We start from the raw sequence: 144,179 nt of genomic DNA, 5'->3' as shown, positions 1-144,179 counted from the left end.
TTATGTCAAGTGTAACTGCTACAAACGTAATGTTACATAATTAAATGTGGGTTAAAAACATGTGGCTGGGTACAACGTTAATAATGACTTTGTTGGATATCACCATGCTGTCCATGGTCCTAATGTAAGTTTAGAATAGTTATGGTGGTCAGAGTTCATATAAACATGATATGATGATTAAATCAAAAGGTGCCAAATAAGGCAGAATTTGAACTTCTGTCTCTCAAACTCTGTTTTTCTTCATAACACATTTTCTCATATTTGCACAACTGAATGCAACAGAAGTAAAAGTGAAAACATGGTGCAGCAGTTTGTCCATCTATTATGTACATGTGCACATCTGTCTTGTTCTCTTGAACGGATATATTATTAACAAAGGCACTTGAAGAACTTTCTTCATATTTGGTACAAACATTATTTTGGACTCAAGGACGGACTAATTACCTGTAAGTTTTAGTGGTCAAAGGTCACAGTGATCTCACATATCACAGTCTGGCCATAAGCCACTAATTTCTTTTTTTTGTCAGTAATGACAAAATTTAAATATTTAAATAAATTAAAAAAAAGTTAAATGAACTGATAAAGTCCAAATATTCAAAGTTCAGCTTCACTGATGCCAAAGTGACTCTATTATACTCGATCAGCTTGTGCTGCTGGAAACGAAAACTAGCTTAGCCGCATTTTCATGGCTTAGCCTGCTGGCTTTGCTTGACTGCTGCCTGCACCACCGCACCTGCACCTGCACCTCCTCTGGATGGATGTTTCAAATGTGGCTTCATTTGCACAACACACTACATGAATAAATATAAACGAGGGATGCAAGTTGTGTATGTCAGGCAGGCGCTCTAGTACGTTAACAGAACAGCACTCTAAGAACGTAGCAGACATGGTGTTAATTGACAGCATTAGCATTGAGAGTCTTTTTTCTATCGAAGTAAAATTGATACTGTTACTAAAGTATTTAATTTGGGATTGAACTTGAATTGATTTGGGAACTTGAGAGTCAGGAAATCGTCCAGCCAGAGTAATGTTTGGTAAAAACACTGACCATGTTTCCCGTATCTTAGCTTGTCGTTGGAGGGACATGACTGAAAGACATTCATTCTAGTTTATTTAATGTCAGAAATGTCACTACTACTAAATGAAGCATTGTGGTGCTACAGAGACTGTGGTCTGTAAATTATTATTCTCAGGCAACATACTTGTTTGGTACAAGACTAAACAAAAATCACTTTGTTGTAGTTTTGTATTTTCAGTGAAAGTGAAATGCAAAACTGACCAACTGAAATTGTTACTCATAACACTACCACAGTATCTGCATGGCTTTCTTTGTGTGTTGTTCGGCTCCAGTTCCTTCCTTATTTCCCTGGTAAGAAGTTCTGCACCTTATGTAAAGTGTTTTGTCCCTCTTAGTTTAACAAAATGTTTTCCTCTTTTTCCCAGTGTCCTTCTCTTCCCTGTCCTATATCTTTTTCTCTCTCCTCTCCCGTCTTGCTGAGGCCTTATCAGTGCTCCAGGGACTAACTGACATTCACACAGACGCTAATGACACCACAGGATTCGAGGCGCTTCACTCTCCGCTCTCCGCTCTCCCCTCTCGCCTCTCTCTCCCTATCTGTTCCTCCCTTTCTCATTCTGGCTACTTTTTCTCTTGTTCTCTCTTCCTGGGCAATTAGACAGAGGGAGAAGTCCCAGTTGGCTCGCGGTGGTAATCAAACATCTTTTTCTTGTCCATTTAACACTGGGATTAATTTCCTACAAGGTTAATTAAAGAGGCCCATCAGACAGAACTGATTGTTGCAAAGGTTACTGTAGCACTGCTGCTCACTGTTTCCCTGCCTGTGTCTGTACACACACAGGCACACGTGCGCACACATACTTATGCACTTAAATGTAATGATCCTCTCGTACGAACACATGTGCCCACAAGGCCAACGCACAACCTGGACCATATTGTTAACATGAGGAACCTTTCGTTCGTAAATGATGTGTGTTTATTCTAACAATAAGCAAAACTCACATTTTGGTATACATACCGTATTCATTTATAAACATTCAAATTCATTGTAGCCTACTTCTGAACTTATAACCACAAAAACATACCTTCTTCATCAGGGTCTTGCTCAAATCTACTAACGAAGGTCAATTAATTAAGGTTCATTCAAGTGCAGCATGTTGAAAATTATTGATAAATTCACTTATACTCTTGTTTGTTTTTAAGGAAGATTAATGTATCCACATTGTCTGCAGAGAGGACAGATCTACTGGCACACACTCATTCACCACAGAGCTAGCGAGCACAGCAACTCTTTAGCTCTTTGCCAGTATGAGCATATGTGTGCTCATTGTAGCTGTGACATGTTGTAGACTCACTGACCATCAGAACACAAAACATTACACGTGTAACGTGCAGTTAAGTCTGGATGGTTTTCATTTGATCAACTGAACTGAACATCCTGTAGTGGACAAATCTGGTGACAAGCCTGCGTGAACTAATCTAATCTTTCTTCTGGCTGTATTTATTTTGAGCTGATATGCGGTTGATACATTTTACATTTTGGATACAGGACGTTGATATTATGGTTTACATTTCATCATAGCCATTACCCTACATTCCTGAATCCTGCAGTTAACTAACTTAACTCAACTACTTTTTTTTTTTTTTTTTACTTTTTAAAAAGAGAGAGGGACATACTGTAATAAGCCTGTGAATATTCTCATTTGTCCAGGTCATAAGGAAATTTAAATTGATTTCAATTTCCTTGAGATAGAGGGACATAATGTTACAAGTGCGCGCATCATTTTTTAACTTTTCCATATTTCATTTATTCATGTTCAGTTACTCATTTACAGAAATCTCAGTAATGCAGTAAAATGCACCTCAGATGTATCAATGTTGAAACCTTAAACCTCAGTGACTGTGGGTCAGTCCCCACAAGCTCACTCCTACCACACATGTAAACATTTTCAGTATTTAGCAAAATCGTTTTGTGTGTGTGTGTGTGTGTGTGTGTATTGTGCATTTACAGCCTCCGAATATTTGCATGTGCCTTCTGTTTCATGGCGGAGCTGTAAATCATGTTAGCCGTGGAGAACGAGCAGCGACTGCTCATGTCCACCTCTCAGCAATCACTGAGAACAAAGGTCACCATGACAGGTATAACTAGACAGAGAAAACATTCCTATTCAACCGGTTACCATAACAGCAGAGAGCAAGACCAGGGTCACAGTCCGTAACACACACACACGAACACACACACACACACACGCGCGCACACACACACACACACACACACACACACACACACACACACACACACACACTCTCAGTCAATTAGCAGAGCGGCAGCCAGTCCCCTGAATGCCAGCCTATTTGTGTTTATGCTGCACAGTGAGAAAGAGCCCTCAGGTGACACACACACACACACTCATATACACGCTCAGACACACACACACACACACACGCACGCATACAGTCACACATGTGCAGGTTCATTAGCATGCTAATTGGAGGTGAGGACAGTGTGGTGTGGAGGTGGTATAGAGCAGCCTCAGTGTATTAATCACAGGCTCAGGGAGAGCAGCTGACTCCCCAACCTGTCCCTCCAGCCCCCTCACCCAGCTCCCCTCCTCCTCCCTCCTCCCTCACCCCTGCTCCTCCTTCCACCCCGTCTGCCCACCTCCTACTCTCCCACTGAAGCCGGCCTCTATGAGTCCCTGCCCAGCTGTTAAAGGCAGCTCTGGTGCACAAGGAACGCTGTGTTCACACAAGTTCATTGAGACTAAACACAGGAGTTTTCTTTTTCAGAGTCGATGCTGTGGGTCCAAAAAACTAAAACATGTATGTCAATTTCACAACATTTTTAGGTTGCTTTTTTGTTTTATGGCTTATCTAATGCCATATATTTAAATTAATCTTAACATTTACATTACAATTGTTGTTTATTCTTTTCATACTTTAATTTATTCTATGTCTGCGTTTTACTTATCAGATCATCTCTGTTTAAGGAGATTTGAATCTCAGTAAGACCCATTTAAATTAAGTCACATTATTATCACATTATCCCACATAAATGGTAACAAAAATACAATGATCAACACCTACAACATTAATGTTAATAATGGAGAAGATAAACGTTTAAAAATAAAATTCATTTTTCACTACATTAGTTGTATTTTTGGCCACTTGGAGTGTGCAATAAACAATCATGGAGCACTTTATCAGGAACACCCTTTTCTCTCAAAATGGCCTCAGTTCTTTATGGACTGGATTTCACACTATGTTGGAAACTTTCCTTGGAGACTCTGCTCCATGTTGACACGGTGGCATCACATCATTTCTGCACCGTCAGCTGCACATTTGTGCTGCCAGTCTCCTGTTCTGCCACATCCCAAAGGTGCCGTGTTGGACACAGATGAAGGGATTGAAGTTCACTTAACTCGCTGTTGTGTTCATGAAACTAGTTTGAGACATTTTTTGCTTTGTGCCACGGTCCATTATCGTGCCACAATACGGTAACGTGTGCCTATAAAGGGATGCCCATGGCTGCCAGCAATACTCAGACAGGCTGTGGCACTCAGACCAGGATTGATTGGTGTTAACTGTGCCAAGAAAACATTCCCCTTCATCATTACACCACAGGCCTGGACTGTTGACACGAGACAGGTCGGGTCCATGGATTCATGCTGCTGACGCAAAATTCTGACCCAACCATCTGTGTGTCTCAGCAGAAATGCAGACCCATCAGAGCAGGCTTCATTTTCCCGCCTTTAACTGTCTGCTGTTGGTTTTTCTGCTCTCCATAGTTGTAAACAGGTGTTGTGTGAGATACTGCAGCCTTGCTCCAACTATTTCCTGATACATAAAACCTGTATTTTATGTATAGCACTGCCACACCATTGGCTGATTGGATAAGTGCAAAAATAAGCATGTGAACAGGTGTCTCTGATAATTAGCCCATTCAGTCTTATTTAAGCAGGGAAATGCTCCACTATGTTCACCAGGTTGTTGTGTACTTTGTGTGTTACATAGTATTTATTTATTTGTTTATTTAACAGGGACAGTGCACAGCTTTCAGCCATACTAGAGTTAGCTTCTAGCTAATTTTCACCTGTAGTCCCTGAGCAGGAACAGAGAACATGAAGTGTTAAGACAGAAATCTAACACTATAGTACAAAACAAATAAGCACATACAAATACAAAAAAATATAATAACATCGTCACAAAAACAGCCTTTTCAGATGACAACAATGACCTTTTACACTCTTAAATCACAAGAGCCACAATACAATGCTATATAATAGGTAGATAATAGTAAAAGGAATAGGTAGGTAGTACAGAATGAGTATGAGCATTTGACCTTACCACTACTTTTTGTAAACAACCATGAAAATGAACCTAAATAGTAAAGTTGTGGCTCCTAGAAAACAAAACAATGAGCTGAAAGACACTAAAACGCTCTGAAATCTGAACAAAACTGCAGAGTCAATAATAAACCTCTGTGGGTTCAACAAACAACACACTCCTCTCATATTACATGTAGTGTTAATGTTAATCAACACAATGTTAATTGGTGTTAAAAAAAAAAAGAGTTGTGCAGCTTTAAGGACCCTGTAATGTACCAGAGTTAATAAACCAAATTTTACCACAGGTGGAGATTTAACAGGTATGACATGCAGTATATCTTTGATTGCGATGCTCTGTATCTGCTCCAGGTATTTAACAGATAAGGGGGCTGTTATATGCTGCGGTGACATGCAGTGTTATGAGAGAGACGGGGGAGAGAGAGAGAGAAAGAGCCAATGAAGCAGCCAAAAGTAACCTGCTGTTACTGTAACAAGGGACCCTGATAACACAGTAATAACAGGCTAATCGTATTTGGGTTCAGAAACCACAACATGCTAATTCAATTAGCTTAATAAGCCCCTGTAGATAAAGGGCTTGTTTCGGCTGTCGTGATTGGCTCGAGGTCCCAAGGAGGTGGTCCTCTGGGGCAGGACGTCTCAGCATCCGCCGCCACCAGTAGAGGGGGAACTTCCTGTGTGTCCGTGTACAGGCCACTGTGCGTGTGTGCGTGCGTACGTGTGTGTGTGCCTCCTGTAGAGTGAGAGCAGGGACATCTTTCAGCTGTTAGACGAGCTGTACAAGTTCTTCTTCTGTCTTGAAGAAGGCTGCACAGGCCTCGTTATCAATAGATCAGACCGTGTGATATGAGAAACTGAGAAACAACTTTGTCTTCAAGTGTGACTCCGAGTAGAGTGATACTTGAAAGAAGACCGATACACACAAGTGAAACACACAGATTCTCCAAAGGAGCAAATCCCCGGCTGCCGCCTGTGTAAACTGTGCATCCTCTTAAAGTTTCAACAATGACGAAGAAGTCGTTCGTCCCTTGGAACTTTCTTTATTGTTTGTCTCCGCAAACACACGACACAATGCCAAACAAAAACCATTCTCAGCCTATTGTCCTGGTGCTGTGTCTCAGTTCACTCTGAGCGTCTGTCTCAGCGCTGGGCTCTTTGTGTGGAGATGCACAGAAAGGCATGGCCGCATTGTTTCACCGGCTGAGGAGGAGAATGGAACTGTTACAGTGGAGAGAATTGGCAGCTGAGCCCAGCGAGGAGATTCTCCACACAGTATTAGAGAGAGGGATCACGACGCTCCACCGCCGCGCATGGCCCCCGCTCGCCCCTCACACACATACAACGATGCGCACGCCCCAGAACTCGCCGCGCAGCCCGGCTCCCTCCCCTTCCCTGTGAAATCTGCATTCTCTCTTAACCCTTTGTTTTTCAGCAGACGAGCTAATCTGTTTACGGGTGTTTGTGAGGGTGCCTTTGTTTGCACCGTGCACATATGTGTGTGCACATATACACATTAATCTGCAGGCCACGAGCCAGCTGACACCAGCAGAATATAACACCGAACCCAACAGACTCTTCTTTCTTTCTTTCTTTCTTTCTTTCTTTCTTTCTTTCTTTCTTTCTTTCTTTCTTTCTTTCTTTCTTTCTTTCCTTCCTTCCTTTTTTCCTTCTCCCATGTTCGTCTGTGCATGCGTACGTGTCTGTGCATGCAACATGCATATTCTTCCATAGGGAAAGCGGGGGGATGGTGCATCTGATCAGTACGTGGAGCAGATAAGAGAGGAGGCAGTGTCAAATGAACGGAGGCTGTGTAGGCAGAGAGAGGATGGTGTCTGGAGGCAGAGAACCGCTGTAAACAACACATCTTGTATTTAAAGAAGGATTTGTTCAGAAGCAGAGGGCACAGCTGGATCGTCACTGTACACATCAGCAAAACAGCAAAAAAAAACAAAACACAACAAAAAAACACACACACTCACACTCCATCTCTGACTGGGCCCGTTTCTCTCCTCACACCAGCTCGATCCCCTTCATCAAACGTCACAGCAATTTGAGAGATTAGACAGCTCGGATTAGACACCACAAGGCTGCCTCTTTTTGAAGTGTTGGATGCTTTTGTGCTCCTTTCTTTCATTTCATAAGACGATATTATATCAAGTGGTGGTAAGACTCTCACATTCACAATAACAGCACCTCAGTTGATTCACTGACTATAGGATGAGGGAGTAATTATGTAAGAAGTAAACACTTCTCGCTGGCTGCTTATTCCACCTTGCTCTTGCCTGTTGGTTTATTGGTTGGCCTTACTAGATTTCTCTGCCTCTTTTTCTGCTCTGATTAATGAGATACACAAACACAAACTCATTCACACGTGCGCACACATACACAAAGGCACGTGCTCTCACCAGCTCCCCTCTCACCAACTTAGCGCTGCTATTAGTAATGATTGAACCCTATCCAGTGGATGTAATATATTAGCAGGGAGATTATTCTGACGTTAAAACATGTTCCCTGTGCTGACAGCATCATCAATCACCCTCACACTGCCTGTGGAAGACTCACACACTGGACATAATTGCTTCAGCATGGGGCTGGGGAGAGGGAGGGGACGGAGGGAGGGCCAAGGAGGAAGGCGAGTGTGTGAGATTCAGCGTGGATGTTTGTGTTTGTGTGTTAGACATGCAGGCACGGAGAGGAGAGGAGGCTGCGCCGCCTCAACTGGCAATTGATGATCCAGATTAGTCCAAAACGCTCTAATCGGAGTCACTGCTCATGAAACTTGATCTCGGCTATTATTTCTGATAACTTCAGTTAGTGAGACTCAGTCTCTCTAACACCGACGTCCTCTAGAGGTTGAGTCTCACACAGGTGAACAGAGTTTCTCTGCTTTTTCGTCTCTGTTTCTGACACTGTTTACTCAGCAACAAGATTCAAGATAACCATTTTTTGGCATTTCTCAATGTATCTGCATACTCAGAAAGAAACAAAAGACTGTTTCTCATAAGTGCAGTGTATTAAAATAAAGGTAGAAAAATACAATATGTTAGGATTTAAAATACAAAAAGTTAAAATCTAAACTAAACTGAAACAATAATAATAACAATAATTTAAAAAACTACACTGATCTAATGTAAGGACAAGTCCTGAATTCAAAGTGTGACTTTGGTAAAAGTATGTACTGTAATCAGCCATATGTATTTAAAGAAGTCAGTATATGACGGGCCTTTTTACCAACAGTCTGAGCAGCGAGCTGCTGTGCGATGTGGTGGCGGTGGAGCTGCAGCTTCTCACAGCTCACTGTGACTGCTCCTTCTTGTTGCATTATTCCCTGCGGTTCAAAAAATTATATTGTATATGCATTTATGATGAACAACGGACAGCGGCACTAAACCCACTGACAAACCCATTTATTTCCCATGACCAACTGTCAGATTGTGTTTTGCTACATAAAGATTTCTAATATGAAGGTTTGGATTATCAGCAACTCAGTTGTTGCCATAGACGCCCAGTTAGTAATATATGAATATTGCAATACTTTTATTAATGACCCATTTTCTCAATCACTGCATTGGCTCATTCGATGATAGACATACAGTACGTCAACAAAACTCTGATATTAATCTGATTAAGACAATACTCTGATTAAGAATCTACAATGTAAACAGTGATTTCTGATGATCTTAATCCGGTTAAGGTCTTAGTCAAAGTAAACACTAATCGAAAAAAACCCATGGAGTATTCTGCTTTTAGTCGCATTATCAGACACATTTGCAAAACTTTATCGCATTATTAACGTTATGTGGGAGTTCTGCTGCATTTTGTGACAGGACCGGTCCACACACGGCAGGGGTCAACCGCTTTACGGCAAACAAGAGATCTCGCATGATCAGAGAAGGTTTCTTGGCATGGCTTCAAACAAAAGAGCTCTTTTCTGGTCCCAGCGGGAACAAGGAGTGCTGGAGGTAGTGCAACAGTGAATAACAAAGTGAAAAAAGAGAACAAACAATGCAAAAATCATAAATAAATAAAGACAAATATAAAAGGATAAAGGAAATTTAAAATAAATCACAAATCAAATTCATTACATGAAGCTCTTAATTTTCAAAGCTTTAGAGTTTGTGCAACATTTTTCGTGTGTCCAGATATGATGTAGGCCTGCTTCTCTGTAACATGTAAAACGGGAACATGAGAGGAATATTCAAAAGCAACTCATAGTTAATCAGAATATTGTTTTATCCAGAATAAGGTCAATAGTCTGATTACTAGGCTGTCCATGTAAACGTAGTCGCTGACTTATTCAGGCATTACTCATTTATTCTGACTGCTGTTGTTGTGGTTATTGTTTCTGTAATGGCTACATTGTGTGGGTGACTTTCATACAGAACTTCTTTTCCTTTCTCTGCTCATCCCTGTTTCCAGTCCTGCTGTTAAGCTTCGCTCTCACCTGCCCATGACATTACTTTTTCATCACTAACCCACTGTATTTGCATGCTGCTCACAGGAAGGTGTACGTGTCTTTAAAAAAAACAACATTAAGGCCTGTGAAGCCCGCCTTTATATTTCTGTTATCTGATATAATCCATGCTATTCCATGCCCCTCTCTCTCTCTCTCTCTCTCTCTCTCTCTCTCTCTGTAATGTGATCCAGTGATTAGTATTCTGCTCAGGCGTTAGGATGGAAAGCAGAGTGGCTGCCGAGAGGTGTCCTGAATCACATCACTCATATTCCCCTACGTGTGTGTGTGTGTGTGTGTGGGTGTTTCAAAGAGTCAGAGAGGGGAGAGAGTGTGTGTGTGAGTGAACCAAATCAATCTTATATCACCAACCGGCCACTAAGTGCTGCGTGTGTAAGCGTCACTCTGCATTGTTTAAACACACATTTACCATCTAACTGAGCTGCGGCGCTGCCATTTGTCAGTTTCCCCCTACATGGTGTGTGTGCATGTGTTCGCACACACGCCAAGGTCAACTGCACCTCATCGTTCCTGGCTGGTGAATGCAGACAGTCTTTACATGTAGCAGTGTTATTCCACAGATTATATCCATCCTTTGTCACTTGTTTAAGATCAGAGAATACGGAGTTGTATTAATGTGATGGATGGAGTTTTTCCTGATACGCCCGCGTGTACTAATTGTTCATCTGGACAGGCTGGGTTTACTGTAGCTTTTCATAAATAATCCGGTGTGGTATTTAAGGTTACGGCCTAATGGCGTTGTTTTACAACAAGTGTTAATAACCTCTAAACTATAAAATACAGGAATTAAAAGTGAAATGTTTTATGGCATGTAAACAACAGTGTGAAATACAAGTGGGTTGGAGTTGGCAAAGCTCCTGACAGGCCAACAGGGGCATAAATTCAACTCCCAGTCCATCTTCTCTGCCTGTGTACGCTGCTATTTTTTCAAGGAAAACACAGCAGGGTTGAGAACACACTCTCCAGAACCACACCATACAACCCTGTCCAAGGCCACACCCAGTATGTAATGGATTCATTTCGTGGCTACACTGAGCACTGCTGGGAAAACTTACACATTTGTAAAAAAAAAAAAAAAAAAAAAAGAAAGAGAAAAAAAAGAGAGAGAACTAAGACCACAGGCTAACTGTTTGGTATCTGCGTGTAACTGTGTAACTGTACATCTTGTGCCACAGAAATGTATAACTTCCATAAAAACCATGTCCAACACAGACCTGAGCTGTGAAACCAAACCAAACTGTTTGTGATCTGTGGACGACAGAAGCTGCTGCCACACAAATGTCACAGTAACACACTAAAGCAAAGGAGCTTTGCTAAGCTAGCTGTGGCTATCTTACTACCTAGCTTTAACAGCAGCTACATCTACATTTACCTTTTTCCCCCCTATACAGTACCCGCAGACAAAAAATGTCCATTGTGATCAAGCTGAATCTTTTTATCTCACATGAGCTAATTAGTTTAGAGGAGCATAACCTGTAAATAACATGTTTAAATTGTAAATCAACTCGTTATGTTGTTGTCATCTTAGATATTAGCCAAATAGTGCAGACAGGTGTGGATTAATAGAGTAAAGCTTCATTTCTTAAACAAACACGAACACATATTTTCTGTTGGACATATTTTCCTCTCTCTTTATGTTAATATTCTCCACAGGCCATGTGCAGTGTCTGCATTTTTACGGTCTCATAATGACTTTTCTGTGTCAAATAAACAAACTAAATTCGCACAGTTAAGCGTCTGGAAACCCCTCAGTCTGTTGTGCAGTTTGCTGGCCCACTTAAACTTTCAACTTTAAAGCCCTTATTCTCGAAACGCCCGCCTCTGTTCTATAGTCTCTGCCTTTGTTCGTCATATTATAATCAAGCACTAAACTCATTAGCCAGAAGAAAGAAATGTCAGTTCATTTTTTATTGGATTATTTTGCTTCCAAAAATTCATTCCACAGTTACAAAATGTACTCCAACTCTCAGACTTTGCAATATGAATGAACCATCATCTCCAACCATTATGACCCTGTGGATGAAAAAAAAAAGAAAAAAGGTCGGCATTAGCGATTCTTTGTTTTTTGTAACACAACATGTCTTTCCCTCTTTTTTGAGGATCACAAATGTCTCTTATCTGATTATGTTTCCTTACAGTAAATGGACTGTAACAGATTTCAGTTAACATTTCCTGACAGCCTCCAGCGTAATGACTCTGTGCTGCCAAACTCTGCCTTGTGTGAACAAAAGGAGAAATTTCATTACAGTATAAATTTCAAAAAAAAAAAAAAAAGCCACCACACTGTGAAGATATTACCATAACAAATACTGCAAATGGCAACCGGCGCACAAGGCATGCCTTACGAAAAGGTAAAGAGACTAGAGAGATGCTGTGCACAGGTACACGAGGGATAAAAAAAAAAAAAAGTATGTGTGTGTGTGAAAGTGTATGTGTGTGTGTAAATGTTGGGGTGGGGTGGCTGGGGGGCGAGAGAGAGAGGAAGGCGGAGTGTGTGTGCATGCATTAAAATAGGGGATTTTCTTGTCAGAGTAGCAGGGTTGGGGATTAGTTTAGGATCTGACTGAGACAGAGGAGAGGAGAAGCTGATGACTTTAGCCACATAAAGAAATGACTGGGCAAATATGGGCACATACATCAATATCAGCGCCGAGCACATTATAGCGACGCCCAGCAGGGCGAAACACATACAGCAGACAGCCGTGGAGATTTTCTTTGTTTATGCATGACTGGAGAGAAGGAAATTAATATCAGTGAATTGAATCCGCTGGAAGATCGTTATGCTTCCCCAAACCTCAGACTCACGCGTCAAAGATAGATGCAACACATACACACAAATGCGCACACACACACACACACACACCCTGCTGAAAGACAGGCACTAAAATAACCTCTGTTCCAGCTGGTGGACTGCTGAGGCTCCTGCTGGGCTGTTTTAATGGGGAAAATTAGCCAAGCAGAAAGGTGGATCCTGTTTGTTATGCTCCACTGTCCCCCTTCCACACAGTCGGCCAAGGAGGCATCCTCTCTTGTCCTCTCTCTCTGTCTCTCTGAGCTTTCTTGACACTGTGTATCTCCAACAGCTGCTGCTGCCTCCATGCATCCCTCTCTTCCTGCCTCCATACTCTGCCAGGCACAGATACACAGAGGACGTATATCACACACATGCACACACACACTCGCACCAGCAGCAGCAGCAGCAGCAGCGGCAGCAGCATCCGCTCCAAGTCCAAATCAAGAAACCTGCAGATTGATTAATTTCTTTAATATTCCACCAGTGTTTTAAGATCCTTTCATCTGATCTCATTTACTTCAACCTGCTCCCTGCAGTCGTGCTCGCCAGCGAACTATACATATCCCACCCACATGAGAATGTTAAAGCAAGAATGAGATGGAGGAAAAAGGAAAGGGGAATAAAAGGCGCAAACAAATGAGAGGTTTGCATGATACGGGAATCAGGATGAACAGAGTGAGACTGAGGGAAACAAGAGTGAGAGGTGAGAGAGTGAGGGATGAGAAGAGGATATGCAGAGGGGTGAAAAGCTTCTTTGTTCTGCATGCCCTTGAGACAGCTGACATCGCCACAATAAGACCTTCTTTCAGAGGGAAGGAGAGGGAGTCCGAGCAAGAGAGAAGGAGAGAAAGAGAGTGGGATTCAGTACTTTTGGCACACGGGGCTGTTAGTAGTAGAGATAGTAGTAGTAGAGGTTTTTGTGTATGCATGGATTTCTGGTTTCATTTCATTAGTTTCATTAAAGAAAAAGCTTCTCAGTTGTAACAGAATCATAAGAGGAAGAGCAGCAAAGCCTGTGTAGTGCATCAGTGTACAGTACAGACATAAATGAGTACAAGAAACACCACCAGTGGTGGCTGCGGTACAGGACAGTTTTATGTGATAGGGGAGGCCGGTGCTCACTATAGGGTGGCACAGAAATTAAAATCTTGCTTGTTTTTAAATCCAAACTTGATCCAGGGCTGTGAAAAATGTTACACATGGATTCCCCACTTTAGAAGTGAAGAAATGGGGCCAGGAACACACCAACACTTAACTTCCTTTATGAGAAATCAAGATGAGGCTTTGTGCCCCGCCCACCACCACCACTGCTAGTGACTGGTTGACAGGTGAAAGAGCAGACAGTAACAAAGTGGTCAGAGGAAACATCGGAGAGACTCTGCTTCATGTCTGATCCTCTGTCGGACCATGAGGAAGAGTGTGTTGTCCACCAGAACAGGCAACTAGCAGACGCTATAAACATCCTTGATGTCAATAGCATAGAGGACTTACTATTAATTTCAGGAATCTTTAAGAAAACTAAAATACCTTACCGTTGTCTACCTCTGGCTGTTGTTAAATATCAATCATTTGAGTGAACTTTGCCTGTATTTTCTGTGGTCACTGTGACCTTGACCTTTAGATACAGTTTTATCAATTTGTGTCTAAATGGACATTTGTGGAAAACTGGTGTTAAGATATCACACTAAAGGGCCAAAATATTGTTTCGTGTGGTCGCATACCCTTGACCTTTGACCCCCAAATCTATCTATCTATCTATCTATCTATCTATCTATCTATCTATCTATCTATCTATCTATCTATCTATCTATCTATCTGTCTATCTATCTGTCTATCTGTCTATCTATCTATCTATCTATCTATCTATCTATCTATCTATCTATCTATCTATCTATCTATCTATCTATCTATCTATCTATCTATCTATCTATCTATCTTAAACAACAGTTAAAGTGAGTCACATAGAGACGAGCTGCACCTTCCAACACAAACACGTCTAAGTTTGGAGTATTTTCTCTGCACTTAACCCCACTTGCAGAAACACAAAGGAAGGTTGGATGTATCCAATTGATATTTTCTTTCCTTTCTTTTGTCTGTGAGAAGAAGCACCATCATAACTGAGATGCTTCTAGTTTTTTTTCACTACAGCTCCTTCCTTGCTGCTGAGCTTTTGTCACATCCTGTATCGCACACACACACACACACACACACACACACACACACAAAGGCTCGCACACAAACACACTTTAGAAATCCGAGAGTGTGTTAGACCTCTCTTCCTCCTCACCCAGAGTTCCTGGCCCCAGGGGGTGGAGGGTCTCTTCACCCGTCTCACACGTCCAACCCAAACACACAGCAACCCACACACACACACGCACACAGACACACACACACTGGCAGCAGACCACAACAGAGGGGGTCCATTCCTCCTCAAGTCCACAGGTCTCTGGATAAACATATTATTCTGTATTAAATGTTTCCCATATTTGTTATTCTTCCCTTCGAGACTCCAGGTGGAATTGGTATGAAACCAAAAATCATATGTGCATTCCTTTGAATGAAAGAGAGGGCTGAAGGGAACGCTCCGAAATGGGAACAAGAATTCCCTTTCGGAGCGAGAACTTGTAACAACATTTGTGCGGATTCTTCGATCGGCCCAGATTCCTCGTTACACATCTAACAAAGGCTGCGCTGTGTTGTCGAGAAGTGGTCTATTCCCCGTGCAAACGGTGCCACACAGCTAACCCAGCGCTCTCTTCAAAACCAGGAAGTGTGTGTGTGCCGCATGATGGAGGTCCACCGCTGGCTCTGAATCAGATCCAATTGGTTCAAGAGGCACTGATCCTTGCAGGGATGCTACGCTTTGTGTGTGTGTGTGTGTGTGTGTGTGTGTGTGTGTGTTTTAGTCTCATGCAGGTTGAATAGAGATAGAAGATGACAGCTGAGCAGCAGCTTCAGCCACTGTGAGGCCTAAATTGAAGACTTCAGAGGCAGAGGGTGATGATGGTGGAGTCCTGCTCAATTATGCAATTATGTCCTAATTACTGCCAGAGCTTCTTGCCCTATCACAGCCCAGGTTATAGCCCTGAGCGAGCCAATCGCCGAGGTGATGATGTGTGCCGAGAGATCACACACTGCCCACCTAGAGCCCCAGTGGCCATGGTAATACAATCTGAGCCATAATGGTTGACGGACGGACGGATGGAAGGATGTATGTGATGGAGCCACATGTGGCAGGAGAACGCTTCTTTGAACCATCGTTTTTTTGCAAAATGAACAACTTCCTCCGTTTCCTTTTAAACATGTTCCTCTCCACGTTCAGATATCTGTCACAAAATCACGCACGATCCGGTGCTGGCGAATGATCTCTGCATTAAAACGTTATAGCTCCCTGCATACTAATGCAACGGTGAGCAACGGCAGAGGAACACAACAATAGACGGAAAATACGCATGCAACACGTTCATTTCTTCCTGTCGTGTTTATTTTTGTAAACGGCGCAGCCCCAACTTTGCGCAGCGGTGGGACGTGTGTTGTGGACAGAGTGTTCTCTCTGCAGCATGTTTGATGTCTCTCTCTCTCTCTCTCTCTCTCTCCCTCTCTCTTTGGACCCTGGAGACATTCCTCATGCATAATCTCTGTCTTTTTGATCTGCCTCTATCTACTGCTGTTGGAGGTTAATGCACAGACAGAGCTGCATGCACACACACACATAAATTAGAGGCAGGCAAAACACAACTTATTTCCCCCACAAATAGCAAAGAATAAAGCAGCGAAAAAGCAGAGAGCAGTTTTGTAATGTTTATTGATGTGATATAAGAACCAGTAGAGCTCTCCAGGCTCCTCTCATCTACTCACATATGTCATTTAGCACTCTGCTGTGCTAAACAACTCAATCGAATATGGTATTTTAAACACAGTTACATTGCGCTGGGCTTAATAAAACCATCTACTCCTGTAATTCATCATCCTTTAACACACATTAAGCCGGGAAATCAGGGGAAGTGCTGTGATTGGAGGGAGGGAAGCCTCTGTACAGCTCAGTATTCTGGTGAGGAGTCTCTAACTGTAGAGCAGAGGGGGCAAAGGGGTCACGAGGTGTGTGTGCGTGCCTGTTATGCGTGTGCATGTATGTGTGTGTGTGTGTGTGTGTGTGTGTGTGTGATGGCAGCATCACCAGTCCTCCAGGGCTCAGCAGGCTAATTAATAATGAATCCCAGAGAGTCTGTGTTTGAAATGCAGATATGCGACTGCCGGCTCCGCCTGCTCCTTCAGAGGGACCTGTGTATGTGTGTGTGTGTGTGTGTGTGTGTGTGTGTGTGTATATGAGTGTGTATGTGTGTGTTGGGGGGTTGTGGGCCACAGGGGGAAAGTATGCTGGTTAGCTGTTTAGCTGTGGCAGAGAAACTTGCTGGTTTTTCTCTGTGAAATTTTCACCCAGTCGTGTCGAGTCGACGACGTGCGTCTGAGTTTTGAGCCGGAGCTGAAGAAGACGGAGAGAAAGCGTTAGAGAGTTATTCAGCAGATGTTTTTTTTTTAGCAACAAATAGCCTGTCCTCTTTTCTGAGTCCTTTCTCCTCTTCGTTGGTGCCAGGAAAGGCCTCAACCCCTGAGCTCTCCTCTGCTCTCAGCACAGAGCAGGAGGAGAAGAAGTAGGATGTGGAAAGGGACCTGGAGAGGGGCTGAAGAGCATACATTACATTTCTATAGACTCTCTCTTCTCCACTGGCTCTCTCTCTGTTTAGGATACTCTGTGTGTGTGTGTGTGTGTGTGTGTGTGTGTGTGTGTGTGTGTGTGTGTGTGTGTGTGTGTGTGTGTGTGTGTGTGTGTGTGTGTGTGTGTGTGTGTGTGTGTGTGTGTGTGTGTGTGTGTGTGTGTGTGTGTGTGTGTGTGTGTGTGTGTGTGTGTGTGCGTGCGTGCGTGTGTGTGTGGTGACGGTGTGCAAGTGTGTTGTGATTGAGCAGTTTGAAGTGTAACAGATGCTAATGTTATGTAGATTTTTACCAACAGGAGCTCCTTCACTGACCCAGGGACAATATACTAGCCTCTTCCACAAACAGCACCTGTAACACACACACACACACACACACACGCACACAGTGAGTAATCTCTCTGACAAACATTACCTTTGTTTAAAGGAAGGCAACAGGGACAAACAGCTTCAATTTTGTTGAGGTGTTTCAAATCCTGACAGATAATAAAAAACTGTATTGCAACAATTGCATTTGGAGAGTGTTTGTTCTGCAGGTGTAAAGGGGGGGGGGGGGTGTATAGACTCTCTGACCTCAGGCCTGTGTGTTGTTTTGACTGAGTTCATTTTCTAATTAAGTAAAAAACCAAAAATAATTTAACGCTGAAACTTTGCAGTTAGAATACTAATATCCAGACCTCTTTCTGTCCTTTCAGGAAATTAAATTAGTTTAATTTTGAAGGAACTGCGGAAATGTAGTTGAGCAGATAAAGAGAAATCCAGTGTGTTTATTATACGGTCAGAATATTGTCATATCAGTCAATTAAATGCCAATACATTCCATTAATTCATCGATACATCATATTTATATTTATCACTCCCTCTGTGATATCTATCTACTTTTCGAACACCACGTTTTATCATTTTATTCACTTACTTTTTTCCTCCTTTTTTTTTTTACTACAGTAAAATGATCGTTTCAAGAGCACCGCCGGTGTCGTGACGTGTAACATCACATGATCCTTTACGCGCTGGGTTCACAATTCAAATTTTAATCTCCACCACGTTTTAAAGTTTTGTCATCCACTTTTAGAGCTGAAATAAAAACATCACACCTGTCAGATCGTCACAACCAGGAGAAGCTTCCTTATAATCTAGTTTTGCATATATAGGCCTGCTACCAATATTTTCTCTGGCGCGCTGCAGGAAGCGGAGAAACACTCTGCACCTAATGAAACTTAAGATGATATTAAAAAGCAGCGTTACAAGCAGCGTTACAATACACACATGCGGTTTGAACAGGCCGGAAGTCTGCAGGGTGGATCTTACAAACTCTTTTCAATTTATTGAAGGTAAAGCTCCATGTCATAAATGTCACGAATGAAGTTTTTTCCCTCTCTCTCTTTATGTTAAACTGAAGCGGACACTTTGAGGGGAAAAACACTCAGCTGATCATTCTCTCCCTAAATCTGAGGAGCTCACCCCCAACTTGTTGAAAAGTAAAAACTATTCGCTTATGACGCGCAGATGTGCATGAAATCACTTTCACATTATACAAAGCCACACAAACGCAGACACACATAATAATAACCCCTTGAACCAGGGTGTGTGCAGTGCACTGCAGACCAAACACACGCACCGGGCCTCATGCATTATGAATGTACATTTACACTCGTCTGCTCTCATGGGATGAGCTTTAACTCCATATACATTCACTCATTGGTGTGTCCGATGGGTTTCCTCCTCCTAACCCCTGCCGGACACACACACACACACACACACACACACACACACACACACACACACGCACATACACACAGGCAGGGGTTTACATGGCTGACAAGAGGACGTCCTGCGCTTCTATCACAACACCGAGGTTTTTGTTTCAAGCTGCTCATGAAAACAAGCGGCTCGTCACTGACACGATGTGAGATTGGATGATGAGGTTTGTTTTTGAAGGGCCATCTCCTTTAAATACGGTGTCATCGTCCTTTATTAACGACGTCACGGGTTAATGGGAATATCGATTGTACTGTCTGGGAGCCTGTGAAGTGTGTGTCGCGGGTGTCAGTGATAAGAGGACAACTAAGTTTAAACCAGGAGGTGACATGAAGGCTTTGGACTTCTTTAATAATAACAACCCCCATCGTATTTGCGTTGATTTATTTTCTTACTAAGAGAGTAAAAATGGGCCTGAAATAAACACATTTAACACATAAATAATCGAATAACTAGACAGATTAAATTTAACTAATGTATTTCATTTGTTTAAAAAAAAAAAAAAAAGATCTTTAACTTGAGGCCATATCTGGCGCAGAGCAGCAGAAATTTGGGGCGTCTTGGGGGAAAGTTTCCAAAGGTCATGACACCAAGTGACAGGTCCCGCCCCGAGGCCCCAGGGCTGTCTGAGCAGCCTGATTTATCTGCAGGCTGCAGACTCACACACTAGACCGCTGGATTGAGCATTTAAGATCAGGAAACACAGTCTAATGTAAAAAACAAAACACAAACATTTACTTTGAGCTGCACATTTAGACTCTCCCACTAAAACCAACTGCGATGACATTTTCATCAATTTCTAAAAAAACAACAGTCACCTCTCCCTGAATTATTATAGTGCTAGATAAAATACTTGACCATATCTAAAAAACAAAACAAAGCTGAGAAACACTGGTAAAGACAAATAAATAAAACCTTCATTGAAAAATTATCTATTTTTTGTTTAAGAAATAGAAACGTGTTACAGCTCATCTAAATTCAATACTAAATGTGCACCATTATTTCTGTTTTGCAAAGAAGACAGAAAAAAAATCAACTGGGAATATTTAAAAAAAAAAAAAAAAATCAGAATAACAATGACTCTTGAACCTAGCACCGTGTTTGATCCTTATGAAGTAAACAGGCGTTAAGTGACAGGCCTGTAACAGACAGCTAAAAGACATAAATAAACAGGCAGAAAATATAAGCGAGGATCACCTGAGTGAGGTCATAGTTTGCCCATATTTTTATTTACTCCTCTGTCTACAGCAAATAGTCAGTAAGCAGAATAATCAGCACAAGATTCACTCAGAGCCGCTGAATCAACACAAACAAGCCGCCGAACAAACACCGATAAACAAGCGTAAAGTAGCATTTCATACAGACGAGATTGGAGAAATTGTGAGTCATTAGCCGTTGTTATTTAGCAGTAATGTGCACCTTGGTGTGGTGGAGAGAGAGCCTGCAGTGCTGCATGGTGTAAGTGTAGCAGGGCTGGCTCGGGTTATCTGTGAATGGGCTCTTTATTGGAGGCGCGGAGCGGGGATTTGCCTTTTATTCGCCTCGCTATGGAAACGCGCTCGACGGCAGAAAAATGTTGATGTGAATAAAAGGAATCAGCACAAGGAGCGTTTCTAGAGAAGCATCTGTTACACTTAGAAACTTAGACTATCGAGAGCAATACAACCCCCTCTCCAAGTCGCTCTCCTGTCTGCTGCAGGCTGCGCTGAAATGCAACACTATTTTTTAAAATCGCAAAACAAAACAAAAAATATTCCGCTTGTATTTTTTTTTTTTTATAATTCGTTGATTTTTTGTTAGCGACTCTGAGTGTGTGCACATTTTAAAACCTCATTTTTTAAGTCTACAAGATCTCGTCCAACTCCTTTTAGTTTGTAGGCTACATTTTTTTTTCCTTTAAATTCATTGGCGTGTCATTTAATGTGACACGTCTGAAAATGCAGGGATTGTACTGTGCTACAAACCCTTTTTTTTCTCTTTTTTTTGCATGTGATTCTGTATCATTTCATCCCCAGAACGACTCGAAACGAAGCAACCCAGTTCAGCAAACTGGGGCAGTAGAATTCACATCAAATATTCAGCACCTTTCACTGAAGTTTCCAAGAGTAAACTAGCCTCCATGCAGAATGAATACCCCGTGCAGCCCCACCACGCTGGAGTCACACACTTAGAGTCACAACAAAAACAACTAACACAGAAAATGTGGTGAAATCTTTCAGGCCACCGTGGTACAGGCTAAACCGGGGCTTCACAGCACACACCGTCCTGTCATCACCTTCCCCTCACTCCGTCATTCCTCCGGTTCCCCGGCCCCCCCATCCCACCCCACCCCTGTCCTTGTCCCTGTCCCTGTCCACCCTCCAGCGGCCCTGTCCGCACATCCAGCCCCGCGGTCAGCTCACCTGCTCCGGCCTCGTCTCTGTCTGAGTCCCCGCAGCCAGCTCCTCGGCTCACCGCTCTTTAATGACTTTCTGGTGGCTGCAGCCTTCTTTTATTTCTCCTAAATGTATGAAAATGTATGCAAATTTAAATCAAGCTTAACCTGGGAGCTCGAGCAATATGTTTAATGGAATTTCAAACCAATAAGGAGACTGGGACGCAGTCGTCTAATGGCAAATATAATTACGCAGCTAAGTTTGCTCTCAGATATGCAGATAGATCTTTTTCAGCTCTGAGAGGACCTGACAAGATTCTTAAAGACTGTGGCTTGTGAGGATACATCGACTTCTTTGGGAATATGTAGAAACGGTGAGGTTTTGGGTAGTAAACGTGTCCAGTGAGTATTCTTGTCTCCATGTGGCAGCAAAAAAGTGTCAGTTTGGCCTAAATCTTATTTTTAAAGGAATAACCATGGATCCTGGGCCCATTGCACGTCCTGGTCTTATCTGACCAGAGTGGATTTGGATAATGTCCCGTGCGTAAAACACCTGAGCGTAAACACTATCTGGGGACGTGCTATTCTGTGAACACCTGAGGAAGTATTCTCTAAAAGTTAATCATTAGCAGTGAGAACTGCTCTTGGTTTAATTGTATCCCTCTAAATTAAGTGCTGGCACGTCTAACAAATGCCATTGCGCTTTAATCTCCTCCTTCGCAAGCGCTCAAGGGTGACAGGAGCAGCAATAAACTCGTGCGTAAATCAGTTGGAAACTTTAATTAATAAACAGGAACTGCGCTCCACGCGCACATCGTTCCACAGCCAGACCCACTGGACCAGCTCTGCGACTCACTTCCGGTTCGACCGCCTGTAACCCTTTCCTACCCGCGGCTCAGCTTCCAGAGGCGGCGGTTCGGGGGATCTGCGCCGCCATTGGTGGAGACGCGTCGTCACCGCGCCTCGGTCGGTCTGTGAGTGGCGGTGGGGGCTGTCAGTCAGCGTTAGGGCTGCTGCCGACACTCCAGAGAGAGAGAGATGTCAGAGGCTGAGCTGCTCCCTCCCTTCAGTAGCACTAGTGGGGTTCAGCAGCCAGCATGGCCACAGCTGCCTCCAGCCCCTACACTCTGCTCAGCTCCAGCCCCATGATCCACCCGGACAGCCAGGCCATGCAGCCTGCTAGCCCCTACAGAGGACACCAGAAGCTCCTCCAGAGTGACTACCTGCAGAGCGTCCAGAGCAACGGACACCCCCTCGGGCACCAGTGGGCGAGCAGCCTGTCGGAGGGCAGCCCCTGGTCGGCCTCCATGGAGCAGCAGGACGTCAAACCGGGCCGAGAGGACCTGCAGCTCGGCATCATCCATCACCGCTCCTCGCACGTAGCGCATCACTCCCCTCATCACAACAACCATGGCAACCACCCGGGAGCCTGGGGAACTCCGGTGTCCCACAACTCCTCCATCACCAGCGGGCAGCAGATCAACATCTACTCCCAGACGGGCTTCACTGTCAACGGCATGCTGGACCACGGTGGCGGGCTCACACCTCCACCCAACCCGCAGGGCCAAGGCATGCACCCGGGCCTCAGGGACACACTCAGCCCCGAGCACAGCGACCTCGGCGGGCACCACTGCCACGACCACTCCGACGAGGAGACGCCGACTTCGGACGAGCTGGAGCACTTTGCCAAGCAGTTCAAACAGCGGAGGATCAAGTTGGGCTTTACGCAGGCGGACGTGGGTTTGGCTCTGGGCACGCTGTACGGTAACGTCTTTTCCCAAACCACCATCTGCAGGTTCGAGGCTCTGCAGCTGAGCTTTAAAAACATGTGCAAACTAAAGCCGCTGCTGAACAAGTGGCTGGAGGAGGCAGACTCGTCCACAGGCAGCTCTAGCTCTATAGACAAGATAGCAGCTCAGGGGAGGAAGAGGAAGAAGAGGACGTCCATCGAGGTCAGCGTGAAGGGGGTTCTGGAGACGCACTTTCTCAAGTGTCCCAAACCCTCCGCGCCGGAGATCACCTCGCTGGCGGACTCGCTGCAGCTGGAGAAGGAGGTGGTGCGCGTGTGGTTCTGCAACCGGAGGCAGAAGGAGAAGCGCATGACGCCGCCGGGGGAGCCGCCGCCGCACGAGGGACCCTATTCTCACAGCGGGAGCGCGGGAGACGCCTCCTCGTGTCATGATCTCTGACCGAAGCACCGGGAGGAATCCCCCCCCCCCCCCACAACACACACACACCTCCCCTCCCCCCCCCCCCCCGGCACTGACTCCTAGAGCGCACGGGAGGAGCGCGCGGTGTGTGCACCTTCCAGCCGCCGCGCGCTGTCCCGGTCCAGACTCCTCCAGATGCCTCCAGCACTGAAAGACGACAATAACAATAACAGAGATACCCGTTCAGCCTTCGTCATTTTTTCTAACTGTCATGAGGGCATTATTCTATAGCGGCATATCAAACGTCACATTTCAGATCACTTTTGGAGCCCGACAAATTATTTTCTACATCACACGGATATAAATACAAAAATGTGCCTAATAACCTGCCAGCGCCTTTGGTTTGTGTCACCATTTCTCATCAGCACGATAATAATGATAGGGTGGGACTGATGATGTTTTTGTTTTGATTTGTGTTGGCTATTTTTTTTTTCTTCCTCTCCACACACTTTGCCTCAAGTGAAGTGAAATCTCACTTTTCTTCTTAATTGATTGGTTGCAGCACCAGAGGCCATTTTACAGTCCACCTCCCGCTTCCCTCGGACTGATTATACGACGCTTTAGTTCTCGACATATTTACATTCATTATTTTGTAACATACTCGTAGCAGATCTGTAATTATTTTTGCATATGCAAATATAGGCCCTCATTCCAGTTGTAGAGGTATTGCTACCGACGTAATAGCACTTGGAGGATTCTTTTTTATTCGGTTCCTCCCCCATGGCCTGTAGCTCGTGAAGCCACACACAGTTGGAGCTATTTATAAATCCATTTATTTGATTTCAATCATCTTCGACCATATAAACTGTGTGGACTCTGAACCAGAGCCGAGAATAGAAAGAGGGGTTGACTGACGCTATACACCTGCCTATAATTTTATTGTACGTTCACTATCAAAAATTTTATAATCTTAAATACTCCTGTTATTTGGTTTATTTCTTAAGTATTTTTTCGAATATTGTACAGTTTTATATATTACCCTTTTGAAGTCATTAATTTAAACAAATGCTCTTAGTTATTCATGCACTTAATTAGCAATGTAAAAAAAACAAACAAAAAATATTTTCAGTAAGATTGAACTGTTTCGACGGTTTTATTCCAAATTTCGATGACAGCTCAAGTGATTATTTATTTTCAGTATAAAGCTTGTATTATGTTTTGAAATAAACTATGTATGTTGTAATAAACAATTTCTTGCTACAACTGTTTACTGTCCAAAGCAGAATTCAACTTCTGATTAATAAATATTGGAAGATTTGGAATTTGGAAATAGACTACTAAATTATTATTATTTTTATTATTATTATTATGACAGCAATAATTAAAATGTATTTCTTAATTCAATAGTGCATTTAGATTTTTGCGTAAGTTTTTGTTTTGAGTAATGGTTCAATCCAAATTAATGGCTATGGCTAGTAACAATTATAGAAATGTGAAATGTGTTCATTTACATATCTGTACACACATCTATAACTATGCCCCAGCAGCATAACCTTCAGTTTCAATGTCATGTCAGAAGACAACATTCCCTGTTTTGTTTAGTTTTTTTCCGTGCCACTAGCAGCCTCTAAAATCCCCGGTGCTTCAGCAGGACCTTGGCTTGTGGTCTGCAGGCTCCACAGATCACAGCAAACTGAGACACTTTCTCCAGCAGTTCCACTGAAATGTTATTGTCCGGGCCCTCTGCCCTCCTCAATCAGACATGCGTGATTTATCGCCCGGGCTGCTGGGCCTGACACAAACACAATGACAAGCACACACACTCAAACACACATACACACACAATCAGAAGCAGATGAATCTCATTTCAAAGACTACAGCTGCGTATAATTGGCCATGCAAGGGCAAAATAGAGTTATAGTTCTAAAAAAAAAAAAAAAAAAAAGTATAATAAATAAAAAAATAAACCAAAATGCCTAAAAAATAATTTAGAGACGGTTTTGGAAATAAGTAGGCCTATAGATGCAGCACTGCTTAAATGATTCAAAAATAGAGCTGGAGAGGGAGAGTGAAGGAGGGAGAGGAGAAGAGGAGAGGCGGAAGGGTGCTATAGGCCTTGCCTTGAAATGGAGAGCCTGACTGGAATACTAATGCGTTTGAATTTATGCATCTCCTCAGTCTGCAGCCCTGAGAGGGGGGTGGGGGAGACGGAGAGAGAGAGAGAGAGAGAGAGAGAGAGGAGGCAGAAAAGGGTGTGAGGGTGGAGGTGAAAGGGGGTGGTTATGTAGAAGAAGAGAAAAGTAAAACCATGGCTGATTGATTCCATCCATCTATTTTAGTTTGAAATAATCCCTGATTTCTGGGGGTGGGGAGGGGATGACCCTGGATGGTGGATGTAGCAGCAGCAGCAGCCAGAAGCCGAGCAAACAAGCAGAGCAAGCCAAGCACTGCAGTATCCTCCACCTCGCACCGCTCCAGTGTCCAGCTCCAGCACACAGAGGCCCGTGGTATAGCACCATCCACACACATGTCTTTAAACAGTAACTGATGCCTCCACATCCAACTCACAGCTGAAGAAATGATTGACTCGGGAACATGTGAGGAAATCATAACAGGTGCAAGATGAAAGAATATTTCAGAGGTATTAAATGATGAACTCCAGGTAATTATTTTCCAAAAACGCTTGAGGTTGGATGACTCGACTTTGCACTCAAGCAGATAATTGAGCCTCTGTATCAGATGTGGAGAAAGTGAGGAGTGATCATCAGACAGGACAGGACAGCGGCAGCAGAGGAGTAGAAGTATAGGTACTGGTGTAGAAGCAGTGTGGAGGCTGAGCAGGAGTTGTTTACTGGCAGGGGATAATGGGACCAGCTGACTCACACCTTTTTTTTTTCTTCATAACTGCATCTCATCTCAAACCTTCTGTTCTCCTTTTATCTCGTCTGTATCCTGTTTCAAAGACTTTGGTTGAAAGTTAAGAAGTCAGAAGTGTAAAAAACATGGTTAGAGTTCTTCTAAATAAATTGTTTTCCAAAAGCTTTTATTAATAGTGTTATTTTTCCCCAAGCTTTTTTCCAAAAAAAAAAAAATTATTTGAAAGTGAATAAAACACATTAGGATTAAAGAGTGGTAACTTTCAAGCAGGGTTGCAAAAAAAATTTTTTCTGGGAAAGCGGATAAAAAGTTTATGAGGCGCTGATGTAGTGTTTGCAGTAAAACTGGCGTTGTAGGAGGTCAAAAAGAGGACATTGAACATCACATTTTCTCTTTAATTAGATATGGGGAAAGCGCAGGGCTGCAGTCTAGTTGCTGCACGGAGAACACAGACAGGAACACAACAGCAGCCCACATCAGACCGTTCATACACTGGAGTAATGAATATAGGCTGCTAGTCGGCCACATGGTCGTATTACTTCACTGTCTCCTCTTTCTTGTTAAGTACAGACAGTGACCCTCTCTCTATATGATCCTTTATCTGCAGCTAGTCTTACTTTCATCAAAAGATCACTGTAAGGTCATATGTATTCTCATACCTCTCCTGTCAGGCCACTTGTCTTAAAGTAGTGGTTCCCCTTACACAATTACAACAGCCACTCAGGACAAGTTCAGAGAAGGAGTTTTTTCCTTGTTTTGTGTATTATTTCAAAAAGTGCAGCCCAACCAAACACAAAAATATCCTGAAATGCAACAGAAATAAAACAACTGAACAAAATCCCCAAATAATCTCCTCACTGTTTTTGTGGCCAATTATGGGGTCCCAACCCTTTGGTTGGTAACCACTGACAGCTTGTTGTTACACTTGTTGTAATTGAGCTTTTAAATAAGTAAACAATGGGAAAGGCATTTATGTAATAATTAGTAAATAAATAAGTAAAAAAAACCCTCAAAAATAAGAGCGGACTTGTAACTTATGTGAACAAATGAGAATGAGGAACATATTTTCTTTCAAAATTAAATTATTATGGGGCCGTGTTTAGCTCAGTTGGTAGAGCACCTGCCCCATGTTGCTATAGTCCTCACTGCAGGCGGCCCCGGTTCGAATCTCGCGTCGAGTGGTCCTATCCTGCGTGTCATTCCCCCTCTCTGCCTCCCATTTCCTGTCTCTCTGAACTATCCTGTCATTAAAGGCAAAAAAGCCCCCAAAAATATATTAACATTTTTTTTTAATTAATATGAACTTTGAAAACAGCTCTTAATGCTAATGAAAGGTAATCCAATCGGTTTTGATGTGTGACATATTTTTAAAGGAGTACTTCAATGTGTGTAGTACATTTGTCCAATTATAATTCTATTATTGAAAAGAAGATATTCTATGAGATTCCCTTCAATGTTGAAATATTTTCTTGTCACAGCCAAACCTTATCAAAAGCTTATTCTTAGACAGCATTACTACTGTACTTGAGGAAAGTCAAAGTGCTAGAGTAGCACAGTGAGCAGATAAAAAAATAATTACACCACAGACGTGGATCAGGCACACCAGGCCTCTTCTGCAGCCAATGCAACGGGGCAAGCTGTGGCTTCTCAAAATGTCCCAAAACCAGTGCGCTGCCAGACTTTTAAAAAAGCCTAACCAACCTTCCTATTGACTTGCAGTGGTTAAGACACTGTTTTTTCCCTGGACACCCTGTCAGCCTCAAAGAATGAGTGAGGATTTAATTTGCTGTGCAATGACAGATTTTTGTTTTTTTCACACCGCAAATTGCATGTTTTGAATTGCATAAACACCATTTTTGGCAGCGCTTTTCACACTTGTTGCAGCAGGATTTACACACTGATTCATCACATTGTCCATGTGTTTGTGCTTGTGCTGTAAGTTGCACTCTAAAAAACAAAAACAAAACACACACACACACACACATGCAGGCCAACTCATTTCTTACTTCTGCAGGGCGCTGACATGACTTCAAAGTGAAGGTGACCAAGCCTGATAAGTGATCACTGGAGGGTACAGGGACCACTGTTGGTAATGATAGTGTACTGCAGAGCAGCTGTAACTGAGAGCAGAGGAGAGAGGCACGCAGAGGGGATGAGGAATGGGAGGGATTGCTGAAAAAGAGGGAAGACGGAAGAATCTGCAATACGATTAACTGCGTAACCTAAAATCAATTTCACATCCTCAGTTCTGGCATCCCCTGACAGGGCTGGCCAGCTTCGGTGCAGTTTGGAGGGTGGGGGGTTGGGTTGATGTGAGGCATACATCCAAGCATGAGTATATAAGAATAATCAAGAATAAAGAAATAGAGTGCAGTTCCTTGTTGCCACTGGTGAAATTAAATTTTGTTTTATAATTCAGATTTTTTTTTTTTTAATTCTTATTCTTACACCTCCTCAGATGAGTGCAGCAGCCTCTCAGAAACCTGCTATCTCCACTTTTATACATTCAGCCTCTGACAAAGAATGAAGTGAAAATGGTGTCAGTAGAACAGCTGCCTCTGAGATCTTATTGTTCCTCGCTGCCGAGGCTGTGCCATTCATGTCCTTGCAATTACTTTGACAATTAAAACCATATTAAGGTTGTGCAGTGTGATAGCTCCATTAAGGAGCACGCGGGCACCGGGTGACACGCGCAGTTTGTCATTTTTGAGGCGGCAAACTTTAGATGTGATGTTAGGAGGTCATATTTACATACATACATGGCTGCACAGGTGCAGTTTAAAAGGTCTCATCTCCAAAACCACAGGGCCAAGTAGCATGCTCTGTTTTTAAAGAGAAGCTTTTGTCTTCTGTCCCTGCCAGCAATGTCTGCTACACACACACACACACACACACACACACACACACACACACACAGGAATTAGTGGTATATGTTAGAGGAGAGAGGCCTGTTTATGGCACTGAGAGAGTAAATCACTGTGTCTGATATCTTCATTTGAGACAGAGGGCTGATCACTGCTTGTCCTGCTTGTTCCACATTAACTCATTATCACACACGCTCACTCCATTAATTCTCTTGCTTTTATTAGCAGCAAGAGTGGATACACACACACGCACGCACGCACGCGCACGCACACACACACACACTCTCACGCAGTGGGCCGATGACAAGCCCTGTCTCTACCTCATCTGACAGCTAATGGCTTCATTAGGAGCACCGTGTTAATTGGCTGACTTTGGGGAGAGGCTTGTTAATGAGGATAAATAGATTCACACCTGAGCGGGGCGCTACCCAGCCACAGCAGCACCACGGGAACTCTGCATGACGAGCAAACGTGCACCGCAAATATGACTGCAACACTTTCTTTTTTTGGAGTGCGAGTCGACGTGACAGAACCCTATCCCGTTCCACTTCCTCCCAGCCCAAACACAGTTGTGTTTTCCTTGCCAGGCAGACTTATTAGCCGAGTGGTTGATTAGCACCAGGAGGCCAAAACAAAGAGCAGTATGTCAAAGCAATTAGCCCCAGTGTTTACCTCTCGGCTCCCAGGCTGACTGCAAAATGCATCTAATCCAGGAGAGAGAGAGAGAGGATGAGGATGAGGAGGACGAGGAGGCAGCTCAGACAGTTACAGAAAAAAAGGACAACAGCTGGTCCATAGGCCACAGAGTGTGTGTGTTGTGTTTCTGTGTGTGTGTGTGTGTGTGTTGATGGGAGCAGTCCTCGTGCCTCAATCCATCTGCTTTTCCTTGCCTAGATCTCCATCCTCTGCTGTCTGGTCATGACAGCTCTGACACACACACACACACACACACACTCACACTCCTCTTTACACACCACTGGTTAGAGCAGCTCATATTCTCAGGGGAGTGGGGGGTTGGACAGACAAAATGGAAGCAGGCGAGACTGATCATTTACATAAGGGCAGGACACAGACCCACAGAGGGACGCTGTGTGTTCACCCACCATGGAACTTCTTGAGCAATGGCAGTGTTACCACCTAGTGGTTGCTGTCGGGCCCTGCATGTCCTCTGGCTTTGTAAGGGGAGGAAACAAAGGGAGGCAGAATCACTTTGGATGTGGCTGCAATAAGAGTCGTTTCATCTTCTTAACTCTAACAGCTGTGACCACTCAACTGTAAAAACTCTTATCTAACTTGTGCCACTGATACGCTGTCAGTTTTCCCTTTCAGAAAGTAAAATAAAGATACTCCACCCCATCATCCTACACCCTGCAGCATGGGGTTATGATGATGTTACATAATTCATCTTTAGGATCAGGTGCTCAGATTGTAATTATTCTCTTAAATTTCCTTTTTTAATTGATTGTGAAATGTGAATCATGACATTGGTAGAACAAACCAGCTTAGATGACCATCAGCGCATGTCAATAATGATCTTTAATGTCAATATATACAGAACTTGAAAGAAAAATAGAATCTTAAAAATCAAATGAAATAAATACAATATCATACAATTTCCACAATGTCTTTTTGAAGAGATATCCATGGAAATCTTTTTAATATATATATATATTCAGCCTCTCTGGTTTGACAGGGTACGTCCCGTCCCCCCCAGAGAAATCCCCACAGCTCCCCCACATGCTCTTCATCTTCATAATCTTCATTATATATATATATATTATATATATATATATTTTATATATTTTTTGCAAACTAGAATTTCTGTTATCGTTACCACATTGTTTCACCTTCGAACTCTAGACATCTTCTGTCCAGCTGCAGCTTATTTTACCTCTTTTTGATACACTGTTAGCATCACAAAGTAACATGAGTCAGACGGTGAATTTTGAGGGAAAAGAAATACAGGTTGTGTCCACACATGCATTTATGTTACTAAAAGTGCTGGCAGATGATATGGAGCCGGAGGGACATTTTAATTGGCCACAACCAAGAGTCATGTGTATTTTCAAGAGAGCAAACAGTCTTAACGTGTCCCTCCGTCAAAATATCATCGTGCCGACACTCTCACACATAAACTGAAACTTCACTTTGAAGAGAAGAAATTAAGAGCAAAAGCAAACGAGGGAAGGAGAGAACTGAGGAAGAGGAGGAGGATGGCAGAGCGCAGATGAAGAGCAGTGGGGGGGGGCACAGTTTACCGAAGCAGCTTTGAATCAGCCAATCACAGTGAAGGAGAACATCAGCTGGTGCGGTTTCTTCCCCACACGAGGAAGAAAGAATGAAAGGCGAGGAGGGCAAGTGCATAATGAAAGCTGTGGAAATAAATACAAGTCTGTCTCCCCAGCAGTAACAGATATGTGATTTTCCCCTCTTCCTCTTCAGCTGACTTCTTTACAATGCAACCTCGTCCAGTGTGTGAGTGCATATGTCGGTTGTGTCAAATAAATAGGTTAAAAAGGGAGACAGTAGGTCTGACTGGCCAGGACTTCGGTCTGTGTATGTGTGTGTGTGTATCTGCGTTTGCGTATGAGAGTCCGACAGAGTGAGGTCCAAACTGGAGGGTGTGTGTCTGTGTGTGTGTCTACATGTCTGTTGATGTGAGTTTCTTCATGCTGCGTCTCTGTGCTAGACTGGACGCTGCCACGGGCTCCAACACCGGCTGACTTGTCTTCTGGCTCAGCGCTGAATAGGTGGCCGCCATGGCACCCTGAGAAACAAAGACAAGATGGATACTTGGATTTAACTTTTCATCATATTACCAATAACAAAACACTTAGGTCCCCTATTCCAGGGTTATGTTGTGTATCTCTGTCCCTTTTTAATCCTACGACTTAATATAGGAACTACCGACAAGTTCTTGCAGGTTAACAGATGGAAGATCTTCAGAAATATTCAAGACAACTTGTTGACATGACTAGTTAGTGGGAAACGGATCTACTCATTCTATTGAGCAAATATGTGGTGCAACTGACAATTAATTTCATTGTCAAACTATTTTATGATTATTTGCTCATTTAAATAGAAGAAAGAAATGAAACTGTCAATCAGGTTTTTCCAGAGCCCCAGGTGACATATTCAAATCTCTATGTTTATAAAAAACCTAAATATATGAACAAAAACAAAAAGCAGTACAGTCATCTTTAATCCATATCTGAGAGGCTGTGAACAGAGGATATTCAGCACTGACTTGAAAATGACTCAACAATTTATCTACAGCAGAAATTCTGTTGATTGACCATTTAATTAACTCATTATTCCAGTTCGACTTGATGGGTTAAACAGATTCTGGGTGGGTAACTTCAAAGTCCAGCTCATTCAACACTGTTTTATATTTCATTTGTTTATGCGAGAACCACCCACTTATGTAGAGATGAATGTGAAACACGTCATGCTTTATTTCTTTTAAAAATTGTAGAGTGGGAGCAGCGTTAGGACTCATCATGGTGAAGGGCTTTGAACGAGCACGGATCCAACTTAAAAAGTAGAAACATTTCTTACATAATTTAACTTTCAAGCGATGACTGGAAGCAATAGTGCAGGCCGTCGACTTAAAAGAGGTTCAGTTACAATTAATTTGATACAAGCTTTAGAGGCAGCTCGATGGTGTGGGGCTTTAGAGACTGGTCGTGTAATCACAGCATCTCTCTCCCCTCGCTTCCTTCCTCCGTCATCTCTTCCCTGTCTTACAAAAAAGACACTAATGTCCAAAATACAGGCTTGACATTTAGCAGAAGTCTTGGCACAAAAGGCGTCGTATTGATGAGAGTTCCAGGAAGAGACTCACAACGACGCCACATGTGAACAAATAACACCTCACAACAACAGCAGAGGTGTCCGGAGGGGGCACTTCAATATAAACCATTTGTCAGGCCTTGACTCACATGTGGGAGAAGAGCAGGAATAGACTGCTGACAGCAGAGGGTTCATGACTAAGAGTGAGTCGACACTCATCAACACTAAAATTGGGACTGAGGAGTGGAAAAATAATCTAGTTAATGTCGTGCTGATGGAAAAGTAAAGTTTATTGTAACAATCCGAGTCGACTGAACCATCCATCTTAGTCGATGCTGAAAATGTTTTAATAAACCCGCAGTCATCAATAGAGCTTCTCTTAGGTGTCAGAACTGAGCTGACTGTTCCTGACCATGGGCCATCCTATCCTTCAGTGACGTGCGATGTCACAACACAGGCATTAAAATTGTTACATAGCCTTGACAGTGATCTACCTTTTGCTGCCAGACCTCAGAAATATCAGAGGGGAGTGTGGGTGAGGTGGAACAGGTTATTCACTGCAGGGAAAACCTTTGAGGAAAACATGATGCGGGCCAAGATATTTTCTAATCTCTTGCTGAATCTTTTCCTTGAACAATCAAGCTTCTTCTCGCTTTGTAGCGAGCCCAGTGCAACTGATAAAACGCTGTTTCTATCGCTGGCGTCTGCCCCATCTGTTACAGTGCATGAATTAACATCTCTGCGTGTACAGGGAAAGATCTATACAATGGCACAGAGGCAGAAGACTCTCTGGTTTTTAAGGTGGTGAAGAGGTAAATGATCCATGTACCAACTACCAAACCTCTCAATTTACTATTGATCTCTGTCCCAACCTTCACCTATGATCACAGGCTTTGGGTTGTGTCTGAAAGAACAGGATTAAAGATAGAAGCGGTTTCCTGTGTGGGGTGGCTGACCTCTCTCTGTATGACTCACGAGGGGTTCAGCCCTTTGAGAGTGCCTCTGTATACAGCTGCTCCTCCCACAGATAAAGAGAGGTCAGCTTTGGTGGTACGAGCGGCCCGCTAACGATGCTGCCCACAGAACCCCTCTCTCTTGAGGGGGGCTGAAAATAGCTGACTGCGATACAACTCTTGGACGTGATGTGGCTGAACTAGTCAGGTGCGACTGCTTTGGTGTCATGCAGCAGGAGCTGAGGACAACCAGACTGCAGTTTCCAGTTCATTTGTGATGTATACTGATGTTTTTATATCGGCATCATTTAAAGTTTGTTCATTTACGATGTCAAGTTTTGTTCATAACTCCTTTCTTTGCATGTTGGAATATAACACAAATAAAAACAACACGCACACAAACAAAGATGATTCACCTTTCTAAAAAAGAACAGTTCAGCATCCCTTTTGTTGTTGGTTGCTTAGTAACAGTGTTCTCATTACTTTAACTACTTGAACTGGGAGGGTACTAGGTACTCATCTTTCTATGGTGAAATGAATAACTTCATGAGTTTGATCTGAAGGAAGCGTCTGAACAGGTCAAGGAGGATAAGAGAGAAGAAAAGGGCTCATCTTCTGTGTTGGATCTAGTCTTGGTAATAGCTGACAATTCAAGTGGGTGAGTCACTGCAGACACTGCAGGGCTATGACATCAGGTAAAAGCCTTTTGACCCTCTTCTGGTGTTAAGGGATTGTGTTCCTCTGTGCTTAGAGACGCTGCGTAAGTGTCATTGCGCTCGAGGCCAGCACGTGCATCAAGGTGCCACTAACCTTCCCTCACACGGTAACAAAGGGGTTCTGCTCGTCTCTTGTCTGTCTTGTCAACAGGATGTACACTCACCTTGACGAGGTGCGGTGCATCATGACGTGTGAGCTGAAAGTGTGGGAGCGAGTCTCTGCAGGTGATCCAGGAATGCTTTAGGACCTGCTCCGCCGTGTATCGCTGGTGAGGGTCCACGTGGAGCATATGGGACAGCAGGTCCTGGATCATACAAGACACATCCACTCATCGTCAGTCACAATCAGACATGATCCCCTACAGTCAACTAATATGCTATACAAGGGTCATTTAAAGGGATAGTTCAACATTTTGGCAAATTGGCCCATTGCCATAATCCCTATAGTTTTAGGAGTAGGTTTGTTACCTTTATTTGTCAGTTCAAGCTATTTTTAGAACGGCAGAGCAGAGTGGCGAGCTGCTCAGAGCTACGGAGGCTCATGGGATTTCTTGGTTTCCCTCATCAAACTCATCAAATACACAATTCAACAACTTTCTTGTGGACAAGTTGTGACCTGCACATTCACCACGCTATGAGATAATAACGGAACGTTACGAGGTGAATGTGCAGGTCACAACTTGTCCACAAGAGCGTTTTGGAGTTGTTGGATTGTGTATTTGATGAGTTTGATGAGGAAAATAGTGAAAATATACGCACATCCCTTGCTTGGGGTGCTGGGCCAAATGGACAGTAGAAAATAGAAAAAATAGCCCGCACGGGCTGAGAGCCCGAAACGTTGTGTCAGTAAAATATTCTGGAGCAAAAACGAGGTTGTGCGGGCTATTTTTTCTATTTTCATGAGTTTGATGAGGGAAAGAAATCCCATGAGCCTCTGTAGAGTAGGTCTGAGCAGCTCGCGGCTCTGCTCCGCTGCTCTAAAAATAGCTCACACCGACAATTAAAGGTAATGAACCTACTGCTATGGCTATAGGGATTATGGCAACGGGCTAATTTGCCAAAATGTTGAACTATCCCTTTAATGTGGCACCTTACACAGGGCTGGCTAACCTTTCATTAAAAGACAAACTCGTGACATGTTATCACAAATACAGGTAAAGAAAAATAGTGACTTCAGTCATCTGTTCTCCATCCAAAATTAAGTTTACATGGTGTTTTACGGACATATAAACAGGAAAAATAATCAGTTTCAGTATTAGACTTCCAAAACTTGCTTCAAGCACACACAACCAGCGAGGCCACATCATCATTGTGTGTACCTTTGAGGTGTCTGATACAGTATCCCAGTTGCCACCCGTCAGAGAGAACTTTCCAGAACCTATTCGGAGCAGGATCTCCTCCGGTGTGTCGTTTGGCCCATTAGCAAACGGTGTGTACCTGACAGGGAGGAAGGAAGAAGGAGAGGTTAGAGAAACACATAGTCACATCACATCAATCATATTCATGAACACATCCATTAGAGATTGTGGTGGGAGAAGGAGGGTGAAAAAAAAACAAAAAAACTCACTGCTTTATATTTACTCTGTGCACGTATAAAAACACTTGGAACACAGTAATCCATAATAACACTAACACCGTAAGAGAAGGAAGCAACAAGAACACTAATATACAATGCCGATTTTCAACTCCATCTTTACAACGCATCAGACTGAGAGGTCTGGGCACTTCGTGATTAATATTTTCCGCCCACATTTAAGCTGAAGTATTGCTCCTGAGTGCAATCTTACCCTGCCAGCATTGTATACAGTAGAACTCCAAGACTCCATATATCACAGGCGGCATCATAACCTTGACGCATTAGTACCTGGACACACACAAAGAGAGAAAGAAGCAGCATTAGGGACTCATCCTTTCTCCTGCTACATATCTTTACGTTCCCTCTTCCTTTTGTTTCTATCTCTCTATCCTTTCCTCTCTCACCTCTGGTGCCACAAAATTGGCCGTGTAACAGGGGGTGAGGAGGAGGCCATTGCCTCCCCGAAGCTGCTTGGCGAATCCAAAGTCACAGATCCTGATAGAGTCAGGATTCCCCGAGTCATCCATATACAGGATGTTACTGGGCTTCAGGTCTCGGTGTACCACCTGTGGAGAAGGAGAAGAAAATATTAAGCAAAGGCTTCTTTGAATTTCACTCATACTTGTACATGTGCAGAAGTGCATCCTCACCCCTTGGCAGTGGAGGTAGTCAACAGTCTTGGTGATGGTGTAGAGCACAGCACTGGCCTCTCTCTCTGAGAAAAACTTCTGCCTGAGGATCTTATCCAGCAGCTCTCCTCCCTTCATCAGCTCGGTTACCACGTAAACGTACCTGCCCTCATCATAAACCTGACACACACACACAACCTGTCAGCATGTTGACAAACTCCTTAAAAACCTTACTGATTTGAAAAGGTCTCATAAATCTTACTGACGTCTTTCAGAGTGATGATGTTGGGATGCTGTCCGTATCGCATCAGGATTTCGATCTCTTCAGAGGGGTCCCTCTTACTTTTGTCGATAATCTGTTGCATAATGTGGAGACACAGATTAAAATAGGTAATGTTAAAGGAAACAAGACAATCTGTAATTAAAAATACAGACTATGTCAGCTACATTAAAAAAAAATCACTGAAGCAACAAAGTTTTGAGAAGAATTTGAAGAATCTGGGTTCTGACGCTGAACTTGTGCTGCCCTCTCCTGGTGCGCTTGTATCACTAATCCTGTACAACAGAAGCACTTATTTTAGCAGCTCCAACACAGAACCTGCTACTGTATATATGTGCCCACATTCAGCCGACAGCAGTGTGTGAAAATAACACATTCTCCATACAATCATCAAATTTAATACAATTAGTTATTCAGTTTCCCAAAAATATGAAATTCATTGGTGCTTATAAAGCATTTTACAGCTCAACTTTCACGGCAAATGTTTCATTTGAATAAAAGAAAGGGTGTAATCCACACACAATGGTCTGAATGCAAAGATTTGACACAACATTTCCAATATACATAATATGTATAATGGTTAGAGAGATATGTTTGCCCATTCCTTATCTCCTGTGTTTTTGAGCAAGGCACATATGCCGTCATCATCTCATAGTGTTCTGTCTAATTACCAGTTTCCAACTTATAAACAGGTTACATCAACATTGAAGTCTACGATTGGGATTCTCAAAATCAGGCTCAGATTAAATTTACTTGGTGCTTCGGACCCTAAACAAGGACGCTGACCATTTCAGTCAACATCTGACACTGAGGGTAATCAAAACTGAAGATTGAGTTTTCAGTTATCAAAGCACAGTTTTTTTTTAACCATAAGAAAAACACTGCAATCACACATCATACATTTACAGGGTCTTTAAAAGAGGACTGCATGGTGGTGCAGGTGCTAACTGTATGTGTGAAGCAGGTTGTTGCGTTAACTGAGTTGTGGTATCAGATTAAAAAACAAACTGCTGGCTTAACATTGTTGTTGATGCGCTGACACTGGATACTAAGGGGGTTTTAATTTAGAGTTATAATCAATTAAACCAGTAATTACAGTCTAGTTACCTTCACAGCATAGTCCATGGCAGAGACTCTGTGTACACAGCGTTTACAAATGGAGTAAGAGCCAACTCCTATGTCCTCCTGCAGCTCGTACAGATCAGAGAACTTGGCTGAGCCCCCGTGCATCTGCAAACAACGAGACTGTTACTTTTACATTCACAAAATAAATGACAATGTTTTCCACTGAAGCCACAGGCCTCTGTCCTCCTCCCACCATCTCTCAGTATTATTTCCATGTGACGTCACGTTTCTGACCACACGCACCACAGCAATCCTGGTCGGCCGAGTGTGTTGTACGTCAGCTTGTACACAAATATACCATAGAGGCATTTCAGCAATAATGTTAATAGATATTCAGCTATTTATCTGTCATAACAAATCTGGCTTACTATTTACTCACTGCAACACAACAAAAAAGCTAGTTGTAACGCAAGTGTACATCTGTATTAAGGGTTTGTAGAGGACAGAGTGTGTGGTGTCCGGTTATTTTGGCCCAAACCTTTAGTCTGTATAAAAGCTACACTTTTAAGTTTGTGGTGAATCTGTGAATATCAAGTTGGAAAGAAATCTACTGATTCTTCTTTGTGATGTATCGACTCAGAGGGGAAGTGTTTCAATCAACACCGCTAGAAAAGCGCTAAATGGATTATTACAATTACAATATTGTGATCCTTCTTCAGTCGCATTTACAAATGTGCCGACTACAATGTTAACTCACTTTAAATGATGAGTAAAACTCTACAATTGTAATCAGTATCATCTAAATAACAAAAGTATTTCAACAATTAGAGAAAAAATTCAATGATTATTTACATTATGTCTAATGACTAAGGTTGATACGAAAGATATAGAGAAAAATATGGGTTATCCTCACCTACGCTAACGTGGTAATAACTACTGTATTAACCTGTTTTAATTGTGAGAGAGGGCACATACAAAGTATAGATAATGTGAGCTCACCTGAACTATAGGGAGTATGCTAAGCAGTGGGGAGCTCTTGTTCTCATCCATAGGGGTTGGAGCAACAAAACTGAAACCTTTGAAGAGCTGGTGGGCGTTAGCGCTGGGTGGGATACCTGGGGAGTCTAAATATACAAAGATAATTCATAATATAGACAGATGAACAAACAAACACCCACAAAATTTTGGAATTGTAGTCAGGGCTCAGTTGCAGTTTCCATGGCTGCAGGAGCGCCTGTTGCTTTCAAGCTGAAAAGCATGTGAACAGAACATGTGTGTGTTTGTGTAGGTGTCGATTTACCTTTAGGTGTTTTAGCGGTGAACTCTGGGTCGAAGCAGAACGTGTCATCTGGTTTTCCTGCCGCAGGCTTGAATGGGGGCTGGAGCTCTCTCCTGAACAGTTTCTGAAGTAAATCAAGGTACACGTATTAGCGAGCAAACCCCACCAAAGGCTGTTTAAAGTGTGTGAACTTATGTGTAAGAGAAGCCAAGACCCCTCCTAGATTAACCCCCTCCAATCTCTCTACAGCTCGGTCCAGCCAATAGCATCCTGCTGGTTCCTAAACACTCACACAGGGCTATTAGTGCACACACAGTGAGAACTGGCCCTCTGCCCAGGCGCACACACACACACACACACACACACACACACACATAACACACACAAGCACATACACACTCGCACCAGCACACACATAGCTGGCGTGGCCAAGACTGATGGCCAGTGGTCACCAAGCCAACCGTTTGCAAGGTGTGAATCCTCGACAGAAGCTGGGAGAGTTACATTTATGTGTATGTGTGAATCTGTGAGAAATGAGAGGGAGGTGTGTGCGTGTGTGTATATGTGTGTGTGTCCTCACATTCCAGTCGATGGTGGAAAAGAAAGCGTGGCGTTTGATCTCCTCCACTCCATCGGGCCCGGCCCCTATAGACACAGACCACTCTGGTTCAGTTAACCTGGCACGCTCGTCTTCATTGTTTTCAGAGGATCAACACATTCACACATTCTCCTCTCGCTGGTGTTCAGCGTGTGATTTAAGTGGATGCCAACATGTTAACAAGCTCAAGCTTAGCGAGTAGTACGATGTGAGGATCGGCGCACCTCATTTTCTTTCATTGCAACAGGTCTACACACTCAGACACACACGCGGCTGTGATGCACCTCACCTAGTCTGTTAGCAGGGTTGCGTTTAAACAGCATTCGCAGCAAACTCTGGGCTTCCAAACTGAGGAACTGGGGCATTCCCAACTTAGCTCTGCAGGGAGAAAAGACACAAAGGTCAATATGGATGACAGCAATCACCACTTAATGTACATATTAAGACTTCTGTCATGCTCCAAGTGCCTTAATCATGCAGTACATAATGACTCACTTGAGAATCATGTTCATGGTCTCATTACGGTCCTTCCCTTGGAATGGTAATGTCCCCGTTAGCATCTCAAACTGTTAATGTGCAGCGGAAGAAAAGGACCATAATCAACACGGCTGTTTTCTAATTACTTTGTATTAATGTTGAGGCAGTAGTGATAAAGCAGTGTGTGTTTATATTTGTTTGAACTCCTGTACCATAAGTACTCCCAGAGACCACCAGTCTGCACTCTGTGTGTGTCCTCTCCTGTTGACCACCTCAGGGGCCATATACTCCACCGTACCACAGAAGGAATATGCCTTCTTATCAGCATCTACTGACTCTTTGCTCAAGCCAAAATCTTGACAACAGCAATGCAAAGCAAAGTGGTGAGATACAGTAATAGTAATCCAGTAATTGCTATCCAGAAGAATTATTCTTTTAAAGAAACCTAAAAATAGCTACTGAGGAAAGTCAGGCCTAGGACAAAAAAAAGCGGTCATGAATCTATTATCTAAAGTCAAGAATACACATTTAATATAAGGCAGTTAATTACAGGTTATGAACTACATTAACCTCTTCTGTTATGCTTAAGAAAGAGCTGTGCTTAAAAAATGTCAGACAGTTCATGTGTGAATCGGCATGAATTAATTAAAAACCTACCTGTTAACTTTATGTGTCCAGCTTCATCAAGTAAGATGCTGAAAGACACAAAGAGGTTGTTCCACAGAGGTGAGCAGCAATGTTATAGAGGCAGTATGTCAAATCATCTCATGCCTTCGTTTCCCAATTGAATAAATGCTCAGATTTGATTTTGTGTAAACGCTATGCTGCAGTTGTGGAGGTTTGACAGATGAGAGCACTTGATTCAAAGCCACACTGGGCCACTTAGTTTGGTCAAAGACTCATTTAGGTGGACGAATGTGAACAATGAGATACGGTAGCTGATACGACTGTGTGTGTAAATGCATAGTGAGGTTATCAGCCCATGTGGCTTGGCAGGCACAGGTAGGATAAGGTGTAAGCGGTGGCGTTTACTTCCTGTTATAAGAACAGTGAAAGGCTAAAACAACACTAAAACAAACCACTTGAGCTTTGACTCCAACACTGGAGAAAGAAACAATAATTTATGGAAATTGGTTTGGAACATCCTGTCAGTTTCCATTTGTTGAAAAACGATTCAATTTCTCTTGATATCTTCTTTATATCTATGTCTTAACCATACAGTATATACAGTAAGTAACATGTGAATTATCTTAGACCAGAATCCATATAAAAAGTATGAGAATTTAACTTGTATGTCTTAAAAAAACTGCACAAATACAGTTCACATTCATTTCAATAAGCCACTACGTGGTAAAATAGGCCACTGTATATATGTCTTAAAAAATGTTTTCAAAATCAAAAAAGTCACAAATAGAAACATTTTCAATTTTAAATGCTGATTATTATTAGTGAATAATGCCTCTCTACCAGCTTTTCTACTGTTCTTATCAGTAAATCAGAGGACACTGGCGTTTCGATGATGGCTGTGGCCATCAAGTCAAACATCACCAGTGGTTTTGTACTTGAGGGCACACATGCTTGTAATGAACCAAAAGCAAACTACAGCTCAGCTGCACTGGTATTTTCTGTGTTGGTGGGGTTGATGTGGGTGTGGTGCTGGCTTAGAGTGTGAAAGGTCAAAAGGTGGAGGTGAGGTCTAGGGTTCATACTTCTCTGGCTTGAGATCTCTGTAAACTATGCCCAGGTTGTGCAGGTGGTCGAGGGCCAGGGCCAGCTCTGCAAGGTAGAATTTCACATCTTCCTCTGTAAACATAACCTGATAAGAACTGGACAAATTTACTCTCTGAACTCAGAAGAGGAGAGAAATTCAGCAGCAAAGGAAAAAAACACAACTTCAGTATTAGGCTTCAGTTACCACAAACAGAGAAAACAGAGTAATGTTATTGTCACAATATCAGCATTTCAAATAGGTTACAAGATTCAGCAAGCTGTTGATTTGACATTGCCAGCAGCTATCGCTTTGGTTCTGAGACAAGCTTTCAACACAAGGTTTGTCTGGAGAACAATCACACATTGTCTGAGTTCCCTGAAAGCATTTGAAAAGAGCTGATCTGAGCCTCTAACTGACAAGCCACTGATGATCCAAAAGCGAATAAGGATTCCAAGAGAAGCACTCTTGTTTCCATGAGGAATTTAAGTCACATTTTGAATAAAAAGCAAACACAGAAAAGGAGAGACAAATTACTTGGCTGTACTTATGCACTTATAAAATAAATAAAATATTCTTGCATGCAAAATTTGCACCTGTTCCATTTGTAGCTGTCATCTGAACTATTCCTGAGGGTTTATAAACAAGCTTTGATGCATATGTTAGTTTTGATTTTCACAAATATGCTTTAAAACACTTGAGGTAAAAAAATAAAAAAAATAAAATCATTAAATTCTTTGAAGAAAACATGCAGTACTTTTCTTTTCAGAAAATAAAACAAACAAAGTACTAGAAAAAGGTGCAAATAAATTTAAAGTATAACAAGATGTCAGCTTACCTCTTTGGATAAGCGAGTGAATACATCCCCTCCCCTGAGAAAGTCCAGTATTAAATACAGTTTCCCTTCTGTCTGAAAGGCTGGCAAGACAAGGAAGCAAATTATTTAACCACAAGCTAAAACCTTTAACATGTTTGGCCTACAAGGTGGTACATGTAAAGACTGGGGCTAAACCCTGTTCAATAACTATGTAATAACATATACACAATTACATTTGTGTGATTGGAACATGACCATATGCATGAAGATCAAATCTTGAACTGAACCTCAAGTGGGATTCATTCTGCATGACTGAATATAGTCATCTGCATACAACTTCAAATACTAGTGTTTCTCTTACCGTAGTGCAATTTCACTATGAAGGGATGATTTACTTCCACTAAAATGTCTCTTTCCATTTTAGTGCGAACTCTGTCCCTGACTGGAGAGACAAAACAGCAAAAGGACAGTGTAAGAGACAACTTTCAGGCCAGGGATAGAACATAGTGACGCTGTGGTCGTGTCAATTAAAAAAAACAAAGTTGCATCACCTTTCAAAGATGCCTTTTTTAGAACTTTCATTGCATATAACTGACCAGCATCTGGACCCACAATCTTCCTGACAAGAAATACCTGAGAGAGCGAGAGAAATTTTAGAAAGATACAAACGCCTACAAGCGCACTGATGGAAACACTAGGTTGGTGTTTGCTGTGTTTTCCTCACCTTGCCAAAAGAGCCCTGGCCGAGGACTTTGAGCAGTTCAAACTGAGAAGGATCCGCTTTTTCACAGCCCTCTTTCACATGGTGGGTGATAGGAATCTCCTTATATGTCCCGTCATCCTACACAAACGGTATCAGTATGAGACAGCCACACAGTACAGCACGTGTGTCATCCTAAATGAACACATACACACACGCCAAGCACTCAAGCCAATCATTACTACTTACACAGTGCGAGTAAGATTCTCCCTCCTCCATGGGCTCGTCCATGATCTGATGTCCATTGACCTGCAGATCAGAACCAGAAATTTCATCAGAGAAGTCAGCAACAGTTAAGACTTCAACAAAGCTTGTTCATCCTTGTTTTCAGCTGAGCAGGACCATGACTGCAGCTGCTGCACGCCCACATGTATGATGGAAGATTCAACAGATGAAATTGATGAGTCACATGCAATAACAGCGAGTTTTCACTTCTCCAACTGAAGCTCTGTTTGTTGTCAAACAGTATGGAGTCCATACTTCAAACCCGTCCAGCTGTCGAGCTCTCATCCTGTCCCTATAAAGCCCCTCATTATTAGCATTCTAGCTTAATCCCCAGCCATGGCAAAAACAACATGTCTGACCGGCTCTGGGAGGCTGATGTTTGCTAGGGCTGCAGTCAGCATTCAGCCTCTTGAGAACTAACCAGGGTCTGGCTGTTTTGAGGATTGAGGCTAATAGAGATGGCCAGAGGTTTTCTTTAAATGTTAACAGAGGCTCTTTTTTTTCCTTTAAAAAAAAAAAAATCTAATCACAGTTATATTCAAGACAATGTCTTACAGCTCTCTTCTGTTTATTTAAATAGCCAAACACTGTAATCACATTCTCAGCTGAGGGATATCAGATATCTCAAATAAATCAGACAATAAACTGACCACTAACATTATCCAGGTCTGCATATTTCACTTCTGTGCTGAAGCTCAGCCTGCATGATGTATTCAGTCCAGTGTGTTTGTGTGCGTTGAATTCCATCAAGCCTCTGAAGAGGGGGGATGAGTCATAGCGCTACGCAAGCCCACTCAGTGGGTGGAGCCACCAACATACACTCATGCACATCCACGGAACAGAGGCCAAGAAACCGCTTTCCATTATCTTAGAGCAATACAATAACAACATTAACGACATAAACATTCAAATCAGTCAAGATCTACACTTCAAGGCGAGGCATAACACAGAAAAATGTCAAAATCTTAGCCTTGGTGCGTCTGTGAGGCATTGACATCCAGGCAAGCCAAAGCCAGGCCACTGCTTGTGTCATAATTCACACATATATTTTCACTCCCACCTTTACTGTGGCTCATCACAGCTTGTAACAGAGAACAGCCTACACTTGCTGCACAACCAGGCGAGCCTTTTACAGCCTTTTGAAATGATGTCTGACAGCCATACACAACATCCTCTCACAAGTTACTGATACTGGCATAAAAGTCTTTGATTAAACATCATCTTCAAAGTCAAAAACTTAAACACAGTAGATTAAGCAGCCAGCACCACCACAAGCCCAGTTTAAGTGGTTAAGCTTGATGTTAACTTCTTTGCTTCTGTTATCTTGACGGCTTTCAAACATGTAGCATTCAGCGGGCAGTAGATTAAAGTGCTTTTTGTAACAAGAGATTAAAAAACACATTAAAAAAGAGCAACATTAAGAGTAATATTAGATTTAGTATTACCATGCCGCTCACACAACCTGAGGTCCTCAAACAGAAAGGCAAAAATATTAATAATTCTCCAAACTATAACAGGAGAAGAGTTCAGCTCGACGGGTCAGAAGTGTATGTTGCAACAGCTCTCTGCTGGCTTTAAAACAGTCACGGCAGTCAGACACACAGTTTGAACTGTAGGTGTGAAAGACTGCAAAGAATCTCAGAGATGGAGAGGTTTAGGATGGCAGATTGGTTTAGCCACAGACATTTAAAAAAAACAAAACAACAACAAGAAACACCTCGCCATGGGGTCCAATGCAAAGACAGCAAACTGAGCCCTTCCACAGTTGTCACAAGACAACATTTTGAGAAGTATTAGAAAGGTATCGCTGCATGTCTGAAGGTGCTCAAATATCCTTTGGTTAATACATTAGTCTACATTACAGTAAGAGCTCCATGTTGTTGTATCTGAGCCTGTGTGAAGTGGTCAAGTAACCATTTCTCCACTTTGCTAATTGAAATCTTTGCTACCGGCTGTGTAGATGAACTGTTTTATCAAGTCAGAAGTTACTACGTAGTTTATAAACAGAAGTTATTGCTAATAACTGCATCACTAAGTCACTTGTGCTGTGACAAGCCAGCCCTCAGGACTGTGGACGTCTGGACGTAACCCGGCTAGAGTTAAACTTTGAACAAATTCAACGTTAGCGAAACGATATATTGCCTTATCGTGGACATTTCAGAGTAATTTGCTAATAGACACGTTTCAACTCGTCATTAGCTTGACGGTTTAGGCTTGAACAATAAAGAAACTTGTCTCTAACTTTCAAGCCTGCAAGCTGTCAGCTAGCAGGCTAACTACGTGCTAATGCTACACACGCTAAGCTAGCTATGAAGCAAACTCCTCTTGAGAAGTGTAAATACCAACAAAAGCCAAAAGGAGGTCATTTGGCATCGAATAGAGCCCGTCCTCTTTGCTGAACATTGACCACTGGGGGGGAAAACATCGCACGGGCAGTTTTCAAACTAACAAGAGCCGGACAGTGCAACAAAAATAAACACCTAACCAGCTGTTAGCATTAGCTAGCGTGTTAGCATGCATCACGGTGCGCTGCAGGTCGTGACGCGAGTTTAAGCTCGACCCTGGAGCAGGCTAACTCAACGAGACAGCACACACCAAAACATCGATAAGCGAAATTAATAAGCAAAACACGCGTTTGTCTACTCACCTCACTACTAACGCTGTTTACCTCCATCTTGTGCCAAGATTCCTCTCAAAGTCTAAGGCATCATAGTCCACCTAGACCCCCACTCCACGTTGCATGGCTTCCCCTCTGTGGAAGTCCGGCTGTTGTGCTTTGATGATCAGACGCAAGCTGTGCGGCTGCGGGGATGGGATCAGGATGGGGGGTCGGTGCGGGGAACAGTTGATGCTGATGACTGGACCATACGCTCGCCGCCGAAAAGCACCGCTACCCTGCCATAGATGCGAATATGGCGGCTACCGTGGTACCTGATCGTCAGTGAATGAGAGTTTATTGACGTATTTATGACGCAATTCAGTTAAGGATTTCCCCCGTCCAAACCAAAGCAGCGGATCTCGAGATTGAGAGAGGAGGGGGGGAGAGAGAGAGCAGGACGCGGTGGCGGTTGGGTGGGTCGGGGGGGGTGGGAGGGTCTAGATGTGATATGACATACATGCACCCGGGTGATGGCACATTTGCCTGCGGCTTAAATAGTCACCACCATTGTGACAGACAAGGAGTGAGATTCATGGTTGAGGCAGGTAAAAAAAAAAAAATGGAAAAGGGAAAAAGGGGGAAAACACTCTCCTCTCGTGGCAAGGCACAATTCTAAGCCTCTGATCTTGCGGGTGTAAGTTGAATGTTTTAAAGCCAGTTTCATAAGCCTGTCCATCCCTAGTCGAAGTGGAAATAAGAGGCTTAGAGCTCATCCACTTTCTCTGCAGCTCTGTCTATCTCCCACCCACAAGCACAAAGTCTTTGTTTGGTGAGGTAATGCATCCACTACATGCCTACATTTCATTCTGCTTGCCACTGGTCACTTTTCAACCTCCAAACTAAAAACACACTTAGCCATATTGGCAGTTAGTATTGATTTACCAGACTGTGGACAGTCTCCTATCAAATAAGACACCATACATAGTAATGGACATGATCTTGATGATCGTATAGTTTGAGCAGAATGATGGCAGAATTACATGAAATGTAAATATAATTTTAAAAAAGTCAATATTTGTGACAGAATAAAGTTATACCTGCTGATGAAATTCCCTGTTTTATTCTGTCAGTGATGAATTAGAAAACACGCACATAAATAAGTTAGAGGTTTTTATTGTTCTCTCTGGACTGGTCCAGAGCAAGGCGAATGATATGCAGTAAAAAAGGCATTTGTCAGCCCAACAGTCATAGTGAAGCATCAATCCACAGGCACTAGGCGTGGAGCATGAGTTTACTGAAGTGTTTGTGTAAGACCACAGAGTCCACCTTGTGTGAAACCAGCTTCTTTGTGGAGTGTGGAAACATCTGTATATGTGTGTGTGTTTGTGGGAGAGCTGAAGTACATGAGATAGTCACTTTTGTTCTATCACTGTTTCTTCCTCTAGCTCCTCTGATGCAGAGGGCTCTATAACTTCAGTTGTCGAACCATCTTCGTTAATGGTGACCAGCGGGACTTCTTCTTTTGGCAGGGCTGGCGGAGGCTCGACGCTGCTCGCACTAGCCGGCGGGGAGTCATCATGGTCAGAGGATGTGTCTGCTGACTCAGCAGCAGCTTGAGATCCTCTTTCCACGTTTGCATCCCAGTCCTGGTCTGAAGGCTGAGGTAGACTGGCCATGAGTTCCTGAGCACATACACACAGTTATGAGTTTCACTTGAATATGATATTCCTATAACAATTACTGCTGCATTAACATGTGTTTGAACGTACCTGCTGTCTCTTCAGGTCATTGTTCCTCACAGCACTGAGCAGGCTCTTTGTAAAGGATGCAAGCTCAAGGTATTTTTGTTTTTGGTTCTCTAGCTCGTGCTCTAAGAACTGCACTTCCTCATGCTAAAACAGAAGTAATCAAAGAAGCAAGAAGTTAATTCGGAGCTTGAGAACATGGCATATTGCAACGTTTTCTGTGCAACAATTAGTTTTGTCCTCACCTTGAATTCCAACAGGTTCTGCATTTGCTCTAGGTCCGAAGCTATTAATTCACCATCATCATCATCCTCTTCTTCATCCTCACCAATTAGTTCGACCTTCTGTTATAAACACAAAGACAACATGACATTAACCTCATATTTAAAAGATGAGTTTTGATACAATGAATATGCTGTAAAGATTATGCTAAATTTTCTCATGGTGATAATAATAACAATAACAATAGTGCCTGATGACAATTTAAAAAAAAAATCTAGTTTGAAGATTTCCCACAACTTCAGAGCAGTTTTTGGGAAAAAGTTAACAAAATGCCGTTCTTTGAAGAGGATGCACTACAGCTGCTGTGTGAAATCTATGTGACTGAAATCAGCAGCCTGCAACATGCTTGAAACAGACGGCTGTGACATTTCATTTGGTGCACCACAGCAGAAATCCTAAACAGTGATATAGTACAACCCCTAAAACTATAAAAACTATGAGTTCCAAAACAGTAATTATTATGACATTACTAATTATATGATCCAAGATCATTAGAATGTATAAATATTTAACATCCATTAATTAAACACTGCATTACAAATTAAGCACAGTCACGTTGGAAAGACACCCAGACTGACCGGGCTTAATGTAAACTTAACGCTCTGAATGAGCTCTGATATGTATTATTACATTAGAGTATGGACACTGTTCCAAACAGCATCCATTCTTAAGTGGCTAAATTTAATTAGGTTCTATTGTAATGTTAGAGAAATAATGAAGTACCACATCATTGGCCATTGGAACAGAAATGGACACATCTGTTCCATCATCTCCGTCTCTGTGATGCGAGTCGATGGTGCCATCTAGGAGCAAGAACACAGCATTAACACTGAAATACACACTTTTTTTTGTACACATGTGTTTGTGTTTGTGTGTGTGACATATTTCGTCTCACCTTCAGACAGGCAGACAGATCCCTCATCATTCAAGTCATCTCCGAGTTCGGGTGTTCTGAGGCGTTCGTCGTCCGGGCTGAGGGCCACTGGAGATTCGTTACCTGGGGATGAGGTTGTAAATACAGCAGGTCCACCTTTTGGTGGTGGGATTTCAATACCCATCAGACGGTACTTCCTCCGTCTGTTACTGATCCATGTCTGCAAATTGGAAAGCACAAAAAGGACAACATGGGTAAGCGTAAAGACACAGACAGAAGCATTTCAGATATCAAATTCAAATTTTCAAAGTATCCAATGTGATGGATAGTGAAGTAACTAGAGAAAAAAAAGATGCTTGAGTTTCTGGTGATATAATGATGTAATCTAGGAGTATAGCGAGTATATAGCGCTAATCTATATGCTCTAGTTGTGTAAGTAACGGTTAATTACAGAATTTTCTAATAACTTGTAGATGATCTTCACAGACACAGATTTTTATTCATTGCTTTTCTTCATTCTACTAAATCCGAGTAAGGGAGATGGCTGCAGGTCGTGTGTGTGTCAAGACTCAGAGACTATATTTAGTTCACTAGCATGCCTTCAGTGGCCCTGATATACAGTATAAGTGCATGACTTTTACACAACTTTGTGTAAGTGCATTACAAAACTTCTATGACCTAGAAAAGCTACCCTTTCCTTTTTTCGTTATCTAAGTCAAATACTTTTTTTTACTAAATGCCATACACAAGAAGCCAGACCACACGAATAATGTTCAGAGGTTTCTGGGTGAACAAAAACTCTAAATTCTAAATCTCTTTAGTTTCAGTGACTGCAGATTACATCACAGTAGGCAAGTCATGCTTCACCAGATTTCTCAGCATTTCTTTGAAGCCAAGGTGATTACCTTGACTATTTCAGTGTCTACATTAAGTTGGTTTGCTGCGGCGGTGATCTTTTCCCTGCAGACTGAGCCCAGGCTGGTCATGCCTCGGTCCCAGTAACGCTTTAATTGAATGAGATCCCCATCGCTGAACTGGGTCCGATCCTGCAGCTGAAAACACAGACTTCTGTTTGAATACACATCATGCATACTCGTCATAACGCAGATTCAAAGTGAGCGATGTACAGAAGCAGAATATGTGGGTATGAATATGGTAGACTTCATGATTTTTCTTTTCTTCTTCAGATGCTCACATTCTTTTGTTGAGATTGACAAAAAGTACTTACTGTTCTCTTTCTGGAGTTGCTGATAAACCATGGGGCAGCAGACATACTGGCTGAAGTCTGCACACAAAGACAGACGCATCCAAGTTGAGTCTTTGAAATCACTTTGAAGGAAAACACTAACACTAGAACACGACTTACCTGTGAGCTGGATTCCCCTGTAACTGAGGTCTGTGCTGTGAGGGAGTAGCTGCCCTGAAGAGTTGTGTTGCTGTGAAGCAGTGTAGGTCTGGAGCTAGTCATAGGAGGTGTGTGGCTTCCTTTCACCACAGACATGTCAGCCCCGGTTGGACTGGCTGATGTCTGCTCCCTGTGGATATGCGTCTGAGCGGCCATATTTGCCAATTCCTCCTCTCTTAGCCACTCATCTGCTTCATCTCCAGTCTCCATGGCAATGGAGATGTTATGACTGGTGTCCAAAGGGTGAGGCACATGCCTATGACTTTCCTGACTTTTCTGGGTAGACGATGGTCCAGGTTTAAGTCGGTCTGCCTGTCCTTTTTCAGACAAGGTGAAGACCTGCTGAATACGAGGTGTCTGTTCAGAGGAAGGACCAGAGTTCTGGACTGGGATGGAAACCTGCGTCCTCTGCGGGGCAGGTGGTTGAGGTTGGGGGTTGGAGTGAGGTCTGGGCTGAAGCTGAGCCTGGGATTGTGAGGAAGAGGACCAGGGGCGTGTTTGCGCTGTTCCGTACTGCCTAGTCCAGCTGTGAGGTACTACCCCTGCTCCTGCACTTACCCCTGCTTCTCCAAGGGATGAAGTTCCCTTCCTGACTGCAGTGTAGACTAAAGGCCCTGAGGCGGATGTGAGGGATGGGAGATTCTGAGAGTGTGACACCAACTTGGAGTGGAAGGACGAGGAGGTGGAGCTGTTCCTGCTCTGCAGGACCTGGCTGATCAGAGATGAGGATGTGTGCGCAGAAATCTCAGTGTCTGATTGAGATGGGGGTGCTGTGGGTCTTGATCGAGAACGAGGGACGGAGTTTAGAGAGTAGATCCCGGTCAGTATGACGTCATTATTGTTGTTGTTGCTCCCACTGCTGAGTGGAGAGGAAGAGGAGGGAGAGGACGATGCTGATGAGAAGGAAGGGAAGGATGAGGATGGAGGGAGAAGGTGCACACGATTCTGGATGTTCCGTGCTGCAGCTATTTCTGCAGGAAGCAATGCCCCTGCCGCCAGGCTATGATTGGACAAAGCCCCTCCAGCTAATGTGTGATTGGAGAGTAGTCCCCCAGTGAGTCCGTGACTGGATAAGGAATGAGACACACCTCCATTCTGGTCTACTTTCGAGGCGAGTTTACGTCTTTTGTTGCCAACCCATGTCTGCAGGGAGAAGAGCAATCGGCTCAGTAACATCACTTTAAAAACATTCTGCAAAACACTAGAGGGACAGATTATGCTAAGTGAAAACAGTAAGCAATGCCTCTGCCCTGGATGAAGACCTCACAGGAAAGAAACCACACTAAGCTGACCTTCCCCAGCATTACATAGGCACCTCTAACGAAAAAACACAAGTGCAACACAAATCATATTGAGGAGTCACACATTAAAACATTAAATGGGCCTACCCGGACCACACTGAAGTCCAGCTTGGCCTCCTGGGCACATTGCAGTATTAGCTGGAAGCAAGCCTTGCTCTGATTGGTCATCCCATTCTCATAGTAACGTTCCAGGATCCTCTGCTGTTCAGCTGTAAATACTGATCGCAGGTTCATCTGAGAGACAACCACACAGGTAAAGAACCATTAATAAACTTACGGTAATTCACCACTAATCAGAGTTCACTCCTAGATTGGAGTGGGTTATTAAGATAAATAAATAGATAAAGCTTTTACTATACAGTTAATGAGACTTGAGCAATTTGCTTTCCTCAATTTATAGACTACAAAATGTGTTATGTAGGTAGTGTCCCCCAAAATGTCACAGTCTCAAGATTCCTCTCTAACTGGAATACAAATGATACTCACAGTCTGCAGGCCACGTCTCTGCGGCCACGCATCCATTCTGCTACTGGAGGGGAACGGGGCTGCCATGCAGATCACAGCAAAACCTCCATATTTCTAGGTTAGCACAGGTCTGATTGTAGTCATCCTGTCTCAGTGTAGCTGGTACACTGCAAGGTAGCACGGCTGAGGAGAAAGCAAAGCAGACAAACGCTGAGCTTAGAAGACAAGGAATCCATTCAACGATCCATCGCATTATGTTGCAGACACCCAGTCAACACTTTGTCATATATTACACATCTTTGATAAAAGTGACATCAAACACAGAGAAGCTGAAAAATTATACAACGCACTGTCAGTCAAAGTACAATAAGCTATGACAAAGCTACTGTGTAACATCAATAACACCATCAATCAAGCTAATATCTTGTGCCTAGCCATTGTTTCTTTTATTTCTTTTCTTTATAGTTTATTATCACTAAAAAGCATTTATTGTCAATTAATAACCCCTTGAGCTACAAGTATTTGACCATACGACAAAATTATACATCAAAAGCATTATTACCCTAACAACAATAACATTGTTTAACTCTAACATAACTTAAACTTTTAATACCAGCTAAAACAGCCCAATTCTCTTCAGCCTTTCTGTAATTTTGTATCTTGATGAGATTATCTCTAACGTTATTTGAATATACAAAATACAGTTTATTTATTGTACCTTTACTCATATTTTATGCTTATATTGTGTGTTATGCACATGGAATGACTTGCATATTACGATGTAATATATAAAAGTATACCTTGGTTTAGTTTTAAGAGGTTTTCAAAATAGTGTGTACAAGCAAAATAAAATAAAAAAATAAAAAATACTCGAGGTAAAGTAACTTGCCACCGGACACAGCGAGTTTATACTTTTCTACGTTTCCCACCAATAAGTATAACGTTACAGGAGGGATAACAGTATTATGAATGTGGACTTCAAATGTAAGAAAGTTTCCCAGTAAACCTGTATGTTGTGTTGTGTTGTGCTGTGTTGGTAACCTACGCCGAGAGGCGGAGAGAGGAAAGAGCAGCGAACAGCCTGGTCAGAGTAACAACATTTAGACTTTAAAAAAGGACTGAGAAACGTGTTGACCAAGTTTGGAGCAGCGTTGTAGGAGGTTTTATGATAAATACAAAGTCACACACGGAAATATTGTGCGACCAATAAGCACCGAGCAGCTTTATTTTGGAGGACTGACTGCGCATGGCTACAGTCAATAACATTACGGGGGAGAATTAGCCAACAAATTGTGGGCACGTCAGATTAGCTCGCCACCAAGGCAACAGCCTGGGGATTCAGAAACACAATTACCACACAGGAAGCACATGCCATAACTTTACGACGGCGAAGCCAGACAGTAAACAAACCGGGGGAGAAGCGCCGCATCACCACAATGGCCAGCGTACGTTAGCTTTTGCAGGCCCGAGCGGCCATATCTGAGCCCAGCCAACGTTAGCCACCATTAGCATAGCTTTCCCACTGGATAGCTGCAGCTAAACTTTTCCTTTAAATCTGTGATTTCCCGACCCTGGCATGGTCATTCGCGCTGACCCGGGCTTCAGTCGGATACGAACAAAAGCGCTGCGGGATACCCAGAAGTGAAAAGTGAAATCACTCTGCTGCTTACCATTATGATGTCAAAATCAAAACGAAGGTTCAAATTCAGCAGATTTCTTCACCAGTCCCCTTAGCTAGACAATGAAATCAGAACGTCCGATCATCAATTCTAATCATGATTGTGACGTATGCGCAGACAGGAGCCAATGGGCGCTCGAGATCATCGCTGTGACATTCGGAAAGGGCTGAAAACTGAGCACCGTGGTCCCGCCCACCATTGACTTTGTTCAGTTGGTAGCTGGAGGAGGAGGTCACAGACATGGAAGCAGCCCAAACCCTCAGTGGGAAATGGTTCGTTTCCTCATCACCGGAATCTGTCACAGATCTCTCAGAGTGGTCTTTGTCCTGTCTGCCAAAGGAAGCAGTGCTTTGATACATGCTGTAGGTGCTGGAGATGTTGCCAACAAAGATATGTTTTTGAGCAATTCCACTCCAGGATACCAAAATAGATTAATGTTTAATCAGATAAGAAAATCGTTTTGTTTAGATTTTGTACTCTTATTTAATATTGATTAGCCTACTAGACTTAACATTATCAGAAAAGGCCTTTGTATGTTTGATTTTCTAGTTTTTTAAATGTTAAACTCCATTTACTCTGAAAAACTTAACCTGCTTTGACAACACTGCATTTTCCTAGGGAGGTCAATTGGCTCATCACATTAGGCTACATAACTATAAAGTAGCTATACAACAGAGATGAAATGACTTCTTGGACCAATAGCTACGTAGTAATAATGCTAATAACGTGTAAAAAAAGAAAAAAAAGTTAATTAAGCTATGAATATGCAAAGAAATAAAATGTGTGTTTTAAATTTGATTCCTTTTGATCTTGGGAGACAGATTATTTAAACAATGTTAAGTGATAGATATAGGCTAATTATATTTTAAAGACTTATTATCTTAGAAAAATAACTATTAGCTACTATTTCTAAACAAATCCACATCCACAAACAGGAACTACTGCACATTCAGCAGTAATGCAGTATGCATTATGGCTGATGAAATGGTGGCAGAGGGCATGTAGAAATTCAAAACATTAAGGGCAACACGTCTCTAAGAATAACTGCAGAAAGTCATTATAGTAATTAAAAAGGGTTTTTGGACCAAACAACAAATGGGGCCATGAGACTGTTCTATATATATATATGTATGTAGGCTATATATACATCTATAAGCAAAGTGTTAAGTTATTTTTGTTTGTTTCTCATGACAGAAACTCTCTCCCCTTTGTTCACTTTCTTCATGTAAGACAGACATTATTATTAAGAGTCTGGAAAAGATTTAATAAAATAAAATAAAAAACAGCAATATGTTACTGTAAACTGAATGACATAACCCATACAAAATAAACCATGGACCTTGTAGATAATCAGTAAGCTATTGGCCTCCTATCTTGTATCTTACCTCATTTTAACCTCTCATTTGTCTATAGCCTGCATACCTGTCCTGTAGGTACATTAGATGCCCATCTTCGGCTTTATCTCACTCTCTAAAGGGAGCCTGTGTGTGCGTGCGTGTGTGTGTTTGTGTGTGCGCGGGGGTGTTGGTGGTGGGGGTACCTTAGTCTATGACGTCACCTGTGTCCCAGGTGCGCAGCAGGGGGCGCTGCTCCTCACAGCTGAGCTCATGCAGCCAGCAGCAGCGCCTGACAACTGATGCTGATTTTCTCATCCATAGATGGTGAACTTAAAAAAAAAAAAAAAAAGCTGACATGTAACCCGTAGCCTACCCTGCCGCGTGACGTATCACGAGCTGCCAGCATGCAGTCATGTTATTATAAAGGGAGAGACACAAAAAATAATTGTCCTAAATACAAATAAAAACAACATTTATATTGTTTTTCTCCTATATGTAGCCTATGGCGTATCCCTGATGCACTTTTTCCCCCCACATTAGTCAATGTTTTTTTTCCCAATTCAGTTCAAATCAAGTCAGTTCATTGAAGCGCTAAGTTATTTTTGCATAAATTACTCCTCTCCCTCTGTATGTATGTGTGTGTGCGTGTGTGTGTGCGTGTGTGTAAGACAGCGAGGGAGGGAGACTGAGAGAGATCCTCCCTATATGGTGTGCGTTGCACCATTCCCTGGTCTGTATTATGAGTGGTGGCCCTTGTGATGCTGCAGCGAGGCGGGCGGGAGGAAAAGAGGAGAGGGGAGGGGTCGCTCTATCCCCTCGCGCCCACCGAATCCACTTCTCACAGCGCGCGGGCTGCTGGCGGGAAGGCACGAGAAAGAGAGAGCGAGAGAGAGCAGTAGAGAGAGAGAGAGAGAGAGAGAGAGAGGGAGAGGGAGGGAGAGAGAGAGGAGAAAACGTGTGTGTGCGTGTCTCCGTGTGTGCGCGTGGATTGCACCACCGCATCCCGTTCACCGTTTCTGCAGGCGGCCATGCTCTGATGGAGAGAATAAAACTGACAAGCTTTTCTTTTTCCTCAGATTTATCCACCGCTGTGTCATTCCAGATGTGACTGACAAGTCGTTTTATGTCGCCTGCGTTAAGTGCTGTGCTGTTCATCACGGAGAGACTGTGACACCATGGCTTTGGTGATGGAACCTATAAGTAAATGGACACCAAAGCAAGTGCTGGACTGGATGAAAGGTAATATTGCATCCTTTCATTACATCAGCCTGTTAATGTTCACGCTTGTGGTTGGAGTGAGAAAGAGGAGGGTGACGGTGGTGGTGGTGCTGATGATGGTGATGATGTGAGCAGCGGAGGGCCACAGTGCATGTGTGTTCTCCTTATCCAAAACCTGCAGGCTGACGTGTGCTTCTAGGCGCTGTAACTGGCTGCTGTGAGACTGATTCAAGTCACTAAAGTATGAGGTGAATGCGTTTGAGCTTGTGAGAGTGAAATGGATGTCCCCAAGAAGCAGGGGAGTGGAGGCTCAGCATTCTGTCATCTCGCTTGCTTAAGAGCGCTCCCCTTGCAAGCCAAGCCTATAGACTGCTGCTGCTGCTGCTGCCTCCAACAGCAGCACAGCAGCACGCACCTCTCATCAATGAAGCTGGAAGATATGTCATCTTCCCCTCCACTCACCGCCACATGCTGTAAAGCCATGTCACCTCTTGCTGTATGTAAGTGCGTGTGGGCCTATGTGCATGTGCGCGCGCATCTATGATTAATGTAGTTAACTGCATGTACCCCCCCCACCCCCACCCCGAATCCCCCCAATGCCAGCCGTACAGCCAGTTTCAGCACCGTGGACAGCGCAACGCAGTGCCGCCTGCCATATAAGGCAAACGCACCGATCACACTCGTTCTCATTTATATATTTAATTAATTACTGCTCGTCTTGCTGGGGCGAGATACATCCCTTCAAAAGAGACAGTATGAATGAGTAATCACTAATCACGCGTGCGTGTGTGTGTGCGCGTGTGTGCGCGCGCGCGTGAGTGTGTGATGGTAGGAGCTTCTCTCACACACTGCTCAGCTACCCGGGGCTGTGAGAGAAACTGTGGTAGGCCTACTGGCAGACAATGGAAATGGTGAGGGAGGCTGTCCGCAATCCCTTTACTTAAGAGAATGACTTAATTACTACTTGTGTGATTACTCAAACCAACATGTAATGTCCCTACTGGTGCTTGTGATAGTGTGATGGTGTGTCTGCATTACTTACATACAGTACAGAGGAATCAATTTCCACATGGATTTCCTACAGCTCCACATTCCTGCATGTTTTCCAGGAGCACAAGTTCCTTTTCATTATGGTAAAGCACTAATGTCTGAGATTAGAAGTGGAGGAGGTTGATAGACCCCCAGGGGACACGGTGAGGGAGTATTTGGGATGCCTTAACTTCAGTGATTATACGACGATGTTCCTGGTTTTATAATTGCTCTCCTCAAGCAGCCAGTGGAGTTATAGCTTCATCCTCTGATCCATGGAGTGTTCATTTGGAAAGCTTTGCTCCTGCACTGTTCATTAAGAGAGGCTGAGGTGAAATTTGATTGGAGATTAGATTACTAACAGGATGAATGTGGTTAGAGTTTTGCAACATGGAAAATGCAATTAAAATGTTGGTTTTGGTTCAGTTAGAATTTGTTTGTTTTTTTACTACAGTGTCACTGATTTATACACAGTTGTGTTCAAGTACTAAAAACTAAAAGCAGCTGCAATGACAGAAACATCTTGCCATATGTGCTTACAAAAACATACTGTTATTTTAAGAACCATAAGTTATGACCCAAAGCCAGGTCTAAAGATCCATATGCTAAAATAAAATTCAGCATAAGTTACATGCATATCTGTGCAGGCTGGTTTTTGAGCACTAAGAACTCTTGTCTATGAATCCCTGCATGTGACAACATAAATGGTTAAAAACATTTTGAGACACACCAGATTTTTGCTGCTAATTAGTAAATTCAAATATTCCTCAGTCTTCAGTTATGACATTAATGAATTAACTAGGAACTTGCAAGTTTCAGAGCAATTTTTAAATTTGTCAGTGTCAGTTGTATGCTGCACAGGAAAAAAAAGAGTGATATTGTTTTCCACATAATATTCTGTTATTTGAAACAGCCCTTTATAGTTTTGTCACCAGTAAGGTAAAGGAAAAAAAAGAAAAGAAGGACATTAAACCAAGTTCTCAAAGGAAATTGTATCATCCCTCTCTTACGCTTTTGGTCTCCTCATTTGTTCTTTGAAAAGCTCATGCTGGCCTCTTCCAGATGAAGGGCTGGGGGCCAAGAGATTCATTTTCATAGACATTCGCCAACATCTCCCAGTGTTGTCCCTGTTCATGTGAAGCTCCCGGCGTTCTCCTGTGGGGCTTCAAACATAGACCCTCTGGGGCAGGCTTATGCTCAGATCTTATTTTCTTATGAATAAAGTGAAGGGCAAAAGGCTAGTATTAATCTGTACACTTACACAGGCTTCACTTTGGCCCTTCTGTCTGGGAGCTCTTCATCTCTCTCACACTGAGCTAAGGAGTCTTGTGCCATTTTTAGGGAGCAGTGACACTGAGGCCTTTACAAGTGCTTTAGTGATCTCTGCTGCTTATCATCAGAGAGAAGTACTTTAAATGTGTACAGATATATGACATACATTTTGGTGTTAATGTTATTTCACTCTGGAGGGCGTTAGCATCAACTGGCCTTATCACAGCCTCACAGTCTCATAGTTTCACAAGAGAAATACTGTGCCGTGATTGTACATCAAAATTAGCTGAAATGTGTTACCTATTTTTTATTATTATAATTTCTTTATCATCATTTTTATTTTATAACCAACACCAACGTCTGAAGATTATGTAAACTGATTTTTGAAAGCTGTAAGAAGTCAATCCACATGGCCAAGATACAGTAGATCTTGTTACCTCCACTGAGAAGGTTATATGTTTTCACCCATCTCTGTTGGTTTGTGTGTTTTATCAGCTAGATTAAACTAATTTGGTTGCAGGATGAGTCCAGGGCCATGGGAAGAATCGTTGGTGTAGAACTAGTTAAAGGGCCACATCCAGTAAAAAAAAAAATCTGTTTCCTTAACATTTAGACAGGAGGCTTTTTTTTTTGACATTTTCATCAATTACCCAGGAGATAATGTAGGGTCTATGGACCTTGATGTAAAAAACAGACATATTGATGTTGTTGAGATCTATGAGTTTGCACAATTTGGTGCAGATCCAGATCTGAATCTCACAGACTTGTGGTGGACTGTTTGGCCTTGGCGGAGGTATGCACTCAACTTGGTGGCTTTCTAGTTTTTAATTTAATAAAAAATCTGAATGAATTTTCCTTTACAGCATATTTTTTGAAATATATTTGATTCATTCACATACTGTAGAGGTTTGCACAAAAATACATATTTAGTCTTTTTGGCAAGCTGTATAATTAGTACACCCATCCACACTAAAAATACTAGTGTTTCAGTATTAGTAGAAGAATTTTACAAGTAAGGTTCCTGCATTTAAATCAAAAATGGAATAACAATGACTATTATTGAATGCTTTCTTCAAAATGTACTGAAGTATCAAAGATGTGTTCTCATGTAGAGAATATTATTCCCTGTAAAGTAACATAAAGCGGAAAGTACAAGTCCTTCAAAGTTGTTCAGTGCATGAGTCAAGGTGCAGAGTTAAGTCATTTTCATGTAGCAGGGCCTATGATGTCATGAGCTTTGCCTGACAAAAGACAGTCTGAATTATTAAAACAGTATCAGGTTTTGTAACATTTGTCAGAGAATGTGAGAAATGTAGGACTCCATCGTTCCCAAGAGCAACAAATGAGGCAAAATCATAGTTTTGTGCCACCTGCGCGAGCTCGATCCAGATCTTGTGGGCATAAGCTCTTTTCCCTCAGTAGTCCAGACCTGTCATATGAAAGAATATGGGACAGAGAGATGGGGAACTCTGCAGTCCTATCGAGAAAACCTGACACAGCTAGCTACGAGGGCCAAGCAGACTATACTGTATCTCTCACTGCTGTAGAAGAACTGCTCCAGCAGCAGAACGCTGGTGAGGCTCACAGAAAGATGACTCATTTGTTTTGATTTGAACACCCACACCGGAGGAGTTTCCTCTATGTGTGTGTGTGCGTGTGTGTGAGGGTATGTAGCTGCTCGGGTGTGTGCAGACGCAATTGATGTGTAAAGTATGACGCGTACGGATCTGTGCTTTAACGTGAGGCAACAAAGAAAAATGGACTTCTTTTTCTCTTCCGCTCTTGGTGCCTTGTGCCTCATAAGATCAGCCTGTGCTTTCAGGCACGCGGCATTGGCAGCCTACTGATGCATACATTGACGGGAAAATGAATAAGGCAGTTCACTTTTCCTGCAGTAATCTGTCTTTCCTACTTTGTGTGCTGATGCATTGGAACGAAATGAATCCAAAATAAGAAAAATACATGTGATATGCGCAGTTTCAGTCACTGTTAGACATGACTGAGATCATTAGTCATATAACCTATTATGTATTAGAATATTAACATATAAATGTGTGGCAGGGGGCTAACAAGGAAAAGATCTAACACTCCAGCAGGAAATGCTCCAGTCCTCTGTTGAAAAAAATAGCTTGGATGTTATTCGGCTGTTTGAGTCGAGGACCATGTTTACTACGATTCCATACTGTGTCCTCTGATTTAGTCTCCTGCTGACATCGGAAGGTAGTCTGTGTTGGAAAAAATGCTTCCCCTGGCTCTGACTGTGTGCTTGTTGTAGTTTCAGCTGCATTAAAGATTAAAGAGCATGCCTTATTATGGGGAAACACACACACACGTAGAGGAAACTCCTCCAGTCCTCCATTTTCATACTCTAAAGAAAAGCCGAGATGCATGCGCTGCATATGGATGCTCACGGAGACGTGCACTAAGTGGAAGGCACATGTCGCTGAAATATATGGTATGTATCTATCTACAGTGTATATATGCACACTGACACACATGCACGGACACAAACTCTGGAGCAGCAGCTTTAAGTGGGGCATCGGTAGTCATGGAAACCAGATCTGATCGTGTTGGAGTCAGAGCACATGTCATGAGATGGGAAAGCAGCAACACACAGAGACTCCCAATTCATATCACATCCTATATGCCACGCTTACAGAACGCACATTTAGACACGTAGCGAGGTGCGTGTTCGTGCAGCATTCATGCACCCATGCACGGACACACAGCTTCCCCTTCTGTTTTACAGCTCGATGCAGGAAGAGAGAGAAAAGAGCAGGGACATGAGTTCAGAGATGGAGAGGTGCGAGGCAAAATGAAAGAGAGGCTCAGGAGCCTAAGATGGGGGAGGAAGTGAGGGATTGTGCGAGGGGAAGAGTGGGCATGACGAAGAAAGAGGAGGGGAGAGCGCAGGGGCGATGGTAGAGCGGTGCGGAGAATGGGAGATGCAGTGGGCATCATATCAAAGCACCCGCTCTATCCGGCTGCTCGGACAGAGAGGCCTGTGTGTGTGTGTGGATGTTCGTATGTGTTTTACTGGGTTGTTTTTGCACCTGTGGCCTTGGGCTGCAGTTTTACGATACACACATACATACGTATATTAACTTGAAGCAAAGTTTCTCAGCCTACGGGTCAGGACCCCACATGAATTTGCATGTTGTTGGTGTACAGACAGAGGTCTCTGGAGATTTCTGGAAAAAAAAAATCTGTTTGAAAATCAAGTTTCACAGCAAAACTTAATTGCTGGTGTTAAAAGCCAGAGAGAATGGTGAGAAAGTCTGACTTAACGGATGAAACTAGAGACTATAGCTGGGATTAGTGTCTGAAGTTAACCGTTTTTTTCATCTTAGCTGTCATCAGTCAGGGTTAGTCTGTTCAAGCTCAGACCAACAGCTGGATCTTGTAAAACATTTCAGAATTGTAGAAATAGCTTCATTGAATCATCCTCGTGGCTGCTGAGTCGTCTTCTTTGGTCTTTTTTGTGAGTGTGTTGGGGTTTGAGATGTTTTCATGTTGTGGCTTCAGTGGGCCACTGGCCTCAGCAACAAGGTCTGGGTCACCACCAGCTTGTCCCAGTGCTGGCATTATAGTTTTAAATATAATAACATTACAAATACTTATATTTAAAATTTGATATGATTGACATGACATTTTTTCATGTTAAGTCTTGATCATTTTAATCTTATTTACTTAATATCTTAAATTATAAGGAAAATTATAACTGAATGCTATAAATTACATGGTGGAGTAAAAGTTTGAAGAGTGAAGCAGCACAAAATACAGCGTACATGGCCATACTTGTACTATCAGTATAAGCTTCTTAAATCTGTACCAAAATACACATTAGCAAACCTGCTTTTCACCACTGTCTACACCTGACTTAAAAGTTGTAAAATTGAAATACAACATGCTGTGATGAATCTGTAGTTCATATATACATTTTGTAAAACCCAGAGAAAATACAGAGGACATGACCTCTTGCACATCTTGCTCATTCCACAGGCAATTTGTGAACAATACTGAAAAACATCAGTGTCACTGATCTAAATTCATGTCCTCGCCCAGTTATATTTAGTTTAGCAGGAGAAGCTACATCTTTATACAAGTCAAAAACAGAGCCCATATTGAAACTTGCCTTTGGCCTTCATCTACAAGGCCAACAGCACAGCGCCGTGTCAGATATTAAACCCTCCTGAAGTCACACAAAAATATATTTTTATACAATTACATCTGTTGGTGACATGCTTCACAGATCACCTCAGTTGAGTGCTGTCTTGTCTTCTGATTCACCTCTGTGATGTTGTGCTCTGGGGTGCGTGGTGTTGTGACCTCTCACCAAAATTCACTTCGCATGTCACTGAACCACCTTCACTTTTGATCTGCCCCATTGTGAGACTCTCCTGTCTCCTCTGGGGTTAACAATAAGATCAGCTTTCAGGAAGCTTGTGATTTATCTAATTCATAAATTATTTTAGACAAATCATCAGTAAGTGGATTTTCAGTAGTCAATACTGTCATGCACTGGATCAAGGTTTGGACAAACATGGAGGAGAACACAAGGTGGATTCACTACTTAAGTAATTTATTAAAAATTACGGCCTTAACAACTGTATCAAAAAATATAAGGAATCTGTGGTGTAATGGAAGTGCATGTGGGTTTGAAAAAAAGAAAAAAAGAGCAAGGAACTGATCAGGCCAGTTTTCTAGGCTTGGCTCAGTCCACCTTCCAGGTGAATCCCTTTCACTGATGATGATGACCTCACTCTGCAGTCTGCAACAGAGAAGCAAAAGGGGAAACCAACAGCAGACAAAACACAGCAGTGCAAACAGTGGTCATCACAGTGCACAGCTACAGATGATCACCACTCCAGTCCTGTCAAATGAAAGAATATGGGACTGAGCAATAGAAACACTTCACTCTTCTGTCTTCCACAAGTTTTATAATTCACCAAACTGGGGTGATAGTTCATCAGGAAAGGACATAAAATAGGTAGACAATTTATTATGATGCTGAAGTTTTCTACATCTCAAGCGCTTGTTCATACATTATTTTTAAGCGAGTGTTCAGTTCACACTATCAGCTTGAGGCTACACAGCAGGAGATGTGCAGCCATGAAGCCAAAGTCTAGCACAGAGCGGCTGAGTGAATGTGGTCCGGGCTCAGAGTACACCAAGTGCAGACTCCAGTACTTGGGAGGTCGAACTTGACAAGTTCAACTCAGGAGTCACGGCTCCAGAGGACAATTTGCATTTGGAACAGTGGCAGTTCAGCTCACCGCTGGTTATTACACTTCAGCACAAGATAGAAGGATAAAGTTCATGTTTATCATTATTTATTGTGACTTTAACATTACCTTTTTTTCATATTTATTTTTATTGAAATGTGGTGATGGTGTATATACATTATATTATAAGAAACCACAGCAATTCTAGACAGTTAAATAAAGAAAAAAAAAAGTATGGTACAGATATTTGTCACCGCCAATTGAATAAATATTTGTGGATACATTTATTATATCAGGACAAACACCTTGAGATGTATCATCTTGTTTTCAGTGTGCGTTTTTAATGATTAAACATGTGTTAATTGATTTTTGGCCACTTGGGGGAGGAACAACAACAAGCTCCAAACACAACACTGACATATTATCAGCTATTCAAACTTGATATGGCTACAGTGTTGGCAAACAGTTGGATATTTACACATCCGGTTGATAAGGAGCAACATTAACCTTCATTTGGAGTCATGTATCAGGCCTTTCAAAAAAGGGTATAGTCCCATAAATTTACCCTTAATTTTGCTGTTATGCCCTTCGCAAGCTTCTCGGGGAACCATCATATATATTTTAAACCACTAAATGCACCACAAAGTTCACAAGCTATTCGCGAACTTTGTTTGTTGGCTGTTTGTTGCTGGTAGCGAGAGTGGATTCATTAGAGCGTTTTTGTGAAAACAGCTGTATAATGTGCCCGGAAACAACTCTAATGAGAGCTACAAGACTTAATCATCAAAGTAAAGAAGGAACCTGAAGAACCAAAACAGAAAAAGACTGAAATGTGCTAAAAGGTGACGAAGAAGTGAGGGGAACTGCAGTGTGGTGATCATTATAAGAAGCACCTTTTATAACACACAGACATTTAATCTGTTTTTCTTGCATTTCTTGAGGAAATGAAGTAAGGCACGTGAGGTGAAGGTAAAGTTCATGTCAAACGTTCCAGTAGGATTGCAGAGCAGGTCAGTTAGACCGTCTTAACTCCTTGCAGCTCCCTTGCTGACCCTGTTTTCCTCCTTCCTCTTCCTTCAGACCACCTCTTGACACCTCCTCGGTAGCTGGGTTTCAGAGCAGGTCCTTGTGCGCTTGAAAGCTCGTATACCAGGGAGCTAAAACGCCATGGTCTTAAGAATATTCTGTCATGATGTGATGAATATTTCACAGCAGGAATATTTTTAGTGAGCGTTGTGTCTTTTCTTTGCACTCAATGAAGCACTTACTCCACCTGGAAGCTCACAGATGGGGCCAAGGCGATGCATGGGACAGCCTTTGCTGCCTGCTGCAACTCTTAGCCCAGCCTTCGCTCTGACCCAAACGTGCACTCAGAGGAAAACACAGGGTTGGCAGTTTGATTTTAATAGATGTTAATGGCTGAACAGCAAAGTCGCTGCTGTGCAAGTTGTTCACGTTGTTCACGTTGAGCTGTACATGCAGTCTTTGAGGCCTTCAACAACCTTTCTGAGTCAGTATGTGGAAAGCATACATGCTACACATGTGTGTTTGTGTGTGTATTTATAGAGTGTGTGTGTACTCCTTAGCCTAGCATCAGTGCAGGGTCCTGAGGGGCAGCAACTGCAGATCCCTCACTTCTGCTCGGAGGCCTCTCTTGCTCTGGTTGCTTGGCAACCCTCTCGTGTCTGAAGAGGAGGGGTTTATTTTGCCCGGCCAAGAAGGAAAGATTGGTGGGAATTGCATGAAATGTGGATGAAGCTGTCAACATGAGATGCTTGTCCAAGCCTCAGCACACTGGGATTCAGTGATGGCCAGGATCAAGGGATCCTTCAGTGTCTCTTGTTGAGATAAGTCAATTTTACTATGTAGCCTATTTTTCACATTTGGAAAACGACAAACAAAAAAACCTTCTGCCTTTGTGTTATCATTTGGGATTAACAGTATTTGATTTAATTAAAAGTATAGAGTTATTAATTATGTGAGACCTTCTTAGAGTTACTTTATGATTTATTCTGCCAATTAAAGATAAACACGCAACAATCTTAAATAGTTTATTTTGAATACCTTATCACATCTTGTTTGCACTTGATCTCAACATTACAAATGTTCAAGTTTGACATTCAAAAACATTTGCTTCATGGGAACTGTGTGAGTGTGGTTTGGTGTCTGGGTTTCACCATCCAACTGAATCGCACCCAATTCAAACTAGAGAGAAGAGCGCAGACAAAAACACAAACACAGAAGGGTCCACGTAAAATAGGCTATTATTTTTAACACTAACAGATAATCGTGTTTCCATGAGGTATAATGTTGCCTGTACTGTAGTGAGAAGCAGCATGAGAACTTTTAGAAACAGACCCAAAATAGAACCAACTATCAAAATGCAACGCTACCAAAGCCTATTCAGTTATTTGGATTGACATATGATCCCAATCTGTGTGTAGTCATCATTAAAAAGAAAAGGAAAGAAAATACAGTCACAATTTCATACCACTACTGTATGTGGCGGCACAATGTAAGTGCAGAAAAACCTGCCATGAGAAACCTGTGGAAATAAAATAAAATTGCTACAGAAGGCTATTTGTAGGAGGGATGTAAGTTTCACCATCACATTAATTAGCATTAAAGCAGAAGTAAGCGATCCGGTCGTTTTGGCTGTTGTAGGATACAAGGAAGTATACAAGAAGTTTTCTCCTCGGCTTACAGCAGAGCAGAGTGACTGACAGACCCGTGTTTCGGACCAAACACTCTATGTAAGTGATTGCTGTCAGAAGATATAACTATTATATAATTATATATACTATTATATAACACAAACATTCCTCTTCTGCTTTAACTGTTTAATTACCAGTCAAGAAAAAACGTTGCAAGTTCAACATCAAACTTCCCTTTACCTGCCAGCAGCTGTGTTCGGTGCCAGTGTTAACTCTTTTTTTTCTCTTCTATTTCTATCACATCTTTTCATCTCATGATGTTAGCGTGCTAACCAGCTAAACTGGGCTGGTTTTGTCTCCTAACACTACTTTGTGATAGTGAAATATTGTAGCATCCATTCTGGATGAAGAAGTAGCACTGCCCACAGAGCTTAGCTTACTCTAACCTCTTGTCTTATTAATGCAATGTATGTAGATGAACCTCTTGGCAAGCCACCCCCATCATCATCATCACTACCACCACAACCTAGGCTACTGCAGGCAAGAAATCAAGTTTGGCAGCACAAAAAAAAAAAAACTTAACACAGAGCACCTTGTGAAAACATGAGAGATATGCAGGGACCAGTCTGGTTCAGCAAATACTGCTCAATATTGAGCTCCTGAAACAAAGCAGGAAAAGCAATATTTACAGGAGACACATTAGAATCGTCTGCCATGGCCACATGAGCAGAGCCTGCTGTGGTGGAAGCTGGTGAAGCACAATTTTAACCATCTCTGCTTAAGCTACGATAACATCTTATTCCCATGTCTGTGTAACTCCCAGGAGAAACTATAGCAGAAGCTTATGACTTGATTACACAGAGACGCACTTCTACAGAATTACTTTTTGTTTATTCCTGTTGTATACGGGCTGAGATTTGTTTGACTCTTATCACGCTGCATGACATACTTAAGTCAGTTTTCATGTTTCCTGCAGATACTGTACACTGCCTGATGCGAGCAGGCATCTGGGCAGCTGGAGAAAGTATTAGCTGCTGTGTGATGCAGCCACAACTACTGCAGATCCTGACTAATAATATCTCCATGATTTTAATATCATGAACTGCCTGGCGCGAGGCACTGTACTGATGAACCTGACCCCCGTGTGGGTTAGTTAGTTTGTGTGTGTGTGTGTTTGTGAGCAGCATGTGCTATTTCCAGCTGGCATACGAACTCAGCAGATGAACCCAGATCAGCTGTTTGTCCTCTAGGGGAGGCATTGCGACTCATGTGATTGGCTAGCAGCTGTGTGTCACACTGTGTATATGCATGAATACGTATATGCCTTGTTTTTTTTTTTGTTCTTGTTTTTTTTTTTCTTTTGTTCTTGTTTAGCATTCCTGTGCATGTGCTTGTGTAAAGATGTGATGTGGTCATAAGAGACTGGCCTTTAAATGCACTGCAGTTACTGTAATACAGCACCTCATTCATCCATGTGTGCATTGCAGTAGGACAAAGCTATAGTATAGGAGGCTTTCCCAGAGGAAGCCACGGTAGTCAGCCCGGATCTCTTTGATTCTTTATTCATCAGTTCTCTATAATTTATATATCTTATACACTACTGTATCTGGAAAGAGTAAAAAATGAGAGGGAAAAGGGTGCAACAATTAATGAGTGGACACCAGGAGGGAAGTGACGACCAGAATAATGTGTGAGAAAGTAATTTCACTTTTCTACCTGCTCAGAATCTTAGATGTGCAACGTCGTCATCAGATATAGTAAGATATTGCATTTGCATTATGATGACATAAGCCATAATGTGCCACACTATGTGATGTGGCTGCTATTAAAAAGTGTTTCCATGCTTCAGGAGGGAGAAGCATTGGTATAAGGACACGTGAGTGAGAGAGAGAGAGGGAGTGGCAGAGGAAAAGAAAAGGAGGTTCTGGTTTGGGATGGGAGGTTTACTTCCCTTTGGTATGGACATGAAGACTTCCATTTTGAGAAACAGCCATCTGTGTTTTGTTCTTCTCATAACGAGGGCCAGGGGTTTCATATTTAGAAATCCTAGTTTTTCGCTGCAGGGCTTTCTCTCTGCTCTACCTCCATGTTTACTCGCTCCTATAGCTGCTGGCTGGCTGAAGAAATCTGCATGTTCAGTCCACTTGTGCATTTCTCTGCCAGCACTGGTGATGATTTATCAGACTACAAGTGGACTGCTTTTTCTCTGTAGTAAACATTTTATATTCACACAAAAAACAAAACAAAACAGTGCGGGAGTGCACTTCCTCTTATTCAAGAATCAATCACCAATCAAGAACTCTCTCTTTTTCCTCGTCTTTCTCCACATCTCTTTGTTTTCTGTGCAGCTTCAGTCACGTTCTTCTCTCCCTTCCCCTGCAGCTGTCTCTTGGATTCAGCCTGTTTTTCTGTTTAAGCCCTTGTCTTCCTCCGATCGTTGATTTGGACTCATAGATTCATGCAAATATTATATGAGACACATTTAAAACTATATTTGTGTGGTTCTTACTCAGAAGCTGGTTTTCTTATTCAGTTCCTTTTGGGGAAGGTGTGGATTTGTCAGGTGTGGACAATATACAAGTCACCTTCCTGACTTCACAGGTACAGTTTTCTCAGACTAGCTTGAGCTAATATCAGCCCTGCTTGTCATACCATCATAATATCATTTGTCGGACCCAGACTAATGTGTGGGAAATGATGGTTCGTCCATTGGAAGTGTTCACTAGTGTTGCTACAGTGCAGAACCTCTCTCTGATGTGTTAGATTTAAAATTGCTCTGCTGTGCTGTATGTAACAGATTGTTTGTCCGTGTCACTCAGAGCAACAGTAGGCTTATATTTTGTCTGTTTTGTCCCATGGCACACCAGGAGCAAGATGCCTCTTGCTCATCCTTTGTAGCAAGTGTGTGTGTGTGTGCACACACTCTCTGTCAGCATTGCTTCCCTTGGGCATCAGTGTTTTCCTCACAGCTCCACTCTGCTTTAACAACATGCCTCCACGAAGGCGTCAAGACCCCGAATAACAGCAGCAGTTGTAATTGTATTTGTATGTGTGATTGTGTTTGAAGTGTGTGTTCACAGAGGGACAGAGTGCAATCTTTGTGTCGCACTGTGGTTCGGTGTGTGGGTATGTGTGTATGGATTTGCCTCCTCTCATGCGATTTTTCTCTCTTTTTTTTGCTCTGTGTGTGCTCATTTTTGAGCAGGCTTGTTCATTAGGTCTGTGGGGAGGAATGCTTTCTGCTGACTTCGTTAGGTTCAAAGCCTGAGGCTCTTACTGATCAATAGTATCCTGGACCCACCACATCTATGAGCAGCTGACTGGCTCTATGCATGGCAGGCAGCCACAGCTTAAGAGCGTAAAGCCATGCGTCAGTGTTGCTCACATCTTACTCACATCTTACCTTCTATATTTTGAACACACCCTTAATCAATCAAAATGTGGTGTAAAATTCTCGAAACAATAAAAACGCATTGCTTGTATTCCTCTGCAATGACACCAAAGGAAATCTCATTATAATGTAGTGTACAATAATCATTAAGAGATATTGAAAAGTTGTGTCAACACGTTTTTTCTAGGTGGCAGTTACTGAAGAGGGAGATTTAAACTGCTGCTTTGTTTCACTTACCTGACATTTGTTCTATCCAAGTGGACCAGGATTCACCATACAATACTGCAAAAAGGATTTGTTTGTTTGTGTGTGTCTGGGGAGAAATACCTTTCTTTTTCTTTAGTTTGGTCTCCTGCAGTATACAGTACACAGTGATAATAGGTAGAAACATCAGCAGGCTAATGTGTGTGTGTCGTTGTTGTCCCCAGGTCTGGATGACTGTCTCCAGCAGTACGTGAAGAGTTTTGAGCGGGAGCAGATGGGGGGTGAGCAGCTGCTGCACATCACCCATCAGGAGCTGGAGGAGCTGGGCGTCACCAGAATAGGACATCAGGAGCTCATCCTGGAAGCTGTCGACCTCCTATGTGCCCTGGTAAGTGAGCCTCTGTTACTCAATGGCATAATGTTTCTCAATTGACAATAGTTCAGAGTAGTATTGTGTACAGATCCAGGATGTTTGAGTTTGGCCACAATGAACTAAATCTATTGAACTCCAGAACCAACAAAAATGTTGTTATGAGTTATCACGCAGGTCAGATATGAAACAGAATTAATACAGAACAGAATACATACATTTATGTATTACATACACATTAATACATAAATACTCAGTTAAGGGTCTTTAGCTTGATAACTTTATCCATTGTGGCTAAAATGTAAAAGATACAGTGATGATACAGGGGAAGGAAGTTATCTTGAGCTAGACAGGCTAACTATTGTCGCTGGGAAAAGCTGCTGCTCAGTGTTTACATTTAAGTTACCCACTCAAATCAAACTGATGATAGGTGTTGGTAAAAAATAATAATAACATGAATTAAAAACCTTTACTTACATTAGATTGGATGAAAAATATACAAGCTTTAGCAAATTGGTAGTGCTTTTTATCATTTAGATAAAATGTTGTTTAATAATTTATATTTTTTATTCCTCTGAAAGGCTTTGACTGTCACAAATATTGTAAATATTGACAGTATATCATCACAATACTATCTCTAGACTACTTTTATCAACACATTTTTGTCACAAGATCAATTAATTCCAGTGTAAATGTTGTGATAAGTTGAACTTTGTCACAGAACTTCGCCAGGTTAACTTAGGCCTATAGCAAGCTATGCTGACTGTGCTAACATTTTAGGGGATGCATAACCAAGACAGTAATGTAGCTACACCATCCACGCTTACTTAACCTAGTCCACAGGTTTGGTGATAAACAGTGTGATACTAGTGACCACTTGTTAGCATAACGACACAGAGGGAATGTTAAGAAGCTTGCATGACAAATGTTGAATCTTGTGTTACACTTTTCAGGATCTCAGAATGCTAGCTTGTTTTGATGAACGAAACAAGGTTTTTGTGGGAAAGAAAAATGTTCGGTGTTGCTGCTGTAACTGAGATAGTGTATGGTTACATATGTTTTAGTATTCTCTTACCATTAATTTTTCAGTTTTTTACTCTTTCTGCAAGAATTACCCCTAGTACCAAATCTGAGGTTGTTTTTTATTTCCCTTAACCAGATATTGATATTGGTTTAAGAAGTGTCTAGAAAAAAATCCTTTATCATTTGGGCCCTGCTATGTGTGTGTGCTGCCTCTGTCACTGCTGACTGTACGTGCAGTGGCCCTGCTCAGGATTAGGGAATTAGGGAGAATAAGGTGCTACTGTCACAGAGAGAGAGAGAGAGAGAGAGAGAGAGAGTATGTAGAAAGTGTATGTAGGATGCACCTTATCTCCCAGGCACACATGGCTGGATTAGTTGGAGTTTGAATGTGTGTGTGTGTGTGACTATGCTTGTGTGTGTGCTAATCAGCACCTCTTCATGGGAATGAGTGTCCCAGAGCAGCAATCACCACAATGTCTTGGAACTGGACGCACGCACACACGCGCACACGCACACACGCGCACACGCACAAGCATGTTTAGCCGTGCTAGATAAACAAGAAGAATCACTGAAACATTTATTACAGCTTGGGTCATACTTTTTTGAGATATTATCCCTGTCAGATATAATAACTGTTCATTTCTGAGATCAGGGACTGAATGCACAGACAGACTCCATGGCTCATTCCACAACAACAATCTGGGTATGCTCACTAGTAGCGTAGACAATCAAATGCTTTTTTTTTACCGTGCAATTACACTCATGATACTAGCATGTATGTCCCTGAATCTCATCCATTACTGTGATATTAACTGATAGAAATAACAAGTAATAAAACTGAATAATCATTTCAGGATATCTGAATCCCCCAGTTAACACAGGGACACAGATCTATGGTACCTGTAGACTGTGACTATTTGTACAATAAAGGACGATTCACTGTCATCAGCAATATAATCCATCATAGGGAAAGCAAATCCCCATTCCCCTGACTCAAACATTATGGTCTTCCTGCAGTAAGAAAGGGGGGGCTCTGTGGCCCTGCAACTTCCAAATGCTGACTGAGCTTTCAGTCTCACTGTAAATGTGGAAAAGTCTTATCTTTCATGACTATACTATTGAGTTTTTGCCTCTAGCATCTATGCTAAATAGGTTCCCTACATGTGCAGTGAATTTTTACCTAGCTGTACCCAGAAACAATAACAAAAGTTTAACACTGAAACAACTTCCCATCCTAATATCTGAGCTGAAACATGCACATAATTGACATGCATAGGTGTCATTTTATTGAAGTTACACAGTGAGTGCCAACTGGGAACATATACAATTAGAAACCACTCCATTTAATTTACAAATGCCTGTTTTCTTCTCCAATGCCAGAGGAATGGTAATTCTAATGAGACTGGACAAACTGCAGAGTGGAGGTCAAAAATCTGTCAGGACACACAAAGACAAACATTCATATCTAATAGAAGTTATATGTCTGGACATACTAGAGTACCTAAAAAAAAAAACACATGCAAACAGACAGGATGCTCTGAATATATACCCAAACATCTTACAAACAGCTTAAGTCTTATCATCTCCTCAGAACCCTTAAAATATCTTGGCATAATCTCTAATAATAATTAGTTTCTAACTTCTAAGTCCCCCTTCTTTCTTTTGTTCTGACAAAGAGATTCATGCCTTCCTCTCCTCCTCCTCTAACTCTTTCACGCCGATGAGTCAGCTTTCTATGTTGGTTCCTTTTCAGTGTTGCCCTGCATGACTCCAAATTGATTTTAAAATCCTGTTGGTTACTTCAAAGCTATTTAATATTTGCCATAATTTATATTTCTTGTGCTTTTCATCCTCTCCTCAACTTTTGAGCTAATTAGACAGGACCCCTCAGATGTTTCATATAGGAGAGCTTAATGAAAGTTGAATGTTCTCTTCGGGTTTACCCCTAGTTTGTGAGAAAATATCCTGCATTAATGTCTACACAGTGCATGCTCTGCTCTGCATGTATATTTGTCTCCATTTGGTTCATATGATTTTATTCTCTTTTTTTCTCTCTTGTTGTCTTTTATGACATCATTGTTTTACATATTTGTTGCTTGATAAGGATTAAACAAATTGACATAAATATGAACATTACAAAAACATCAAATCATGTAGATTTAATATGATTTCAGCTTTGGAGCCAAAGATAAATATGTCTTAGAATTAAGGTGGGGAAATGGTGTGTTTCAGTTTGAATCCATACCTTGGTAGTTAAAAATAAAAAATGACAGCTGTTTTAGGTAAATAAAAAAATGTGATTGAGCTGAGCCCATTGAATCCAGATCCTCCAAGCTGAGAGTGACATAAAAAAATCAATATTCTCTTGAATAATAAGACAAGTATGCTCATGTAATACGTGTCTGCAAAAGCTTACGTATGTTTCAGTCAAGTGAATGTGAACCAACAGTGAAACTCCATAAAAATAACACCTTCTTTTACTTCTGGAAGAAAAGGATTAAAGGTGCTTTTCGCCCAAGCAGTTCATAAAAAGATGTTTGAGTGTGAGTCCGTGGACAATGGCAGAAATTTCAGCGTAGAGGAGAGGCCACTCCACACATAGCTGCTATGGCAACCACATCAACGTGAAGGTGGAGAAAAGGGGAGGTGGGAGTTGCTCTAATAGCATCACCCTCTTACTGTATTGATTTGATACACACAAGCGCACATATGCACGCGCTGCTCAAATTATTTCCCTCTCTTTCTCCACAGTCACACGCACGCACACACACACACACACACACACACACACACACACACACACACACACACACACACACACTTACACTCACACACATTCAAAGTCATTCAGACAGTCGACACAGGGCATTTTTTCCCTCCCCTTTATCTCAGCACTCTGTCCCCTGGAGAGAGCTGCACACAGCTTCAGATCGAATCATAGGACAGCCTAATTACAGCTGTGCAAACATGTTCTCTCCAAGTTCATGTATACATCTATGTATGTTCACACAGAATGCAGAAGATTATACAGAACACAGTGTATGCATGACCCAGTTTCAGTGAGATGCATAGCTGGGTGCTTCTCTCTTTCTCTCTCTCCCTCTTGTCTTCTGCCTCTTTAGTTCCTCAATTCCCTCATTTCTCTCTCCCTCTCTCTCCTTTCCTCCCTGTCTCTCTCTCTGTCTGTCTCTCTGCTACCACCACAGTGAAACCCCCTCTCCTTTGTAGTTACTGTGGTCGTGACTGTGTAGAAAAGATCCAGAGGCAGGGAAGGAATAGATACGTCTAGTTCAGCCTGTGCATCTGACTATACAAGGATATGTGTATGTGCCTTTTTGTGCATGTTGTGTGTGTATAGGCTTTATGTCAGAAGGAATCAGGCTCTGTCAGGCAGGACATGACTGGAGGTGCCTTGGGACACCGAGCGCAATGTGGCTTAGTGGGTCTGTGTGTGTGTGTGTGTGTGTGTGTGTGTGCGTGCGTGCATGTGTGCGTGTGTGTATTTATTCAAAAGGGTCATAGTGCCATAATGGGCTATTCAACTAGCTTATAGTGTTTTGCATTAGTGTGTGTTTAATGTAAACGTTAATTGTTATTCAGTGATTCTAATTTAAGTTAATTCCACTCAGAATGACCATTTTGGATGATTTTTGTTTACTCAACATATTAATTTACAATACAGTATTAAAAAATCATATGAAATTTAGAAGGATAAAAAAAATGTGTGCAGTATCTGTCACGATAAAAACACTCTGAAATGTATATTAAAATAGTTTCACATTACTTTTCTGCTTTGATGATACACAGTAGAAGGGATTTCAAAACCTTTTACAAATAGAAATAGATCAATGAAACTATTAATATTCTGAAGTTTGGACAAATGACTTCCTTTCCAAGAAGATCAACACCACTCTGATGTGCGGGTTTGAAGTGGGGGAGCTAAAGAGGATTAGCTTAGCTCAGCACAAACAGTGGAAGCAGCTAGCTCTGCTCTCCGAACTCCAGCTACCAACATGTCGTCACCCTATTAAAATAATGGCCTAAGTCATTTTTTCAAGTTTTCGGGAAAACACAAAAAACTTTGCCAAATTCAGAGCATATGATATTTATTAATCATTTCAATCAAAAAGGCCTTGACAGTGGATGACTATTGACATACATAGAACGTTGTGTGTTAATTATGTAACATTAAAGAATAAAGTGACTTAGGCCATTTTCCGAACATTTTCGGGTGACTTAGGCAAAGTTAAACCTGGCTTAAACTGCCCTAACATTCCATAGTACAAACTCAAAACTGAAATTACCCTGAGTTAAATTAACTCCTGTGTGGTATTAGGGTCAAAAACGACCTGGTTGGCACGTTTAAGAGCAGAAAACACCTAGTAAACAAAATCTTTTGGACTTGAAATTCGATGGCCTAGACTTCCCTCTCCCCAGACACTTCCTCTAGCTCTTCCGGGAGGATACCAATGTGTTCCCAGGCCAGCCGAGTGACATAGTCACTACAGCGTGTCCTGGGTCTTCCTCAGGGTCTCCTTCTGGGGGGGGGCATGGCCATAACACCTCTTTAGGGAGGCGTCCAGGGGGCATCCTATACAGGTGCGTGACAGAACTCCTCACCCTATCTCTAAGGGAGAGCCCCGCCACCCTGCGGAGGAAACTCATTTCGGCCGCTTGTATCCTGGATCTTGTTCTTTCGATCATGACCCAAAGTTCATGACCATAGGTGAGTGTGGGAACGTAGGTGGACTGGTAAATCAAGACCTTCTTTACCACAACAGACCAATACCACGACCGCATTACTGCAGCTGCTGCACCGACCTGCCTGTCAATCTCGCAGTCCATCCTTACTCATGAACAAGACCCCAAGATACTTAGGCCCAATCCCATTTCTCTTCCCTTAACACTAGCACTTGGTTCTGAGTGGCCTTCAAAGGGAGATTCCCCTTGACGATGAAGATAGAAGTGTTAGAAGTAAAGATCGTACCCTACGCAATGGGACACCACTCCTACGACGTAGGAGCACTTTCCCTCGCTCTTGAAATGATTAGGACACACTACCCCTACACGAGAATGTGCAAAACTGAGTGCTTGGGTCAAAATCAAGTGGAAGTGGGTAAAGTGGGGCAGGGCCTTAAACTCCTCCATTTGAGGCAGAAACTCTCCCCCGACCTGGAGGTTGAGAACCACGGCCTTGGACTTACTGTACGTTCACACCAAAAGCTTCCAAAGCGTCAAAAACGCTCGAGGGTGGGCGTCAGACAAGACAGCTTCCAAAACTGCAAATATTTTCAGCCGCTTTGGCCGCTCGTCAGGTGACTGACGTCAAAGTTCGATCACGCTGGCCATTGGGGAGCCGAAATACAAAAAAAAGAAAAAAAAGGCAGCTGACGGACATCTCTATTCTGACAGGCTGCCGCCGGTTGCCGCTTAACCGCGTCATAGCTCATTACCCTAAAGTTAAACCTGGCTCAACTTCTCATCTGGTGATGCTTTGGACGCTTTGGAAGCTTTGGACGCTCTGGAAGCGCGGCAACGCCTGTTGACGCTTTGGACGCTCAGTGTCGCCGGGCGCTCATTGAAAATGAATTGACTTCCGGCGTTTTTGACGCTTTGGAAGCTTTTGGTGTGAACGTACAGTTAGAGGTGCTGATTCTCATCCCAGGTACTGAATCGTAATATGTATGTGATAATCCATCGATCCACTGATTGATTATCAAAGGCTTCGTTGAAAACAAATGCACACGACCAGGAGGGATGTTAAAGCAGAAGTAAGCGGAATATTTGTGTTAATATAAGTCTTAAATAGTTATATCTTCCAACAGCAATCACTTACATAGAGTGTTTGGTCTGAAACACGGGTCTGTCAGTCACTCTGCTCTGCTCTGAGCCCAGGAGAAAACTTTCCTTGTATCCTACAACCTTTATCCAATGAGGAGAGAGAACGGCATAAAGGGGCGGTCCTCTCTGTGTGTGCAGCCAAGGGATGTGCGTGAATGTAGTGACGTAGGGACGAGGACCAATAGATCCATGACGAGGGCGGGGGCTGCTAACTCCATCCCCTGACAGAAAGTTAGCCAAAACGACCGGATCGCTTACTTCTGCTTTAACAAAACAGCGGAGAAGTGATCAGACTTGCAGATTCACTAAATGATGCAATTTATGAATCGATGAAAGTCGTAAGCCATGTAATAGGGGATAATAAGTATAAGTTAGATGTTACATGTTTATTTTACTTGAAATTTTTGAGTTTAAAATGTTCAATTTCAACTCAGTAAAGTACCAGTGTATGCAGGAAGCTAAAACCACACAAGCGTTAAATTGCCCAAGTCAGACATTTTATCCCAAAGAATCAAAAAGTTTTGACTTAGGCCAAGAATAAAATGGCCTAAGTCACCCTCTTGACATAGGCCATTGTCTTATAGGACATAAAAAGCATGATCCTCTCAACTAAGGATTAAGATTTTTTTACCAGAGGTGGCCAGCATTATCAGGAGATGATTTAGGCCAAAAACTCATTTTCGTCAAAAAATGACTTAGGCCATTATTTTAATAGGGCGACGATGTATAAAAGCTCACTCATTAACACAAAGTGTTGTGGTTAATTAATCCATATACAAACATAATTGTAGAAACATGGTTTTAAGTGTGAGCTATGTGAATTGATTAGCAGCATTATGAACTTTGAAGACAGCCAAATTAGCTTGGCCAGTATAAAGACAGATGCAAGTTGAAACTACTTTTCTTCAAAGCTGAACGGCTACATTTACCCACAGCTAACTAATTAACACATGTTTTTTGAAACAATATACATAACAATTTTAGCTTTTGATCCCATGAATCACAGGCAACTGCAAACTACTGGTGTTAAAGAAAATCAGACAAAGTTAGGCCTACTGTACTGTAACTCTTCTAAAATGAATCCCTCTGTTTGTCCTGCAGAACTACGGCCTGGAGACAGAGAACCTCCGCACTTTGTCCCACAAGCTGAATGCCTCAGCAAAGAACCTCCAGAACTTCATCCTGGGCCGGCGGAGGGGAGGACACTACGACGGACGAGCTTCCCGGAGGCTCCCAAATGATTTCCTCACGTCAGTGGTGGATCTGATTGGTGCAGCCAAGAACCTTCTAGCCTGGCTTGACAGGTAAAGATCACAGCTTAGGGTTAGGGTACGGATTAAAATACATTTGGCCTTTCAGTTTGTCAAGATAATATGTGCTATATTCATGTAATAAGGATGATAAAAAAGTTAAAATATAGTATAAATTCCATGCTACATTGCAACTTAACTATGATGACTGGAGCTGAACCAACCTGACTTGGCTTAACCTAATTTATATTTTTTATAATACATCACAGAAATGGTTTGTGCTATTCTGCATTATATCGTAAGCTGGTACCGTTATTGTAGCCATGGTAACAAGTCACAGATGGATAAAGAGTACAAGCACTGTGAAAGTGCTGATGGAATCATGAACGCATACTTTAAAGCACTGTTGACCTTTATTAGATCCCTGAGTTGCGTCACCTCGTAGTCACAATATAAAACCAAATATTGTTATTTGTCTTTATCCATTGCTCCTGTGCTCTGAGAGGAGCTGAGAATAGCTTCTATTTCTCTCTCTCTCACACTTCCCTCTCACAGCTTTTAAAATCACGCCTTTAGGGAATAAATGAACAGAGCAAAATGAAATGAAAACACCAATATAAAATAAAAGTAGGCCCAACACCGAATGAGGAAGCTAATTTTGAAAAGAAAACAAAAAACCAATGACCAAATATGCTTTGCTCACATTCATTTATATGTTTCAATTTGATCCTTTTAGTTCCATTTTGCCTTGCAGTGAAAACACACTTCCCATTCTGAGGATCATTTTGATAAAAAGCAAAAAGCTAATTTAGAATAAGGTCATAAGGAGTCAGGTGCATTTGTCAAATCATAAACTCTTCTGTGTCTTTTTCAGGTCTCCATTTGCCAGTGTGACAGAGTATTCGTTACTGAAGAACAACATTGTTCAGCTCTGCCTAGAATTAACTACCATTGTACAACAGGTGCTTACAAACACACATGCCGTACACACACAGGATGCTTGTGTCGCATAGTCCATCATGCCCATACTCATTACTCTCATACAGTAAAGGTCAGGATTTGAATTGAAAGGGCAAAACTAAAGTGGCTATGGACTGGGAACATCAATACGGATGCAGCTTGCTCTGGTCTATAGCTCATTCCTATAGATTTGACTATCAGTGAAACATATGTCCTCTGCCACAGGCTGTTTGCATCATGGCTGATGGGATGAGTAGTTCTCTGTAACAGCCTCTGGCAATGTGCTCATTGATGCCCTGTTAGACCTCATCCCCTGCTTAACTTATGGACCATGATGGAGAACAAACCAGGGGCCTCTCATCCCTTCATTTCCTGTCCTCCTTCTGCTCTCCCTGTAACTAAAACTGGAGGTGCATGCATACACTCTGATACTGTAGAAATCTCATTGTTTGGACAGAAACTATGTCTGCCGTCCTGGACCTCATCCATGTCCTCCCTGTAAGAGCCTGCTTAGAGTGTGTGTGAGAGTGTGTTTGTCCGTGTGCCCAGAGTGAGTCCTGGAGCTGAGCAGATAACACCCATCCCCTCTTACAAGGGCCAGAGGAGAGCGAAGAGAAAGGGGCCACCGTAGGTGCATAATGGGCAAATGAACATGTGGCTGCCAGGGTGCAGAGAGACAGACAAAGGTGGCAGGGCTGCCTGCACCAATGCATCAAACAGATGAATTAACTGCCTCCATGCACATCTGGTGGATTCAGTGGGCTGCTCTCCCAGAAATAGATTAACTATCAGCTATCGTTAAATAACAATCCGTCATGTTCAAATAATGTCATTTCTAAATCCTGAAGAGACACATGATGCTCCATGCAGCAGAGTCGGCCCCAAACTGGTAAATCCAATGTATTAGCCTGCCTAGTTTATAAAGTAACATACTGTAGAAAATGTGGAAGGTTAGCAATAAAACAGCTGACTGCTAATGTTCTCCTGTAGAGAAGAAGTCGCCCATCTCTCATTTCTCTTATTTCCTTCTTTCTCCGCTGTTATATTTGGAGGAGGGAGATATTTGAGCCTCTGTGCGGATGTTCAAATTGATGCTTACTCAATCTTATATTTTTTTCTGCTCTCTCATTCTGTTGTCTTCTAATTTTACAGGATTGCACTGTGTATGAGACAGAGAACAAGATTCTCCATGTGGTAAGTTTCTGTTTTAAATGTCAATTTCTTGTAGAAATATCAATGCTGACTTAAAGATATTGGCTTATTGTTTATGATGGAAATCAAGTGGTTTACTCAGCCATGAAGCCATTAAAAGGATAGATAAAACAAACGCCCACAACTAGATTATTGCCTTAGTTTATTCAGTATTTCATTTCCACAAAGTCATCACAGTTGACCTCTGCTACACAGAATCAAAGCAAAAACCTAGATGTTTTAAAAGAGGAGGACAACTTTTTTTTTGTTATCAGTGAGCTGTAGAGATGCTGGCGTAGTTGTTACCTGTGGACAGAGCCAGATTGTTTCTTTTCTTTAACTGGGTCCTAGCTCCAACTTTACATTGAACAAGCAGGCACGAGATGTGTTTCAATACTCTTGTGTATGTTTTGTATATAAAGTGTATGTGGTGTGTGTATGTCTGTGTGTGTGTGTGTGTGTGTGTGTGTGTGTGCTATCACAGTGCTGTTTGTTTTTGTGAAAATTTGTGGCACAAAATTGTGCATGTTAAAATGCAAGTGAGCCTGAGGCTATTTGAAAGCTCCAGTTTAGCTTCTTGTGTGTGTGTGTGTACGTGTGTGCGCGCGTGTATGACGGAGAACTGTCTGTGTCCACGTGTGAAACCGAGTGAGCAGCTAGTGTCTGATCTGGGCTGACAGTTGGACTGGGACACTTCCCGCTGCCATCCAAGGTCAGGTGTAGAAAACCAAATAAAATGTTGGCAGGGGGAGTTCACAGAAAAATATTGAAGCATATCATGGTGAGGAAAATACTCAGATCAGATGTTCATGGTTAAAAAAATAAAATGCTACGAGTATATTATGTATTTCTTTCAATTATATCAATTATTGGAATGCTGGTCTCCTCATGCTACAGTGTTCCCTCTGTCAGTATTACTTCCCCCTTAGCTGTGTCATTTAAAGCAAAAACCAGGACAGTGACATTGGCAAAATTCAAATATTTAGATGGCTATTCACATGTGTACACAAACACAAACCCCTCAGTGCCAGACTAAAAGCTCCACATGACTAAGTCTGTTATGTGTGGGAGGTTTATGAAATAAGGAGACAGCGTGAAGGGAGGAGAGAGAGAGAGAGAGAGAGAGAGAAGATGAGTGGCCTGTTTTTAGTTGCTGCGTCCTTGCTGATCATTTTTTTTACTATGTGTTGGAGAAATTAAGAAAATGGAGGTGAAGTGACAGAATGCCTAAACCACAAACAGCACATAAACACTTGGGACATGCAGGATGATAAAAAAAGAATTGTATGGTATATAGAATAAAGTTTTATGTAATTTTTTAAAGAGCTGTAGGTTTGTTCATATCCTTTTCCATATTCTTTAGTGAAATAAACAAAAGTTAAACTTAAGTATTTTTTATTCTCTGATTGTCAGCAACAATCTGTTTGTCATTTTTCTATTTAAGATTTTTTATGCAAACCATTCTTTGAAATTATATTACATGATATGTATGTTACCACATATTCATACCATTCAGAACAATCAACTAATTAACTTAAACAAAAAGTAATATCGTATTAGTGTTATTATGAGTATTAGTAGTGGTAGCATATTACATAATAGGTTCTGTTTAAGGGAGCGTTCTGTGTAATTAGTGCTTTACCATTGATACATATTTGGGATAAGATTACTGCATGTTACAGAATTAAAGAAGTTTTTTTTTTAAATCAGTGCGGACCTTCTCCGGCTTTTTTGCAAGGTATTAGTAGTTTTACTTAAATAGTGTAATATGTTCATTACCTCTTTTGCCATTAATTGGGAGGATATTTCAGATCTTCACCAATCAAATGAGCTCCTCTCCTCACCTTTAAATGCGCTGTGGTGAGGTGCACTGCAATTTTGTCGTTTTGGGGTCTAGTTTCGTAGACCAGGCGCAGTCTAGGGGGTGTGTCCATGCGCATTTTGAAAGTTTCGTGCACGGCGCAGCCTGGCACAAGCACTCCGCGTTCCCACCTCAAATTTATATACCATAGATGACCATTTAGTAGCCCGGGCGTTTAATATGCTAAATTGACTTGGACCCCAGGCGTTTATAAGAACCAGGCGCGTATTTGCAACAGGCTACAATTTATTTTTGCAATGAGCAGCACTAGACCATCATAAAAAGAACAAAGAGGTCACCATAGGACCACTGGAACAAAACTACTATTGACATCGAACAATAAATACAAAGACTGTGTTACCGCGACACAGGGAGCTGATCAGATCAGTGTTATGAACGATAGCGGGAGGGGGGTCGATCGCGGTAATTTCATCTCTGTACATTAGCGCATTTATCTATTTGTCTTTGTCTATTAGCAGTCCAGCGCGACCTGTCCCGTTAGCTCACCTGTGTTTGCGTTTGTGTGTCTGTGTGTGTGTGTGTGTGTGTGTGTGTGTGCGCTTGCATGTGAGCGAGAGGAGGGGCTGACTGACAGAAGAGGTGAGAGCCGGTGATACGCTGTTAAAAAAACTTTTTTTTTTCTGTGCAAGGCTATGGTAAACACTTAATCGCCCGGGCGTTTAATTGAACTGGCGTTTATTTTGCCAAATGAGCTCGGACCCCGGCGGCTATTAGAGCACAGGCGCGTATTTGCACGCGGGCGACTATTTGGTCATCTACGGTAGATATAAATTTACGTGTTGATTCCATTAGTTGCATTAGATAGTGTTTGTTGTGATTATTTTTTGGATTTATTGTCTGAAACTGTGGAAACCTGCCTGTGAGGTCTTGTCTTGTCGTGTGCGCACTGTGCGCCGGTCAGTCAAACTACCACCGCACCGGCTGCGATTCATAGACCAGGTTGGACCTGGCGAGCTTGTCGCCACACCCATCTCGGTGCACCTCGGTTTACCAAACTGCCAAAATGACCGTGAGCCACCTTGCGCTGCGGCACGAAACTGGGACCCTTTATATTTCTACATGGACGAAGGAGACAGCGACGCCAGACGGCCAAACTTCCCTCAGGAGGAAACTGATGTTTTGGTCTGGGAGGTCCAAGCTCACTGTGGCCGAATATATGATAATGCGAAAAGACCTCCTCGGGCTGATGAAGCAAAAGTAGTCGGGGAGGAGGTTACTAATATCGTTAATCAGGTTTTGCCCTGATGGGACTACGGATAGAAATTAGCATAGAAATGCATAGAAATGTGCCTGACATTCTGGAAACCTGCCTGTGAGGTTTTGGTGACGTGTGCGCATTGTGCACAAGAGTAGACCAGGTTGGAGCTGGCGAGCTTTCAGCACACCTTCGGCGGAGCCTTTTGACGCGGAATTGTCACTGCGCCAAGCTGAATCTGTCGACACCTCCTCCTGCTGCGCTGCCACACCCACCTTGATGCACCTCGGTCTACCAATGTGGCTGTGCGCTGTGTTGCGCCCGGCGAAATTAGCACTGCACGGGCTGCGCCACCGTGCGCCTCGCTTACGCCTGGTGTGAAATTAGAGCCTGTTATATCATGTTTGAGGGAACTTTACTAAAATCCAAATCATTTATAATTGCACACACCCTCTTGCTGGTATTTCATACCAGGTAAGCTGACCATCTCCTGGCTTCATATGTGCAATACAGATTTCGAGAGTGGCACCATTTACCTCCTCTGTGTCTGGCCAAAAAAGTGAATGATGTCATACATAATATTTCCCAAAATGTCAAAGTGTTCCTTTAAGTAATGCATGAGTGGATTTTGAGCTAGACAGACATGTATGTTAGAGTCTCAGCTAGTGTGGCCCCTGTGAGCATCCAGCATGGGGTTCAGAGACTTAATGCTCCAGTCAATGCTGCTGTAGCTACTGTAGTGGTGGTTGTACGTTTGTCAGCTTCTGCTCAATAATGCAAAACTCACTGCTACACTGCTCTCCTCTAGACTACGGCCTGCAGCAATCAGATGGACAGGGATAGTGTGTGTGTGTGTGTGTGTGTGTGTGTGTGTGTGTGTGTGTGTGTGTGTGTGTGTGTGTGTGTGTGTGTGTGAGAGAGAGAGAGAGAGAGAGCGATAAGATATGAGCATGTGTGAGTCTGTGTGTCTGATGGAGCGTGAAGTGTGTATGAGTGTGTGCGTTTTATGTGCATGCATGCATAAGGATGAGAGGAATTACATAAGACTGTCCTAGTTGTGTGTTTTCCCTTTCCCTTGTTTTCTCCCCCTTTCCTCCCGGACTCTCCCTCCCACCTCCCAGCTTTTCTGCTTCCCTCTGCCAGTCCCCTTCTCCCTCCTCGCTTCTCTCCATCTTTCCCTGTGTCTCGGCTCAGGTTTATATATTTCACAGTGTGCATGCTCACTTGCTGTGTGTGGGTGTGTGTTAGCATGTGAACATGTGTGTGTTGAGTCCATTAGGAAGATAGGGTGAGAGAGAAAGAGAATGAAGGATGCGGTGGGTGGGTGCGAGGTTGGTGTTGGTGGTGTTGGTGGGGTAGGAGTGTGCAGCCAGAGCTTAATCCATTTGGCAGCGTACTATGTCTGGCTTTCTGTTTGACTGCTTTTAAATCTCACGCCAGCCAGCCACATAAGTTAACTTCCCTATAATCTGCGCTCTGATTCTCCTGGAGGCATGTCAGATCAAGGCTGGGTGTGTCAGAGCTGGCGGACTTGAGAGTCTCCATGCTGGCCTTTTGTGTCCTGGTCCCGTGTTAATCCCAGGTCAAGACTATTAGTCCTATGATCAAAGCGGGGACACGGGCAGAGCCACAACATTGTCGCTTGCTGTGGTTTCCAGCTGGGCACATCACATGCTACTTAACGACTATATAGGCAGGATTAGATATACACCCCTCCTAGCCTCCCTTTCCATTTCCTCTTTTTTAAAAAAAATTAAAGCTCAACATTGTGCTTGGTATTTTCTCATGACATGAACAGTTGTGGGTATCCCATTATGTAATGTGTGCACCTTGACATAATAGTACTGAATGAACAGAAACCGGCAGTGTAATGTTCAAATAAATGACCCAGAAAAGGGAGGAAGTGTGTGTGTGTGTGTGTGTGTGTGTGTGTGTGTGTGTGTGTGTGTGTGTGTGTGTGTGTGTTTGAGAGAGAGAGACACAGACAGACAGAAACAGAGAGAGCATAAGAATCACATAGCCAGCTCACTGAAGATCCTCCACCTATTCTCTCACACTGAATGAATCACAGGCTCTGAGCTATGGTGTATGTGTGTGTAAGTGTGTGTGTGTGTGTGTGTGTGTGTGTGTGTGTGTGTGTGTGTGTGTGTGTGTGTGTGTGTGTGTTGAAGATCCTCTGTTCATTTCATAACCGGTAATAATTTGGTAATTGCTCATTAGAATTGCGATCAGAAGATTATTTTATGCAGGGTTCATCACTGTCATGCAGCTTGTGTGAATGTAGGGAATTTACTGTACGTTCACATTCGCATGTTTGTTTGTTACATTCCAGTGTGTGTGTGTGTGTGTGTGTGTGTGTGTTTTGCATGCATGTTTGCACTGAGCAGCGATGCAACAAGGCAGGATGACCAGGGTAAAATTCCCGGTAAAGCCACTGCAGTCAGTCAGCCAAGATTAGAAGGCAGAGATGTTGCTGATGATAAATTAACTTGCATGTGTGACCAAGCAGACAAATAGCCTGAAAAACAGTCAAGGTTCATTTAGAACAAAGGCAAGGTGAAGCCATGCTTTTTATTTGGCGTCTTTGCTTGGGTGCACTCAAATGGCATAATATATTATATGAATATAAGTGCAGTGTTGGGGGGGGGGGATCAGAGCACAGATAATCCATCCACTCTACAACAATGTGTCCATTTGTTGTTAGCTGACATGAAGGGGAAAATAAGAAAATAAAATACAGATAACAAGAAATGAAATCTGTACTCTGTAATTTAGATGTTAGAAAATGTCATCTAGGCACCCCGGGCTTGTCTGGTATCGGTGATGTGTTTTTCTGTCTGTGACGGTGTCTTATGGGTGTTGGGACTCAGCCCAGTCAAAATGGAGTATAAGACTGCATGGCTTCTTTGTCTCCCAGACAAAGGAAAACCATTGAACTCAGCCTCCCAGCGTCCTTCACCTTTTCACACCTAGGTGTGAAACCTCCACTACTGACCCCCCATTGGTCAGGTATGGCCCCAGGACCTGTGAGGTCACAGGCCATATAAAAAGGAGAAGTTCGCTTCTTCTCTCTCTCTTCGTCGTCTCTTCTCTTCTTCACCTCAGAAGGAGCTGCCGCTCCTCTCAGCTCCTCACCTGGAGCTACTGCTACCGCTCTCAAATCTCCATGAGGCCTGCTCAAGGCAGACGCCTGCACTGGTAGCGCCGCGAGTGCCTACCAACGGATTAAAGAAAAGGAACCAGCTAACACGACGCAAGGTCTGCTAGTTGAGCTACGGAGCCACAAAACAAAGCAAGCAACCAAGGACTCTCCTCAACGGAACTCAAACTACACAGCCAGGACGGCTGTAGTTCACGGGACAAAGACACAATCACTGGATTTGACAAACCGCAACAGGACCGGCAACCCTGCAACCGCAGGAGTCCCCACCAGCACCGGATCTTCTCACTTTCATGTGACTTGGTAATGTAACTGGGCCTAGTTAGGATTACCTTGCACCTTGACTAAGCATAGAGTACTTCAACCATGCCAATGTATGTATTGATTGAAATCAGTTAAAATACTTGAGCTTTGTTGTTGTTGCTTTGTTGTTGTCAGCTATAGTCTCATATTTAGTGAACCTATGTTTAACATGCAACTTGAGCGTTGAACAAAGGACACACCTTTGTTCACCTCCCCCACATCACATGTGGTTGGTCTTAGAGGCCATCTTGGAGGCCATTTGGTTGTAACTCCCTTTGTCTCAGGACAGAGCAACCATCCTCCATCTTTTCCATTGTCCGAGATCACACTTCACACCTCACAGACACATGGTCACCGACACATAGCCATACACTCTCACCAACACACACACACACACACACACACACACACACACACACACACACACGTGTACATAGTGTATGTAGCTTGTCTTAGTTTCACGTTTTGTTATTCCATTTTCTAGATGTGTCCAATAAACTTCCTTGAAAAAACTTTACTTGTCTGTTAATGTTGTACAATAGTGAGTATGCCAACCTCTACGCAGTAGAACTTCTAAATCCTTCAACTTTGCAGCTATTGATAATGTTATTTTGTTAATAATTATTAACTTAATCATTAAACAAGGTTATATATTAATAGTTAGCACACCCTTATGAGACTGACTTTGGTACATTGGCTGTCTGGTGCCCCGAGGTGGATTTAATAAAATTAAATCCCATTAATAATTTTTATAGTAATTATTAATATTTTGGTATTGATATTTTACTAATTTGATAGCCAATAACCCTCTTAATAATAACTTTACTTATAGTTGGTATAACCCCAACATAAATGGTGCTTCCGTTGTGAGGCATCTAAATAATCTTAATAAATTACCTATAAGTTGTGTTAGAGCACAACATTTAATGGTTTCCCTGTGCGAGGCATAATTACACTTTCTCTTTAGTTGTGCTAGAGCACAACATTAATGGTGCCCCGTGTGAGGCTGTGTACTGTTGGCATTTATTCACATTTGTACAATATTAATTTTGAGCAAAAGTTTGGACATTACTGAAAGTGAAATCCAAAACTGAACTAACCAAAAGTTCACATAAAACAGAGTCTGCTACACGAGTAGACATCTGACTTTGCATGCAGAAAGTGAATTGTGCTGAATTTTGATTTATTCCTGAGTTTTGCTAAAACTCTTTTGAGAATTAAGCCCATTGTGCTGCATCAAGAATTTGCGACTGTTGCTAGTCTTTCCAGTTGAGTCTTCTCTGTAGGAACTTTAAGAATTCCTGTCCCGCATTTGAATACCACGTATTCAATGCTACTTTGTTCTGTCAAAATTGGTTGTTAAGCTAAGTGCTCCCCTTACCCTTAACTTTAAGACACAGCGTGCCGCCGGCCCTGTGTAACCTAGAGAGCTTGTACCGGTTGTCACTGCCATGCATTTCAACCTGATTAAGAGTAGAGCTTGAAGATAGAGCCACAGTGTGCTGCCAGCCCTGTGAAGTTTTGTACCTCACTGCCACTCCCAGCTTGAGTTACTGTAAGAAACCACTGGAGTAGTGCATAGCAAAGCTACACTACTACAAGGTGTCTGCCAAGCAACACCACTGCAAACAATTTGCTTTGCTTTATAGGTTTCTCAGATTTGCTTAATCTCACCTCTCAGAGTAATAATGGAGAACCCCTCTGTAGAGCAGTTCATGTCTGCCCTGGCTCAGAGCCTAAAACCCCGGTACTCTGAACTCATCAACAAGTTGAATCTCAGTGAGTGTAGGAAAGAATTGGACTTGCTACTTAATGACAGATGGGATGCTCAGAGAGCATCCAAGGGCCCGTTGTTAAGATGCATGCTTCTGATCTGCCACAGACAGGCCAGTCTTTCAGCTCAGACCAAGCAACTCTGGAACAAGAGGTAGAGTCCCTAAGAGTGCAAAATGCTAGTCTACTTCAAGAAGTGAAGACAGCAAATCACAAAGCCTTACGTTACCTAGGAAGCTTGCACTCAGCAGAGTTAGATCTCTGCTCACAGAAGGAGGAGTTGTTTAAACTTAGGTCAGAACGCTCTGACTCTCCACAGTCTTTCAGACAAAGTGATTCAGGTTACTCTGATTCACGCTCCTCCCTTGGAGAAAGGTTAACTCCTTCTCCATGCAGAATGGGGGACATTTTCCCACCTGACCTGAAGTTCCTTGGGAAACTAAGCCAGCTCCCCAACCTCCACTAAGGTGCAGAGGTAACAGCCACCTGGCTTCCCATCTTTCTCACGTAGATAGTGAAGAGACATGTAGCGTATCATCTAGTGTATATACTGCACCTCATTCTCAGCCAGTTAACTATGCTTTCACCCGTGCTCAGCCCTCCAAAGGGGAGACTAGAGCATCTCAGGACTGTTCATCCTCTTCCCTGCAACACCAGGAGAGTGATGACAGGTGTTCAGTCCCTGTCTTCCCACCTGTAAGACCCAGAGCACAGGCGGTAGATGTCCAGGATAGCTTAGTCTCGCCTTCATCCGACAGGACCACCCAGTGCCCCCGCCTTGAAGTGCTTGAGTTCATAGCTAAAGACATTGAGCCGTTTGATCCCGACAATGGTGATCAGAACATCAATGATTACTTCAGTGAACTAGACAACAGCCTAGTTGACTTACCAAGCGCGACCCACAGGGAGAAAGTCAAACTTGTGTGGAAAACCAGCTCAAAAGCTGTTCACAAGTTCATGCAGTCACTTCCTCCCAGAGTAAGAGACAACTACCATGATCTTTGTCAAGCACTGCTAGATGAATTTTCTTCCCCTGCTGATGAGATCTCAGGAATAGTTGCAGCTTCTCAAATTAAACACTCCCGTCTTGAGCACCCCAGAAACTTTTACAAACGTTTCAGACATGCATATTTTCAAGGAAAGAGCGCCCCAGGCTTGGAGGAAAGCACCACTTTCAGGTCCCTGTTTGTGAAAAACCTTCACCCCTCTATACGCACTCACGTCACACTCATGACACATAATGGTAAGCCCACCACGCAGGAAGTAAGGAAGATGACACAGGTTGCCTGGGAAACTCTCGTCTCTTCCAAAACACAGGGGCAAACAACTGAGCCCAGCAGCTCAAACACCCATGTGTCACACAGACCTGCACGCTCAAGACCTCACCCTCGCAACACGCCAAAGGGGGGTGACAGCCGGCCACGTCCAGACACTGAGCGCAACCGCCGTGTCCACCAGCTGCATAGAGATAGGCATTCACACAGTAGAAGCTGTAGGAAGCCTTATGATGAAATTGTGGCCCAAAACTATGACCAATCAGATGATAGCATCTCTGACCACAGTGAAGAACATGGTCAGCACATTTCAGATAGTGACACTGCTTCTGAATGCCTCTCTGTCTCCAGCTACCAGGAGCATTACAGCCCTGAGCCAGGTGTGAGGAAACACCAAAGACACAAAAGCTCCAGAGCTTCCTCCTCACACCACAGACAGTCAAACAAGTACTAGTGCAGGATTCCTTGATTTTCTTACAGTTAGAGCTCAGCATGGTTTTGTTAGCAACAGCAGCAAATTCTGATTTGATTCAGCCATCACTGTGATTTCTGCAAGTAATCTTGGATCGACTCCTCTGCAGTATCTTATTAATGGCATTGTATTCACTGTTAGACACCTATAATGACATGTCATTCCAGGTGCCACACCCTTTCTCACCATAGCATCACTTACACTTATGAATAACTAGAAGATGTTATTTGTTGTGTGTTATGTTTCAATCTGTATGTAAGTGGATTTTGTTCTGTAGTCTGTCTATGCTTAGTCAAGATAGATAGAAACCAAATGCCCAGTTGGTTTGTGAACTGCCCAGACATTTTGAATGGACTATGGACTATGGTGCTCACAGGATCACACATCACGTGAGATCCTGAGACCAAAGGGGGGATGTTGGGACTCAGCCCAGTCAAAATGGAGTATAAGACTGCATGGCTTCTTTGTCTCCCAGACAAAGGAAAACCATTGAACTCAGCCTCCCAGCGTCCTTCACCTTTTCACACCTAGGTGTGAAACCTCCACTACTGACCCCCCATTGGTCAGGTATGGCCCCAGGACCTGTGAGGTCACAGGCCATATAAAAAGGAGAAGTTCGCTTCTTCTCTCTCTCTTCGTCGTCTCTTCTCTTCTTCACCTCAGAAGGAGCTGCCGCTCCTCTCAGCTCCTCACCTGGAGCTACTGCTACCGCTCTCAAATCTCCATGAGGCCTGCTCAAGGCAGACGCCTGCACTGGTAGCGCCGCGAGTGCCTACCAACGGATTAAAGAAAAGGAACCAGCTAACACGACGCAAGGTCTGCTAGTTGAGCTACGGAGCCACAAAACAAAGCAAGCAACCAAGGACTCTCCTCAACGGAACTCAAACTACACAGCCAGGACGGCTGTAGTTCACGGGACAAAGACACAATCACTGGATTTGACAAACCGCAACAGGACCGGCAACCCTGCAACCGCAGGAGTCCCCACCAGCACCGGATCTTCTCACTTTCATGTGACTTGGTAATGTAACTGGGCCTAGTTAGGATTACCTTGCACCTTGACTAAGCATAGAGTACTTCAACCATGCCAATGTATGTATTGATTGAAATCAGTTAAAATACTTGAGCTTTGTTGTTGTTGCTTTGTTGTTGTCAGCTATAGTCTCATATTTAGTGAACCTATGTTTAACATGCAACTTGAGCGTTGAACAAAGGACACACCTTTGTTCACCTCCCCCACATCACATGTGGTTGGTCTTAGAGGCCATCTTGGAGGCCATTTGGTTGTAACTCCCTTTGTCTCAGGACAGAGCAACCATCCTCCATCTTTTCCATTGTCCGAGATCACACTTCACACCTCACAGACACATGGTCACCGACACATAGCCATACACTCTCACCAACACACACACACACACACACACACACACACACACACACACACACACACGTGTACATAGTGTATGTAGCTTGTCTTAGTTTCACGTTTTGTTATTCCATTTTCTAGATGTGTCCAATAAACTTCCTTGAAACTTTACTTGTCTGTTAATGTTGTACAATAGTGAGTATGCCAACCTCTACGCAGTAGAACTTCTAAATCCTTCAACTTTGCAGCTATTGATAATGTTATTTTGTTAATAATTATTAACTTAATCATTAAACAAGGTTATATATTAATAGTTAGCACACCCTTATGAGACTGACTTTGGTACATTGGCTGTCTGGTGCCCCGAGGTGGATTTAATAAAATTAAATCCCATTAATAATTTTTATAGTAATTATTAATATTTTGGTATTGATATTTTACTAATTTGATAGCCAATAACCCTCTTAATAATAACTTTACTTATAGTTGGTATAACCCCAACATAAATGGTGCTTCCGTTGTGAGGCATCTAAATAATCTTAATAAATTACCTATAAGTTGTGTTAGAGCACAACATTTAATGGTTTCCCTGTGCGAGGCATAATTACACTTTCTCTTTAGTTGTGCTAGAGCACAACATGGGCATGCCTGTGGACACACTGTGACAGGAAACAGTTTGTGTGCTGGAGTGATGGAAGTGGCGATGTGGAACAATCTGATGAAATGATTTCTGTTTCACCTCCTCCAGCTAGGTCACAGCATCCCTCGCGGACCAAATCCAATCTCAATAACTTTGTCTTCCTCTTTTTGTCACTCTCTCTCTCTCTCTCTCTCTCTCTCTGTTTGCTCCCTTTTCTTTACCTCCAGTGTAAGACCTTAGCAGGGATATGCGACCACATCATCTCTCTGTCATCAGACTCTCTGGTCTCTCAGTCTGCCCATCTGGAGGTGGTCCACCTTACCAGCATCATGCCCAGTGAAGGGCTGGTAAGGACACACGCAGGCATGCACACCAAGGTCGTTTCTAAAGCTACACAAGCAACAATTTACTCCATCTGCCTCTCATGTGAAAGGAAACAGTAGAACAGAGAGAACCAGATATTTCTTCCAGAAGTCAGCGGGGACCAAACCAAAGCTAAAATGACTGAGTGAATATTTCACTTAAATAACAGAAATATGAGTCCAAATGAATGCTAATGTTCCTCCGCACCTTCTGTGCCTTCTGGATGTGTAAATAAGCAACAGCCAACAACATCGACACAGTTATATATCAGTATTGTGTTTTCATCTTCTTCCACTGAACATACAATGTATTAAAGCTGCTTTAAATGCTCTGGTAAAGTCAAAGTCCTGTAATACTGTATTATCAAACCTCAAGTCTTTGGGGATAAATACAATTAAAGTCTTCATAAGGAAATAGACTTTTGAACTTTAATTGGACAGTTTTTCTCAAAGCATTTGAGGACTCTGCTGTTGTGTGGTTACATAACTGAATCTTAAGTCTCTTGAATTCATAGCACTGATAAACAAATATTCAAGGTGTGTGGATATACACTGTCTACCTTCTGCTGCCTCAATGAATTATTTACTTTACTTGGTCAAATCTTGAGATGTGAATGTTTTTTTTTGTTGTTGCTTTTTTTCCAATTCAAGTCAAATATTTGAGTTGGGTGATAAATCAAAGAAAAAGAACATATATAACAAATATATACAAAATAATACAAAATATGTGGAAGAACATAAATGCAGATCCTTCTGCACAGAGCTGAATGAGCAATAATGTGACTCATACACCTTTGAAGTCAACACCAATGGAGCTTTTGCAACAAGGTGTTAGACAGATCCTCTTGACCAACATTATCAAAATAGTGACCTCAATATTACTGGTGTCCAAGTCCAAAATATCGAGTCTGTCACTCTGTCCAACACAAACACAGATACACACACACGCACACAGTCACAGACACAAAATATACCAACCAGATATCATGTACAACGTCCAAATCCCACTTTGTCTTTGTACCCTGTGTGATGTTGAATCCTCCTGCTTGTGTTTCAGGGGATGTACATCAAGTCAACATATGATGGACTCCACGTTATCACCGGAACCACAGAGAATGTGAGTTTTTATGTCACTCAGTCAGTCTGAAGACTAACACTTCACACAATTTATAGTCTCATATCCCACTATGACAATCAATCCATGCTTGCTTTGTTTCCATTGTCCTTTTCTGTCCTCCACCTTGTGCCCCTACAGTCTCCAGCAGACCAGTGTAAGAAGATCCATGCAGGGGACGAGGTGATCCAAGTCAACCATCAGACAGTGGTGAGTTTTCAGAAGGAACCACATGAGATACACTGTGTTTTGTTCTCCACTCTGTGTTACATTGGGAGGCTGTCGAGGTACATGTCTCCTACCACCACCACCACCACCACCACTGCCACCATGGTGCTTCCTGTCCTTTGCCGCTATGTAGGCTAATTAGGCTTGCTGCAGGAGCAGATTATAGGACGATTGTTACAAGACCTTTGTTCAGTCCTGCGTGATTGTCTGCTCACTCTTTCTGGAATTTGTTTCCATTGTCGTAAGGAACCCCTGAGGGAGACGTCAGGTTTGAAATGTGAACTCATGTTCCCATTTCAGACTTGAATAAGTTGTACTTCTGCTTTCAACTCTTCACATCAGAGAGAGGCACGAAAATGGGCAGCCATTTTAAATGGAACGGTGGCTTGTGAGCGCATGTGATTGAGCACGCTGTCTATTGCCTGTGCTGTCAGCTCTGGCACAAATGATTTGTTACAGCGTTTATGTGAGATTTCTGAGGGAGGGTGGAAAAATGGTTGTATCTGCGTGTGTGGACGTATTTTGTGTGCTCTTACCCCGAGTATTTCCCTCGTACGTCTCGGTAGGTGCTGCTCATGCGAAAGTGTGCATGCAGGCGCTGGGGAGCGCCGCTGATTGACGCGTGAGGGAGCCGCGTGTTATCTCTGTCCCTCTCTCTCTCTCTGTCTCTCCTCGGGGTGACAGTGCAGATCGCACCCTGCCAGGCTCTCAGCTCCAACCCCTCATTACTCCCTCAGCTAGACCCTCACCACTCTGATCCCTCACTCTGGGGGAGGAGATAAGCATGGGGGAGATAGAGGTGTGTGTGTCTATAAAGGGGGTGTGTGAAAAAAGGGAGGAGGAAGTAAAGAGGGACTTAGGGAGAAGATGAAAAGGATGAAAAGAAAAGGGGGGGGGCAGTAGAAGGCAGTCTCTACTCTATATAGCTTTTTTATTAAATCCTAAATGAAGCTGCTGAGGAGGAAAGATGGACACACTCCTGGCAAACTCTCTGTCAACATCACAGCTGATAAGTTTATCTAGCGAGGCTCCATATTCAAAAATTAGATTAGAATGAACAAATTCCATTACATTATACAATCATTATGTAGGCCTATCCCACGTATTTAGCAACAACGCTCCCTTCATGTCTATGCATGAGCCTTTGTTTGAGGCCCACTTCAAAACAGGAACTGCAGTTTTTAGCTCAGATTCTCTTTTGAGGTAAAATGTGGAATTTGCTCAAATAACAAACTGATTGTTTGAAGAGGCAACATAATTATGTGGAGGTAATAGCATCTGGGAAAATAATGAAGACCCCTGGGATTTGAAAAACCTCTCCAGCAGCAGTTTATGCTCTATTATTACTTTGGTAGGTCTCTCCCTGTTTCCCTCTGCATGTTTGCATAACAGAACAGTTCGGAGCCAGCCCGGTTAGGACAGGCTTTGTGTTTGCTGTTAACGCACACTAGACAAGTGGATCAAAAAAGTTTTGATTGCAATCCAGTTTAGTTCACTTTGAGTTCAGTTGATTCTGGGTTTATGTTTTGCATGAAAACACTACCTTAAGAGGTATAGGGCCAAGACAATACCCTGTGTTGTCTGTTTCCACTTTGGCCAATTTGTTACCATTTTCCCCACTTTGGCCAATTTCACTAAGCTTCAAAACTGAAGCTTATTGTGGTTTATTTCCCAGTACTATAGAGGAGATGTTGTGAGTTCAGCATAGTTGCTTCACTCACCAAGAGCTGTGCCAGTGCTCGAACGCAACACCAATGTTAACTCCTCACTTGACCACGTACCCGTAAATGAGCAGGCTAACCAGCTAGCCCTGGCCCGTTTCGTTAGGACATATTATCACCTCCTCTCTTGTAATTGCAACAATGGCCAAAGCTCATGTCAATCACTACTACTTGCTCTTGGTAAGGAACCACTTTTGGCAGCAAAGGAAACTTACAAATAACCCCTTTAAATCTAGCAAAACTATGAGTGAAAGAAGGAACTATTTAATGAAAGAACAATGAAGAATCTTACTAGACAGTCGGTGATAACTCTTGGTCCTTGACATTTTCTGTTGAGTTTTTTTCTTTCTTTAGATAGATGGACACATTTCATTTGGTGTCAACTGAGTACTGAGATTCTGTACTCAGCTACACTTCAGTTATCGAAAGGCCGAAGAAAACAAAGTCGGCCCACTAAATACTGACACGCTGTTCGTCATAATGTCAGGATTATGGCCAGAGCACTTGTGTGTGTGTGTGTGTGTGTGTGTGTGTGTGTGGTGGCCTCTGTGGACAGTTCCAGTAGCTGAGACCTGTGTAGCCAATCAATAGCCTGATGAGTGCTACCAGCTCTGGAGACAGGCTGCCCGGAAGCAGGAGGAAACGCTGCAGTCAGCACTCCTTTTACCATCTCCCTGGTTTCCTTAAGCATGCAGACAAAGACATATCTTATTTCAGTATACTAGTGTTTTTAGACCACAAAAGATATTGTCACGGCAATGTCATTGACATGATCACTTCATTATGGCTGTTTAAAGATGTCATGGTGCTGTTGTGCAGTATCTAGGAGAAATCACATAGGCTTGCTTGAATTATATTGTGTTATACAGGCCACTGTGTCTGATCAATAAGTACACATTATAAAATCTTCTCAGTATAACACAATGCACTTCAAAGTAACCCCAAATTAAAATGACCTAACAATCTAAAATGACCACAACAATTAAAAGATGATACCTTAAAAACAACTTGAACAAAAACTGAACATAACCAAAAGAATGAAGGTAAGATCTCTTACCAGGATGATGTAATAGAACACATTAAAGTGGACGTGAGATAGACCATATTCGATGCCCTACTATAGATTTAAACCAAAGAATTCTGGGAAAGAAAAGTAGATTTGACTCGATAGCCCACAGAAGGTGAACATGTGACGTACTTTCATCAAAATGTCATCTATTTCTCCTAGCCCCCCCCCCTCTCTGTCCTCTTCTATCATCCCTTAACTGTCCTCGTCTAATCAGGACACAAAAGTCTGGGAATAAATAACTGAAAAGTAGCATATGGTGTTTTGGACAGGTAGTATCAGAACCCGTGTGTGTGTGGTGGTTAATAGAAAGCATGTGTGGTGGTTTTACTCAGCAGATTTTGTTGCTCCCAGTACATTGTGTACAGCATGTGTGTGTGGTTGGCAGCAGTTGTTTCGGTAGCCCGGTATGTGTGTGTGTGTGTGCTCCTCAGGTGGGCTGGCAGCTGAAGAACCTGGTGAACGCTTTGAGAGAGGACCCATGCGGAGTCATCCTCACGCTGAAGAAAAGGCCCCAGAACACCCTGAGCTCCACACCGGCCCTGCTCAGGAACGTCCGCTGGAAACCACTGGGCCTGCAGGTAAACCCCAGCAACAGCAACACATGGCCACGGCCTTCACTGCAGTGTTATAGCAAGCTCTCCTGCACATCCTGACCTGAAAAGTGAGAAACTGACTCAGTGATATTTTGCTCCCAAAACATGACTATATGAAATTATAACAAAGAAGCAAGAAACAGACATTTGACCTGACTGTCTTCTACATTTATACCTCCACACTTCTCGCGCACACTCCAGCTAAGGATTTGAGGGAGGATGATTTAACATTGTGTACAGTAAGCTGTGTACCTCTGGCTTTATCTTTGACTCACTCTCAGCTCTTGTTTTCACTGCCCACACTCTGCATTCTCCTACTAGCGTTTTCAACAAATATTTTCAAAGGAAACTTGTCCACTGTTTGACCTTGCATCAATCCTCCTGTTGAGCATTTCAACAATTCTCCTGCCGTACTGCTGGCACACTTCAAAGCCATTCACTAATGTGTTGGTAGCTAAATCTCTATACCTGCACAGAATTTATGCATACCAAAAGAGTATTTTTAGACTGAGATAATTCAGATTTAAATTAGAAAAATGCCGTTTTTGTAAAAGTTGTTTTTATGATAGCACTTTGGTGTTACATGAATGATTCAAATGGTATAATATGGTCTGAACTTCCTGCTCAGGATCTAGTGCAGGGCAATACAAGGTCACCATCCACGCTCTCACGCACATTCACCTTCATCTTCATTGAGACAACCTTTGCCCCAAAGGATATCTCTTTTTCAAAAGGAAGTAAATGTTTAATGTACTGTACATCTAAAATAAAAAATAAAAAAAGAAGAAGGAGGGTGAAGTGTTGGTTTGAAGGCTTACAGCTCTGAGCTGGTGTAGACATTTCACTGAACAGCAAATACTTTGTAAATCTGTCACTCAACCCCCCTAAAAAAAAAATAAAAAATCACTCAACAATTTTGGTGCACGGAAAGAACAAGTTTTGCCCGAGAAGGACGGAGGGGTGAGGCGAGAGACAGTCTGATGCTGCCTGAGTGCTTTGTGAAGCGGTGACTGTCTTGTCAGACCCCCGTGTTCTGAGGATGCTATTTTTAACCTCACATCAGGCTAATTCATTTACATGCTACATGCATGCTTTGATCTCTGCTTGGCGCATGGCTGCTCTTTGGCATTTTCTCTTTCTTTCTTTGTTTTTTTTGTCCTCCCTTTCAGTGTCTCCTCCAGCATGTCTCCTCTTTGTTCTTTTCAAGCCGCTGCTGTTTGTGCATCTGTTTCTCCCTACATGTCTGTGAGCATTTAAATGCAACATTTAGCAGTTTACTGTGCATGTGAGCGAACATGTGAGCAAACAGATTCAGCCGCCCAGAGTGTTTAGTGGAAATGAAATGGTTTCTGTGATGGCGCAGGAACCATTAAAGTCTTGTAATAACTATAGCGCTAACGCAACTTCATCACCATCTCTGTCTTTAACAAGCTGGAGGATTGCTCTTGTTTCCAGGTTGCTGTCTTGTTAGATCATCACTCTTAGCTGTTACCATGAGCTTACCACTGTATTTGCTGCATGCTACAGCAGAGGATTGTGGGAAGTCTACCCTGATGGGCTGCTAAGACACAAACGCGCCATGAGCACCTAGATCAGAGCACCAAAATATCTGTGGGAGAAGAGAAGAAAGGAGTGTTTTAGATTTGTTCTCTCTCCGAAAGACTGGAGCTCTTAATTATTCATAAGCAACTACAGGCAGCTCCACTGGCTCTGAAACAAGAGCCGCTACTCAGCAAATACTGGAGATAATTCACTGAATCCAAAATACCCTGCTCAACAGCCTGTGAGTGTGTGTGTGTGTGTGTGTGTGTGTTGGGGTGGGTGGGTGTGCACACATATCTGTGCAGGGCCTGTGTCCATATGTATATGTCAAGTGTGTCTCCGTGCACGTTTGTGTAGAGAGATGTTTTCCGTTATCAGTCCCGTTACTCCTTTGAGAGACAAAGGAACTGGGTCACTGCACTCTGTAAGCTTGGTTTTGGATACATATTGCACGTACACACTTCCAAAACAAACACACACACATGCACACTCATACCTCTAAGCCTGGTTTTGGAGGAAATGTGGCAAACGTTAAGCTGGATTATAACTGAATCCACAAAGGAAACAATTTATCTCTGCAAATTATCATGTGATTCCAGCCCCAAATCCCTGCATGGCAACCTCTTTTATTCTACGAAATAATGGCACATATCTTTTTCTCTCTCTCTCTGGCTGCATGTGTCTTGTTTGCATGTGTGTCTGGTTCCACAGACAGATGGAGTAAAAGCAATTTGATGATGCACTGTGATTACAACGATGCCGGCAATAATTTTAGCAAAGATGACGAGGATTACGGTGACGATGCATACTGCACGTATGTCTGCTGCGCTGCTGCTGCAACATGTGCATAAAGGGAGTGAAGTGCATCCACATCACACATCACGTGTGCCTCACTTTGTCCATGACCCCACTTTCATAAATCTGTTCTATGTTTACACATATAAATTATTGCTCTTTGTATACCTGCTATTTTAAGTAACACGTATTGCCCAGTTATCTATTATTAATGAAGCAGCTGAATAGGTGAGGGGTTGTGGTTTTACTAAGATTACTTTGATTCTTTTTGGCTGTGTTTGTGTTTGAGGTAGAGGTTTGCTGAGGTTTGTTGATGACACATAATGAAAAGTATTCAATTTTTATCATGACAAATTACTTTTAATGGCAAATTACTTTTTAACTGTAAATGTGCGCTAATGAAACAATCTCACCTGGAGGTCCATTTAGTAGCTGCCAACCTTCCCATCATATCCCATGATTTCCATCAATCAGACAAGGTCTCAGGCTATTTTTTTTTAATCCAACATGGATGAGAAGCTTCTTCATCAGAAGATCAAGGGATATGATGAAAAGCAAGATAACATCTTCAGGTGAGATTGTTTTGTCAGTTGCTACCCCCAAGGCAGATCTCTGGGATTGATTAACAACACATTGGGCTCTAATTTCGTAGCGCAGTGCGCGCAGTAGTAATTTCACTGTGCGCAGCGAATTTGGCCATTTGGTAGACCGAGGTGCACCGAGATGGATGTGGCAATGCAGCAGGGGGAGGTGTCAACAGATTCAGCTTGGTGCAGTCAGAATTTCTTACCAAAAGGCTGCACCGCTTAAAGCTCGCCAGCTCCAACCTGGTCTACTCTCTGCGCAAGGCAAAGCGCAGCCGGCGCAGTGGTAATTTGGCTGACCGACGCACAGTGCGCACACGTCACTAAAACCTCACAGGCAGGTTTCCAGAAAGCCAGGCACATTAAATGCAATAAATAATCACAATACCCACAATTTAATGTAACTATCTGAACCAGCACATAAATTTATATCTACTATCGATTGTCCCGTCACATCTGTTGTCAGATCAAAGGCGGTTGTTACGCGTAATGGAAACTCAACCTTACTGAATTAACACAGCTGAAACTGTGATGCAAACTAACGAAAAACTAAATGCAAACAAACTATCATCCCTCTCCGCAAACCAAAAACAGCCTCAGCATCAGATAGTGAGTATATATTCGGCATCTCTCATCTCAGAAAATTCAGAAGAAAAAAGAAAAAGATAGACGCTCTGCAATGCGTCCTTTACGCACAGCTGCTTCTGAGTTCATCCCCATTACACATGGTATTTGTTTATGTTGTGATCTGTGCATACTATCGTTAGGATTTAACGATATCGATACTCCTTATCTGTACTGATGCTTATCGATACTCTTATCGATACTACAACATAATTTAGTGTAAAAAATCATGTTGAAAGATTCAAACGTTTTTTGTTTGTTTTTTTTAATTAGGGGGATAACACCAGCAACATAATAAAAAAAACTGACAGCAGATAAGTCATCTCAACACCTGCCTTTAGACCCAGAGCAAGTTAACAGTTAACCTGCAGAACCTACAGTTAAAGCAGAAGCGATATTTTTGTGTTAATGTAAGTCTTAAATAGTTATATCTTCCGACAGCAATCACTTACTTAGAGTGTTTGGACCGAAACACGGGTCTGTCAGTCCCTCTGCTCTGCTCTGAGCCGAGGAGAAAACTTTTCTCATATCCTACAAGTTTTATCCAATGAGGAGAGAGAACGGCATGCAGGGCTGTGTGTGCAGCCAAGGGATGCGCCTGAATGTGGTGACGTAGGGACGACGACCAATAGATCCATGACGAGGGCAGGGGCTGCTAACTCCATCGACTGACAAGACGTTACGGTGCGTTCAAGGCAACCCGTAACTCGTGTTTTTCCGACCTGTGAAGTCGTACCAGTTCGATCTGGTACGAGTTCACGGGTCGGAAGTTACGAGTGGCTGTTATAGTGACTTTCACAGGTAAAACAGGTCGGAAAAACACGAGTGGGTTGCCTGGAACACTACAAAGTCGTAAGTTGTGACTTGAAGCTGTAATTTACGGTTTCAAAAGCCTGCCTGGAACGCAGCATTGGCCAAAACGACCGGATCGCTTACTTCTGCTTTAATCTGTCATCATGATAAAATAGGATCTCCATCTATGGTTCTTGATGAATATTTAGTTTTTTTTACTCTTAAAGTTTTATTGCTCTGACTCACAGCTCACGTCAGCTCAGGTGATCTGCAGGTTATTGTTTCACTTCACTGCTCCGACGCTGCGCTCCCTGTGTGCGTGTACAGCGCTGACACACACACACACACAATTTGCTCCTAAAATGATCCGTCAAACCACCGTATCAAGAAGAATTTTATCAAACCACACAGTATAAGGAAAAGAAAAAACTGAAAAGCCTTGTTCCACAAAAAAGGTTTCCTGGATAATATGTTGGTAGCAATAGCTTCACAGGAGTGACTGGTCCAGGATTATTCTGAAATATGAGACTGGTCTGAGATACAATTTTGGCGTTCTCAAACTCACTGGTGACAAATAGCAGTATCATCAGCAAACATGCAACTGGCATATCTTATAAGTTATTAGCTTATCTGATTATAGCTTATTGGAATATTGGATAAATGTGATATATCGGTTGATAGACAAGATGAAACTGCAAGGTCATTTTCATCTGTAAGAATCTAAATCAAATCCAAGGTGTCCTTATCAAAGAGGTTTGTTTATGTTATATCCTCCTAAAAACCTAGACTGTTTCAAGTTTGATGTTTATTTAATGTACCTTTTTCACTCATTTCAAAAAGCACTTGTGTAAATAATTCAATTAATGACTAACTTCCATTTCAGGGTCCCGGTATTGTTCATGCTGGTTCGCTGTCACACTGTCTTGACTTACTGAGACACCTTAATGCAACTGAGCCCTAGTTATTCAATGTGCTTTTCCTGTCTGCTTTGAAAAAGGCTGGTTATGTAATGAACATTGCCGAGCGACTAAAATCCATTCACAATGTTGGTGATTGAATGAAATAGACAGAAGCTTATCATTTAGCTTTTTGGGCATTGGCAAATATTGAGTTGAATATGTGAGAGTATGTGTGTGTGTATTTTAGTGAACCTTTGTGTGTGCATGTAAAGGCAGTGGGAGGGGTATGAGCAGTGGATCTTGAGGTAGTTTGGACTGGGCACAGCAGGGGTCAAATGGTTTAAGTGCTGTTTTAACAGACTGGAATTTTTCCTGCTGTGGAAGTCCCATCTCTCTCTACTTCTACAACTCCCCTACCCCCTATTCCATGCAGGCAGCAGTGGGCTGTAATCACTAAATTACTGTTTTCACTCTCGGCTCCAGTCACCACACTACACAGCTCCCCCGCCTCACTCTCCCTCTCCTGCACTCTCTCCTTCTGTCTCTCTCTCTTTGTCCTATTTCCTTTGCTCTCCTCTCTCTTGCTCACATCCCTCTCTTTCCGCCTTGTCTTCATGATTTATCGTGAAGCCGTCTTACTGTACGCTGCCTTCATGAGAGGAAGACTGTGTGGGAGAAAGAGATGAAGATAGAGACAGGGCCTGGGGATGGTGGTAGTGAGGGAGGGAGAGGAGGGAGCGAGGGGGGAGGAGGGTGGAAAGTTTGGAATATGAAATGAATTCCACTAATGCACTGTTGATGAAATGATGAAACACTAGGCTTCCTTAATGAGAACGCTGCCTGCCTCGCCATCGCTCAGGCTCTGTGTCTGTTTATCTATTCTGTCCGCACTCACATCCACTCCCTAAAATGAGGCATATACTCCTCAGACATACAGTAAAACGCTACATCCTTTAAAATCCAGGAAACCTCATCCTTGGGGAGAAACTGTCAGCACGAGCTACGTATTTTGTCACCCCAGCTGTTCTGACAGAGAACAAATATAATTCATTTGAAACTTGGAGTGAGTTTCCATGACATCAGAAGCGAGGCATCCTGTCCTCGCCGGAGACCTGATAACAAAAGAGTCTACGTGTCCTTGAGTCAAGCCGAGGCAGGAGGCCACGCTATAGCTTTCCTCTGTCCCTCTCCTTCTCTTGTAGCATGGGGGGGGGGGGGGTAGGAGAGGAGGGGAGAGGAGGGGTTGTCATGGGAACAGACATGGAAAGCCCTGTGTGAGTGAAGAGGCCTGAGACAAAATGACAGAATAGTGAAGCGATTGAACCTGGGAGAGGCTGCACAGTCAGAAAGATATAAAAAGAAAGACAACGTACACAACATGGCAGCTCTGTGGAGATAACTCTCTCTGTTTGTGATTCAGTATTAAAACAAGCAGCGGCTGCAGTGAAAAGGTTCCCCTTCTGCGTAACAGCGTAAATTGTGCTTGTTTGTTTTGCTCCGAGATCCCCTCACCGTTATTACCAGTCATTCCTCAATGAAAAACTACTGAAAAAGAGTCATTCTTTCCTTCTCCTGTCTTGTTCTCTCTCCAGCCGGTCCCCACCAGCCCCACCAGCACTTCCCCGACGCCTGGTGGAACTTTAGGCATGTCCAAAATGGACGCCCCCAGCATGCAGGACGTCTACATCCTCTCCCCTGTCTCCGGACTCTACAGCACCAGGTCAGACGCCCACGCAACACAGATGTTTGGTGGTGATCATTATGTTGATTATTATGACCCAGCTGATGACACTGATGACAGCGATGATAACAGCTCTGCTCTCCCCAGGGAGGAGCTGGGTCTGATGTCATGTGACGACATCAGCCGCTACAGCGTGAGCTCCCAGTCCGGCTCCAAAGGTTCAGAGGCAGTCAGCTACTATCTGGACCAGGACAGCGGTCAGTACTTCTCCTTGTTAGAGGGAGATGGTCCCCCAGGGCCTGACTATGACAGGGGGCGCAACACGGGGGTTCGTCGGCGGGACAAGACCCCCACTCATGGTAAGACGGCGAGTGCGACCCCCACCGTGTGAATGAATGAGGCAGCATGCTGCTCTCTCACTTTTCGTTGCCATATTTTTTCTCAAAACTCCTCCTTCTGTGTTCATCACTCGCTTCATGGCTCTGCTTCTTTGTGTATTCACCCCGCGTACACACGTCCCAAAAAACACTGATCACATGCCAAAGGGTCAGTCCGAAAACACAGTGTCCAACTCCCTTTCTGCCGCACCACCTGTGTCCACCCTTGTCCGAGACGCCTTCCTCGACATCCTGTTCTGTCCTGGGAACCCCCCCCCCCTCCCCCAGGGACTGCTATGATGAGTGAGGTGAGGGTCGTGTGACAGGCAGAAGCTATGGAAACCAATTTTTTTATAGCTCTGCTACCAGTTCATGTTGGCTTCTGGGAGAAGGTAATCAGCATAGAAGCACTTAACACTACAAACATGAAGAAAGATACACAGTAAAGCTTCTGCTGCTGGTGTCCCAAAATTCTTGTTGACTCAAACTTGTGCCTGTTTGGCTTGTGGCTTCACTATATTTTGCCCAAGCTGCAGTAATCTCAAGTAACAATGACTTTATACTGAAATTAAAAACATTTTATACGCCTTGCTCTGCAGTTTGCCAGTCATAGCCAACAGAAATCATGCTAGCAGATTAGCTAGCTGGCACCGCTACTAGCTTGGCCTCCCATGCTGCAGAGGAGTTTCCTAGCTAAATAGAAATGTACTGATTTAACCACAGACCCTGAAACTGTGGCCATGTGACCTTGGCCTTGCACACCAGAGCAGTCCCACCCTTCCCCCTCACCTGCACACACTTTGTCTCACCTGTCCACCCGTCCAGCTGTCTCCCACGCTGTCTCTCAGCCACCGCCTTCCCGAGATACCCCCCCTTCCCCCCACCGCCCCACAGCCGACTCTCTGATTGCTGATTGGTCATTCCAGGTGACCTCAGACCTGTTTCCATGCCTCCCGAATATAACTGGATGGCCGAGGCCAAGGAACCCAGCATGGGCAAAAGAGGGAGCCGAGGTACACACACACAAACACAAATACACGCAAAAAAAAACTCAGGCCCTCACACACTTGACACAAACGGGTGTGACTGGCGCCGTGCTTTGTTCCATACTCAGCTCAACACATTTCAGCTCATCCTCTGGTTATCCATGGTGGTGTGGTTGTGTGAGGATACATATCTCTCAGGTATGTATCTGACGGAGCGACAAATAAACATAAATGCAAGGAAATTGCATTTATACAGCCGCTCTGGAAATGAGGGTATTTCTATGTGACCCGTTCTAACCAGCTTCACCATTTTGCGGCGAGACTCAATCTGTATTCAACCGAGGATCCTCCACTCTACCATCAGAAAGTCTATGAATAACATTAAAGCACAATACTACTGTCAAGGTCTGCCTTTCTCCTTCTCTTTTTCTCAGTCACTTTTTTCGTTTTTCACATTTAGTGTATGGATAATAAACAAATAAGGTTTGTTCTTTGTTCTTTGTGGAGTTAAAGCAGAATAAAACTTTCTGTGAGTGACAAGATTTAACAGTAGTGCCCTCCAAATCAGCATAATCACTGCAAACAGATTAGCCGTGTGTCCCCGGCTCTGGATCCATATCAGAAGCTCTGAAGCACTTTTATCCCTTTCTGTTGGGTTTTTATCTGTAAGGGTCTATTCACCCTCATCTGTTTCTACTCTGGGGTTCTCCCTCGACTCTACGATGATATCTCCCTCTGCCTCTGTGGTTTTCCTCTCTCTGTCATCGGTTCTGTTTGGCTTTGTCCGTTCTGTAACTGCTATATGTTTCCCACATCCCCCCATTTTCCCCCACAGATTCAGACAACTCCCTGCTGCGTTACCTAAGCGACGACAAGATCCTGGTGATCGAGGAAGAGCCCGAGGTTCCTGGCAGAGAGAGCCGACGGGATTCCACCAGACGGTCTCGCCGCAAGAGCCGCAATCCCAGCAGCCCCAGCTTTCCCATCAGTCCCTCCATGCTGTCCTCCACCCTGCGCCTAGACCAGCCACCTGAAGCTTTGCCCGTATGTACAGAGTTGGTTGTATCTGCTCTCTGTAGAGTTGTGCTTTAATGTCCCTGAGGGGATATTGGGTTTGCAGACTGCAGTAAACAAATAATCAGTCAATCAAATCAGTCCATCATCTGCTCCTGGATGAATGAAGTTATATCTGTGTTGATGTGTTTAACGTCCTGTGCTGGCTGCACTTATCAAGTCATCATCATGGTAGATATATTTTATGCTCACTTCAGTCCACTGGGCAGTAAAAAAGAGCCTCTTTACATCTGTGTATTAGTTTATGAGGAGTATGGTTGATGTCTATTATGTGCACATATTGAAATGCCTGCACATGCCATATTAAAGGATAGTGATATACTTTCATTCCAGTCAACAAATAAAACCAACATTGAATTAATCCCACTAACAACTACTGTCTATGTAAATACGACTTGATGCAGCTTATTCCTCTGAGTCTTCCACCTCCACTGTTGGGAGGTGCTATAGTTTATTTTGAGTCAGTCAAAAACACACCATCCTGCTGCTATAAAATATGATCGATCGATAAATTGTGTATCGAGGAAAAATTACAACTTAAGAAAAAAAATAGTGACCTGAACTGAACCCTAACCCTGTACATACAGTATGTGACCCAGTTTTGAGATTTACATCTTCAGCAGGGCTAAGAAGAGCCAGGGTGTGCATGCCCCTGCGGGTTGTGACACCAACTATGCACCACAGCATCCACTGCTTTTTGCTATGGTCCTCCTCTAATGAAAAAATGAAGGAAAAAAAAAAAGTCTTGGCATAGATTTGAAGGGACGTGGGAGTTGGCTAGATTGTTAGTCCTCAGGGCCTGAGCCCAGATACTTCTCCATCAAAAAAACATCAAAATGTACTTCTAAATATTTTTTTCTTCTGCATGATGGCTACACATTGCTTAGAAAATATAGAGAAGGAAAAATGGGTTTGGATTCACTATGCACATGAAAGGGTTAAAAAAAAGACAAGATTTCAGAAATATGTTCTCTGTGCACTTGATAGTCTCATCAGGTCATTATATGCTACTCCATTACGAATGGAAGTGAAGATAGTATAGGCTTTGGATTTTTATTTTAAATGAGGATATGTGTGTATGCTTGTTGTGTGCATTAGTGAGAAAAGGAGAAGTGAAGGAAGTGATTGTGGTTCTACAGTAGGTGCTTTGATGGTGGAAATGCAAGACTGAAGCATTTTGTTTTTAGCCTCATAAATCTCCTGACCTCGTCAATCAGCAACATCTCTCTCAATGGACCTTATGGCCAAATTAATCAGCCCATCTCCATTGTATACACGTGTGCAGTCAGTGATGTCACTTTTCATAACTGCAGCTGGTGACTGGGTCAGTCAAAGAAGCTTATAAGATGGCCCAAAAGGGAATACACTTTGATTGTTGGGTACTCTGTCTTTTATGTTTCTGTCAAGGAAATGCTTCGCAATAATAATCTCTTCCGGCTGTTGGTTGATGCTGTAATGTTCAGCAAGATGTTTGAGTGACTCTACATTCAAGAACTGCTCTGCTCTATATTTTCATTGAGATTTTTTATTTCCATCTCCAGAAAACCCGTTCTCATGCTCTTCTAGTGAACTCCAGTGAGGTCTGACCTGGTGCCACAAGATGTCTCCACTACATGACTCCTCCATGTTTCCTTTGCTTCCTCTGAGTTATGGCAGCATGAATACCAAGATGTTCACAAGGGACCTTGGTTCTGCATTGTGTCGGTGTTCGAACAACCCTTTAATATAGTAGAAACTTGCACACAGCTGGTTCTTTCTGTACATACTTGTGCATAGGGCCCTAGTTTGGTGGCGCAGCGCAGGTGGCGCAAGGTAGCGCAGCCGGTGTAATGCAAGTTTCGACCAGCGCAGCCTGGCTCACGGTCAGTTTGGCAGATTGGTAGATCGCGCTGCGCCGAGATGGGTGTGGCAGCGCAGCAGGGGGAGGCGTCACAGATTCAGCTTGGCGCAGTGGAAGTTTCGTGCGAAAATGTCCCCCGACGGTGCGCTGAAAGCTTGCTAGCTCCAACCAGGTCTACTCTCAGCGCAGGCCGCAGGGCGAAGCGCAGCAGGTGCAGTGGTAGATTGGCTGCCCGGTGCGCAGTGCACACACGTCACCAAGACCTCACAGGCAGGTTTCCACAGTTCCAGGCACATTTAGATGCAATACATAACCACAATAACCACTATTTAATGCAACTAATGGAATCAACACGTGAATTTATATCTATACAGACTGTCCCGTCACATCTGACGTCAGATCAAAGGCTGTTGGCACGCGTAATGGAAACTCCACCTGAATTAACACAGCAGGGACGAACTGGCACTGAAAAGCAGCTGTGGATGTCCCAAGAGCAGGACTGAGGGTGGATGACTGCATGTCACTGCCGTGTTGAGATACGCACTGTGTCGTTGTGATGATCCGCTTTATTTATTGATTTACTTATTAATTTATTAGCGGGCGAGAAACCACGTCGTCACGCAGCCGTAATGAAAAACAAAACACAAATCATCATCTCTCTTAGCCCACCACAACAGCCTCGGTATCAGATAGTCAGTATACAGCCTAAACTCAGCATCTCTCATCACAGAAAAAAAAGAGAGAGACGGACAGACAGAGAGAGAGAGAGAGCGTCCTTTACGCTGCTTTCATCCCTGTTACGCACAGTGTTTGTTTATGTTGTGATTAGTGTACACCTCTCATCTTTCTTACACAGGGTTTGAATAAATGTGAGTTTCTTTATTAGTTTATTAGTTGTTGTTTCTTAGATTGGGCAGGGGTTCTCAGTGTATCAGATCAATCCTGGTTAAGTATATTAGTAAACTCATTATTCGGCCACTCTGAGCTCGGACCTCCGGACCAAAACAGCTGTTTCCTCCTGGGAGAGGTTCGGCCTCTGGCGTCGCTGTCTCCTCCGTCCATGTCGAAGTATAAAATGACAAACTTGCAGCGCGCATCGCCCGCGGCGCAGTTAAAGGTGAGGAGAGGAGCTCATTTGATTGGTGAAGATCTCCCGACCTCTCTCCTCCCCCTTTGCCGTTTGCGCTGGTAGGAGGGACGAGGGGAGGGCCTGCGCTGGGCTGCGTCGGACTGCGCTGTCCACCAATCTTGCAAAATGCGCCTGGACACGCCTCATTGGCGTGGCGAAGCTGCGCTGCGCTTAGACTGCGCTCGGTCTAGGGAACTAGGGCCCATGTCTCACTAAGTAGAGCAGTGTCCAAAATGTGAAAGCTTGCCTTCTAGTCCCTTGGCTTGAAGTGTTGAAATGCTCCTTGGGGTCATGATAAAAGCTGAGAGGTTTTGTAGAGTGACGTTCAGTCTCAATCTGGCACGGACTGTCAGTCTTGGATAGCAGGGCAAGTTCTCTGTCCCCTACCCTTAGTTGCTTCTTGAAGGTTTTTAATTTATAGTGGTGGACAAGAGAAGTGGAAAAGACGGAGTAGGCACCCCCCAGGAGATCAAATAAGTCACATGCCTCTGGGATTGCCTTCAAGGTTGGGCAAAGGAGGAGATTTAGTTCAAAGGCTTTGCACTGGATAGTGTGTCTGATGCTGTGGTCTGAATGTAGCGTGGTACAGTACACCTCTCACTGCTTCACTTATGTCAGAAGCACAATGCAAGCCGCTCCAAACCACAATCCTTTGCTTCGTCCACCATTATTGATAAAATGATTTATCCTATACTCCCTGAGATCATGCATTAACTTATCATCAGAGGTGCTTTGAATATTCATTTTTGAATGGTGGTGAGAGGTAACTGAAAACATATGATACAGGAAAGGCTAAAAACCTCTACTAGAAGCTGCATACGCTCCATACAGTTTATCTTCATCATAACTATCTGGTGCTTCATTGTGGCCCTAAAAGGCCTTGCTCTTTCTGAGAGGCTGTCTCTTCTGCTATACATCTGAGATACTGCCTACAATCCACAACCTCACTGATGTTTGCAGCTCGTAGCTCTTCTGTGACGTCTCCATGGACCTTTGTGTCTTTAAAACTCTTCCAACCTATCGCTGAGGCCTTGTGCATGCTGGATTTTTCATGCTCCCTAAAACAATGTAAATCTTTCTTCCAACTTGTGGTGTTGAGTCTGTCCTTTTGATCTCTTGCCTGTTTGGTTTGCCATGTAATCCGCACATGAAGCAGAATACCACATTGGCAGTTAAAGAGTGTTAAAGTCATTAAAAAGTGTCAGACAGGCTTGTACTATAGAAATAGTCCTTTTTGTTGGTCGACCATGCTGCATGGAAGGAAGAGATGTTGTACTTACCTTGGTTCCCAAATCATTGACTTCAGGTGGGTTTCCTATTGCCTCTTTGAATATTCGGCGACTACTATCCTGGTCTCCCTCATCTTTGCTGTCTATTTTGTCTCCTTTGCTTCTCCTGTCCTCTCTCAAGACATTGTCACATAGTTCCCCTGCTCTGGTGGAATTTGGTTAAAGAGTTTGTGAACTTTTTCATTTTCTACATTGGGCTTGGTTTGCTTTCACACAGAGAACGTTTCAAGTGAACCCAAATGCATTATTACAATTCACAAATTACTCCACAGTTAGAAATTAAACTTGTAAGTTCACCTGCTCGTGGAGTTGGATCAAGTTCAGGACTCTTTTACACCAAAAACTAACCACCCCAGAGTTTGTTCACAAATGAATCAAGACCAATTCCTTGAAGGGGTCTTGGTGTGATTGATTTGGTCCACACTCAAGTGTGATTACTGTTTTCACACCTGCCCAAATGAATCGTAGCTAGGGGAAAACAAACCAAGGATCAGTTTAATTGGACTAAAAAGCACCAGTGTGAAAACACCCTTTCTCTGTCCTGTCTACTTACTGGCATAAAAGCTGTATTAACCGCAGACAAAAAAAAGGAATAGTGAAATCTCCTTCTCCTGTTAAATGTGTCTCCATTTAAATGAGTCATCATTATTTCTATATAACAGAAAATCCATGATACATAATACAGTGGCTAGTAATTTTAGTTATTCAGTTATTTTAATGCTTTAATTGCCAAACGAATCAGTCTTAAAAAGGCCAAAACATGAACGTCTGTCTGTGTTTTAACAACAAAATATAAAACAACACAAGGTGTATTCTTTAAAGCAATATCAAAATATGCCCAGTATTGAAGTGTACTGTAGGAACTACTGGTTAATGAGTAGCATGTTTTAAGCTGAGCCTTTGCTATGCAGACAGTAGTGGCATGTATTGAACTGAGGAGCCTATGAGATGGATCCAATGCAATAATTAGGGGTCTGCAGAAATGGAGAAGTATTTCACAATAAAATCACATGTTGCTAAGTTAAACATGTCAGCGAAGGTTCTAGCAAATGTGGCATACAATGGGCATCAGAATGGAACTAATAAATACTGAAAGTGCTACTGAATTACTCTTATTATCGGTATGCAGGACACAGATGTTTATTGTTTCATATTGCTCAAAAGTTCTTTTTCACAGAAGACATTAATTGTAACTTTTCACTGTTGGTAAAACTGATGTAACTTATAACATTAACATGTTTTTATTATCTACCCCTGGGCCTTTCCGACTGTGGCATTCAAATATGTCTTCTGTGAGCATGAACTATTAGTGGCACTAAAATCACCTTCAAGGATTTAATCCTGATTGATTGAGCAAAGTGGAGCAGTTATGTCACTCGCTCACACAACTTTCTTCATCTCACAGTTGATGTCTTTGTCCTTGAACAGGGGACTGGTTGTGGTTTGTAGGACAGGTCATGATGTTCACAGATTCACACAAATTGTTGTTTGCGTGTGTGTGCGTGTGTGTGTGCGTGCCTGTGAGTGTGTGTCGGTTAGAGGAGACAAAGGAGAGAGAGGATGATAAGTGTTATTGCATGGCTGCCAACATCACGGATTATGAGAATGACAGTGACACTCTCAGACACGCCCCTCTGTAACTTTGCGTTTTCTCTCTCACGCGCACACGTACACGCACACAGACAAGCAAACACAAACAAATACACACTAGCACACAGGAGTGCATTTGTATGCATGGTAGCCATCTCACGACTCATCCTAACTCATCCTAATATCCCCATCTCCTCTGATACGCCTGAGTCTAAATAGGAGTTTATTCTGGACAAACACACACATTTGCACACACACATACACAAACAAGTATCCCCGTGAGTAGGTGTATGACTCAGCATCAGCCAGACCAATTACAAGCGCGACTGACAGACTGTGCTTAAAACACGGAGCACGCAAACACACATACACATTCACAGCTTAGCTCACACCAGGCCTCTCTAACCCTCTCAGCTGTGTGTTTCTCATGGTGGTGACTCATATCTATTCAGCGGCACATGAAGTATACTATCCTGCACTAACAAGCATATGCTGACCCTAATGGCTGCTCCTTTCCCCTTACTCATTCTCTCTGTAGGTTTGGTTTTCATTAATGCAAAACATTTTAGCAAATAAAATGCTGCACAAACTCATCGTGAACCTTTGTGGAGCTCCATGTCTTTGTCTAGAATTTGTGTATTTTACCACAGTGTGTGACAATACACAGTTAAAGAGACTTATTAAAAAATATGAAGCATATAGTTGTAATAGCTTCAGGATCCTGGGACTCGTTGATCCAGTAGCCCCATGCCCATTTAGGCCCAAATGTTAATGGATGCCACAAACACTTTCAACAGAGTATATTTTGTGGAGATTAGTGGTCCAGAAATGATTGATTTATTGGTTGTAATGAACTTGTCTTTTGTTGCTTCACCTTATTGAATTATAGTCATCTGGCTGCAGTCTGCCAAAAAAAGGTTTGCTGGTGATGGAATTGATCAGATACCAGTAGTGGCTGAAATAGTAATGATAGGAAAGAAACATTTAACTGTATATTTTTAATACAGTCTTGTGTTATTTGTTTCAAGAGATAATACATTAATGACAGTAGAGACAGTGAGGTTAGATAGACTTAGCTATTAAGTAAACAAATATAAGACCTTAAATACATGTGCAGGAAGTCACATCACATTGTACCGCAGTTGGGTAGTTTAGTGGTCATTTTATTCAGTCTAAAACACTGTGCTGAGTTTTACTTGTATAGTTTGTTTGAATGAAAAAATATAATTAGTGTTATAGCAAATCAGATGTGACGCATTTGGCTTGAAAGAAATACACAGATGTACAAAAGATTAAGTCTTTGTTTCCTTTTCCTTCTGTCCACCAGCGAGGCGCAGACACACTGCGAGCAGACACAACAGACAGGTGAGTTTGTATCTGTGGTTGGTTGTGGTTTGACCACATGCTTTTGACTGATAGTCGGAGCTGCAATAGTTAAGTTGTTTGCAGTTATGTTTAATCTTGTCTGTCCGTCTGCAGGTACTCGGGCTCAGGGAGCTCAGGAGCGGCCTCCATGAGGAAGGTAGGAGAGCAGACAGTGTTACGCCTCTGACTGTGTACTTGTTGCTTCTTTTACCTATGCACTCTGGTTCTGATTTTTTAACAATGTCTCGTCCAGCACATTTTCACTCTGACTCAAACCCCATTTTGATGTAACACTAGAAGCTTCACACTTACATCATCAATCTCCTAGCAACCACATCCACTGTTATATGGAAATCAATTGTGTCCAAATAATGGCTGAACATACAGTACAGTCATACAAGAGTAGGAGAGACACCTGAGATTAAGTCCATTCAGGAGTGTGATAATTAAATAAAAGATAACAGTCGGATGAGGTAAATTGGTTTCCATATTTAGGTTACTGTGACACGGGAAGCTGCCTTAGTCATTAGCTGTTGCCTCTTCTTCAAAGCACTGTTAGTTGTAGCATACAATGAGTCAGCTTGGATGACTACAAACAGGCACTTATTCATCTTTGTCACCTCGATAAATAGCCAGGAGCCTCATTCAGCTGTGATAATGTTAACACCTATAGCCACCAGGCTACATAGGCTGTTCATTAATCTTTGCAACAACATGCTAGGTTGTTGACATTATCTAAACATAAAATACAATTCAAATGTAAGTTTTAAAGGGAGAATGAGATGTCTTTCTTTCACAAATAAAATGTTAAATTCATACGCAACGATAGGCTTCATCATCTAACTGTTTTGCTGCCATATTTGGTCTGGTATGTCCAGATAGCTTTTATGTTAGCTAACGTGAGCTCACAAATGCTGAGTAACAGACATTAGCTACTGAGTTACAGACTTCAGAACTATTTTATTACACAACATTAAACTTTAGCACTGGTGGTCACATTAACCACTGTTCAGCAAAAGTTATGCCAATAGAGTGACTAAAAACAACAGAGCATTTGACTGATGTGGGCACATTTCATCATCAGTGCTCATAAAATTTTCAATTTCGGACTCAAGTACTGACAATCTGATTCAACTATTTCAGATATAGGCTATTAAAAGTAACAAATGTGATGCACTTCACAGAATTCACAGACATTTTTTCTCAGTGGCAGCTTTCAGTCCTCAGCACAGGTTGTAGGTCAGTTCCCGACTGTAGCAGTTTTAGTATTGTGATCCCTGTGTGGCTGTAATCCTCTCTGCTGTTGGCCTGATAAAATGAAAATAAGCTAAGAGGGAAAAAAAGGAGAGAGAGAGCGAACTGGCTGCACATCTTTTTATCAACACCAACAAAGACACTTGGCTTGAACATTGTATTGTGTATTTCAGGTTTTTTTGGGGGGGGATAACGTCTTTTTTTCTGTCTTTCTTGTAGTCTTTCCATTACACCTCTCTAAGAACGAAAACCAAAAAGAGAAGTAAAGGTAGGCACTGCTGTACTGCTGTAGTATTTACCCTGTGGCTCAACAGAGACTCAAATGTTTCACCAAGAATATACAGTATGACTCCCCGCAAATGTCTAAACCTGACAGATTTTAGTTTCTGTGAATATTCACTGTAGTGTGCGTCACAGCCAGAATGGCTTGACATAACAAAAGGTTTGGTGATAACACAATGCTTAAGTGTGATAAGCCCACATTCAGAGTACATGATGAAAACAGCAATGTTCACACTATAATAATAACTCTGTACTTGCAAAATAGAACATTTACATGTACGGATTTTCTTCAAAACATCTGCCATCTCTGTTTTGTCATTCGTTGTACTTGCAATGATAGACCATTTCCTATTTTTGGATACTCTCAACTTATCACTGTCACTGCTGTAATACTGGTATATTCATCAGAATTGCAGATGGGATGAAAATCTTTAACTTTGGAGGGATCCAACAGTGCTGATTTTACAGGAATGAAATCCTACAGTGAGAGTACAGACATTTGGATTTACAGTTAGTCTGAATCACTAAAAACATGCTTGTACTTATTTACTAGTATTTCTCTCACTCCAGCTTTAAACGCTGTAACGACTGGGTTTTATATCTATATTACCTTTCTCCTTAGGTTCCCTCACTAGTGCCAGTCGAAGGAGAATCTCCTGTAAGGACCTGGGCCATGGTGACTGTGAGGGCTGGCTGTGGAAGAAGAAGGATGCCAAAGGCTACTTCACTCAGAAATGGAGGAAATACTGGTTTATCCTCAAAGAGTCCTGCCTCTACTGGTACACCAACCAAAATGTAAGGCATTACTTTTATAGTATATTATCAAATCCTGATGTCCAATATCAGAATAGAATCCCTTTATGTTTACATTATTTGAACTTTGCGCTTTTGCTTTACATGTTTGCTTAAATTTTGACCTAATTGAGACTCATTGTAAGACTCTAAGACATAAGACATGAGAAATGTCTAAATATATGGATCAATGAATTGACTTAAATGTTTATAATACTGTATAATGATAAAAAGAAGTGATCTAGACCTGACAGTTTACTGTGAATATGATGTTTTGTTTATGTAACTCTGTAGTAGTGAAAGGAGTTACCAGTCAATGTAAACAACATATGTTGTTTTCATTTGCTTGACAAGAGTACTACTATCCCAAATATAATTGGTATATCAGTATGCGTGACATTTTGTTCTGTGTTGATGTACCTCCACTCTCCATCTGTCTCTGCCTGTAGGATGAGAAGGCTGAGGGCTTCATCAGCCTCCCTGAATTCAGAATAGACCGAGCCATAGAGTGCAGACGGAAATTGTGAGTGTCCCTCACATGTCGCCAAAATTACTAATCAAGCACATTTGCGCTCGCCCACACAACACGAACGTACACAAACCCACTGTGCATAAACAAAAACACTAATCAGTCTTCTTCTCCCTGACTGACTGCAGTGCCTTCAAAGCCTGTCATCCCAAAATCAAGAGCTTCTTCTTTGCCACAGACTGTCTTGAAGAAATGAACAGGTGAGCGATTGTGTGTCTGTATGACTCTCGTGTGTGTTTGTGTCTTAATGTGGACAATACTTAATGACCGGGGATGCCACATTCATGAATACTTTAAACGAGTTAACCACGTTTGCACAAGGCAACAGCCCGCCAACACAACGCTGTGCATGAATAAGACATGTACGTACGTGTGTGTGTAAATGTGTTAGTCTCACGCGTGTGCTTGTGTGAAGAGGGAGAACTTAGTGATATTTGCAGGAGTGTTATTTGATGAGCTCTAATTATCCACACCTCTCCTCAGTGACATGGGGAGATAATTGGGGGAGAGTAATTAACCAGCTATATTTGACTTCCATACTGTGTTGATGAATGTGTGATTGCACCGTTACACACATGTTTGTGCGCATTTGTGTCTATATATGAATAGATAGTAGATACAGTAAATGGTCTCATATATTAGCTTCATATGTTTATGAGACCCATTCAGTTTTTGCACAGTAAACTGTCAGTGATCTACAATCAGTAACCCATAGTGATAAAATGTTTAATTTACAAAATATTTAGACCCATCCCTGTGGTTTTCCAAACTGTGGTCAGGTCCATCCTGTTTGCTTTAACTATCCTTAAGAGATGTCTAGAACTTTACTGGAGTCCTACTGTACCTGAGTCAGACTGAATTGACTGGACATCGTTTAGAAAGAGCACAACACCAAGGTCCCACAATTCACACTGCACGTCAGGACAGATATTGAGCCAGGGAGTCCAAGAAACTCTCAGTAGACCTGTGATAAAGTTGTGAGGAAGCACAGATCAGATCAAGGGTACAAAATAATTTCTAAATGTTGAGTGTTCTCAGGAGCACTATGGCCTCAGTAATTGTGAAATGGAAGTTTGTAACCACCAGGTCCTTTACTAGAGGGGCTGTCCAGCACAACTGAACTAACAGAGCAAAAAAGGCCTCGGTCAGTGAGGTGACCAGGAACCCAACGCTGACTCTTACAGAAAACCTGCTGGGAGGACGCTCCATCATTCAGGCCTTCATAGTAAAGTGGCTGGACAGAAGCCAGAGTGAAAGGCACATGAGATCTCACTTGGAGTTTGCCAAACAGTATTTAAAGAACACTGAGAGCATGAGGAAAAAATGATTATGTGGTCTGATGGGCTTCTCAGCAGCAGGGACAGGGAGACTGGTCAGGATTGAAAGAAGGATGAATGCAGCTGAACACAGAGAAAACATGACCCGAGACACAGGGTCAGGTCTTTTTTTAAATTTATTTTTTAATTAATATTTTAGCAGGATATCATCACATCACTTTGCATCATGATGACATATTTGTTGTCCTTTTTTTATATGTACAGAGAAAGACAAACAATATGGACCAATAAATAAAAACATTAACATTAGATAAAGAAAAGAAAAAAAATGGTACTCAGGGTACTGATTAAACTTACAAACAGAACTGACAAGGACAAAGCAGATGTGACTCTGTATTTATTTATTATTGTCAACAAATTCTATGAAACCAACAATGTGTTTGTTCACTGGACAGTGCCACTCATCTTACTCCAGAGGTCAATCTTTTTTAAAACATGTCAACATTTGATTTTTACCAAACTTTTAATAATTTCCTACAAAACATGTCCACTGTAGTTTTTAGCAAATATCACTGAAACAGGAGGAAACGATGCATAAGATGGGTACTATTTTCAGCAGTGGATAAACACACTTTTTTTTTTAATGATGATTTAGATTTGTTGTGTGTTTTTAAAGTTGTGAACAACAGCAGCAACATAAAGTCTGGTTGCTTTTATCCTACTTGATATTAAGATGAATTCACATTTGGTTTCAGTCTTTATTTATAGTACATAAGATTTGTTGACCATTATAAATCAGTTGTGTTGTTCGTCACAGACTGGGGCGGGCCTCTATTCTTAGCTGCGACCTTATTATTAGGTGTCTGCAGAGGACAAGTCAGGATCTGTAGGGAAGACAGACCGCGGGATGGGAAGAAGACAAGTGTGAATGTAGAGAAAGAACACCATCTGAGACTCAGTGTGGAGAGACAATGGGACAGAGGAGTGTCAGTTCTCTTTTTCTGCATTCATCTCTCTAATTATCTTGATTCCTTTCTCTCGTCGTCAGGAGGATGGAGTCAGTTAGACACTGTTAAGAGACACCACTTGAATTATTTAGAGTCAAAGTTTTTTTATTCATCACCTACCATTTACCCAGTATAGCCCATCCATTCCTCTCCTCCTTCCTGCTACTGTTCCCACACATTACTTTCTCTCACCTCTCCTCTCCCCTTCACTTGTTTCCCATAGATGGATGAATCGACTGGGGCTTGCTGCTATTGGCTACACACCAGATGACAAGGTGCCACGTCCTGATGAAGGTAGGGTCGATTGGCTTGCTTCAAAAATGGCTATTTTTTTGTCCATGAATCTCTAACATTAGTGTGTGTGTGTGTGTGTGTGTGTGTGTGTGTGTGTGTGTGTGTGTGTGTGTGTGTGTGTGTGTGTTTCTTTTCTTATCTCAATATCAGACTATTGGAGTGAGAGTGATCAGGACGAGGTCGATGGCTCAATGACACTCAAACAGGAGGGACCCTCATCCCTCTGTGATACTTATCACCGCACACCATCAGTAAGTACACACACACACACACACACACACACACACACACACACACACACACACTCAACATTTCTTTGCAGTGTTTCATTCTGATGGAATATTTTATTCCTAAAAGCCCCACAGTTTTCAGAGCTGCATAGACCAGAGCTCTCAGCATTAATAAAACATCAGAGTGTGAGACTATCTGGTTCGGTAAGCAGCCAACACCATCACTTCTCTGTGTTCTTTTGCCAGGACTAAGACACAATCTCACCTCTAGGTGGAGACAATTGACCATGCATCTGAAAATAGATATGAAAACATACACTTTTTTTTAGATTAGGCATTCAGACATGTATTTGAAGGAGCAGTGGCATTGGTACCATGTTCTCCCAATGAGCCATTCAACAGTCATATCAGTCCTTCCTGGAGTTACTCATCTACCATCTCATTGCTTTTTTGCTCTCATATTTTGCTCTCTTTCTGTCCTTTATACTTTCCTGTCCTTTCTTCTTCTTTCTCCTCTCTCCATCCTTGCACTCGTCCTTCTCCCCCTTGTTTTGCGGGTCACCTTCTCCTTGTAACTGTGCTCACACCTCCATACCTTTCTGTCAACTTTTATCTGTCTCTCGTCTCGTCCTCCCTCCCCCATACTAACCAACTCCGTCCACCTCACTTACCCCTGGGCCCTTCAGTCTAACTTCCTCCATAGTTACGACCAGTTGCCCCGCTCAGTCAGCTCCATGAGCCTCATGCGCTCCACTCCGTCCCCACTCCCTCCACTGAGTGCCTCCACCTCCCCCATCCCTCCACAGATGGTCTCTTCCACCTCCCCTCTCCCTCCCCAGGTCAACTCTTCTAGCCCCTTCCCGGAGCCCAAGCACGGCCGACACTTCTCCAGCGAGTCCACACACTCCCACTCCTCAGCTGAGGACCAGCGTGGAGACGGCATGGGCATGGGTACGGGCACAGGCAGCACCAGCACACACTCGTCTGGCTGCCGCTCTTCCCATCGTGAGCGCCGATCCTGGCAGGACCTCATCGAGACCCCCCTGACCAGCGCGGGGCTGCACTTCCTCCAGACGGCACCGGGGGAGAGCGACTACGGAGGCCTGATGGGGACCATGGCCGGAGACATGGGGCTCTACGGAGGCCTGGGCAGACAGGGCATGTCCCCGGAGAGACGCAGGCAGGCCACTCTTCCTGTACGGAGACACCACGCCGCAGAGAGGGACAGGGAGCGGGACGGGCCCTTCCCTCTGGAGCGGGGGCCGCACACGCACAGTCACACACACCGACGCTCACACAAGCAACGGAGCCAGAGTCTGCCCAGGAACAGGGACCCAGTGCCAGGAAAGCTGCTATACACCTCCGCTCATATGGAGGAGAGGAGCGAGGATGAAGAGGCAGAAGGACAGGCGGCAGATATGTTCGAGGGTGAGGAGGGTAAGGCAACTGCACACAGTCTGAATTATAATGATAATATGTACAGAAAGAACAAACTATTAAATAACAAATGAATCTAGAAGATTGTGCTATCCATTGTAATCTCCTACCTACAGTAGACCTATTTACTGCATATAAAATAAAGTCCTTCATTGAAATGCTCATAATAAAGTAATAAAATATTACAGTATCAGCAAAAATTCTTAAAGCATCAAGCGTAAAAGTCACCATAATGCAGAACTATGGCCCCTCTGAGTGTTTTAGTATTAAATATTACATTAGTGGGTTATTATTTGTGATGCAATAACATGTAAGTAGCATTTTATTGTTGTAGCTGCTTGAGGGGAAGCAGATTTTATCGTTTTAATATAGTATGGTAGTTTGGGCTTTGGTTTGGTAATTTAACAGAGGAGCATCATATTTTGTTCATAAAGTCTCTCGTGGCTCCTGGAGACCCCGGGGCCTCTTTAGCAGCCCAAAAATACACCTAACATTGTTTTATCAGCTGCTGTGACCAAACTCATTCTATGAAAATGTATTTTAAACATAATTTTAGATTAACTTTATTGTCCACCTTAGTGGAAATTTTGAAATGATATGTTGGCATATTTTGGAGGTCAGTTTTGGTTTGTGGTCTAAGAGACCTCAGCTGTACAACAAGATTTAATAAGTATATCTATTAGCATGAGAGCTGTGTGAACAAGAAGTTCAATATACTTTACAGTTTAGGGCAAAAAAACGACAACAAAAAACAGAATTGAGGATATTTGTTAATGCATGGATCATAAATGTTTGAAATTTCTCTTCTTCCGGTGTAACAATGATGCTTTATGATCAGTCTGTATTTTGATACCTTCACAAATGGATTAGTATTATGACCCAACTTCACTTCTGTTGCATTTACTATTATTGGATTACAAAAAAAAGTTGTGCTGTGTGTGGGATCACAAATACTGAGGACATTCTGAAAATCTAAATATTACACAGGTTTAATCTTTCAATCCCCAAAGTAACAAATAACTGTAGCTGTAACATTTGTAGTTGTAGTGGAGCACTACCACTACTACCACTAAAGTACAAGTAAATTGGATGGAAAAGGTGGTGGTTTTTGCGGGGGGCTCAAGGACTCACATGGGTCCTCGCTTACTCTCAATGTGCTAACGACCACACGAGAAGTTAAATGCCTGGAACCCCCCGTTAGTCTGTTAGAAGAGTGAGAAGGCTTTTGGATGAGAGAGGAAACATCTTCAGACAAGTCCAGTTGCCTCCACACAGCACTAAGAATCCTCACAGTCCTAATTTCCATACTTTCTGGTGGTGTGTGTGTATGGGTTAGGGTTGTCTCTGATATTTACTTTTTTCTAACCTATACCACCCAACTTTCCAAAACAGTACATATATTCACACATACACACACACCAGTAGGCTGACAGGGTATAGGATATGTAGGTATAGGTAGATGTAGATATAGGTTATAGGATGACAGGTCAGGTTAACCATCAAAAAAAATGTCATAAAACAATGGAGTTATAAGTTAGAAGGAAACTTAAATGCAAATATATCACATCAGAAAATATGTCAATAGTGGTTAGGGTCTAAAAAGAAAAGATCATTTGTCAACATACCAAGTTCTGTGAATTAACTGATGTTCATAATTTAATTTGCTATGTGAAAATGGCAAGACACGGTGCCACTGAGGAGGAGCATTAAACAATACGTCATTTTGTGTAGTAGTATTTCTCCTGTGTTAGTGTTAAGCACACCAGTGTACGTTCTGAATCTGACTCTTACTGGTCGTCTCCTGGCTGTCTCAGACCTGCGGGAATTGAGAGTTGAGAGCAGAGAGAGGAGGGTGTCAGAAGGAAGGGAGCGGCGAGTGTCAGAGGGCCGTGAGCCAGAGCCATTAGATGGTCTAGAACAGCTGTACCGGGCCTTGGAGCAAGCTAACCTGACGGCCCTAGGAGACCCCAGACCTTGTAGCAGGCAAGAGCTTCGACGCTGTTTCACCCAGAGAGCCAGGGACCCTCTGCTCAACGACAGGCTACACCGGGTGCGAGCCCTCCGCAGCACCTTGAAGGTAGCACAAAGAGAGGATTCTGTCACAAACACAGCAAAGATTTGGGGATTTAAAGAGGAATTAGACGTGCAAGGACTCAATGTGGTAATCTCTTGGTGTCTCTTTTCTCCCCCCTCCTCCCACCCCCCCCAGGCCAAAGAGTCAGAGCTGGCAGTAATCTGTGCTCTCCTGGAGGACCCTGGCCTGTGCTCCCAGACCTTCAGAGAGTGGAAGCAGTGGCACAGCGATCTCTACTCAGACATCTGCCAGCTCAGCCCCGGCACCAACGGCCAGGACGACCTGTCCCCGCTAGCTGCTCCTCTCATGACTCACACACACTCCTTCATTGAGACACACGTGTGAGACAGAGAAGACAAACATAGACTGAACTGATATGCACACTCACTTACACACGCACACACATACACACACACACAAATACACACACACACGCTCACAGAAACACACAGAGCTTTACATTAGCGAAACCCTTTCCCCTGATCAAGACTCTGAGCACGCACTCACACCAACACATACAGGAACACACATTGTAAGATGTGTAAATATCATAGAGGGAACAGTCTGAGACCTGCGTGTATGAACTTTTGATAATCCTGAGGACCCCACAGGGTGCCTATTGCATGCCTGAACAGAAAGCATTAATCTTCCTTTGTCTATGGAACTCAGCATAAACTCCACACGAGCAAAATGGAAAAAAAAGGAGACTTTTTAACATGTCCGTTCCTTTGTATTGGTTTTGTTATTTTTTCCGGTTGATTTAAGGGGACAGGGGGAGCTATGTAGCAGCAATACAGAGGAGAATCCTTTTCACCACAGCACTGTACTTTTGTACTGATGAACTTTGCACCCAGAGCCACCAGTTCTCCCCCTTTCTCTCTCTCTTTTTTTCTCTCACTGCATATCTCACTGATTTACAGGGACCTAACTGTTGCTCGAGGCCGATCTGACCGGACAGTGTGGGGAACGTGAGGGCAGCGACTTTACTGTAAGACTGTGAAAGGTAGCCATCAATGCTGGTTTATCTGTTTTAGCTGGTGAAAACACGTGTCACGAGCATTGAGAAACAATTGTGCCAGCTAGATGCACACTATTTCAAACTGTGAACTGTTATAAAAAAAAACACAATTTTATCAGCAGAAGGAGGCTCCTCTGATAGAGTGCAATTCTATGATTCAGTTTGCATTCTCTCTCCCTCTCTCTCTGTGTTTCTCTCCATCTCCTCCTTCTCTTTTCTTAATTTTTCCCTTTTGTTTCCTCTCTCTCTCTCTAGTCCTCAAAGACTTGTGTATATGTGTATACTGCTGTGTATACTGATGTAAATGTTTGCGTTCCACTACCACTGTGATATGCTTCTAGAGGTAGCGGAGGGAAGACGGAGAGTATGTATTTGCGTGGGTGCAAAACTCTTTTTTTTCTTCTATTTTTTTCTTCTATTTTTTTTTCATTTTTTTCTTAAACAGTGAATGCAAGAGCTGGAGAGTCTTTTCAAAGGAGTCACTCACTACCAAGAATGCACTTTCTATATCTCTATATCTCATTGGCTGCATCACAGGGTCTGTGTCTCATCGGCCTCTTTACCATTGCTGTTCAAAATATCAGGTAAAAGCATTTGCCGTCTCATTTTCTAAAGATTTGTGTACAGTCTACAAATATATTTAAGCATAGAAGAATATATAAATCTATTTACGTTTTGTGTCATAGATATAATGTAAAGTATGATGTATTCTATGCCAAGGTTTTGCAGTGTCCCCCTCTTCACTCTGTAGATGCAGGGTGTTTAGCAGTTGAACAACTAGAAGGCAAACAACAACAACAACAACCACCATCACTGACAGTTTTTACTGGTTTACATCACAGCTGACTCTTCTCCTGGTGATGTGTTGCATGAGAAAAGGCCTGGGACTGATTTGATTGGACAGGGTAAAAAATCGTGGATCATTTGTGTTCTTTCTTCTTTTAAAAAAGATATTTTTTATCTTCCTCTCATGATTGCAAGATAATTAGACTTGTAGCGCATGATACATGCAAACATACTGTCAAAGAATGACTTTTTATTTGTGTTCATAGGTTTGACATCTTTTTTTCATTAGATGGTGTTCGTACATGTAGACACAAACTGTACAATAACTGAGGGAGGCACTTTTGTATCTCAGTTTATTTTTTAAATCTAATGCAGATCCTTCTTCAGCATCTTACCAGAAGCTTTCAGTTTGGTATTTTGGTTTACATACAGTAGAGAGACTGACACACATCCAAAGGTTTCAGGAATCTTACCAAGGAGACAACCATACAGTTACTTCTAAAACAAAAGCTTTTTTTTTGACATTCCCTACAAGCATTTGGTTGATAGTGGGCAGTCTAAGACCTCTAGATTAATTGGTCTGTAATGTCTGTGAAACTCAGATGAATCATTTCATCTGCAATATCAGGCCAAGGACTCAACGGTGCCCCCCAGTGTCGAAGACTCTGCAAGACATGCGTAGCACCTGCTGCATCCAGCACGTCTGTACTCTTCATATTTTAATTGTAGTTCTTTGAGTGTAGGTTCAGGTTTTTCATCATGTCACACTGTCTTGAAATATCAAACACACCCCAGAGATATAGCTCATGTTTTTTTTTGTTTTTTTTAAATACATTTTTTTGTTCTTTTTGAAAGGTTAATTTGAGAGTACCACAAAGAAAACTAAATGATGCAAGCACTTTCCCTGTGCCTCCCAACCCTCTCTTTGGCAATGGTGGACTGACTATACTGGCGATCCTACACACACACAGCTGTAGAAGAGCTACAATACAGTTTTAGTCTGCAGACCTCTCTCCATTTCTCATCTGTAGTGTTGGTCTTCTTTTTCCAACCGCTGCTCCGCTGAGCAGGCGACATACTGTAGATTAAGGAGCTATGTGAGTTATGATTTGTAGGCACAGACTGTGTTAGTCCTCCCAGATTTTTGTGTGTGTAGACCTGCAGAAACAGGCCGAAAAGGGAGATTCCACTGTGTGTTCTTTCAGGGGTGTACACCTCATGGTACATTGCACAGGTGTTTAAGATGTAAGTTGCACTGCGACATTAAAAAAGGAACATATTGCTCTTTTTCAAGGATAATATTAGCTTACTGTTATTCTGTACATTAAACTGACTAAAGATGATATTAAAAAAGAAAGAAAATGACATTTATTCTTCCTAAAGTAGCCTTTTTTTGGTTTCATATATATGAATATATATTACAAAAAATACAGATTGTAAACTTAAGTTGTTAAACTTTGACTTCAATAAACTGAATCCTCTGCACTATGAGCTATGATCTGTTTATGTGTACCTCTTATTGGATTTATTGTAACAGCATTGCAATGTGTTCTGAGCTGATGTTTCCAGAGCATAGATTTCAAATTTAGAGTGACCTCATGAACCAGGACATTATGTTGCTGCATCGACTAATGTGTATATTTGAAATCTCTTTAACCAAACTAAACCTTTACCAGCTCAATATTTTTAGCCACCCACCTTAAAATAACTACTATGGGTGACTATTACACATGCTTTATATATTCAATGAATTTATTAACCCCTGTTTCTCCTGAACAAGGTCATAGGAGGGAAAGGAGGTTGTTCATTCAGTCCCAAAAGGTCACCTATCTATCACAGGGGTCAAACATATTTACACCCATTTGCACTGACAATCAGTTCAGAAATTTACTCTTGTGTCCATTCTTCCTGATGCCCCATCTATACAATGTACAATGCACATGTGCCCTATCACTCCCAGTTCATCATTGGGCACATCCCAAGCAGTGCTTTATGATATACTTCACAAAGAGAACACAAAGACATCGGATTGTAATACAGAGCCTTGACGACGAGACATGACCACGGTAAATATGAACTATGAACATGAGCTTGTGGAGTGTCTTTATATCCAAGGCCCCTGGGTATTTTCCTTGCTTCTTATGCCCTTTGCTGTTTGTGTGGAATTGCAGCAACAGCCAAATATAACATCCATGTAGGCCTATTTCTAAACAACAAAATGTGATATATGTGAAACGTCAGTTAGCCTATTTGGAGGCACATAAAAAACCAGAGTCATCAGCCACTGTTTACTGAGAGCGTGGCACCACAGTGTGGACACGTTTGCTGGATGAGATCATAAACACTGAGTGGTGCAGACGCCTCCTCTGGATTTTGTGCTATTCATGGTGGACGTAATTAACTGTTCAGCACAAACTGAGAGGAAGACGGAAAAGATTAAGATCATAGTTAAAGCTGCAGAGAGGTTCCTGGGAGTAAGAGGATTGGGGCTGGAGAATATAGAGGACAGGCTGGGGACCGGGAGTAGTCACTCTCAGACATGGGGTGAAGGGTCCCCATGGTCTTAAAAATCCTTCAATGGAATGCCAGAAGCCTCATCTCGAACGGTCAAGAGTTTAAACATTTCATTTCAACACAACGTGATAAGCCTCATTTGATATGTATCCAGGAAACATGGTTGAGGTCTGAATGGGATTTTGTGCTACACGGGTATGTGGCTGTTAGAAGGGATCGAGCAGAGGGCAGAGGTGGGGGTGTTGGGATATTTGTACTTATGGGTGTGAAGTACTGTGTTGTGAATGTAGGGAAGGAGCAAGAGTCAATCAGAGTTAAAGTATGGACAGAGGAGGGTGAAATAACAGTTATTAATTATTATAATCCATGCCAGAGGCTAAGTCTGGATATATTGAGTCAGATTGGTGGGGAGGTGCAGGGCAAACTGATATGGTGTGGGGATTTTAACGCTCATAGTACTTTATGGGGAAGTGAGAGTACTGATGTTAATGGTACCTGTATAGAGGAGTTTGTAGACAAAGAAGGGCTTGTGTGTGTCAATGATGGGAGGGGTACAAGGTATGACAATGTAAGGAATACAGAAAGTGCTATTGACTTAACCCTAGTGTCATCAGAGTTAGCAGGTATTGTAGAATGGGAGGTGCTCAACACGGTAACAGTGGGCAGTGACCATTACCCGATACTGACCAAGGTAGGAGTGGAGCTGGGGCAGGAAGAAGCAGGTGGAGCCCGTCGATGGAAATTTGGTAGCGCTAACTGGGATAAATTTCAGGCGGTGAGCAAGGTTAGGTGTGGGGATATTTCTGGAGGGTGTATGGAGGATGTAGACAAGTTTAATGCAGAGCTTGTCACAGCAATCATACAGTCAGCAGAAGAGTCAATTCCGAAAAGTGGCGGGAATAAGAGGAAAAAGGCTGTTCCGTGGTGGGATGAAAGCTGTGGGAAGGCAGTAAAGGAGAGAAATAGAGCGTTTAGGCGTCTGAAGGCACTCCACTCAATGGAGGCATTAATGCAGTATAAAAAGGCTCAAGCAGTAGTCAGGAAAACTATAAGAACAGCAAAGCGGGCATATTGGAGAAAGTATTGTAATACCATAGGCAGAGAGACCAAGTTACCAGATATTTGGGGAATGATAAGAAGAATGAGTGGCATTCGGGGATATCGGGAAATCCCAGTGCTTCAAGGAAATAACATAGTAGCTGTAAGTAGCATGGAAAAGGCAGAGATGCTGGCCCAAACTCTGGTCAAAGTGCACAGCTCAGAGAACCTGTCAGATCTAGCAAAGCAGCAGAGAGAGTCAACACTAGCAAATAATCCTAACATCAGGGCAAGGAAGGTAGCAACAGCTGATAGCTCGGAGAGTCGGTTTAGCCTGTTTGAGCTAAAGAAAGCCATCTCTAGTGCCAGGCAAACTGCTCCAGGGAAGGACAATGTATGCTATAGCATGCTGATGCATTTGGATGATGCTTCACTGATGGTGGTACTGAAGCTGTTCAACCTGATATGGGTAAAGGGCAAAATTCCGAAGGCATGGAAAGAGTCTGTTATAGTACCCATATTAAAACCAGGGAAAGATCCCTCAGAAGCATCTAGTTATAGGCCCATAGCATTAACGTCCCATTTAGGGAAGACAATGGAGAGAATGGTTACAGAGAGATTGAACTATATAATGGAAAGTAGACAGCTGTTCTCTCCGTGTCAGAGTGGTTTCCGCAAAGGGAGGAATACTATGGATGCTATTTTGTATTTGGAATCAGAAATTAGAAAGGCTCAGACAAATAAAGAAATGGTTATAGCAGTCATGTTTGACATTGAAAAAGCATACGATATGCTATGGAGAGAAGGGTTGCTGATAAAACTGGAGGCAATGGGTATAGAGGGCAGGATGTTCAATTGGATCTTGGACTTTTTTCATGGAAGAGTAATTGAGGTTAAGGTAAAAAACTGTCACTCTAGAATGTACCCAGTGGAGAATGGAACCCCACAGGGCAGTGTGTGTAGTCCTGTATTGTTTAATATCATGATTAATGATGTATTTGCACAGGTTGACCGGAGTGTAGGGAGGTCCCTGTATGCAGATGACGGGGCTCTCTGGGTCAGAGGTCGCAATTTGGCATATTTGCAAGGTAAAATGCAAAAAGCAATCCAGACGGTGGAGCAGTGGGCGAATAAGTGGGGCTTTAAAGTGTCAGTCCCCAAGACTCAGGTAATATGTTTCGCTAAGAGGCATAAGTTGCTATCATTAAAATTGTATGATCAGACACTTGAACAAGTGAGTATAGTTCGATTTCTTGGTGTCTGGTTTGATGAAAAACTGACGTGGGGACAGCATATAGGGAAAGTTAAAACAAAGTGTAAAAAGATAAATAATCTGCTAAGGTGTCTCTCAGGGCAGGATTGGGGGGCATCCAGGGCATCGTTGCGCAATATCTACTGGGCGCTTATGAGGGCTGCGCTGGATTATGGGTGTACAGCGTACATGTCTGCTGCAGAATGTCATTTAAAGAAGCTGGAGGTGGAACAAACCCTGGCTTTGAGGGTGTGCAGCGGAGCATTAAGGACTTCTCCGGTAGCTGCAGTACAGGTGGAGATGGGGGAAATGCCGTTGCGCCTCAGGAGGGTGAAAATGATGCTGGCATACTGGGTCGGTCTACAAGGGCATGATGGGAGCCATCCAACAAAGGCTGTCTTGTGTGAATGTGCAGAGCACGCAAAGTCAGATTTTATGAGCTTTGGGTGGGTGGCTAATAGCAGGGCAAACAGCATAGGCCTGCAAAACATCAGGTACTGCTCCACAGGCGCAGGTTCATCTTTCCCTCCCTGGCTGGTGGTGGCAGCAGAAGTGGACCTGGGGCTTCTGGGAGAAATTAAAAAGAGCCCGAAACAAGTGTCATACATAGTACAGAGATATTTGGACAGTAAATTTTCGAACAGAACAATGGTATTCACTGATGGATCCAAAGATCCTAAGACCGGGCGTACAGGAGTGGCGTTTCATATTCCAGAGAAGAGGGTGGGGATCAAAAAGAGAGCTACAGATGAGCTGGCAGTGTACACCACAGAGCTAATAGCTGTTTTGATGAGTCTGCAGTGGGTCAAAGAAAACGGGCATCAGAGTACTGTGGTCGCATCTGACAGCGTAGCAGCTCTGACCAGCATTAAATCAGGAAGATCATGTAGACAGGACATTCTAAGTAACATTTATAGTATTATGTATGAGCTGGATGAAGAGGAAATACAGGTCAGCTTTGTATGGGTCCCAGCACATGTGGGAGTGGAAGGGAACGAGGATGCTGATATATTGGCAAAGCAGGCGCTCAAGTCCCATGTGGTGGAATTAGATGTGCCATTGAGTAAAGCTGAAGCAAAAAGTATAATTAAAAAACATATGTGCACAACATGGCAGGAGGTGTGGGATTTTGTGGATACAGGCAGGCACCTGCATAACATCCAAAAACAGGTTGGTGGTGGGAGGAGAGCCAGTAGAAGTAGGAGGGAAGAGGCAGTTTTAACCCGATTGAGGATAGGGCACACAGGATTAAACAAAACACTACACATGATAGGGAAGCATCCAACAGGAAATTGTGAGCTTTGTGGGGAGGTAGAGTCCGTGGAACATGTATTAATTTGGTGTCCAGCATATGAAGAAGAGAGGAAGAAAATGGAAGAGTCTGTGAGACAAGAAAAGATACACTTCTCCTTAGAGAGTATCCTCAGTGAGGCATCAAATGTATATGGAAAGGTCTTGTCATTTTTAAAAGAGACAGGTTTGGAACATAGGATTTGAGTTTTTTTTTTTTTTTTTTTTTCTTTATTACTATATTTTGTTTCCTGACACTCTCCTGCTCACACTCCAGCTCAGAGGGTGGCGGTAATGCGCCGGTAAGCTGGTTGCCAACCGCCGTTAAACAAAAAAGAAGAAGAAGAAGAAGAAGACGCCTCCTCTGGCCGCTAGGTGGCAGCAGGTGACCGTGGTTCCGACCGGTGGAAGCCGTTCACGGAGCCCAAAGAAGACGGAGGGCTACTGTCATGGCGGCCAAGGTGAATGCTTGACATTTTCTCTTCGGCAAAGTTTTACTATGTCGTAGATGCATATTTTTCAATGAAAACGCGCGTGTATTGTTAACGTCAACCTGTCCCGAGCCGTTAGTGCAAACGTGAACTGACTGTCACTTTCCAGGCATTTGTACTGCACACGACAACAGCTTTGCTAACCACTGTGTGTGTCCACTGTGCTAGCCTCGCTCACTCAGTCCACGCTAACTATCAACCCCACAATTGGGTCAATAGTTTCCTAATGTAGCGTAACAGCCGGTCAGTCTTAATACTGTACGTGTCACAGCCCTGGCTTTGGTTTAAATACAGTTGGCACGTACTCCGCTCAGTTTCAGGTGACGCTGCTGTTCAGCTCAGTTAGCTTAGCTGGACACAGTTGTGAAGCTGTTACATACATGAGTTGTACACGCTGTATTAGTGGCTTTTATTTACACTGTACACACTATTTCTACACCAGTGCACATCAAGTAATAAAGTACTACATGTAAAGTATGTCGACTCCACTAACGTTGCTGTTATTGACAGATATTGTTTTTCCATGTGTTAATTCAAAAAAATGAATAATGGTAAACTTGTGAAATATGCAAATTTCCAATTAAAATACCCAGTCATTGACAGAGTTCCCACTGAACATGTTATGGCATAAAAAATGCTGGTTTGGCGTCATTACATTTGGCTATAAATATGCATAACCATACACAGGGAATGTGTGGGAATTAACCTCACAGTTAACTTTCACACTGGTTTTGCTACTTTGAATAATGCAGAGGAGGATGTTCTTCTTCCATTACTGATGTACAGGAGTCATCTGTCAGTCTGTCTGTCTGTCTGTCAATCAGTCAGTGACTCAGTGTCTGTCACTTGCTGCAGTGGTTTTTGTGAGGTGATAGATGGATAATGACTGACATGTACTTTCATTGTGCACTAGGTGGTGATGGTGGCCGTCCCGACGGTGCTGGGAATAGCCTCGATCCGTGTGTACAATGTGAGCGAAGCCCCCGCTGATGGGCTGGTTGCTCGCGAGAAGGTACGTCTGTCTCCAAACGTCAGCAGATGTGACAAGACTCAGTGCCATTCACTGAACTGCTGCATCTTAAAATAATATCTCACCTCTCTCCTCAGCTGAACATCTACACACCGCTGCAACAGTCTGCCCCGGCCCAGTTTGTGCCCGAGAAGCCAGGTGTTGTTGAGAGTGGGCTCACTACAGCCAGAGAGAGCATACTGCCCGTGGCCCAGGCTGTTAAGGTATTAATGTTTTGCTGTGTGGATCTACAGAACAGAATGTATCATAATGAGTTCATATGCAGCATTTACTCACATCCTGTGTAACACTGTGCCACACAAACGGGTCAACCCCCGGTTACCGAATTACACATCGTTGTGATGAAAATGAAAAAAAAACAAACAGATAAAACACGTCAAAGATGTCTTATCTTGCATTTGCAGTGTTAGTTTTCCAATGCTGATTTTTGTCTCTCTTGTTTGTGGTTACACACCACAGTCCCACGTGCCACAAGAGTTCTGTGCAGATACAACTTTGCAAATGGCAAAGTTGAGGAGTCAGACAGGAAATAGTTCATGCCGTCTCTCTCTGCAGCTGTGTGTGTGTGTGTGTGTGTGTGTGTGTGTGTGTGTTTACTGCGAGGAGATGTGACAGTTTGATACTGTGGGAGAGAGGGTGGAAAAACACTTCACATCACTCAGATGAATCTGCGTCATTGTTGTCTAGATGATGATAGAAGAATGATATAATGCAATGATTTTCAGGTTTGTTGTCCATTTCCCTGCAGGGTGCCTGCATCTCTGTGAAAAGGGGAGGTGTTAATCTCTACCATGCAGGAGAGGGTGAGTCAACAGTAGGTACCTTAAGGTCTCGTTTACAGCAAACACTCTCCCCCCATGGAAGTCGATGTCTAAAGCAGCCAGTAGAATAATGCAGTGGATTTCTGACTTCATTACTTTTTCAGGGGCGGGGGGTTGTTGTGTGTTACAAACTACATTGATGTTATAAAAACAAATTCCCTGCACTGTCAATTAACAGCATCTATTTTCTTCTCCAAAGTGCAGGGAACAGAATGTAGCTGAATAATGAATAATCAAACGTCCTCTCTGACTGTGCATGTTTCTCTCTCCTATTTATACTGTGCGTGTTGTGAAAATTGGCATCTTAATGTCATCATCATGTTGTGTTACTGCTGCACACAATATAGCTGTTTTCATCATAAAGTTAACACAATGAGTCAGATGACCTTCTCAAAATGAAGGAAGGTCCCACGAGTATTAGTCAGCATATTGACTTTCCTTTGTCTCTCTTTCCCCAGATGCATACTATTATCTCAAAGACCCTCCCCCAGGTTTTCTACCCAGATTTGGCACCATCACCATGGCTGGCCTGCTTGGAATGTTTCTGGCACGGAAAGGTAGCGAATCCCCCGTCTCTGCATCTCAAACACTCGAGGCCTGCTGGGAACAATTATTACCTCTTAATCTGTCCAATTATTTGTTCTTACCGCAATATTACAAGGAAAAAAGCAGAAAAAAGTATAAAATTATTATGCACTGTCATGTCACACTATTTACTATATAGTCATCATAAGCTCACATTTTGCCAACATTAGAGACATTCAAGCCAAAAGCTGTAGCATCAAGCTCAGTATTGTTCAGATTCTCAGTACTGCATCAGTTCTGTATCAGTGTTGTTAATGGTATGTGAAGACTCCATTTTCAGTGCTACGAGTTGATGAGCCCAAAAAACGGTTTCATTTAACTCATTGAGTGCCGTGCTCCTTTCCAAAGTTTTAGTCAAGTGTACCGGCAAATTAGACCATATTTGACTTTTTATTTTAGAGCCATAGTGTATTCTATATTATTGCCACCAACACATACTGTAGCTCATTTGAAAGGTTTAACTTTATCCTTCAAATGGCCACAAACCGTTTGTTTCTACGTGCCTCCGTTCCTGAGAAAAGTCAAGCTAAACATGGCTGGGTTTCACCAAAATCCCTCCTTTTTTTCTAGAAAAGGAGATAGAGCGTCTTTTATGAAAGGTGCTCTGTTTGTGTCTGTCGCTCTTCAGACACTCGCATTTCTGGATCAAAGGGCTCGTATAAGATAAATATACACAACAATTGTTGTTCTATTCACAAAACCACCATCGGGGGCGGGGGGGGGGCGCCACTAAACAGCAGTAACACAGACGCACCGTGCCGTGTCACAGCCTCTCGCCGCGGAACGTGAGGCTCTGCCGGCCACAGCGGCTCGCGAACACCGGTCCCGCCGGTGGTCGCGGTCCGTCTGTGGTACGGGTCGGTGGTGCCGGTCTGCTTTGGTCCAGAGACCATCAGATTTTACCGCGGGAGGACTTTGGGGAGGACACGGTGTTGCTCCAGATGAAGACCGGGCGGGACAGTGGGCTGAGAGCTTCCTGGTTCAGCTCCCAGCTGCTGCAGCCTCGCGGGTGAGAGCAGAGCAGCAGCGGAGCAGCAGCGGAGCAGCTGCGCTGCATCTGCATGCAGAACTCCGTTTGCAGAAGCTGAGTTATGATAAAAACTTCCAGATCATGAGCTGTCATGTGACTTTGATCGTCATCTATTTCAGTTCTCCTCGTCGTAGAGTCCCCAAATTTACATATAATGTGTATTAAAGTGTCTATTTTCATAATTTAAAAAAAAAGCAAAAAACGAAAAATTTCGTTTTTGGCACTCAACGCATGGGAACGAAAAACGAGAAATTACGTGGTTGGCACTCAATGAGTTAACAAAACATATGAAACTGACCAACTGACTGCAACAAACAAAGTAAAAGTAAACAGTAAAAGAAACAATCTTGCCATGGTGTCCGCCTTTGATACACAGTGCTGCACGCACAATTTGGTTGATGCTCAGGGAGTATTAAGGATCTGACACCCACATCTTGAGATGATCAAAAACCTTTGTTTCATGTCCTTGGCAATCCTGTAATGAATTCTGTCGCACCACTGTAGATGGGGAAATAACAGATGGCTTTGAAAGAATTTTCACCACCGCAAATATAGATGATCAATATGTAGTGTTCACTGTAGATGTTTGAGCCCTTTAATTGAATCAGGCTATTTTAGCAGTATTAAAAAAGAAGTATCTTCAGTCCTTTGCAATATTTCGGTAGCGTGCCAACTTACTTGGTGTCATTGTAGCTTAAAATAAAAATTGCCATGCAGCTGTAAATGAAGCATCGCTTTTTTTTTTAATTACAATGTTGTGATATGTGTTGTTTTTATGACCTGTCGTGTCATATATTTAAATCTGAAATACAAACCACTAGTGGGATCATGTTATGTACATGGAGGGGACATTTGGCTGGATCTCACACTGGGCTGGGAAGAGGTTTTTGAACCTCCAATACAGTTTTTACCTGTGTTTCTGTGTGGGTGTAAATAGCTCATTATAGCCTGTGTATGTGTGAGTGTGACCTTTGTGAATACAGCAGCCCCAGATGAAGTTGTCCTCCATTATCTAATCTGTGCCAAGTTTGATTGATTGCCATTGTTCTTTGTAAAACTTCATTGTAGGCACTCGTTTCAAGAGGTTAGCTGTGCCACTGGGCTTGATGAGTGCAGGAGCCTCAGTGTGCTACCCAGCCCAGACAGTGGCTGTGCTTAAGGTACCAACTTCTTCAAATTAAAACATCTTGTTAACTACTCACTCCATCATTCTCAGTAACAAACCTCCTTATTTTCCGAGTGTGACCCTGTTATTGACTGTTGTGCTGTGTAGGTGACGGGTAAGAAGGTGTACGCTGCAGGGCAGTGGAGCAGCGCTGCAGTGGCTTCGTTGCTCGCCTCCAAACCCAAGGAGCCTGTTGCCAAAGAGATTACAGCTTCACAACCAGAGGTTAACACTCACTGAGTTTCTGAACTGATTTTCACATATCGATTCAACTGGCTCGTTTTAAAATAGAAACAAGTGTAAAGCCGTTTCACTCTGTGACTAAAACCAAAACATCTGTTCAACCTCTTTAATGTTATCTGTCTTCCCGCTGAGTTATTTTCCATTGACATAATTTACTTTCTAAAGAAAATCCCTTGTGTCTCAGTCAGTCATATTCTATTTCCTTTCCCAGCAATTTGCCTTTGATCGTTGTGTTGTTACGGGAATTTGTGCTTTTTGTTTCATATGCAGTCACTTGTGATTTTGTGATTTAGAAGGCGACGCTTAAATGTGTTATACATGTTGTCAGTCATCTACAGTGTCAAATGCAGAGTGTGCAACCGTTGAGGCCTCAGAGCCCAGCTCCACCACAGACAGCTCATCCCAAAGTGCTACAATCCCAGAAACAGAGGCAGCTGAATCTGTTCCTGTCTCTGAAGAGCCCAGCGCTGCTGTCATAACAAAGGAGGCGTCCTCAGTAACACTCTCAGAGATCTCCCCCACAGAGACCAGCACAGGTATTGTAGATATTAATCCCTGTCTCCATCTGCGTTTCACACACAATCACACAAGTGCATCTGCCAATGATGTGCTACGTTTCTTCCCCCTGTCCAGATCCCGTGGTACATTCTGTGCCAGCAGAGACAGAAGCCGCTCCTCCCTCTGAAGAGCTGCCTGCCCCTGTTGAAAGTGAGGAGCCCGCAGACACAAAACAAGCACCACAGGACGTCTCCAACGATGCTATCCCAGCCGAGGCCGCGGCGAGCGTAGAACCAGAGGCGGCAGAGGCGGCGGAGGCTGTCCCCGCTGAGACTGCCGAGACCGCCGAGGTCGAGTCTGCTCCCCCCTCTGAAGAAGCACCTGCTCTGAAGGCCTCAGAGGAGGCGGCAGGTACTAAAACACTCTGGCCCTTGATGTCAAACCGCCAAAAAAAGGATCAAAGACACAAGATCAAAATGATGCCAGATTGAATCAGCTTCTTTTTGAGCATCACTTTTGGTACAGAGGAGCTAATGACTTTATGCACCTCTTGTATTATTTCTTATTAAACCCATCCTGTACAGTGCACTAACGTGCCAAATGAGAACTTTCAAAACAGCATGACTTTATCACCAGTCTGACATCACAGCAACTTTCATAAAGGACGAGGTACACATCAGTTCATGATTCTGCTGCTGACCCTGTGTTTTATTTTGACTTCTCCTCAGAACCAGTTGTTGAATCAGCTGAGCCTGAGCCCACTGCTCAACCAGAGGACGCCCCGACCACAGCACTTACATCACCACCACCACCACCACCTCCTGAGCTGCCTGCAGCAGAAAACAACAAAGGTAGTGTGATGAGCTGCTGCTCAGACATAACACCACTGGTCCAGTTTATTAGTTGGACACTGACTCACTCGAGCACACATACACACACAGACACAGAATCACCGCTGCAAATAACTTGAATTCTTGTTCTTTGTTACTCGGTGTGTTGTTAGTTATCCAGACTTTTGATGAGCCGAGGTTTGCTCATGCTGTTATCAGTTTTCTCCAAAGGTTGTGTTGCTTCACAGCTCCAAAAACATGTGGGGGAAAAAAAACAGTTTCATTCACATTAACTGGCACCTACAGTACTGGCAGTCTTCATCTCCTCTCTCAGCCAAACACACGCACCACCTTTGGACTTCTGAGAATCCATCTATATTTTAACAGTTAAATAGATTGAGAAGTAAATGTTCTGCAGCCGTTTACCTGTGGGACTCTTCTGTTAGATGGCAGAGAATAATAAAATTAAAGGAGTCAGCATTTGGAATATGCAGTTAGAAAACTTTAGTCAAGCATTGGACTCACAGTTTGTAACAGTCAAGATGGTCTGATTTTAAGATTAACAGAAAGGCAATTTCACCAGGCAGTGATCCCATATTGCAGGACCCTGTAGAAAAATAATCAAATCTGTCTCCAAATAAACTCACTCTCCATGGAAAATAAATTTCCTGTTGCTGCAGATGTCCTCCATATGTGTACTCCAAAACAACTAGCATCCAAATAAATTGCTAAATATTTATGGGTTCTTAATGGGGAATAATAAGACTCTACTGAAGAAGCAGTGTGGATTTATTTATTATATTTTTTTAGTTAATAGCTTTGGGTTATTAGTATTCAGTGAGAGCAGGTTGGTTTGAAGATGAGATTTGAGACTTAAACTGCTCTCACTGACAATATGTATGTCTGTCTACTTTATCTTTGCATATAAATGATGTGTTAATAATCAAATAGGGTTTTCACATTGTATCAATACACAGTGGCTCATTGTTAATCTATTACATACAGCTTATTATAACGCATTATACATGTCCCAGTGTTTTATTCCGTGTTTTCATTTAATCCGTTTAAATAAATTATGTAAATATGTATGTACCCATTTTATGTTGAAAGTCAGTCGTCCTCATCAGAGGTCCCCTGAATGCATGGGTGTGGTAGTAGGTACTACAAGGGTTTATAAACAGCTTTCATTTACTTGTAAATTTTTTCCACTGAGTGTTTTTACTTGTGGTCCAACTTAAACTTCATATTCATTTGGTGAAGTGTATTCGTAGTAATATAGTCTAATGATCGGATCAGGAAAGTACACAGCTACACACATGCTCAAGACTCAGTTGAGGTATTTCTAGGTGGAGGTGTGGTGTCAGTTGTTTTTGATCTTTGTAAGAACCCACGCCTCTTGTTATTGTAGATAAGAAGACCTTTTCCCTTACTTGAAGTAAAACGTGTAATAATTCAGTGTCTTTCTCTTATTGCCCTCCAGAGGGCTCTGGTTTCAAGGCAGACCCCTCACTGATGGACTTTGGCCAATCCAGCCCGGAGGATGAAGACCTGTACAGCACTCGCAGCTGAGAGAGCAGTCTGCAGCAGCAGAGACCTCATTCCCACACTGCCATCTCATCCAGACTGACAAACATTCTGTGTCATTATGCTGTTTAAATTGCCGTTTTACAAGCAGGCCTAGTTAGGAAGTCTTTTATCAATGTTTCCATTCTCATTTTTTCTGCCTACATCATTTATATTTCCACATAATCACTGAAATGCATTTGCATTGCAAATAGCAGCAGGCAGTTGGTGTGGAAGGACCGAAATCTAGAAAAAAAAATACACCCACAACTGTTTACAAGTCTTTGAATTCACAAATGGCAGATTGTGAATATTTCTCTCTCTTCATGTCATTTAACAATTACTGGCTTTTTTGCTACAGCTTTTAAGTCATGAGTGCACAGTGCTTTTATTTATTGTAATTTAGCCCACTGTTGGTAAGCACAGCACATGTGCTGGTAATGGTTACAAGATGTAACTTGGGCACTGTTCCATTTTGTTCAAAATGGTCAAAATCAGAAATCGTCTTTGCTTTGTTGATTTGAAGAACTCAAAATAAATCTATATTTTTCAGGGATCTGCATTGTCTTCTTGGTCACCCAGTTTGTGCTCCGACTTGTTCTGAATTGTAGGATCATATATAAGCTGTACAATCCAGTTCAGTTTGTCATTGATGAATTTCAAAACTTCAGGGATAATTGGAAAGAATGTTTGCAGTCACATTGAGAACATGACAAAGTGAAAACAACCTCTTACATACTGGGTCAGGACTGATGAGTAAATGTGGCAATTTTATCCATTTGTAATCAAATTCTCGAAAGATTAGACCAAAAGACTGGGCGGGGATGTTAAATGCCACAGTTACAGTGAAATGCTGATGTAATATTGGAAAAATAACTTTGTTTCTTTTCCCAAACAGATAAAATGGGACACAGAACAGATTCACTCACTAACACAACTCTTTTTCATAATCAGTCATCATCTGGAGATGAAGGACTTGTCACACAAAATGCTGAGGATGCAGTAATAACACAGATCTTTTACTAAAACCCTTCTTCACAAAAATCTGTAGATATATATCCGTCTGTCAACCCTCGAGCAAAATCTAATTCCAAGTGATGCAGTCACTTTCTGAAACACAAGCTAGGATGTTAAAGTCATTAAATTTTCAATATGCCTGTACAGTATGTGAACAAGCATTAGTCAGTGAAATGATTATTTCGAGGAGCTCTGAAAGTTTGAGCACAAAAGTGTGTGAACGTCATGTGTGTGAAGCATTCTTGGTGCCACATGTTTTTGCTTATAACTGCGAGCACACGGTTTGTGCCAAGGGATGGGGCTATCTGTTAACATCTTTATAGCCTCTTTACTGCTCCTCAGAGGAACCAGAGTTGCCTGGACCTCATAAACTCTGCATGAGGTTGACCAGAGTCACGACCCTCAGCCATGTGTGTATAACAAAGAAAAAAGAAAGAAAGGGAGGAAGATGGCAGATCATTCAGACATCAATACTTTTTTTCACCATCCTTCCTGTTGCACATGGAGAAAAACACACATATGGGGACCAAGCTTTCTGCAGCGTCTGAACATTCTGCTTTGAGTTGCAGGGTTAAGGGACTTATTGGCTGGTGAGACTGTGTTGTGTTTTCGAGAAACACTACCAACTGTTCAGACAAAAAATAAAAAAAGTTCAGAAAGAGCCAGAGACCCTGTGTCCTTCTACCAACAGTGGTAAGAAAACCACATGGAGTATATCGACTCTGTTAAAAAATAGAACAGAGCAGACAGAGTGGGAATGCTGGAAATCTGTGCAATCTTCTCTTCTCACAGCTTGTGAGGAAGGATGGACATCTTGTTGCTATAAGCTGAGTTAGCCACAGTGTTCGAGGTCTCAGAGCCCAGCCCACCCCGCCAAGATGTGATACTAATTATAGTCTCGTCTCACCTCTCTCTAGGGTCCCCTCCACATATGGGGCCCCCTCTTCCATACAGTGTCCCACACAAGCAGCAGTTATCATAATGTCCTGAGAACTGATGTTAGCGAGAGATTTTAAAAAAAAATCTTGAACAGCAGGGAGGAAGTGGGACTCAGAACGCTGACCTTTCACCTCTCACCCCCATGAGCCAGATTTTCCACAGAGGACTGTGTGAGGGTTACGGTTTGCAGTGGTTATCTTCCCAGGGTCCAGCTGGTTAGAGAGAGACCCCCGCCATCAAATAAACACATAGCACATTTATCAGCAAACAATATAAACACAACAATTATGTAAGCCACTGAAGGGTCTTTGTGAATATAGTGCATGTTTACTTGTGCACAGCTTTCTCTTTATTCCTGTGGGTCAGCATGTGTATATAGTATGTGTACATGTTTTTGTACAATTTCCTGTGTTTGCAGATAAAATGAGAAATTTGGCAGTTTGCTCTGTTCAATGGAAACATATCACATTACACCCTCTTAGAGTGACTGTATGTTATTCATTATAATTAGTTTGGAAGTTTTGCAGGCTACTGATATATAAACTGTGTTAACTTTTTGGTTGCTCAACACCCCCTGTTATATAATCATTACAACTTGTTTAATGAGTGGAGAGAAAAAGAAACTTTAAACAAACTACATCAGCAAAGAAATTAAATGTCATACTTTTAATGCAGGAAAAAATAATAATTGGCCAGGAAATTGATGTCCAGTAAGGGCTGTGGTGTAAGATGAGGTTTGATGCTCTCTGCTCCATTGCTCCTCTTATCTACTGCCCGTACATACACACACTCCCACACATGCTCCATCTATTAATCACTCAGCCTCTCAATTTGTGCTTGTTGTGCATGTAATGTTCCAAAAAATATGGCAGATACTGAATTTTCTGGTAGAAATACCTTAAAAAGTGAAAGAATGATCCGTGTGCTTACAAGCCAATTTGATTGATTGAGATAGGACAAAGGGAGATTGTCATTCCAAAGGTCAAAGATGACAAACAGAAGCAGCTGAGATAAAACAGGTGAAAGTAAGACACCGGATGTAAAAGACTGAGACATTATGTGAAACTCTGTTTTCACTGTATCACATAGAAACTACAGCTGTCATGGAACAAGTAGTTTCCTCTTGTGTGTTACAGTCAGAATGATAATGTGAAAATGCTTGAAAAGCTTAATAGGAGTTTGCATCCCTAACTCCACTGACACATTGTGATACCTTACATATTGCGTTTTAAGCTGACTGCTAACACTGACATGGCACACTCACAATGTGATTAAGTTATTTTACCTTTTTGTGTTAGGTTGCTAATATTTACTAATTGGCAGCAGTTGTCATGTATAGGGAAAGGGTTCAGGTGTACAACCAAGGGTCTTCTTCATCCTCTGATTTGGACTCTTCAGTCTTGTCCTCTCCGGGCTCAGAGAGGGAGACCAGAGGCATCACCTCTGCAGGGTGTTGTACTAACTGGTAAGGAGGTGGTGTAGGGAATCTATCATTAATAGCTGTAGTAATACATTTTAGACAGAGGCGCCTGATGCATGGAATGCAGCAACATCCACATAAGGTTAACATGGTCACTGCTGCAGTCAGCGAAAGAAGTACTGATGAAATCAAAGTTG

General features: G+C 42.7%; 5 protein-coding genes across 15 annotated transcripts; 3 read left to right on the top strand and 2 right to left on the bottom strand.

Annotated features, from left to right (window-relative positions):
- Nucleotides 1-22,109: 22,109 nt before the first annotated feature.
- On the top strand, nt 22,110-24,882 carry LOC146980150 (POU domain, class 3, transcription factor 4-like). Its single transcript, XM_085788409.1, has one exon. The coding sequence runs from the start codon at nt 22,574-22,576 to the stop codon at nt 23,663-23,665; it is 1,092 nt and encodes a 363-aa protein (XP_085644535.1). The 5' UTR covers nt 22,110-22,573; the 3' UTR covers nt 23,666-24,882.
- A 6,002-nt stretch (nt 24,883-30,884) lies between these two features.
- On the bottom strand, nt 30,885-47,267 carry rps6kal (ribosomal protein S6 kinase a, like). 3 transcript variants are annotated; one of them, XM_085788413.1, is made up of 23 exons: nt 44,896-45,119; nt 44,360-44,364; nt 44,207-44,266; nt 43,982-44,098; nt 43,809-43,890; nt 43,619-43,699; nt 43,279-43,358; nt 42,442-42,575; nt 41,390-41,427; nt 40,945-41,087; nt 40,751-40,821; nt 40,545-40,633; nt 40,238-40,302; nt 39,679-39,781; nt 39,378-39,502; nt 38,421-38,543; nt 37,300-37,389; nt 37,055-37,213; nt 36,809-36,970; nt 36,616-36,692; nt 36,148-36,265; nt 34,993-35,133; nt 31,035-32,134 (listed from the first exon to the last, which is right to left on the bottom strand). In XM_085788413.1, exons 1-23 carry the CDS (start codon nt 44,987-44,989, stop codon nt 32,009-32,011), a joined length of 2,283 nt encoding a protein of 760 aa, XP_085644539.1. In that variant the 5' UTR covers nt 44,990-45,119; the 3' UTR covers nt 31,035-32,008. The 3 variants fall into 3 exon arrangements, with proteins under 3 accessions (XP_085644538.1, XP_085644537.1, XP_085644539.1); XM_085788412.1 differs by lacking the exons at nt 44,360-44,364; nt 44,896-45,119 and adding an exon at nt 46,890-47,267 and having other exon boundaries at nt 30,885-32,134; nt 42,442-42,548; XM_085788411.1 differs by lacking the exons at nt 44,360-44,364; nt 44,896-45,119 and adding an exon at nt 46,890-47,259 and having other exon boundaries at nt 30,885-32,134.
- A 731-nt stretch (nt 47,268-47,998) lies between these two features.
- hdx (highly divergent homeobox) lies at nt 47,999-54,656 on the bottom strand. Its single transcript, XM_085788408.1, has 11 exons — nt 54,584-54,656; nt 52,935-53,096; nt 52,536-52,682; nt 51,109-52,290; nt 50,971-51,027; nt 50,648-50,794; nt 49,764-49,962; nt 49,592-49,671; nt 48,832-48,930; nt 48,611-48,733; nt 47,999-48,523 (listed from the first exon to the last, which is right to left on the bottom strand). The coding sequence occupies exons 2-11, from the start codon at nt 52,998-53,000 to the stop codon at nt 48,254-48,256; spliced, it is 2,370 nt and encodes a 789-aa protein (XP_085644534.1). The 5' UTR covers nt 53,001-53,096; nt 54,584-54,656; the 3' UTR covers nt 47,999-48,253.
- Nucleotides 54,657-56,769: 2,113 nt separating this feature from the next.
- LOC146980147 (connector enhancer of kinase suppressor of ras 2) lies at nt 56,770-127,745 on the top strand. Of its 9 annotated transcripts, none has more exons than XM_085788403.1 (24): nt 56,770-57,168; nt 71,147-71,310; nt 79,258-79,460; nt 80,281-80,368; nt 81,519-81,560; nt 93,850-93,969; nt 95,042-95,101; nt 95,240-95,308; nt 98,548-98,694; nt 105,538-105,665; nt 105,774-105,985; nt 106,930-107,016; nt 107,825-108,033; nt 115,239-115,276; nt 115,391-115,433; nt 116,750-116,798; nt 117,435-117,607; nt 118,054-118,127; nt 118,262-118,333; nt 120,641-120,711; nt 120,862-120,962; nt 121,781-122,378; nt 124,193-124,455; nt 124,588-127,745. In XM_085788403.1, the coding sequence occupies exons 1-24, from the start codon at nt 57,105-57,107 to the stop codon at nt 124,795-124,797; spliced, it is 3,285 nt and encodes a 1,094-aa protein (XP_085644529.1). In that variant the 5' UTR covers nt 56,770-57,104; the 3' UTR covers nt 124,798-127,745. The 9 variants fall into 9 exon arrangements, with proteins under 9 accessions (XP_085644529.1, XP_085644525.1, XP_085644530.1 ...); XM_085788399.1 differs by having other exon boundaries at nt 121,628-122,378; XM_085788402.1 differs by having other exon boundaries at nt 56,877-57,168; nt 121,748-122,378; nt 124,588-125,043.
- A 5,025-nt stretch (nt 127,746-132,770) lies between these two features.
- On the top strand, nt 132,771-141,162 carry apool (apolipoprotein O-like). Its single transcript, XM_085788398.1, has 11 exons — nt 132,771-132,811; nt 133,755-133,853; nt 133,949-134,074; nt 134,620-134,674; nt 135,151-135,249; nt 137,376-137,467; nt 137,581-137,697; nt 138,044-138,251; nt 138,349-138,624; nt 138,942-139,064; nt 140,524-141,162. Exons 1-11 carry the CDS (start codon nt 132,800-132,802, stop codon nt 140,610-140,612), a joined length of 1,296 nt encoding a protein of 431 aa, XP_085644524.1. The 5' UTR covers nt 132,771-132,799; the 3' UTR covers nt 140,613-141,162.
- The last annotated feature ends 3,017 nt before the right edge of the window (nt 141,163-144,179 follow it).

The sequence above is a fragment of the Trachurus japonicus genome, chromosome 10 (assembly GCF_045865225.1).
Source record: "Trachurus japonicus isolate A0001 chromosome 10, Traja_1.0".
NCBI lineage: Eukaryota > Metazoa > Chordata > Actinopteri > Carangiformes > Carangidae > Trachurus > Trachurus japonicus.
The sequence above is the reverse complement of the archived record's forward strand: the minus strand, read 5'-3'. Positions and strand labels throughout refer to the sequence as shown.

Coding starts and splice junctions, on each gene's coding strand:
- LOC146980150 (XM_085788409.1), top strand. CDS start 22,574: ATGGCCACAGCTGCCTCCAGCCCCTACACTCTGCTCAGCTCCAGCCCC.
- rps6kal (XM_085788413.1), bottom strand. CDS start 44,989: ATGGAATTCAACGCACACAAACACACTGGACTGAATACATCATGCAGG. Junction 41,428..42,441: donor AGAGATCTCAAGCCAGAGAA/GTATGAACCCTA, acceptor TGTGTCTTTCAG/CATCTTACTTGATGAAGCTG. Junction 32,135..34,992: donor ATGCACCGCACCTCGTCAAG/GTGAGTGTACAT, acceptor TTTGTTTCTCAG/GGTGCCATGGCGGCCACCTA.
- hdx (XM_085788408.1), bottom strand. CDS start 53,000: ATGGCAGCCCCGTTCCCCTCCAGTAGCAGAATGGATGCGTGGCCGCAG. Junction 49,672..49,763: donor ATCTGTCTGCCTGTCTGAAG/GTGAGACGAAAT, acceptor TCTTGCTCCTAG/ATGGCACCATCGACTCGCAT. Junction 48,734..48,831: donor AGAACCTGTTGGAATTCAAG/GTGAGGACAAAA, acceptor CTTCTGTTTTAG/CATGAGGAAGTGCAGTTCTT.
- LOC146980147 (XM_085788399.1), top strand. CDS start 57,105: ATGGCTTTGGTGATGGAACCTATAAGTAAATGGACACCAAAGCAAGTG. Junction 105,986..106,929: donor GGACAAGACCCCCACTCATG/GTAAGACGGCGA, acceptor TGGTCATTCCAG/GTGACCTCAGACCTGTTTCC. Junction 122,379..124,192: donor TATGTTCGAGGGTGAGGAGG/GTAAGGCAACTG, acceptor TGGCTGTCTCAG/ACCTGCGGGAATTGAGAGTT.
- apool (XM_085788398.1), top strand. Junction 135,250..137,375: donor AATGTTTCTGGCACGGAAAG/GTAGCGAATCCC, acceptor ACTTCATTGTAG/GCACTCGTTTCAAGAGGTTA. Junction 138,625..138,941: donor GGCCTCAGAGGAGGCGGCAG/GTACTAAAACAC, acceptor ACTTCTCCTCAG/AACCAGTTGTTGAATCAGCT.